Here is a 121,896-nt window from a genome sequence, read left to right as displayed (position 1 = left end):
TGTGCTAGAGAGAACGCTCAAAGAATGTGCAGCAGACCATTTTAAACTCATCTATAATCTCTACATTGTAGATTGGTTTATAGATTGCAATTTGCAGCGACCAAACTGCAGCTGAAAAGGAGTGTAATTGCTGGACTAAAAAAGAAAAAGAAAAAAACTTAAATGTAGCAGTTTTAATGCAAAGCAAACAGTGATACAGCAGGCTGAACAATTGCCTGTTTTATTTGAATTATAGCATCTGTTACTCTTTAAGCAAAGGCTTAACAGTCTACCAGGGGGACCAGGTAAGGGAACAGCAGCAGGTACTCCAGTGTTTCTTTTTCAGGAAATGGTGAACTGCAAATCAATTTAGCAAAGAACTATTGCGTGGGGTGCTTAATGATTCCCAGGAAAGCAGAATTCAATGAAATTTCAATTTAACCCATTCTGGCTTTTTATTAGAGTGCATTTGGAAAACATGGACATGATATTAAGGTGTTAATTAAGGTAGAAAACTTAAACATGATGGATGTTCCACAGTTTCACGCCCTTATATAATTTTGACTCTTTGCTTGGGGAGCTAGTTTTGTTTTGAGTGTTTCAGACCAAAAAGCAAATATAGATAGCCTCCCTTTTGTATGTAAACATCAGTTGTGTCACGCACAGGCATTTTTCTCTACAGCAGTGCCTTCACTGAACATCAAAATCAAGTGGCTCAGAGATGAGCATGTACTGCGTGGACACACAGAGTCTTTTTATAAAGGGTCGCAGTTTCAGATCTCTGCAGGGGAAGATGGAGGAGACGTCAAGCCAGCCATCATAACAGCCTCCCACACTGCAGTCAGCCGATTACATTTAGCAATAGCCTCTAGCTCTGCGCCAGCTAAACTCCACATCTTGATAAGGACAGAAAAAAACTTTCCTGAGCTGGCACCCTCAGAGGTGGGGGGAGATGGAGCCTGATGGAGAAGCCGATAATGACCCTTGGGACCAGCAGGTGGCAGATGACGGGTGCGATGCAGACTGCAAACATTTGATCATTCAAGGCAGCTGCAAAAACTTTTAACTGCAAAAAAACTGCTGCTTTCCGCAAACTTTCCCAAACATGTACTTCTCTGCCTCAGTAAAGGATTTTAATGCAGGGTTTTGTTTTGTTTTTGGGTGGGTTGCCATAAACTTACCCTAGTAAACTGGGGAAAATAGAGAACTTTTTCACTGTGAAACATTGCAGAACTCTTCCTGATAAGGTCTTTCTTAAACAGTTTCAAATCAGCCATTTATCCGTTTGAACCTTCACAGACACACATACAGAGAATGGTGAATGTCTTTCCTGATAAACATAATTGTCCTTGGAACTAACTGAAGTCATCAGGGAAGTCAAGCACTGCAAAATAAAACAGGAAGTAAAACTGGATAGAATACAGAGCAAATGTTAACTAGACCCGGAAAAGGAGATTTCAGAAAGAACTAAGACTAACCCAATTAGAAGATAACAGAATCAAGGAACAAAAAGGCAAGGCAAGTTTAATTGTAGAGCACAATTCGTACACAAGGCAATTCAAAGTGCTTTATAGCTACATAAAATCACAAAAGGCAAATAAAATGAAACATAAAACTAATCATTAAATAATTAAATTAAAAGCAAAGAGAACAGATAAAATACTTTCAGGTGTCATATGCACAGCTAAATAGAACTGTTTTCAGCCTGGATTTAAACATTGTCAGAGCTGAGGCCTGTCTCACATCTTCTGGAAGGCTGTTCCAGATTTTAGGAGCATGAAACTGAAACGCAGCCTCACCTTGTTTAGTCCTGACTCTGGGCACCAGCAGGAGACCCCTCCCTGAGGGTCTCAGAGCCCGAGTTGGTTCATATGGCTCTAACATGTCAGAGATGTACTTTGGCGCTTGACCATGAAGAGACTTGTACCCGAGCCGAGCTGTTTTAAAGTCTATTCTCTGAGCGACAGGAAGCCAGTGCAGACACCTGAGCACTGGACTAATGTGGTCGTATTTCCTGGTTCTAGTCAGGACTCGAGCAGCAGCGTTCTGGATGTACTGCAGCTGTCTTACAGCCCGTTTAGAGAGCCCAGTGAGCAGGCCGTTACAGTAGTCTAACCTGCTGGAGACAAACGCATGGATTAGTCTTTCTAAGTCTGGTTTAGACACTATTCCTTTGATTCTGGCAATGTTTTTTAGATGGTAAAAAGCTGCTGATGTTATTGATTTAATGTGGCTGTTAAAGTTCAGGTTTGAGTCCAATATTACCCCCAGATTTCTAACTTGATTATTAGGTTTTAGAGAGAGTCTCAAGGTGACTGATAACACTTTCTGTGAGCCACAGACAATGATTTCAGTTTTGTCTGAGCTTAGCTGGAGAAAATTGTTTTGCATCCACACACTGATCTGTTCAATGCAATGACACAATGTATCTACAGGCCCGTGTTCTCCTGCCATCAGTGACATGTAGATCTGAGTGTCATCTGCATAGTTGTGGTAGGACACATTATAGCTGCGTGTTAGCTGGCCTAATGGAAGCATGTACAGATTGAACAATAGGGATCCCAGGATTGACCCCTGGGGAACCCCACAGGTCATAGCCATTTGGTCTGAGACACAGTTATCGATTTAAACTATAGACACCCATCAATATTTCCTGTCCTCTAGATAGGACTTGAACCAGTTTAAAGCACGACAAGAGATTCGCACCCAGTCTTCTAACCTCTGTAATAAGATCGCATGGTCAACTGTGTCAAAGGCAGCACACAGGTCCAGCAGAACTAAGACTGAGGGTCTGCCTGCGTCTGTGTTCAGGCGGATATCGTTTGTCACCTTGATCAGAGCTGTCTCAGTGCTGTGGTTTGGCCGACAGCCTGATTAGAAATGATCAAAAGCATTGTTATACAGGAGAAAGTCAGAAAGCTGTTGGTATACAACTTTTTCTAGGATTTTAACTAGGAATGGCAGATTTGAAATGGGCCGATAGTTGTTTGGTACTGTGGCATCAAGACTGCTCTTCCTTAAAAGAGGTTTAATGACAGCAGTTTGTAAGGCCTTTGGAAATGTTCTAGTCTGGAGTGAGATGTTGACTAAATGAGCGGTTGTGGTAACAAACTGCTCAGCACAGACTTTAGAAATCTAGTTGGCAACTCATCAAGGCAGCACGTTGATGTAATAGGTGTCTAGCTGGCTGCAGAGCAGTTATTTGTGTTGTGGAAATGATTGCATTTATAATGGCTTGAACTTTGTCATTAAAGAATATTGCAAACTCATTACACTTAGATGTAGAAATTAGTTCTAAAGGCAGTGAAACTGGAGGGTAAAAAGTGAGGGTGTCAGCTCACCGCTTTGTGCAAAAAAAATCTGCCAGAAAATCATGACGGGAATATTTGCTTGTGCAAAATTGCAACAAACTTTGGTCTTTCAACATCCACAGTGCATAATGATGTAAAAAGATTCAGTGAGTCTCAGAGTCCAAAGGCCAAGGGCGGAAAGCATTGCATGTGCTGTTGAGTGTTTATATTGAACAGCAAATGCAACGGACAGCAAGTCTTTTTTTCTGTGTCTTATTCCCCACTGATTTCATCCTGGTTTACATTTGCCTGGAGCCTTTAGGGTTTGGGTCTATCTTTGCATCCAAGCTCTCATCTCTCCACAGACTGAAACCCCCTCAGGCAGCACAACAAAAGCCTGAATATAACATAGGCTCAGCTTGATTTTTCAGTGTCTGAATCTGTTTTCTAAGGGAGCAAATTAATAAAAACACAGCTGAAGAGGCATATGTGATAATGGCAAAGGAGATTAAAAGAAAAATGTCAGTTTGGCGAAGCAAACTCAAAACACAGACGGTCCGCACCAAAGTCCTGCTTGAAGAGGAAACTGATTTTTTTTTTTTTTTTTTTTTAAATCGAGCCCAAACAGCTTCCATCAATCAAACTCCAGTTTTATACAAGTGTTTACTCCTTGTAATTTCCGTCTGTTTTCCCCCGGCCAGATGTTTCGAACATCAAAAATGATAAACAACCACATTAAAAGGGCTACCAAGCACAGGCCTGGAGAAACAATACGAAGGAGAATTTGATATAGAATAAATACAGCATGTATAAACATAAACTACATTAAAAACACACTGCATAAAACTTTTTCCAATGACAATAAAACACTGTAATGGGTTTAACTGTCTGACAAACCGGTGATTAAATCTGTCAAAACTTTAACGAGATTTTAATTTCTTTCATTACATATTGTCGCCAAAACAAATAAAGTCTATTGATGGCTTCTATAAATGCAGTGGATGGACTACAGGTTTTAAGTAGCGCTCTTTTTGTGAGGGATATTTTGGTGCTCAGTCCATCCCTCATGGATTCATCTTTTAATGCTGACACGACACAGCACTGCAGCTTTAGAGAAATGTGCTCCAAGCCATAACTCTCCTGCTGGCATTAGGTGGATTTCATTAATAGAATGGTATTTATACTGCATGTGTATTTTATAGCTTTTTTTTTTTTTTTTTTAACATGCGACTTTAAGTGCAAAAGGTATGTATTGTTTCCTGCAAGTGCACTCATGGGTTGGTGTTTTTCTAACTTTGCTGTTGTTTTGCACCCTAACATTCTCTTACAATTGACAGTCTCTGTCTCTGGTGGGCTTTCACCTGCTCGAGCCAAGTTGGGTTATGCTAAGACCTTTAATTAACAGGAAGAAAGCCAGAGATGTGCAAAGAGAAAAAAAACAGCCAAAAAAAAAAAAAAAGGAAGGGTTAGACCATGTGCAGGGTCTCTGGAGGGCCGCCGCCGGTGATTCTGTGTCCCACCGCTGTCTCGGACGAAGATAAAAAGAGAAGGCGAGAGAGAGAGGAAGAGGAGGAGCAGGAGGAGGAGAGGACTGGAAAGAATAAGGGTCAGTCCAGGGATTGGCCTGGAAAGGAGAGGAGCTATTTCTCTGTGTATGTGTTGTGTTTGCTTGTGATGGTTCCAATCCTTTCTTTTTCACCCTGTACATTGAGGCGGTAATAACGTTAGGCCACCAACATGAGCCGGACCACCTTCTTTGAGGTAAGTCAGTGTACAGTATTACTGATGAACTCAGATTCTAAACTGCTACTTACTGGTAGAGATTTATAATATTTCTTCACCATCGCTTCAAAAGTCCTCAGTTCAGTTTGGGGAATAAGAGGTGAAGTAAATTTTTGGAAATCCTTGATAAGGCTGAAATAAGGATTAACTCTTCCTCTGTGTTTATATCGGAAAGTTTCTACATTCCAAGATTCTATGCCTTAAAAACTTAAAGCTGGAGCCTTTTTTTTTTTTCTGACTCCGCTCGTGACTGGTTATGTCTCACAGGGTCTGATGAGCACTAATGAAGAAGTAGACAAGTCATTTGCTTTAAGTGCAGCAGGCCTAAGAGCTGAAGCTAATTACAGGTTGCTCTGGGATGTGTGCCATGCCCTACTATAGCCGCTGTTACAGCCACACTGTAAGGCAAATTAGCCTGAAATTATAAGAAGCATGCATTCATTATGACTGCTAATGTATTTTTTTACAATGAGGTCGGTGGACTCATGTTAAAGGTTTCCATTGTTGTTTCCAGTCTGAATGCTAAACCAAGCTAACCAATTTTTCAACAAACATCCATACTGAAAGATCCTTTAAGAAACTCACTTTGATAACAGAAATTTCCATATTTTCCAAAACGATTAGCTTCTATCCAACCGTACCCTAGCTCCAGGATTAGCACCACACTTTTTAGGTTTTGTGGATGCGCAACATATTTCTTGGGCTTCTGCGTTACACAAACCAGATAAGAGTAAGTTGTCTGAAGTGTTCTGTTTACTGTAGTTCCTAACACACTGAAACACAAGTAACCGGCCGTTAATGGCCCTGTCACACTGTTGGGTATGAGAGAAGCGTATGAGTTGCGTATGAAAATTATATTATTAATTTTCATACGCACGAAAAGTCCTTGAAAATAAAGAATTGTGCGTATACTTACCGTATTGAACCTATGAGTAGCTTATGGTCAGCGTATTGACAGCGTATGGCCAGCGTATGTCAGCGTATGAACAACGTATAACCAGCGTACTCTGCGTATGACTAGCGTATGAGTAGCATTTGAACTGCGCATGCCCAGCATACGTTTCAACGCGCCTATATCAGCAGCCTTTCCACATTGCTCCATTATTGCAGTAGACAACGCGCTATCAACATCTCTCGAGACATTTATCTCGATCATGCCTCCCAAGAAGCAATCGTCGTTTGCCCGGGCCCTGGGCCGAGGAAAAGGCAAAAAAAGACAAGAATCATTCTCACCCAAACCTGCTGAAATGCCTGATGCACCTGCGGCTGATGAGTTACATGCTTCTGAGCGATCAAGATCCAACTCCTCCTCCTGACCGCTCCCGTGAATCGTCGGTTGCCTGCCGCCTCCATCTCCGCCCGTCTGGCGGAGATGGAGGCGGCAGACGGGCGGAGACTATAAATACGCTAGCTGTACGGTACACCTTCATGGCAACATATGGCAATTTATGTCCAGCGTTCTCGACCTATCAGTAACGTACCTATATCGTACCTCTAGCGTAATCAGCGTATGCCTAGCGTATGCTTAGCGTATTAACCATACGCACAAAAGTTTTGAGCATGTTCAAAAATTTATTTCTGCCTCAGCGTATGCCAACGTATGCCAGCGTGCTTGAAACGTATACAACCTATGCCTAACGTTCCCCTAGCGTATGTCAGCGTATACCAGCGTATGAGTGATAATTTTCATACGCTGGCATACGCTAGTGCCATACGCAACAGTGTGAGAGGGCCATTAAGCACAGTTCGCTTGGTCTTCACTGACAGTCATTAAGAGTTCACCATTGTGGAATGTATTCCTTTCAAAATTAGCACCAGCTCAGACAATTGGCTGTATTTTTTACAAAATATCTTTTACAAAATTTAGTGTCAATTTATAACTGGCAGCTTAAAAAGAGCTTGTCAAAAGGTTAGTTGCTTGCTTTACGTCAGGGCTACCCAAATCCGGTCCTCGAGGGCCGACGTCCTGCAGGCTTTGGATGTTTCCCTGCTCCATCACACCTGATTCAGATCAATGCTTCATCGCTGGTTTAACAACCTTTTGAAGAGCTCCATTTCATCTGAATCATCTGTGTTGAAGCAGGGAAACATCTGAAACCTGCAGAACGTCGGCCCTCGAGGACCGGATTTGGGTAGCCCTGCTTTACGTGGTTGAATGATAAATTCTGTTCACTTGGAGTTACTATCAAAGTAAAAAGGATAATGATTTTTGTTGAGCAGCCATATGAAGCTAATAAGCTTCAGCAGTCGCTACCGTGCTCAGTTCATGAAGTAATGATCCTGTGGTTCAGGATCAGTCATTACATTCATCAGTTTTCACATTTAGGAGGGGCATTATAGTTAAGAGACCCAGCTGATATGAGTTAGATGGATAATTAGAACAGGAGATGTTGAAAACAAAAAATTCTATCAAGTTTCTCAAAAATACACCCTCGATATAAAGAGTGTTCATTTGCATATAAAAATATCTCCTATACAAGTTCTGTTTGACCTGTACTGTCAGCTGTGCCCTGCATGCACAAAAGGATCAGGGAGACGGATAACAAGGTTTACAAGGGCACAATACAGCTTTGAGCACACTGTTTCACAAGGCATGGCCATAAGGGCACTCCTTCTCTTCACTAGCATGCAAATACATCAGCATGTGGCACAGAGATGCCCTTTTGGAGGCTGTCAGATGGGAAGCAAAACAAACTCACTTCCCTGGTTGTCCTTTTTCTGGAACGTCAGTATGCTATGTCCTCGGATGCTGCCAAGTTTGAACACATACTCCAACAGGAGAGAGGATAAGACCTACTCCAGTTTTCTAACAAGAACACTTAAAGTGAGCGTTTTACTTCACTGTACCGATGAACTGTGTTGATCTTTACTCAGTAAATGCTTAATTTAAATGTGTGTTCTCTTACTTTTACAAACAGCACATGGCGTGGCTCGGCTTCATTCTCATTCTCTCTTTCTTGACTGTGCAGTCAGCAAATCTTTAGGTATCCATTAGTGGGTTATTACACTGTCCAGTAAAGAACCTATTTAGCTGGGACAGCTCTGCTGAGCAGCACAGTATGAAGTGCTTTCGGGGCAAATTGTCGGCCCACCCAGCACCCTCCTTGCAAATGCCATACATCACCATTGACATGGTCTAATTAAGATAGAAAAAAAATGTGCAAGGGAGCAACACAACTCTTCTTATTGTAACATCCTCATTACCCAGAATGAGATTGCTCTGCTTAAAACAGAACTGGACACACCTGACAGAAAAGAGTTATTCAAAACAAATGTAACAATTATGAATATAACCACCTGCTGTAAAATGTTAAATGCTATGTAAGTCAAGAGGGTAACACATGCAACCACGATCCAAAAAAGATGGGCAGAGCATTAGCAATAAGCAAAAAAAAAAGGAGAGAAATTTCAGAATAATGTTCCACAACATAAAATTTAAAAAACAAACTTTGAATATCCCATCATCTACAGTACATTATACCATCAAAACATTCAGAGAATCTGGAAAGAGCACAAGGTAAATGGCTGAAAATCAATGTCGGATCCCCATGATCTTCGAGAACTCAGCTGTCGCTGCACTAATAACAGGCATGTGTTTGACATGGATATCGCTGCATGAACTCACAATTCACTGTGCCATCCTGAGATGCAGGTTAGGGCTCTGTCGTGTGAATATGATCCAGAAGTGGCACAGGATTGTCTGGGCCAACATGGACATGGAGGCAAAGTGGACAACTGTTCTGTGGTCAGACGAATTGAAATTTGGAATTCTTGGAAATCATGAACACCTCCTCCTCCTGACTAAAGAGGGGAGGGATAATCCCATTTGTTTTGTTGAAACGCGTGATAAAATGAAAAATAAAACAGCACTTGTTTTCAGCACTCAGTTCAAATGCCTGCATCTCTGATGGTATGGGGGTGCATTAGTGATTATGTAACCAGCTTCTTGTGTATCTGGAAAGGCAACATCAGTGCTGAATACCATTTTTGGAGCATATGCTCTCATCCAGATCACATCACATATATATGTATCAGTATTTGTGTCAATTGTATTTTCTTCAAGCAATAAATTATAAGATGAAATGAAATGATGAGTGTTGCTTGACCATCATAAGCCCATGATGAGCACAGGAGATAAATCCCTTGTGTGATGTGCTTATGGGGTCTTATGCCTCATTAAGGTAGTTCTATGTTTTTTACAGGTGGAGGTTCTCGATGCCAACACAAGGGAGCAGCTTTGCTTTTTAGATAAGGTATGCTTACAGAATTTGACATGAAGCTCTGCAGGTTTGAACAATGTCTGGCTGCATAGCAAGAATTTATAATGACCGCAAAGTGCAAAGGTTTTTACCTCAAAGTTACAAACTTTATATCTGTTTTCTTTTCAGGTGGAGCCTCACTCAACAATAGGAGACATAAAGAACTTATTTAACAAGTCATGTGAGTGCTTTCAATTCAGTTACATAGTGTCTAGTAATGATGAGTCTTCTATCATCCCATGGTTTGCTTGTATGAAACTACAGGTAATTAGAAAATGCACATCTTATCATTCTTACCTATTCGCTCACAATACAAATGAAATAAATATATTAAATCATGTGGTCCTTACCAGGTATTCAAAATAGGTGAATAAAGTTTCAGAATAATTCAAGACGTGACTAAGCATACCATATATTTCACAAAAACTAAGCCAAAATGCAGAAACGGTGAAAACCTATGTACACCCTTGGTATTTCCTCAGGAATTAAGAGGCTAAGTACCAGCCTAGTGCTGCTAATCAAATGCAATTGATTACTTCATCATTGGCAAGTGGGAGCACCTCTATAAAAGTAGGAGATTTATCAGTTTGCAGATCTGGAGCATTCAGGTGTGTGTTAACACAATGCAATGAACAGAGTGGATGCTGCTGCCCATCCATCTGGGAAGGATAAAACAGACCATTTCCAAACAATTCAGAGTCCATCATTCTACAGAGAGAAAGATTATTCAAAAGTGGAAAACATCCCACACAGCTAACAATTTTCCCAGGAGTGAACATGCCAGAAAGTTTACTCCAAGGTCAGACTGCTCATTTAGCAGTTAAACTGCAACAAACCCAAGAGCAGCACTGCTTAGGTTTGCAAAGCTGCATCTGAGCACACAAGAAGGCTTATGGAACCATTTCCTTTGGATGGATGAGACCGAAGTGGCCATGTGGAGACAGCATCACGTTTGGCAAAAACCAAACACCTCGTACCAAGTTTCAAGCATGAATGATGATTTGGGCTTGTGGAAGGACAGAGAGCTGTGCACGAACAACAGTCTGCAAACCTCAAAGAACTGAAGCAACGCTGTGAAAAAGACTGTTAACGCCTTGTAAAAAAAAAAAATATTACTTCAAGTTGTTGCCGCTGAAGGTGGTTCTACGAGCTTTTCAATCATGGGGTGTTCTTACACACAAGCCTCAGCACTGTGGCTTAGTTTTTGTTAAATAAATAATGACATGTCAAGTGTTGTTGTTCGTTTGAGGTTGTAGTTGCTGAATCTTTAGACCTGATAAGGGCCGAAAGATTTTTTTATGTTCTGATACATAAAACTTACAAGTTAAAAGTTTTTCTTATTTGCATGCATGGACTGTTGTACTCTGAGCATCTGACATACATTTATTGTAAACTAGAACTTGATGTTATGGTTCTTGGATAAAGATAATGATTAATGATTAATTGTCTATGCCAACTAAATGTCTGCCATCAGCACCCATCAGAACAGAATTCTGTTGCAGTCAATTATTACAGCTATGTGCAATGTCAACTCTGACCAACCTTGTGTGTGAGTGTGTGTATTGTATCTGTGTGTTGTTTGATCTGCTCAGATCCTCACTGGTATCCAGCAAGGCAGGCCCTGAGGCTTGATCCCAGTAAGTAGTTCAGCTGTAGTTACATCTTTTTACCGTATGTACCAGATGTTTCAAAAACCATGTCAAACGAAGCAATGTCGCTCAAAGTACCAAATATAGTAACTATTCGTTATTTGATGTTTTCTTTAATATCTGAATGTGGCACAATGAGCTGAGTGCAGGGGGATGTCGGAGCGTACAGTGGGTTCAGATTAGCCGAACGCGTCACAACTCATTGAACAGCATTTCATCCCCGAGCAGGACAGCAACCTTGAACAACTGAAAGGCTTGTTAGGGTAAAGAACTGGAATATCTTTAACTGTCTGAGTAAATCATCTGATTCTTAGTCCGATTTAGTTGCACTCCACTTTGATGGAGACCAAACTAGAAGCAGAGCAACTCCCCAACAAGCAGCAGCTAAGGGAGGCTGCATCGCTGGCAACTGTGTGTCATGTGTCAAAGACTTCAAAGAAACTGACTACAAAGGATTTTCATTGAAGTATTGAATACATTAGCTTTGACCTTGAGTATTAGTCAAGTTACAGTTGAACTCTTTGACTGTAAAACATGATAAAATATCTATATCATACAACTACATCATATCGGGAGAAAGAAATGATTTGAGGAGTAAAATTTTTACATCAATAAAAATCACTGATCTATCAAATTAAGTTTGGAGGGTGACTGCATGGCAGCTGTCAACATATGTGCTGTCACGTGTAGGAGGAGGCCAGGAAGGAGGACGCAGGTGCAGACACAGACCGAGAGCCAGGAGGCAAAAATGAAAAGAAATTATTTATCTTTAAACAAAGGCGCGGCAAAGCCTGAAATACACCAAACTAAAACAGGGAAAACAAAATCAAAATGAGACAGGACAGGACAGAACAGGACAGGACAGGACAGGACAGGACAGGACAGGACAGGACAGGACAGGACAGGACAGGACAGGACAGGACAGGACAGGACAGAACAGAACAGAACAGAACAGAACAGAACCGAACCGAACCGAACCGAACCGAACCGAACCTAGAAACAGCACAAGATGGTGAGGATCTGGCAAAGCGTGAATGAAACCAGGAGCTTAAATACAGAGGAGGGTGATTGGTGAGTGAAGACAGCTGAGGGAAAAAACACAGGTGAAGGGAGTGGAGCTGATGACCGGACTGAAGAGAGACTGAGGAAACAAGTGAGGAAGTGAACAGAACTGAGACGAGACGGAAAAAAGTAGTGTAACTGATGGCTACCATCCACACAACGGAGCAACTAAAACCATGAATGCAACCATCAATAGAAACGCCGTATGGCCTCAACTTACCATAAGAATCCATATACTATTGCACTGAGCTCCACACCTTCCGAGTCCAACAACTTGATCAGATGTCTGACTGTGTATTGATACAACATATTGTCTTTTACTGGACTGAATACAGGAGTAACCATTGATACCCATGCGTCTGTCCATTTCCAGCAATGTCCGTCTTGCGTAATTTGTCCTTCTAAATGGAAGCATTTTCTTTAAATATACTCATCCTTTATACCATTGTGTTTATGTGGTAAAAGAGAAATAGTTGCTTTACTAAAAGCTATTTTGAAGTACAGTGTAATGAGCTCATTTATGTTAGCCTGTGTAGACATAATCTATCAGCGGCCTACACATAAAAGCTGGTTTGATTTAATGTTAATGATTCACTGTTAATCTTGACTTGGTCAAGACAGGCAGCAGCTCAGGTTGGCAGGAAAGACAACACACCCACACTGCGCGCAACATAATGTGTGCATGTGAATATCACAACATGTGAATATCTTGTAAAAGGAGCTCTAAAACAATACTAAAACATTATGAGCTTGACAAACCAGAACAGAATATTCAATAACCACAGTCGTGGCAGGCCAAACAGAGCAATGATCAATAAAGGCAGAGGGACGAGCAAAATGATCAGTATAAATAACTACACTTAGACACGTTTGTCTGCCAAGCTAAAGATTGGCCACCTATCAAAGTGTCACTGAGCCCTACATTGCTTCAAATGCGTCCTTCGTTGTGTCACAGTGTGTGACAGAGAAAAAAAAGCACCATGTAGCCTGTAACATTCCATAGACTGGGACATGCTGTGTGAGTGTGTGTGAATAGATACATTTAACTTGTAGTGTAAAAGCTTTTTGAGTGGTTCACTAGACTATATCAGTACATACCATTTACCGTTCATCATTTACACATCTGCCTCTAATGTGTTTAAAATTAGCTTGAATTCATTTAGTGAAAGATTTAGGAGGTTTTGTAGTTTATTCAAGGCAGAGGGGGGCGTATATTATTTGACATCCAAGGCACTCAAAAGTAATAGTTCTTTGGAAGAAAGACAGTAACTTCTCTTTATTTTTGAAAGGATGTAAGTTAGGAGCAGGTCATCCAACACAGACGCAATTTGCAGCCGTCTGTAATGGTTTGAAGGTGATAAACAATAGGATTCCAATGCATATAATCATTGCAAAGATGCATGGATGTAAATATCATCATCATAACTGACTAAAAGAGTACTTCAGTCTGGGTTACAAGCCTAATATTGATGGAAAATGATATCACTGGTATTATAAAGGGGAACTCACAATTTTTAAAATAGTATTTGCACTGACTTTCAATTGAGAGGTGAGTGACAGCCATAAAAGGTACCCCGTTACTTCATAAAGCCACAATATTTAAGCAATCTATTGTTCATTTCAACTTTCTCTTCAACATCAAAGATGGACTATTTAATGCACATTACTATCTCATTCACTTTAGAGTAAGCAGGACAATGAGCCCTACCTTGTTCCTAAAAGGTACACTGATGACGTTTGGACAGAAGCTATTTGGGTCATTTACTTCCAAGGACATACTAAAAATACCACCTAATTACTGCAGCATATTATCTGTGGATGTGTCCAAAAATACATTTCCAGGTAGAGAGAGTGTGTACCGATGACCTGAACCATCACTTAAAACTCAAGGCTTATTGCAAACCAAATTTTAAAAAAAAAAGTTGGAGCACTGTGTGAAATGAATAGAAAAAACAGAGAGCAGTAATCTGCTAATTTCACAGTCTCAATAAAACATAAAACTTATCAAATGCTGAAAGTGAGACCATTTATAAGCATGAATTTGATGACTGATAACGAATTTGCACGTCTCAAAAAGTGTTGTGACAGGAGCAACTAAAGGCTTGAAAAAAGTGGCATTAAGAAAAAGTTCAGTTGTTAAGGCAGTTCATAGGAAATAAAATAACAAGGGGAAAGAGTAGTTGACATGAGAAAAAACAGTGTTTCTTTAATGAAAAAACTGTTGCATCTCATTGGGTTAACTAGCAACGGGTCAGTGATGTGGTTGGGTATAAAAAAGGGAACCCTATAAAACAAGAATTAAAGATGGACTGAGCTTCAGTAATTGCAACAAAGAAGTGTAAATATTGTAGAGCAATTTAAGAATAAGGTTCTGCGACATGGATGCAAAGACTTTAAGTATTCCATCATCTACAGTAAAAACGGGAGACATCTGCGTGTTGAAGGGACATGGCTGAAGATCAGTATGGGACTGGGCTGAAGATCAGTATTGCATTGAGAACACGCATAGAAATCTCTGTGTGTTCTCCAGAAATGATTATCTGTGAACACAGTTCATCATCATACACAGATGCAGGTTAAAGCTGATGATATGGGGATACATTAGAGTCTATCGAACTGGCACCTGGCGCATCTGGTAAATCATTATTGGGGCTGAAAGTTTTAGACAGGTTTTAGAGCAGCATACACTTCAAGTCAATGACTTTTCCAGGGAAGGCCTTGCATACCTATGCACAACAACACTAAACTGCACACTGAGTCCATTACAACGAAGAGTCCAGATGCTGGACTGGCCCGCCTGCAGTCCAGACCTTTTATCAATTGTATGTGGCTGTCCTCCTCCCCCAAACGAGCCCGTGTGGAATTTCTACATGCAAGCAGACACTACCAGTAATTACATTCAGAGAATATGCGACTTCTACGGGTTCTGAGAGCTTCTGCATACGTAGGATAAATTGTTGTCCACAACAGTCGCATTGTTAAACCAGAACCAATTACGGCGCTGCCTAAAGCCAACCAGGTTATGAAAAAAAGTGTTTTAGTACGTTTAGCCGTATTTTCTTTTCGATCTCATGTCATACAAAGGCCAAAGTAAGAAAGCTCATCTGTGCCATCCAGCTCGCATATTTCCTCCTTTTTAGGACTTTGGTGGCAGCTGTAGCTGTAGCTGCCACCAAATACCATCTCCTGAGTCCACCACCGGTAGCTCAGGAGGAAGAGCAGCTCTCTGACACTTGGAAGGTCAATGGTTCAATCCCTGGTTTCCCCAGACTACAGTGTGTCCCAAGTCTCCTTGTGCAAGACATTAAACCCCATGTTGCTTCTGATATAACCATCACTGTGAATGAAAGTGATAGAGGAAAAAGCACAACACAAAAACTATAACATGGTGTAGTCTGGGAAGCGCTTTGTGTGTATGAAACAACTAATTTGGCTTGTGATGGAAAAGGACTTTGAGCGGTCCGCTAGACTAGAAAGGCTTATTAAAAGAAAGTCTGATGTGGAGACACTCATGAGTTTTTCCCTTCTGTCGCATGTAACAGGACATACGTATGAGTCTAATTGAAGGGTATGAACGAATTACCTATATGACTGTTTCCGTCGGAGGCTTTATTGAAGTCAAAATATTTGACATGTCATGAAACACAAAATGCAACACAGAAGCCTAGGACGGTCCAGAACAGTCCCAGACATGTTTCTGAACTGTTGCCAGTTTTTTTGTTTGTTTCTTGGTTTCCTCAGCTGTTTCTTCTCTTCCCAACCTTATATTGCCCCCATCCCAACTTGTTTCTTTTTTTTTTTTTATAGACATGTTGCTGCCATCAAATTCAAGATGAGAAGATATTTTTCATGAAATAGTAAATTGCCTCACTGTCAACATTTCATTAGTTTTCTATGCTCATAAAAGATTGATTTATCAGATTTGCAAATCATTTTAGAAAGCTTTACAACTTTGTTTATTTGTTTTTTAAGAATCGGCGTTTATAAAGGTCATATGCACTTAACTGACAACACTGAATATTTTTGCCAGCACTGCCATTTCATAACTTCACAGCATTCGCTCCTGGTTAGTTGAATTGTGCAATCTTAAGTGACAGTGAATTTGTGTGCATAAAATGTAGTTTTTATCTTCTTTCTCAGAAGGAAAATCCCTCAGGGATGATGAAGTCTTGCAGAATCTACCCGTGGGGACCACTGCCACCATGTATTTCACAGATCTTGGTCCGCAGTTAGGTTGGACTACGGTGAGAAGACCAAGCTTTATGATTGCTCATTCACCGATTCTGCAATAGAGTCAAACGATTGTCGGGTAATTATAATAAACTGATCTAATCTGTGTATTTTATTTTCAGGTGTTTTTTGCAGAGTATATTGGGCCCCTTTTCACCTACCTCCTGTTTTATTTCCGAGTACCGTACATTTACTCTCACAGATTTGCCTTTACTTCCAGTCCCCATCCTGTTGTCACGTAAGTAGAAAATGAAATGTCGACCGTAGCACAAGTTATGACAGGCTACAAGCTCACGACAGGCTTTTAAGCTGTTAATTGCCTACGAAGTATTCAATGTTTAACAAGCTTATTGAGCACGCGATTGATTTGTTGTCTGGCTGAATAACGTTTTTTGCTGGAGTAATGTCTCACTACAAATTAAATTATGTATATTTAGCAGGACGTCTGTCACTCAAATGAAATCAGGAAAAGTTACTGCATGACCTCATGTCAGAGCACCAACCTCAAAACGTAATTGTTCGTTGAAAAATCTACCTTTTAAGCTGCTGGTGGCTGATGGTTTTGCAAGTCCCTTTTGTTCACTCATTCATGTTCAGTTCCTTGAATGTTAAAACTGCATCCATGTCAGTTTAGGACTAAGACATCTTAAGCTTCTACAGAAAGGGTTCTTTTTTTATCTGCAGCTTTCTTTGTTAAATAAAGGATGTGTTGCTGCGCCGACACGGTTTGACTGTCCGATCGTGGATGAAAAAATATTTTGAAGAGATGGACAGTACATGCAGAGGCTCAAGAACAGTCCAATTATATCTCCCATTTCATTCCCTCTCCTCTTTCAGACTGGCCTGTGTCTGTCATACCTGCCACTACATAAAGAGGCTGATAGAAACTATCTTTGTGCATCGTTTCTCCCACGGAACCATGCCTCTCAGGACAATAGTCAAGGTGAGGGAGCATAACTTCGTCTAGAAAAGAGGATATTTTACAATGTGTTACCTCTTTTGCTTTCTCCCGCTGTAGCTGTTTTGAAGTATTTTGTTATTTATAGGGACAAGTCTACAGCATAAATCATATAATCGGAAATGCCACTGTTAATTACAATATGCATAGATGGATCTGTGATGGGACAAACATTATTTATGATGATCAAAGAAAGATGCAGTAAGGAAACATTAAGGACTGAGAAATCTAATTGAAGACAGATTATTGCTTATTAGTATTCAGTGTCCCTAGTTAATTGCAACGTGTTTCTTCAACTGCAGTAGCAGTGTTGTCTGCTTCTTGTTTCAGAATTGTGTTTATTACTGGAGTTTCTCGGCATGGTTAGCCTATTATATCAACCACCCTCTGTATACACCTCCATGTAAGTTGAATTAAAAAAAAAACACATACACTCACTTTCTTGTTTTAATGCTTTGTGGGGTCCCATGGTTAACTTAATCCATTCCCAAGTCCCTTACCGTAAGGCCTGAAATGTACCTGCTTTTACTCACACACTAACACCAGCAGCTGACTCAGACTAACTGTTCACACACTTGCCTATGTACTATGCCACTGTGGGGCACAGCAGATAATTTGGACTACACAGAGCACCTGGAGTTGCAGGGTTTAATCAATGAACATAACAACAATAGAGATGTTAGTATTTGCGTAATATTAAGATCACCACTGGAAAGGTTACAGTGATGGTATCTTTCTTGCCGTTTAAAGACCCTCGATCAGGACGATCAAACATCCGATCAGATTTGCTTCTACACTGCCCCTACTGGTCACTTGCGAATTGCATCTCACATTCCAAAAAATATTCATTTCATGAACAACCGCCGCTCTCAATAAACAGGAAACACATGAGGTAGTTATCATAAGGACATCAAACAACTGCATTTCTCGTTAAAAGCAAATGTTTCTGGCCAAACCCTGACCAACACCGGTGAACTCCTAACTCCATCTTCTACCTAGTTGTAATGTTAACCATGCCACTTCCAAACTCTCAGAAAATACTTTAAACATATGGGCCCCCCGTTTTGGTCTATACAACGCTGTCGCCCCACAAGTGTAGCGGCCTGTCAGTCCCTCGACCCCATTAATATAGAAAAACATGATACATCTCTCTCACACCACACAAACAGATATTTTTTTTTTCTTTCTATACTTTTCGCAGCATATCAATGCCAGACCATTTCTCTTCACAGCATATGGAGAGCTGCAAGTCAACTATGCACTAGTTATATTTGCGGTATGTATACTGATACTCACACTGGACCGACATAAACTCAGACTCCTGATTTGATCAATTCTGCTTTAGATGTGTGAAATGGGTAACTTCTCCATTCACTTGAGTCTGAGTACTCTCAGAGGAGATGGTGAGTTGAATTTTTTTTTTTCTCTCCTTACATTGACGATAATGGAATAATATTTGCTAAAGCCGTTCACTTGTCTGTAAATCATTGACACTCGTTGCATTTGTTTTGTTGATTTATCTACCCAAAAACATGATGGTAAATTGTCTAAGTCTACTGTTTTTGTTCATTGCTCAACGAAAGAAGCACTGCACGGGTAATATTTGCATGATAAACAAACAGAAACTTTTTTCTTTTTCTCGAAATACTTCAGGATCCAGAGGCAAAAGGTTTCCCGTGCCAACTAAAAACCCTTTCACGTGGCTTTTTTTCTTTGTATCCTGTCCGAATTACACATACGAGGTAACATTCATTGCAATTTCTTATGTTAACAAGCAAGGAAAATGAAAATGTGCATTTACCTCTGTTTGCCTACGCACTTGACAAACATCCTGTAGGTTGGAGCTTGGGTGAGCTTTTCCATCATGACCCAGTGTCTGCCAGGTATCTACATGAATGCATAATGTGACATCATACTCTCAACCAGCTGATCATGTCCTCTATATACAGGCATCTGTCATTGTGTGTCGTTTTGTTTTTTTCCTGCAGTGGTGGTGTACACATTGCTGGGGTTCGTTCAGATGACCATCTGGGCTACAGGAAAGCATAAAGCCTACATCAGAGAGTTCAAAGACTATCCTAGTATCCGGATGGCCATCATCCCCTTGATTCTCTGATGGTGGCGGGGAGTCTAACGCTATGCGTTTTTCTTTTTTTTCTCTAATATTTATGATTGAGCTGAAACCAGTTGGAATAGAAGCAATAATATGGCAACGTACTGTATCTGAGCCTTTAAAAACAGCAGGGAACATTTCATTCTCTGTTCAGTTCTTAAGTTTGGCTTTAATTTCATCCGTTACATTATATCTGGCAATATATAAGCAATATAAGTTGACTGCACTTAGATAGCTCTCCAAGCTTTGTTTACTTTTGGATTCTTAAATTCAGCTCCTTCAGAACTGGGCTATGGGCTTGAAGGTGTAGTATTTTAGAAAGCCATGTAGTTCCTACTGCAGTTTTCATCGATTACAATTTTCAGGAGAATTGGTCTGTGTTATCCTGTGGAAATACAACATACTTTTCCTCGTGATAAAGTGCCTGTAGAGCTTTTCTACTCAGATCAGTTGATTCACTGAAATTGAAAATGCTGTGACCTTCCGACATTAATGTGTAGAAGCTTTACCAAGTAGTCAGTAATAACTTATCTGACCCATTCTGTCTAATCTCAGGTTTCATTCGGTTTAGTTGAAAACTTTTTTGTTGTTGTTGGGTTTTTTTCTTTTTTTTGTAGAAACACACATGTAAGTTGAAACAGACAGAATAAAGTTGCACATCTTAAAGAAAAACTTGAACTTTATTTCATGCTTCTCAGAGAAACATCACCTTTTTTCTTGTCTCTGTGTCATCTTTCTGCAGTGACACCAGGTGTTGTTGGAATGCAGAGAGATGAACAAAGTTGCACATGTATGCTATAAAGTGCAAAAAACATAGAAACCAAAATATCACGTAGTGTTGAAATGATTTTAACAGCAGCAGAAGGATTTTGTAATGATTATCAGCAGTATTGTACTAGGACATCTTGGGAAAAAGTGTAATACTCGTGATCAATAAAGTGCTAGAACTATGCTCCTTTCGGTATTTTTTCACATTTAAAAAGGCATTTAAAGACAATCTTGCTTGGCATCTGAAGCAAAAAAAAAACGTAAAATAATATAAAGGAACAAGCGTTTCCACAATCTCCCACTTAGCTTTTTTTCCCATCGATGAAATGTCGCCGCCCATTTCCTATTTCTAAATCTGTGTTTAATTTTTTTTAACAAGGCCTACAAGGTGAGCAGAACGTGGAACATACAGCAGGCACATAAATGCTCACTAACCCGGTTTACTGGAAAAGTAAAGTAGAGCATGTGCAGCACTGCATCGCGTCGAATCAAATCCAAGCACTGCCTCCCCAACTTGCGTCGCTGTAAGGGTTCTAATGCACACGACTGACCAAATGCCACAATCAGAAGGCTCCTTTAAATGCGGATTAAAAGTGCAGACCTCTTTTGCCCAAAGTTGGATTGCTCAAGTTCACCATCTGAGGTTTTTAGCATCTCAAAACAGATGCAGTCACTGGTTTCTAAAGGAGGAGATGGGATTGAAGACTCTGTGTTGAAAAGGTGGCTCTATTCCTGTCTACATAATCCTCCAGAGTGCTGACGAGTCCATAGGCCACCGGAGTGAGAACCAACAGCTGTCATCCACTTCAGCTTATTAAGTTCCCTTCCTTAAGGACTTGATGAGCGTGGTATCGATATAACGTTGTGCTCCAGCAACTTTGGGATGCAACACAATAGACTCATCCTCTCTTGACTGCTGCTTGGCAAAATTCACAAACACCTGCAGGGAAATATGAAGATCAGAACGAATGATGTAGTAAGTTTCAACAGGTCAGCGCCAGAGATATAACTGCTGAAGGAACAAAGTTTTGTATTTTTGAGGAGAACATTTACATAAAGCAGGACTAAAATGTATTAAATATAAAAAGTAGTTTAAATCTTAAAAGAGAGCAGATATCACCCATATTGAATATCCATTTTAGAACCCATTACGTTCTGTTTGCCCATGTTTAAATCACCTGGTCGAGAGTGGTCTGTGACACAGAGTAATCCTCTATGTGGAGTTTGTCCTTGTTAGCCAGCACCATTTGAAATATCCTTGCCAGAGAAGAGGAGGAGACCTTGTACTGCAGAGTGTTGTAGTGTTTCTCTCTTTGGATGCAGCCAGGGAAAGTGCTCTCCATGAAGGCTTCGGCGGGGTTCAGGTCCGGGGCACAGCCGGGCTTCGCTGCCCTGATTTTCATGGTCACGACGTAGCCGTCACCAAATCTGGATCAGAAAAAAAAAAAAATGTTTTAGGACAACTTTTATGTAGACATTTTGGTATTTTTTTGTAATGTTATTAGCAATGTGAAACAAACTGATTTGACCAACTTGTATTTGAGATGCTGAATGGTTCCCAGACACTTGAAGGATCCATTGACCATAATGGCTAACCGGGTACACAGAGCCTCACATTCCTCCATACTGTGAAATATGACATAACAACAACTGCTGTTGTGTGCTCACATCTTCAAACACATTTGTACTCGCATATATCTATACACCATATTTATCGTTTACCTGTGGGAAGTGAGGACCACTGCTCGTTTGTCCTGAATAACACTCATGATGGAGTTCCACAGAAAGCGTCTGGAGAGAGGGTCCATCCCTGTGGTGGGCTCATCCTAAAGTACGGTTTTATAAAAACGCATTGACATTTACACAACTGACTTTTGTCTATTCAAATCTGACCGTTCCCACAACTGTTATGCCCATGCAAAAGAATCAACCATCTAAACACAGCAGCACAACTAAGGTTGGCCTCACCAGCAGCACCAGAGCAGGACAGCCTATCATGGCAATGGCGGTGGAGAGTTTCCTCCGGTTACCTCCACTGTAGGTCCCAGCGCTTCGACTGGCAAACTCCGAGAGGCCCAGCTTCTGGATGGCCCATTCTGCAACCTAAATATGAAGCGAATGTGTACCACGGGTTAAGACTTTTCTGGCTCCGCTTCATAAAGGCAGCAGTCTTAGTGGAGAAGTTCAGAGAGACAGAATTTCTCTAGCGTGTGTTTGGTCTGCCCCGGGACGACCTCTCGGTGGTACATTTCCAAAATACCAGATCTAGGGAATGGCTAACAGTCAAACTCCCACCAAAACAAGAAGTATTGCAACTATTGTTAAATATTCCATAGCTGCTAGTTAGGGACCGAGCAATGAAACTGCAAGGACCCTATTGTATCTGTAAGAGTTCTTCTATATTATTCTTTCCGATTCTTTGCAAAAGGTACTCGAAAACTCATGAAATTTTGCGAGCACCACCTGCCAGTCGACGACATGAAAGAATCTAAACTTTATATTTTTGGGAGTCGCTCATTGACCCTGTTGCACCCCCTACGATGCTTAAAAATGGTCCCCGCATTGGGCTTAGTTTCGTGTGGGACGACGAAATTCGGTACACTCATTCATCATGCCCACAAAAAAGTCTCCTACCGCCATGGTCCCACAACCACAGGAAGGCGGCCATTTTGGATGGAAAGTGAGTTTTTGTGCCATTTTTGACCGATTTCACGCCTGCATATGACCGAACTCGTCCTACAGATTTAATGCTACAGACTTCAAACTTGGCCAGGTTACTCTTAAGACATGGGGGGAAAAATCATGGAGAAATTTTTTCAAACCTCATAGCGCGTGGCCAGGCGGTGAAAATCGTGTGATGGCGTTTGTGGTTTGAAAGCCTTATTGTCATCGCAAGGTCATGAAACTTGTTACACACGTCCACCCTGTCGACCTCGTACGTATGTAAAGGGTATCGTGTGTGGGCGGAGATAAATGGCTCAGTGGCGCCCCCTAGAAATTTTCAAAAAACCCTCCGCATTGGAGTCATTATGTGCTCGTACGTACGCAGAGGGTATCGTGCATGTTGGGCAGAGCTGCGCGACTACAGCATCCAGCGCATGCCCCAACATGCACACATCTCGGTCCCGCTCAAGGCTGCTTGCAGTTTTCTAGTTACCATTGTTACCCGCTGCCAAATCCTAGACCCTGATCTCTATCATCTAATTATTGCCACGATGAGAGCTACTTCTCACCTTGCTGATCTCAGACTCTGGGACCCCACGGAGGCGTGCGTAGAGGTGCAGATGTTCCCTGCCTGTTAGCAGCTCGTCTATGGCATCGAACTGTGGGCAGTAGCCCATGTTCTGATGGACATCCAGGATGTTGGTCAAAATGCTGCAAAGACAACACGGCGGGAACACAGCTCGACTTTAAAGGGATCTCTGTGGCGTGCCTCCAACAAGGAGACTAATAGATTCCATCTCTGAGTGATCCAGATAACAGCCCCATGGGTTACAACTTTATATCACGAACCTGTGACCGGCAACGGTGGCCTCTCCTGAAGTCACATCTATATCCCCGGTCAGCATCTTAAATGTTGTGGTCTTTCCTGCTCCATTTACCCCCAAGAGACCAAAGCACTGCAGGTGATGAGGAGGAGGAGAAGAGAAAAACACAGAGCAACGATAAAGTTCACAGTATGTCTCCTCTGCGGAGCATCTGTCTGAAATCCATTAGCTATAAAACTGAACCAACCTCTCCAGGTGATACTCCAACACAGATTCTGTCCACTGCAGGGAGGATTGTTCCTGTGTATGTCTGGCAAAGAAAGAGGACAACAAAATGAAATTGAAACAACTGGTTTGAAAACCTTTTGTTTTTTTGTGTTCCGGCATTACTTTGATCCTTTTGTCCACGATAAAGAAAATTATCTCACCTTGGACAAGTCTTTTATGTGTAAAATGTCGTTTGTTTTTCCACTTTGGTGGATCCGCTCTCTTTCCTCAGCAACATCTACATCTTCGTCCGCGCTGTGAGGCTTTGGGCCGTCTGGAATCCTGTGAAATGGAAAAATGACGAATCAGCAAATCAACTTCTAGGTTCAGGTGACAATCTCATCGAATATTGGGTTGCGTAATCCAGCCTTGCTGCACTTGCCAGTGCTTGAGGAAGAAGCGATACTGGAAGAGAATGTTCAGGATGAAATAGACAAATCCCTCAACAGCCATGCAGAACAGGTTCTTCCCGATGAAGTCCCAGTTGTAGGGATCTGGACTGTAGTTCTCCCCTGGAGAATAGCATACACATAGCACAGCTTTAAGTTGTGTTGTTTTTCATTTGTACACTGTTGTGAATGTATATTTCCACAAGTTGGATAAACCTAATCTATGTTTAATTTTTTTCAGCTTCTGAAGGTTCTACAGGTATTTGCTTGCTGGGCTGTGACGGGTTTGATTGCACATGTTTTGCTTTTCGTACCAAAACGCATGTAGATGTCAGTCACAGCCTGGTTCATGGCCATGTCTATGAGACCTCTGCCCAGGCAGTAGTGGGGAAAGATGAGCAGCATTGTCTTTAACATCTGGTTGAACCTGTACAGAGCCTAGAACAGTAATCCCACAAATATGATCAGTACGAGAAGATGGGCGGATTGTGAACGGAACTTGGGTAAACGTGGCCCCCTAAACTCACTGTGGTGCCCTCAAAGAGGTCCAGGATGAAGGTGATGGCGCTGCTGTTGATACCAATGAAGAGGTTGATAGATGACAGAGAGACGTAGGCTGTGCTGGGGACATTGAATACGCAGGACAAGGGGTACATCATGGGAGTCACAGACCAGCTGAGAAAGAAAGAAATATGAATCAGTTCAGCAAAGACAATGTCAAAGTGTAACACAAATGGCATCCTATTAGGCGCTATTTAACGAAACACTTTTAAATCCATATTAGTAATAGACCTTAAACAGAGGAGGTGGCCTCAGGTATCACCTACCAAACACTCACAATGCAGCTTTGACTCTCCTCCTAAGGTCGTTTCACAACTATTTGCAAGTGTGACTGTCCCAACAACGGCTTCTAAGCACCGACTCACTCATTGGGCTTACATGGCACTGAAAGGATCAGATAATTGGCTAAATTACAATAAGAATGAGTTGAGTAAGGGTAATTCTCCTTGGATATATGGCAGTGAATGAATCAGATCAGAGGCACAAAGCATGTCATACTCCGATACAATAGGTGGCGCTGTACCCATTCCAACTATTGCTAATAGAGCCACTTCCGGTTGACCCCTTCAACACCAAACGCAGGCATTCAAGAAAATGGCGAATGAACAGCAAGATGAAGCTACGTCCCTCTACATTTCATCTATGATGAGCTGCTTATTGCACAAACGTGCATTCTCCATCGCGTTGTTTGTTTCTTTCTGACGGCAACTACAACAGTAATATCGTCTCTTCCGACTTCCGGTTCCCGACCCCGGGAAAAAATCTCGAGCATGCGCAGAACGCAAAGTCTAATTCACCAACCGAATTATCTCGGGGTCTTAATCCGATCGCGAGTAACTCGATTCGATCCAATTTCTTGTCAGATTAAGGTGTCTACATGCACTTAATAACTCAATCTTATTGTAATTTAGCCAATTATCTGATCCTTTCAGTGCCATGTAACCCCACTGACTGCTGCTGCTGGAGAGCAGTGAGTTAGAAATGAAGAAGCCTTTTGGATGAAAAGTGAAAAGTCTTCACGAATCACAAAGAAAGAGAATATTCCTCTATTCAAGCTATCAGCGTTTCCGATACCGGGATAAGTGAGAATCTACACAAATGTTATCATTTTGTGTCATTTTAGTTGATGTGTTTACAAATGACTCTGTGTTTTTACAGATATTTTATTCCATACGTTATTAATTATTTGACCATGAGTTTACAATGTTTTTGTTTGAGACAGTTTTATAGAAATAAAGTGTTACACATGAACTTCAGTGAGCCTATATCTCCTTCATTTGGGGACAGCATGAATGAAAATCGTTGTATTCCCAATTCTAGTTATCATAATGTATCAAACCATTTATAAGAAACAAGTAAAAAATTTATAAATCACAAGATTATAGAGGCTAATGAAGCTAAATGTATTACTTTTCATGTGCACTGAAATATGATGTTGATACTGATATCAGCGGGTGGACAACAGCAAAAATTGTGTGTTTTTGTCACGTAATTGTCCTTTAATGCCAGGGAAACTATGAAACATACATTATTAAAAATAACAGAAAGATTTTAAAGTTTTCCAGCACTCCATCACAAATGCAAATAAATCTATCAAAAAACCTTATTCTAATTTTACACATAAGGAAAGATCATAATAAAAAAAGAATGTTAAACCATTACAAAACTCACGTCCTTTGAGTGCTTAAATGGCCCCCTAAAGGTTTTTCTGCTTAACAGTATTAAATATAAACAAACCCTGTTAGTTTCAAGGCAAAGCCAACGCAACACAAACAAATGTTGGCCACTATCAGCCATTCTACGTGCTGATAGGCTGATTGCACCCGACAACTCGGATGTCACTTGACACTGGTGTTAAGCTACCATATCGGTGCATCCTTAATCTGAAAAACACATTCCAATGGTCAAATTTTAACTCTCACATGCCCCTGATCATTGTTCAAACTGTACAGATGTGATCTGTTCTTTTTTTCCATGTTGCTCTGCCAGCTTCGAGATCAATTCTAGTTTTAGGTTTTCAGTTTCCTTTTGCACCTTCTTTACAGTCCTTTTATGTACTTCTCCGTAGTTTGCAATGTGACATTTGATAACAATAGTTTGACGCAGGGAACACATTTGTACAGAAAATGTATTCATGCAGCTTTGCGACCGTTCATGGCTGCTTTTAAACTGTTAAGCCTGCATGTTTGATTTTGTTTGTCTGGTTTGCTGTAAATTATGGCTCAAATAGACGTGCACTGTTCAAACCGCAAACAAAATGATTACAACTTACCCATAAAGCATAAGCAGGGCAATCAGGGGTTGTAGATTGGTTGGCGAAGTGTAGCACCTCTTGTCAAAAAAGATGAAAATTTTCACCACCATTGCAGCACTGATGGAGTAATTTACCTGCAGAAAAGGGACAGTAAATACCGGCCTCTGTTAAAGCTATAGTTAGATGCCGGAGAATATTCTGATGCATGTGGCGGGCACCAGCACGCTCTAAAAGCTAACGGGGCCGCTGTACCATGTCCCACAGAAAGTTGGCTATCCAGTACACCAGTGGACTGACACCGCTGACAAACTGCAGGTGTTTGGCCTGAGTGACCCTCTCCTGGATGAGGTAGAGGACAAAGCTGGCTGGGACGAAGGACATAGCAAAAATGACGCAAATAGCCACCACTGCGTCCACTGAGGTGGTCAGTCTGTGGAAAGGAGACAAAATTAGAAACGTTTCCATGAGCGGTGCTCAAAGAAAGGTTCATTTTTAGAATTTGAGCTATGTAAACAGTCCTTTTTTCCTTCAAACTACAAAGACTGGACGATTAGAACTGTCGACACTGTATACCTTCCCTTAAAATAAGAGCAAAAGCAGTATAATGGGAGATGGATTATCTGGCCAATGGGGACTCACACAGTGATCTCAGAGAGCTGCTCTTTGCTGAGGTTCAGGGGATGGTTGATGGCAGTGATTCCATATTCATCCAAATTAGCTCCTTTGGGCAGATTTGCCCGGAGAATGGCGTTGTTGGCCACATTCATAAAAGACACCATCGCATGCCAGCCCTTATTGTTGTACCACACCTGGGAAAAACAAAAAACAACACAATTTGGCAAAGTATATTGTATATTTTCCTTATGACGCACTACTTCATTATACGCTTTTTTAAGACAAGGCAAAATGAGCTTCGTTTAACTTACCTTGACATTGTTTTCAGTCTCCATGTACTTGAGGAATGTGCCTATATCATTCAGCATTTGTTTGGAGTGTTTTCCCTTAAAAACAAAAATTTTGAAGGCTCATCACAAAATCCTTTTTTGGTGAAAAAACAGAGCACTTACAAACAAAAGAAAACACCATATTTGGCCTCAGAGCCTTACCCCAGTAACATTGAGAAGTTGTCCCAGCTGGGCTGCAACATCCTGAATCGCCTTTGGCTGTACCCCTAAAACAGGAAGCTGTCCTCCAACTGATATACCCCCATACCTGGACACCACAGAGAAAATCTATTTGACACCTATCAAACTTCTCTGTAATCCTGTGAGGGTAATACACCAATGCAACCACTAGAGGGAGCACTGCACCAAGACACGTATGTACCCCAAAACCCATGTGAGAGATCAATATTCAGACATAAATCTAATCTTCCAGTGTATAAGTGGGATGGAAATTACCTTTGCTCATTCACCCAATATTTGCTTTTCAAGCTGAGAAGAGATCACACGAGAGACTGAATTATTCCTCAAATAGCAATGCATAACAGTACAAAAAAGTAACATTCAGCATTTTGTGCACCATTCTCCATTCTTTTATTATATCAGTGCTTGTTACCATCTGCCACCTTAAATTCAGATCGATTCACAGCAAAGAATCTACAATACTGGTGTGATTACTTTACTGTAAGTACAGCAAATTGATGCATTTTTTCCTTCATTTTCATTTGCAGTGTTTCCATTTATTCTTTTTGAACTGTCACAATGATCCAGTACCTGGTTCTGATGAGACTGGGGTAAGTCTTCACCAGGTAGTCAGAGATGTTCCTGCCAGTCAGGTCCATCAGAACATCTCCTGTTGACTGGATCCTCTGATGAGCAAAACAACACAAAGTGTAAATTTTAGATTAGACGCTGCTCACCTGCTGTGGATCTCAAGCAATTGAAAAAGCAAAAGTTCCACCTATGGAATGAAGTAGTGCGCATGAGCAGACAACTGTTGAAGATCAGCTTGTCAACCTACCTGTGGGGGGGGCAGGCCTCCAGCTCCCTCCGGACAAACGGGGAGCATGGTGAGTTTTTTGGGTGTGCTGCACTGACATTCCGGAGATGGTTTAAGGGAGTCCCACAGTGGGCTCTCCAGCATTTCTATCAGGGCAGGGTTAACCAAGGGCATCTCCCACTCTGTGGTGATGTTGTTACATGGGAAATCTCTGATGAAGGATAAAAGAAAAATATTCCAACAGACCAAAATAATTAGATATATACGGTCACTGTAAAGGTTACTTACTCCAGAGGTTCATCCACCATGCAGCGAGTCCCAAAACCGGGCTCGTCCAGCAGCACCTTACCAAAGTATCTCATGTGAGCATCCATGGGACGCTCGTTGCTGCAATAGACAGATCAAGGAAGATAATTACAAAAATGTGACGATGCCATTCGAGTATAAATCAATTTTCATCATGACCTTACTGAAGAGCTACGTCTCCTAATGATAGCTAAACGGTGTAACTTTGGACTACCTGAAGAAGGTGTACTGTCGCCCATACATCCAGGGGCTGAGGGGCAGACTAGGATACTCTCCAAAAGGTGGGACAATGAGCGTGAACATCAGTGCCAGGAAGACAAAGCTGGCGGGCAGAACAATCTACCAAAGACACAACTGCAGTTTAGAAAACAGTAAAAATCTGTCACAGTCAAATGGTGGCCTGTGTGGGACAAAAATGTGCCGACTACTTGCTGATTAATTCAAAAACAAGTCCCGTGTTTCATTTAAAAAAAAAAAAATTAATTTAAAGTTTATCAGTCTTAAATGTGTACTAAATGCAAATACTGTAACATTAAGATTATGTTTATGATGTGATAAATCACAGGCAGGTAACCTGGGCAATGAAGTCTTTGTAGGAACGTGTGGCGTGATGCAACCTCTTGATCATCAGGGCAAAGAACTGTTTGATGATCAGACAGAGGCCTCTGACCTGGTAGGATCCCCTGCCTGCACTGTCCTCTGAGATATCACATGGAGCCTGCCCATTGGACTCTGGAAAACAAACCCAAGTTAAATTGACAGAGAATAAGTTGAGCCATCGCTGTTTAAAGTAAATCCAGAAAAGCCAGCCAGCTACCCAAGCCATTCAGCTTTTTTCAAGCAATGATCAAAATGCATTTGCCAGAAACACTCCAATGAGGACGTCTTAAGGATTCAGTGATCATCTGCACATGACACTGGACCCTGCCAAAGCTGTAAATCTAAAGAGAAACTGGTCTAGCACTCGTCAGCATGCCCACGCTAAAGCTCTCTGCATTATGCTGTTGTCAGGAAAAACACCATACCAAAGTGTATTTTCAGACATGATTTTGTTCACGTTTCCATACTTTCATGACTTGAAAAATCTTGCTAAAGCTTCAATAATTTTGAATGGTCTTTATAAAAAAGTTTCAGCCAGATGCTGATTAGCTTAGCACAAAGACTGAAAGCAGGGGCTAACAGTTAGCGTTGCTCAATAAAAAAAAAAAAAGGGGGGGGGGAAAGTCCATTCAATGCTACCATTTTGTTATGTTTTATGGTGTTTTATGGTGCTGTACTCTTTTGGTACTTCCTTACTGTTTTGGTCACCCTGGTGTGTCAGTTTGTGAGTTTTGAGTTGTCTGTGTTTTCTTCGAACCAAGCTAGGCTAACTGTACCCCGCTGCTGCAATCTTTGTGCTTTAATGCGAAGGTTATAGGCAACCTTCAAACCTTATTAACCCTCACTTCATTAATGTCAGAATGTTCCTCTATGTTCTGAGTTAAACTCCACATAGACCTTTAAAAATATATATATATATATATATACATATTTATACAGATAGGTGTGTATTAGAATATGTTTGTCCCACAACAGCAGCCGTAGTCCAGAGCTCTAAGCTGAAAGCCACCATCACCTTTTAGTGCTTCCACATCAACACCCACTCTGTTGAATCCACAGAGACTAGCTCGAGTAACCTGCTGCAATGATTTATCTGAAAGGGTTCAAGAATGGACAGAAATGGAAGGAAAGAACACACTTGATCAGGGGTAGACTGAGGAACAGGACAGCAGGGGCTACGACAACACATTCAGACGCACAATAAATGAATCAGAAGACAACAGGAAGTTTGAAGGGAAGGGTTCCGCAAGAAGTTTGTCTCTCTTTTTATGTACCTTGAATACATTTCTTGTTGGTTGCATTTCCATCCACAGTGACCTTTAGAAAGATCTAGAAGAAAATAGATCATCTTATTATCAGGACCCAAGACTGACAGAAGCACTTTCTGGAGAAAAAAAGCCCATCTCAAACATTCATAATGTATGATTGAATGTCAAAGCACAGCTCCTTTTTTTTTTTTTACCCTTGTAATTTCTATTAAAAAAAATTGCTTTTCAGTTTCATTTCAGTGTTTATGTTAAATTGAAACTCCTGTTTTTCTAACGTGTCTAGTTAGAAATCCATTTCCTTTGCTTTAGTTTCCACACACCTCCTCCAGCGATGTGTCGGACACACCGAAGCTGCTGAGGCCGATGTCCACAAGGGTTTCCTCCAGCTCCCTGAAGAGGCTGGCGTATGCCCTGGGCTTGAAGTTCCGGTTTGGCAACAGAAAGGTCAGCTCCTGGCCAATGGCCTCGATGAGACGAGCCTGGGGCACATGATGATGGATCATTGCTGTGATGGTTTCCAAGTTACCTGTTGGCAGAATAATTAGATTTTATTACATTCCTGTAATAACCGTTCTAAATGTGTTTTTTTTTTACTCTTCCTTTTATTTTCTGCCCTTAATTTTGCTCTTCTCTTAGTCATACATTTCAAAGTGCAAATTAAATCAGCAAACAGACATCAGACAAACTGTAATATGTAAAAGCAAGACTACATGTTCCATTAACTTTTAATGGGTACATAGAAACTGTGGGGTATTTCTTAAAGCTCAGTGTGCTCAGGGTGTTTCTAAATGAGCCACCAGCAGGTACAGTAAGACAGTTAGACTAACAACGATTCTGTGCAAAGTCAGTATTCATAAACATGACAAAGAGATTCCACTGAGGATCAAAGTCACAGTAATGCAGCTGAGGGTGAACTTACCATCTAACTTTCTGCCTGAGGATTGGCTCTCTTCCTGGCTTGCTTTAAACTTTAAACACTTTGAGCATTTACAGGAACAATCCTGTGTGCAGTCGCAGCTGGCCTGCTGGATGAAATGACAACATAAAAACAGCTTAGTAATACTGCACGTGGGTTATTATGGAGTTTAATCAGCCTGACGCTTGTTTTTCCACAGCGTTTTCACCAGGCTGCCCAGAAACAATATGGCCTAAATTGTCTTTTGTATGGGCTTCTGCTCTGACAATGATTCGTCATTTCACTTTTGAAGCTAACCTCCTGTGTCCTATAAACGCTATTATACAGAAAAGAACACGAGGTTTCATCTCCACCGATCCCCACCTTGATATTGTCATGTTTCATTCGGCGTACAAGAGTGAGGTAGAAGCCAGCGCCAAAGCAGTTCTTGAGGAAAATGGGTGAACCACAGCAGTAGAGGCGACCCTGAGAGATGATGGCCACCCTGTCACTCAGCAGGTCGGCCTCGTCCATGTGGTGAGTGGACATGATCACTGTGCGCCCTGCAAAGAGGGGGGATATTTGATGTTTCTGATTAGGATAAATATTGCTACTGTGAAAATAATATTGGGATGTTTTTTTTCTTTTAAAGAGAATTTAGTACAACTGGACTGAAAAGAAAAAAAAAGTCAAACATTGCCAAGATTACAAATGTGGCTAAAATAAAATTTTAAATAGGACCACAACACTCACTGCCAGTAGTGGCAAGTAATGCAAGGCTTTGTGCCCCACCTGTGCCCCACCTGTGCCCCACCTGTTCGGCACCTGTGCCCCACCTGTGCCGCACCAGTGCCCCACCTGTGCCCCACCTGTGCCCCACCTGTGCCCCACCTGTGCCCCACCTGTGCCGCACCTGTGCCCCACCTGTGCCGCACCTGTGCCCCACCTGTGCTGCCCCAGTGTTACCTGCGCGGTATTTGAGCAGTAGGTCCCAAATCGAGCGTCTAGAGTATGGGTCCACCCCAGAGGTGGGCTCATCCAGGATCACCACCTTGGCTCCACCAACAAAAGCCAGGGCGACTGACAACTTCCTCTGCATCCCCCCTGGATTGGAACACCAGAAATTACCGATGGTGCACATGTTTTTGTGTGTACGTGGTTTGCAAAGTGATGAGCATTTTATCATTTGTGCGTGCACCTGCTTCCAAACAGACCTGAGAGGTTCTGGGTCAGCGCATCTCTCTTGTGGGGAAGACCCAGATCCTGCAGCATGTTCTCCACCTCCTCCTCGGCCTCAGCTATTGGACGACCCTTCAGCAGCGAGTAGAAGAGAATGTGCTCTGCGACAGTCATACTGAGAGAGAAGAAGGGGAAGAGGAGGAAGCTGTCAAATCACATGCAAAACAATACCTTAATAAATGGTACGAGTCCAGAAACTATAGATCCAATTCATTTTGGAGATTAAGTGTGGAGGAGTTGCATACTGCTGAAAAAGGATGTTGTGTTGAGGGCACATCCCCAGAGAGAGACGGATGCTGTCCATGTCTGTGCGGATGTCTTTGCCGTAAATAGTGGCTGTCCCCGAGGTTGCCGGGAACATACCTGTCAAGATAGACCTGTGCAAAGGACAAGATGGACTCAGATGTTTAAGGGTGCGTATCCATATGCTTGCAAGTACAGCATCTGTGTGACATACATGGTGGTGGTCTTTCCGGCTCCATTGTGGCCCAGCAAAGCAGTAATCTGGCTCTCATAGAAGCTGATGCTAAGGCCATCGACTGCTGGTGCGGAGCAATTGCCGAACACCTTGACCAGGTTCTGGATGCAAACCCCCTTCACCAGATCAGGTGGCTCTGCCTCAAAGAATGACTGCTCTGTAGACAAAAAAAGCTAATTCAGTTGAGCCGTCTGGAGCTCAAGTCAAAAACGCATCCGCACCGGTTTGAATGCATCCCATTGTGTCCATTTTTGAGAAAGGAAATAGGAAAATCAGGTATTAAATCAGGTGAATGGAATGCCATACAGAATAAAGAAAAAAGTCTCCATCACTTATTAACTAAGCATGAAACTGGAGGGCAAGCAGTGTGTGTTCACATACGGTATGCCGGCAAGAGCAAACACACACAAGGACATCACGTTCCCACACAGTGAAGGCAGAATGGGATGGGAAATACTCAAAACAAGAGCCACAGTTCTACACAGTACTGGATCAATTCTGTCATTTACTGTCTGTGAAAATACACTGTCTGGCCAAAAAAAAAGTACTCAGCAGCGTGAAGACTTCTCTTCTCATTTACTGGGTTAAGGTCTGGATTCTATGGTGGCCAATACACGCGTAAAAAGGAGTTCTCATGCTCCATGAATCACTCTTTTACAATTTGAGCCTGATGAATTGTCATCTTGGAATATGCCTGTGCGATCAGGAAAGGGTTAGGGTTAGGTTATTCAGTAAATTCTGGTAATCAGCTGACCTCCTTTTTAGGGCACATAACGTTGTTGAACCTCACCCTGACCAGCTGAAGCAGCCCCGGAGTCTCACACAGGCTTGTACAGTAGGCACGATGGGTTCAGCACTTCATCCACCTCAGTGAAAATAGTCAGAATAGTCCTTTATGTTCTCTGTCATACTAAAGCTTTTTTTTTTTTTTTTTACATTAGTCTCACTGATAAGCTGTGTGGTAATGCTCTTGTTTTCACAATTAAACATTGCCAGTTCGGCAATGTTCAACTGTTGACTTTCTACAATTTAATTTCCGAATCATTGAGGATTTTCTTTTGATCACATGTCTTTCACGGAGATGATGGGTCACCACTATCCTTCCCGGTTTTAAAAATGTGCTGAACAGTTCTTAAGCCAGATTTAGAAGTTTCAACAGCCTCCTAAGTTGCTTTGTTTGCCTGACACGGACCGATGACTTGACCTCTATGAAACGGCATCGGCATGTGTCTTTCAACGTGGTGGTTTAAGGAAATAAGAAGCTACTCCTTAAATCAGTTAAGGTTAAATAACTTGCTGCCAGGTGAAACACATTAATCACCGTGGTGCTTTTAATCACTACACTACTTTCCCAACAGCAGGACCTTTAGTGTTTGTTTAGTTAAATCCAGGTGACCATTTTCTTTTTTTTCCCCTGATCAGGCCGTGTATTCTGGAATTTGTTCCTTGGCTAACCTTAACACTGATTAAAGTGTGGGGCAAAGCACAATAAAAACAACAAGCAGCCATTATACCGTCTTTCTCCTTGCTCTTCTCAGACTCAGCCTGGTTTCCCTTCCCCAGCAAGTCCCGCCGGTCCTGGTGCCGACACGACGGTGTGTCCTGCTTAGCCCCGGCTTGCTCCTGATCGACGTTTTCCTCCTCCGCTTTTTTCGGTTGCTCCCCTTGCTCCTTGTTTGCCAGGTTATCAAAACCTTTCTTATCCGACTCCATTTTGTCATTGCCTTTGGGAAATGGGGCTGAAGTTAGTTTGATGCTCGATGACAAACACCTTACTGTCCAGTCAACTATCATCGCCAGTTTTTGCCGGCAAAACTGGAGAAAGAAAGACCCATAGAGAAAACATGAAGTTGTAATTGTACCTGAAGCTGGGGCCACACTGTTGAGCCAGTAACAGGGCAGGAGGGGGAAGTAAAATGGACGGCCAATCCCATACTGTCCTGTGATGACAAAAAAAATACCCAATAAATTGACAAATATGCTTTTTTTGTGTGTTTTATGTGATGTAACCAGACAGCACGCTGACCAGGGAAGACATTGTCCAGGTACCAGGCCAGAACGGCATAAAGCACCGTGTCCAAGCCCATCATACAAATAGAGGTGAGGAAGGAGAACTCATCTCCCTCCAGGGGGCTGGTCTGGATGTTGTCCCACTGCAGACCCATTCCCTGCTCCTCGTACCGTGACAGATACTCTGTCCCGAAGCCAAACGCCACCTGGGACAGCAGGCTCTGAGTGAGGAAGCAATGCCAAAATAAGACTTTTCAAATATTTACAGCCAGACTTTTAACTACCTATAGTCTCATACTTTAGTTAATGATTCAAATGGGTTTTATTTATTTTTTTTTTTAAATATGTCCGTTCTCACTCCCCAGGTATCTAATACACATGTACGTACCTAAGGGAATTCAAAGGACTGTGGTGGGTAAAATCCCAAAATGTCTATGTATAACTGAGCGTGCAAAGGAGGGCTCGAATCTTGATGTTTTTAAGGAGCTAAGCTGCTCTTTGATTAAAATGGGAAAACTGTAGATGTTGGCATGCTTTCAGTAAAGACACCCACCGCCAGGATCTTCATATCTTTGGTGATGCGGTCCTGCCAGGCGAAGCAGAAGATGTGAGGAAGGTAAAGGGTGAAGAAAATGATACCGCAGCAGGCGGCTGCTAGGTTGGCTTGGTTGAAGAAGACGCTCAGGAGGAAGCACTGCATGATGGTCGCTGTGGTGAAGGTGAGCAGGAAGAGAAAAAGGATGGTGGGGTTGCTGTAATTCAGTACTCTTCCTCCCTGGAGATGACAGAGGAACATGCAGAGTAATGTTCAAATCTGTGCAGCAACACCAAAGTGAAGTTGTGTACAATGTAAATAAGAGGAAAATTCAATGATTTACAACTCTTATAAACTGACATTTGTTTCACAACAGAACAAAGAAAACAATTTAAAACATTTTACAATCTCGTACAAATATGAGGTCATCTTGGATTCGACACATCTCAGATCTCAAAAGTTGGGACAGGACCATTTCTACAACTATAGAATATAGTATCCCCTCTTCTTTGGTGGCTCTGCTCTTTGGTCCTGAGGGCACGGCATCCATCCATCCATTTTCTATACCCGCTGAATCCGTCGATCGGGTCGCAGGGAGGCTGGAGCCTATCCCAGCGGTCAATGGGCAAGAGGCAGGGTACACCCTGGACAGGCCGCCAGTCCATCACAGGGCCACTCAGAGACAAACAACCACACACACGCTCACACTCACTCCTAAGGACAATTTTAGAGACACCAATTAACCTAACATGCATGTTTTTGGCCAGTGGGAGGAAACCGGAGTACCTAGAGAGAAACCACGCATACACGGGGAGAACACACAGAAAGGCCCCAGCCGGGAGTTGAACATGGAACCTTCTTGCTGTGAGGCGACGGTGCTAACCACCACACCACCGTGCAGCCCGGCATGGCATCCATGATTTCCAAAAGGAATTTGACATTTTGATTCATATGGCACAGGACAGTTTTCATTCTTTGCCTCAGTCCATTTCATGTTAGTCAAGAAAAGACGTCAGCATTCATTATCATCCAATGATGACTGTCAGCCATTCTCTGAAGCTTTCGATGACTAAATGTAAAGTAGATGATGGAATATTCAAAGTTTTAGGGAACATTCTTCTGAAATTGGTCTAAATTTTTAGATGCAGGTTTCTGCACTTCTGAGAGACTCCACCTCTCTAAGGTGCTACTTTTTATATCCAAAAATGTTTTCGCCTTCCTTACAATAAAACTCATTGGCTGCAACATTTTCCTCCGGCTGAGTTTTCCAGCTTTTTGTCTCCCCATCCCAACTCTTTTGAGGCGTGCCTTTGCCCTCAAATTCAAGATGAGGTAATCTTTTTTCACAAACTAATAAAAGGTCTCACTTTCAACATTTGATACGGTTTTGTGTACTATTGTCTATCAAATGTTGCCTTATGAGATTTGCAAATCACTGCGTTGTGTTTCCATTTACATCCGAGACATCAACCTGCAAAACGCAAGACCATAAACAGGTAGAAGAAGCCTACAGGGCCTGGTGCATTTGTTGCATTTGTTCCATGGAACCTTGTTGGAAACATCAGAATGCTGGTAAAGTATTCCATGCTGAGACACAAATTTTGAAGATTTGAAAATCTGTTTTACCCAAAGCCTCCACAAGAGGTCCCATCAGCTCACTCTAATATATCGTATCATGCCTGAGAGGTATTGTGAGCCGTTAATCATTGACAAGCCCATTCCTGCATATCCAGCAGGATCCTCACATAATTCTCATGACGTTATAGTGTTCACGGTGATGTCATTAATGATTTACAGGGTGAGTGTCCACTGAGTGAGCTATTATAAACAATTCAGTTTTCCAAGGAGAAGACTGTAATGATTCATGGTTAAACAGGGGATTTCTTCACATTCATATCTTGAAGAAGCTTTCTCACCATAATGATGGCAGTGAGGAGAGCTGTGCTGGTGCCCATCATGATAAAGCTGTCAATAAACCACGTGGACCAAATGACACCGTTGGTGACCCCCGTGGCCTTCAGGGTCTCCTTCAAGCGGAGTTCCTTCTCGAGAACAATGCTCTTCACTATCATGGACACGGAGTAGACCCAGGCCAACACCATGAAGATGGGGAAACAGCGGTTCAGTGTCAGCATGAAGCTGGAGAGAGGAGGAAGAGCACAGATATGATGAGGAGGAGAGGGACCTGCTTACTGACGCTTACTCACGCGTCGAGACAGAAATGTGTGAGTCTCACAAGCTGTTGGATTCACTGCCAGAACAAAGCAAGTAGTGAGACACTAATTCGTGACTGCACTTTGGAAAAAAAAGCTAAGAGAGAGTCAGCAGTTCCCACTCACAGATCATCCACGTAACAGGGGTAAGGCATCTGTTGTAGGTAAACCCCCAGAGGCCACTCCTTTCCTGTCTGAGTCTTGATGATCCCATGTTCTATTATGTCCTGAAGGTAAGCAAAGCCACCCCAAACGTAGCGGAGGTCATCCATAGGATCAGCCCTGGGTCCCGGGTCCCAGTACCTGAAAAATACACACATGCTCAGCCTCCGTTTGCTTTATCATGACACTGAATACGTCATTTCCCACTCGAGGGTGATTCTAACCTGTCTTTGACTTTATTGGTGCGCTCCACGGCATCGATATCCATACGGATCTTGAACTTGACATGAGCCGGGACATCAGTAGTCCAAGACTGCATGTTCACAAAGACGAGGCCAGCCCAGAACTTGCCATCCTCAAGCAGGTCCAAGGCCCGATCAGTCACATCGTCCTCGTCAGGAAGAGCCACAAATTTATCGAGGATCATACACTGGCAGGGGGAGGAGGAACGAGAGAGAGAGACAGATATATGAAAACAAGTGATGGACCTGAGAAACCTCTGGGTATGAGATGGAGAAAATGAATAAATCTCAATAAGATTTCTTAGATTTGCAATTCATTCCAAGGAGCTGTAAAAATCTTTTCACTGACATTCAAAAGAGTTAACATTAAGGTAGCGCTCGACTAAAGGGCAGGTAAACAGGATAAATGCTTGAACCACTGTATAGAAAAAAAACAAAAAAATTTATTTTGTTTCTTTCTTTTTGTTTGTTTTTTTTTATTTCTTAGTGGCACTGTCAAAAAGTCAATAGAGATAGTTTAGATTTATTCCTTAGGGACCACAAATACCACATTTTCACGGCAAACTGTGGAGATGTTTCATCCTGCACAGAAGTGGTGGACTGACTGACGAGCTAAGACGGCCGTCCCTTCAGGCTCAAGAGGTGAAAAAGCCCAGAAATACCAGTGCCGGAGTGGAGTCTGAAAGACATTCACGCACTTGCAGAAGAGGTTGTCTCTTCCAAGGAAAAACGTGTCTGTTATAGCCATTCACTGTTAGCTAATGCAAGTAAGCAGGAGCTTGATCCAAAAAGGACTTACTCCAAAACAGCTCTTTACCCCCGAGAGTACGCAGACACCCAAACCCAGAACATGGAAACCCAATTCTCCGTACGAACACAGTCGTGCATCTGAAACGCATGCACAGTCACACTTTTGAAATGATTCATACCTAAAAGACGGAGCCTTTATTTGTGGACGCTTTCGCTCATATGAAGAGTGTGGCCCCACAGGGTGGTGTGACACGCATGCATGCCACCAACGTGAGCCAGCCAAGCATTAAACTCACGCTCATTGTTGTCTCTTTATAAAAGGACAGAGGATGGAGTGACAGCTGTATCTAATCGGCCTCAGTCGTTCCCGCTCTCTCTGTCACACTCAAGTGCTGTAAGCTTCAACTTGGACAAAAACAAAGAGCAGCAACCATCTACCCGGCCTGTCTTCCAGGTACGCCCTATGTCAACCCCCCCCCCCCCCCATAAGCGCAATGAGCCTCTCATCCCGATTAGCCTCTGCAGGGAACAGGGCGCTTTTAACTTTGTTTCAAATGCACTGGCCCCCTCAAAGGGGAGGGGCCTCACAAGAGACGGTATGTGATGTTTTGTTTTTGTTTTTTTCTTAAACCTCCACTCAATCACCTCGAAACAAAAGACAGTGGACAGCCGGTTTGCAACTTTGGCACATGCCCACCTGGGCAGATTTCCACATATCTAGACAGGGGACAAATTACAGAGCCAAAGAACAGTTTATTCAAATCCTCTAATAACGTCAAGAGTGGTACTGAGAGCAAAGTGCTCAGCTAACCAGGGGCATTGAAATCTACAAGTGAAAGGACCTGCGCTTAAATGGATTATTGTTCTGAATAAGCCTGTCCAAGAATTCGATGTTTCAAGTGAAACGAGTGGCAAAGCAGTCCACATTCTTCTCGTCAAAGTTCTAAAGGAGAAGTAAAGAGGTTTGCAATAATGATCCTGACACTTTATATTCATCTGAAAATCTCACTCTTAGAATGCAGTTAGTTTGGCTCTCGGTCACAATCTCAGCACCTGGTCAAAAACAAGATGAACAGATGCCCAAAGGGCATGAAGTTAAAGATGAAACATTCCTCTCCAAAATGTAAGACCAATGAGTGTGTTACTGTTGTTTTGTCTAATTCAGAGGTGAAAATATACGTAAGTTAGGGTACTCCAAGATGTTATTGGATGTTAAATTAAGCTAATTATTCCGAACCGTCAAAAAAATTCAAAGAACCAATCACAGGGCATGAGCGCAGGCAGGCACTACAAGTCAAATACCTTACACAACAAGAAGCAATTGACGGAAGAAAAGGCAACAGTTCCTAGAACAGGGGCAGAAAGATTCTTAGGTGGTTACAAAATGTATTCAGTGGAAGCTGTCTAGCTTCCAGAAGCTAGTTCTACAAAGTACTGACCTTCTAAGGTGCTCAAACCTTTGGCTTTTCCCTTTAAAGCCTGATTTATGGTCGTCTACGGAGACGCTCTCCGTCGTTTGCGTGCATCGGCCAAAATTCCTATCTATCCGTTGAGGCGACGGAGACTCGCGGAGACCGTAAGGGTTGTGATTAGTCGGCTAACAACATCAATTCCGGAATTACTTTTCCGGTTTAGCTCCTTCCTCTCGTAACAACAACACCGCCATTTTTGAAAGAGTTTACTGTGTAGACTCTTTAAACTCCGACATTTTGACCAAATGTCGGTCAACGTTTGGTCCAAATTATTTGCATTTCAAGATCAACAAGCTCCAACTCCAACAACAGTCTTTCTCTCTCGGTCGCCATCGTTCACTGTGAGGAGTGGAATGGAGCCGGAAGGTAAACAATCAATCAACGACTTTCACGATAGACGTCGCGAGATTAGATCGTCTAGCGTAGCAACGCCTACTGATCGGGAGGTGAATCGCCTTGCATATCCGACATCCCGACGGAGAACTTCGAAAGGTTTAATAGCCTCTGCGTGACCACGGAGTCGGATTGACGGATAGCGACGGAGAAGCATACCGAGGCCTTCGAAACAGTAAAAGACTGAAATTCAAAAGGATTCCTTTTCTTTTTTTTTTTCTATTGGAAATCTAGTGATCCTTTACTGTAATTCCACGTACTAATTCACATTCCAGAGACTGCAGTCTTTCAGTAAAGCCTACTCACATCGCCGTATTGATTGAGCATCCGGATGACCCTGTCAGTGAGGTTGAATATGTCTCGCCAGTCGAAATTCGGCACGTCGTACGGACGGTCCTCTGGTGGGCCGTTGTGCAGGAAGTTGAGGATGTGCTTGGAAGAGAATGACGCCTCTTCCAGACTCCTGTCAATGAAATCCATGACAGAGGGATTGCGGATGGTGTCCTGAAACAAAAAGGAAATAGGGTCATTATGTTTGTTTCCCCCTTTTTTTAATGAAGAGCAAAAGCCCTTTGTTTTTTCGACAATATGTTGCTGAGAAATCATAGGGGCACCATAAACATCACAAGTAGGCCAAGAATAAAATGGAAAACAATGCAAGCATAACAAACAATTCAATTCCAGAAAAGAAAAACAATGTTATCGGGTTATTTTCATGAAACCATTAGGACAGGAGATGAAAAGACTTGTGCTTGTAACACGATGTAGGTTAGGACAAAAACAAGGCTTACATAGAGGTAGGAAGAAGAAGAAGAAGAAGAAGAAGAAGAAGAAGAAGAAGAAGAAGAAGAAGAAGAAGAAGAAGAAGAAGAAGAAGAAGAAGAAGAAGAAGAAGAAGAAGAAGAAGAAGAAGAAGAAGAAGAAGAAGAAGAAAAAGAAAAGTATGTGCAGTGTTACAAAGAGAGACCTACATGGAAAAGGGAAAGAGATGGTATATTATGGTAAGATAAGCTTTCATATTCCAGCCGGAAATTCCTGAGACCTCAGCAAAATTAGTCAGGAAAAAGCTCAAGATAAAATAACAACAACATCATTTATCACCTCGTTCAAAGGGACAATTGTTTTGCATTGGACGTCAGCTGAATGGGAAAAGCAAGATAGATCATCATCTGCATCTCATGTCTCGCAGACAGTAATGCTTTTTTTGTGTTACAAGGGCTCCACTCATTCTGTTGTCCTACCCGGATCATCTTGACTTGGACTCCATCTTGGAAAAAGTCCCAGAGCTGAGGAGCCACTTCCTCCCAGGCCTTCCCCATCGTCCTCAGCCTCTCCAGCTCCTCAAAAGTGGTGTTTGCCTACAGCAGAGATGTCCATGTGAATACGGGTCAGAGTATGGAGAAACACGCACAAATGCAAATATTTGGTCACATCCAGTTTCCGGCATAATTTATCACGGGGGGGAAAACACCAAATACACACTTGTGCACATGAGTCAGACATTCAAACACACACACAGTCACAGACCTCCTAATCTCCTGCTACATACCATTCCCACATCAAACTCTGTGAAAGCAGGCTTTGCAAAGACAACACACACATTCTCACCCAAAGAATTCCCGCGGGCCTTTACAGATAACCGGCAACAAATGTACTCACTGCCAAATCGTCAAATATTTACTGCACGCTTATCGTTCAAAGCCATGGATGTGTACAGTGCTTTGTGAGGCGCATACCCAAGGCTGGCTGCTTCAGCATTCACTCATGTGCAGTGGGGGATAAAAGCACTCAAGAGTACACCCAATTAAACGCCTTCCTCTTGTGTGTGTCTGATTCCGGGTGACAATGGAGACAATGAAGCCGGGGTGACAATGGAGGCCGTTGGTGACAACTGGCTGAATGCATTCAGCCGGCCCAGTGAATCCCAGTGAGGTTCCCACAAGTGAGAGCTTCCTCAGTTCAAAACAGCGTGGAAAAGACCAGAAGAGGGGACCTGGATTTCTTTTTGGTGATTTGGTCAAAGGGCGCAGGAGCTAACATGTAGGGGTTGTGGGCCTTGCTTTGCATGCGTGTTCATACAGAAACTGTACTAAATGTAATGCAACAAATCAAATGTTTTTGGGTGCACTGGCAGGTAACCTAAATGCAATTATTTCATTCGTCTTTTTTTATCCTGAAGTTCTTCTGTGCAAAACACCAAAACAATTAGCAACTACACTTCCAACTTACTTTAACTCGGGAACATTTTGAAGGAACAAAGTGATGACAGAAAACAGAAAAGGCGCCCATAGCTTATTATCCACAAGAGCAGTCAAACAAAACACAACAGCGTACATTTAAATGCGACCTTCCTCACTTCGAGAACTTTGAAACGCGCCGATGCGTGACACGAGAGCCTAGAGAAGCCATGTTTTTGGTCTGGCAAAGTAAGAAATGACCTCACGGTCATTACTCTCTTAGTGCATTAACATCCCATCTGAGGGAAACGGAAAACAAAGAGGTCATCAAAGGTCAGGCAGGAGGAAAAACAGCAGCGTGTGTGTCTCATTGTGTGTGTTATTAAGCGTCTTTAAGGACGGAGCGCTGGTGCTGGGCATGACACTGAAAAAGCCACGGCGCCGGTGGACTGTAGCCGTCACCTCAGCCGATCAGCTTGTGCTCTTCCATTGCGACCAAGCCATCCATGACTGCTGCCCCCCTGAGGGGCTTTGGCCAACACTTATCTACATCTAGATACAAAGGGCTGGACATGACATGAGGGAAGCTGATCCCCTTTTATGAGAGGAAATGCATTGTTCACCGCATCAGATTTACTTGCCTTAAAGAAAAACAACGATACGGATGTTGTTAAGAAGCAGAAAGGATCTATCGGTGGTCGTCTGTGATATTGTATTCATTTTGTTGCAAGTTCGATCATCATTATAGGTCTTTATAGGTATTGTTCCATATTTGTATATATTCTCTTTGTGGATCTCTCTCGTTTTTGTTCTGCCATATTTTTAACAATCCCCCTTTTCCACTTTTATTTAGAATAACCACAACCATCTCAAACACATCTTGATGACTTATAAGACTTTCCCTGAAGAATTTCATAAAATGGAATCAGAAGTCAAAAGTTGGAGCTTAGAATGACAGACGATTAGAGTCACATCTGAGTTGACTATGTTCAAGTTGGAAGTCAGAAAACCAGAAGGATTTGCTCACTGACTGGAGTTAGCTATTATTACTAATCTAAGTTGACAGCATTATTACCTTCAGTTCTGCACATGTGAACATGTCAGTGTGTTAAGTGACAGAGGTTGGACACGACTATGTGTGCAACTGATTTGAAGAGACAGGAACTGACAGATGTGGAATTAAACAATTTGTCACAGCAGCCATGTTGGCTTTCGAGTCCAGGGTTGCTCTGGTTGTGCCTACTTCAGGAGTCGTATAATCAGCTCTGGACGTGGTGACGGTGGGGATCCCAAGTTAAAACTGAACGCAACACAAGAGTCTACCTTCCAATAGCTAGGATTTGTATTTGAATGTTTTGAATGCATGTGGCGAAGCTATGATCAAACATAAGAACCACTCGTTCACAAGCTCACAACTATTCATCCTGTGACCTTGTCAAACCAAAGTTTGTTTTCCCATAACAGCAGGTCATGATTTCCAGAAAACAAAAGGCTGATTTCTTAAAAAACACCAGAATAATCAACTTGTGATCTCAAGGTAATGGTATCAAAATATATAATTACAGGCAAGGCTGCTCTCGGCTTCTGTCAAATAAATGAACGAATAAATGAATGATTCATCCACGGTGCGGCTAGTGATGCTTACATTTCTTATGATCTTCCTAACAGCTGGCGAGTCTGGGGCATAGAGGATCCGGCCCATCAGCATTGGCTTGACAGAGTTCCACACCATCCTGGTGGCAGGGTTGGACTCCAGTTCTTTCATAAGATCATTGCAGAAAGGAGCTGGAGGGAAAGATTACGAGGGTAACGACCACTGTTGCAATAAAAGCCAAGTGAGGCCTTACATAGCCAATCATCAGAAAACTGAATGACTCATCACACTGCAAATGAATAATTAGCTTTCCTGCTCATCCCAACGCTCCGTGTATGACAAAGAACATTCGCGGAGAATAATGATGGAAACTGAAATCTTCCCTTTACTCTTTGTTCCTTAACTTTTTGGTCCACTCTAATATACGATCAACTCACTGGTGCTGTTGTCGTATGCGTAGTCGCCCTCGGCCCTGCCGATGCCGATACCCAGGAAGGCTTTGTAGTTATTGTCCTCGTACCAGTTAAAGGAGGTGACTCGAGAGAAAGCCCCCTCAGTGTAGCCGCATATCAGACTGGAGGCAGCAGCCATCACCTGCCTGAAGGACATGTTTTTTTGGAAGAGAGGACTCACGACCTGGAGAAACTCCCTGGAGCTACTCCTATGGAAGAACTGTGAAGGGATGAGAGAAAGCAGAAGAAACCTTTACATATAACATTGGGTTAGAATATAGAATTCATAGCCAAATGCTCAACATTATATACATACAGAACAATTTCTAGAATACGGCCGAGAGGCCTCATGGAAAGTTGACAACAAAAACCTATGTTTGCAATTTCTTATTTGTTTCATCTTTAATTTAAGAGACATATTTACAAAAGTTTTTTTTTTTTTTTTTTTTTTAAGTGTCTTCACTGCCCAACAACGTTGTATTTAAAGCTAGAAACAAATCCAGAATGGGATGCCAGCAACACACTAAAGGAAAGTTGGGAGCGAGGCAAAGAAAGACAGAAAAGTTTAGAGAATAAGAAAGTAACAGAGTTCACATTAATCAGATTAACTGGTGACATGTGAGGGTGCCAGGATGAAGCATCCACAAAAGGCTCAGTTTTTCCAGGCAAATATAGGTTGCGTCTCATCACTGAGTATCTAACTCCATTAGGGAATCGCAGATCGGTTCAAAAGAAAATTTTTCCCAGCAGAAAATTGGGAAGACCTTTAGTCTGTCAACATCTACGGTACATAATATTGTGAAAAGTTTCAGTGCATACAGGCCAAGGACAATAACTACTGTTGTGACTTTCAAGCCCTCTAATACTGCATTAGAAACAGTCGTGCCACCACAATCAGTACACCACATGGGCTCAGGAGTTCCTTGGAAAACAGTGCACTGTTACATGCCGGAATTGGACCTCAAACTGTATTCCCCAAAGAGGAAGCCATACGTCAACTTTACGCAGACGTGCTGCAGTGTTTAACGGGCTTTAAGGGGGAAAAGTGACTACTGTGACGACAGTACTATGTAGCAAAGATGGAAAATAATAATAATAGACACAGATTCCTCTTATACAATTGAAACAATAGTATCCTCAGTTCAGAAAAATGATGAGAAAGGGAGATTGTGACAACGAAAAGCACGCCTTTAGCTCAACCTTGACTATGTTGCTGACATCAAGTTTGAATTTTGTTTCTGTTTTCTGTAGGGCTGGGCGAGTTAACTCGTTATTATCGCGTTAACGAGTTAATTATTTAATGCCGATAAATATTTTATGGTGCATTAACGTAGGTTTTATTATTTATTTTATTATTGTAAAAGTCTGTTGCTCACAGGCTTTTATTTTGTAAAAGTCCGTTGCTCACAGGCTTTTATTTTGTAAAAGTCTGTTGCCGTCTGCTGCGGAACCGGAAAAGAAAGTAATCGGCGGATCCACAAAACATGGAGAAGGGTACGGAACTTTTACTCGGCCATTTTCATTTTAAAGTTCTTCCAGACGGCGGAGTCGACAGAACCAAAGTTATCTGTAAACACTGCCAAGTTGAATTGTCTTCTCACCGTAGTAGTTCCAGTGTAAAATATCACTTAAAGGCAAAACACACACCTGATAGCAGCAAGTCATTCAAGGAAACAGACAGTGGAGCGAGGCTTCTACATAAAAACTACAGAAAGATGCTGATGTTAAAAGTGTGTTTGCACAACAAATGTTATGGCACTTTCATTCATATGGCAGCACATTTAAAATAAAACTAAATGCTAAAAGCTATACACTACTTTTGAATTAATTTTTGGATTTTGCGTACAAATGCGATTAATCGTGATTAATCAGGGAAATCATGTGATTAATTAGATTCAAAATGTTAATCGTAGCCCAGCCCTAGTTTTCTGAATACAATCAAAGTAGATCTCTGAAGACACTGAAGACTGTTTTTTTTTAAGTCGTCTCTGTTGAATAAAGTAAGAAAGGTCTTAACAAACAACAGATTGAAGTTTTTGCTTCCATTTAGAAAAATAACTTTCCAACTTTTCTGGAATTTTATTTAGTTGATCACTTAGGAAACCTCAATTTCCATATGCGAAGGCCCTGATAGCCCCCCCCCTTGCTTCTCTGATTTATGATGAGAGGAACAACTGAATTGTTTGAAATCTTCCACTTTGAGCGGGCACTGTCTGCCGCTCTGACGGAGACATCTGTCTCGCCAACAGGATGTCTGGCTGTCGGCCATAATTAACGTCCCATGGAAACAACAAACAAACATAACAATATTTCCACACGGGCATTGATATTAAAAGTGGAGACAGGCTACTTTTACAATAGAGACAATGTAAAAGACAGTTTCAGACTTAAATACAACAGATCTTGATATTTCTGCACTTCATGCAGCTGGTCTAGTTGTGACTAAGGTACAGCTGACTTAATAAAGACATCTCAGTTGCATGCATGCATTGACTTAACATATGTGACGGAAAAACACACTATCAGATTAACCTTTTCCTTTGTTGGAGGCTTCGCCTGCTCTCGCAGACTTTTTTGCTGTTTGCTTTTGTTTTTTTCCCTCTGTTGGGATGGTCCCACAGTGATGAGTTATCTGTTTTCGAGGCTGGAAGGCATTGCTCTGAATTTAGCCTTCCTAATACGCACTAGAAGCTACCCCCTCCCCACTGTCTGTTTGCGTAAAAACTCAGGCGAGAGGAAGCAACTGTTTCCTGATGGCTAATAATAGGAGGCGGTGAACTTTTGAATGGGAGCTACTGGGCTCGGGCTCTTACCTCTAGCAGCTTGTCCGACGCGGCAGAGACGACCCGGACCCAGAAGTGAATGTTAATGCCGTCAGAGTAATTGTCCAAAACACGAGGAACCTAGGAAAAGACAGATTTATGAAGTCAATCAGTTCTTGGTTAGGATTTTTTTTTTTCTCTACATTTAATCACGTCTTTACACATTCTTTTTATAAATCTGAGGCTATTAGATCATAAGATCTATTGTAGACGGACTCTTTGTAGTGGAAAAACATGTGGAAAACTGACAGGATCTTTCGCCTGTTGTTATTGCTTTCCCTTATCTTCACCTGAGCTCTGCTTTTTTCTTTTTTTTTATTTCGCATCTTTTGGTTTTTCCCAAAGAGCTTGCAGAAAGCTCACAAGACAATGGGCTAAAGGTTCAGGAAGCAGCACGAAGCCAAGACACTGAGCTGCCACCAGAAACATCCTTCCTCTTCAGCGCCCCTGCCTCACTGCATGGGCGGGAGGCTTCGGATGTCCAACTGCAATACCCTGACCGCGTGAGACGGCACCCGATGGCCCAGTATGCACATAGCACGACAGAAAGACTGAACACGGAGTGAAGATTTGTATGAGATATGAAGCCGAGACGTGTTCGTGCATCTAACACAAACAATAACGGACGCGAACAGACGGCTACTACTGAGCCCTCGTGGCTCAGTTCCATGGGATTATGGATGGACGAAGACGAGGCTGAGGGCTGTCCCTGTTGCTGTCTGTCTTACTGCGGCTCATGTGTACTCTCAGCATGCACTAATTACTAAACACAGCGGTCTCCACGCTAAGCTAATAATAGGAAAGAGGCTAAGTCAGTCTACTCAGCTAATGCGTACTGTTTTCATAGATTGTTGACATTGCTATTGCCTATTTGGGCTGCAGCGCACTCTTAATTTAGCCTCTTGTACATAAATAATTCATTTACTGACAGTGATTACCTTTGTCTAGCGCTAAGATGCTAAAAGGGATAGTTTGCCTCTTTTGACATGAAGCTGTCTGACATTCCATATTAGCAATATCGTGATGAACGATTTTATGATGCAAATGTATTACTCTTTTGAACGCATGTCGTTTTGAGAAGCAAAACGCTTTATTTTTCAAGCCCCAGCCAACTAGCCGGACTACCTTTGTCAACGCCAAAACGAGGCCGGAACTCGGCTCACAGGACGCAGCAGGAGTAAGTCAGTATTCATAAATAATATTGCTAGTATGGGATGTCATACAGCTTCATGTCAAAAGAGGCGAACTATCCCTTTAAACAATACAATCCAGCCAAAAAGAGTGAGCGTGATCGGACAAGACAACGTCACATTGAAAATGATCTTGAACGCACACCTCGGATGCTCAAATTAGTCTTTTTTTTTCCCTCTTTCAGCAAGAATTATTTTTGCGGTGTGTTTTCCTGAGAAACATCTGCTCCCCCCTATGAGTCAGGGCTCCTACGAAAATACCAACAACTGTTTATCCATTGTGTCGACTGGCTTTGAAGGGTTAGCTTGCCAAGTCTGATTTGGATGCGATTTGAGTACAAAGTGCAGGCGTGAAGTGCAACCAAACTATAACTCAACACTTTGCACTGGGCTTAACGATTGTGACGATGCAGTGAAAGAAATAACTGAATCGTAATAATTCAGAGCACGCAAATCAGCTTTGTTAAAACATAAATAAGTTCTGTTGTAATTTGAATTGCAGTTACTTGATAGAGATCCTTGAAATACAATTTGTTACATCTTCTATTTCCTTTTTAGTGTATGTGCTGGTGACAATATTAAGTGAAGAAGCCAATGCACCTTCTTTGGCTTCTAAGGCTTTAGGTATCAGACGTGTTTGGTGTGAGGCATTTGTTTGCTGGGGTGTGTTTGGTTTTTGCCAAAGAAGCAGTGGCCGCTCCAGGGTGTCTCCTGCCGGTCGCTCCAAAGGCCGCAGGGGCCGGCCGCTGGCCTCCCACGACCCTGAATTAAATAAAGCGGGTGAAGAAAATGGATGGATGCTTTTCACCAATTGGGTGCTGCGCATCATAACCGTTGCCATTGTCTGCCCAAAGGAAATTGATCCGGATGTCCAAACCTAAAGTGTGCTGTGAGAGATGAGGCTTTCTTTTGTAAACTTTAACACTTTAGGATGAACTTGGTGCGACGAATGAACTTGGTGCAACGAACGAATAATCGGTTGATCGAGTGCATTTTCATCACAGCAGCGCTTGGCTGCTACACACTCTCTTGATTCTTATGGAAGCAGCGAGGGCGTACTTAGTTTTTCACTCAACGTTTCTGCATTTTTGATCAGTTCCTGTTGAATAAATAATGGGGGTTGTATTAACCACGGGGCAAGACATCTTATTTACTATGTAGAGATACATGAAACCTTAGAAGTGAAAAAAGGTGCGCGTTGTTTTCAGCGTGACTGTATTGTGTAAGTTTCCCGCTGGATAAATACATTTCTAAAACTAATAAACTCCTAATGGTTTTGCTTGCTGACTATTTTACCAAGTCAGATCCTACACAGACAAATGCCAACTAGACTTTGAGTCATTCAGTTTATACTGTCATAAATACCAGCCCCTTTAAGCTCAAGAACCAGCACTGACCAGCTTGAAAAGTTTGAAAAAGTCGACATTGGCATAGAATTTGTCCTCGATGATCTGCAGCCGCTGCGGGGTCAGGATGCACATGGCGTTGCGGACGGCGTAGAGGCCTCTGCGGCTGGGGAAAATTAGGAATCGCTCCAGCAGGTTCAGGCTGCAGGCAATGTCTTTTAAATGCAAGTCTGGGACCCCGAAGGCAAACTGAAAAAAGTGGACAGGAGCTGGAAGTGGGTTAGCTGATCTAAGGAAACTGACTGAATGAATTGGATTCTACTGTCATTGCACTGTTAGGTGCTGTGTTGAGTTTCTCCGTCTCGTTCCTGACTCAAATGGCTCTACTATCAAGTTTGTGTTTCCTGTGTGATGTTGTGGTTCATTTGTGCTTATTGTCAGAGCCGATAAAGTGGCTGTTTGAAGAGGACTTGCTTGGTAAAAACTTCCGGTCCACAACATGTGTTTTGGTCTCCAGATTAATATGGCATTTGTTTAGAGATGTTAGATATATATATATATATATACATATATATATAAAGTGTATCCTTGTCTTTGTGTGTATTTTTGTGTTTTTTAATGCATGTATGGAAGTATCCACGTACCTGTTCAGGCCTGATTTGGGCATTCACTAGATGATACACCACAGACTCGGTCAGAGGAATGTCTCTCAGCAGGAATGATGTCAGCGTCTCATCATCCTTCAGGACAGTCTCCACCTTCACTCCTCGACCTGCAGAGACACACAGAGTTATCGGCTCCTGTGGTGGAAAAGTACTGTGAACCTATGCCCTTCGTTATTTTCAACCCATGGCTTTGATTGATAGTTTTCCTCTCGAGTCATCCAGTGGAAAAACTGGTTAATTCGTGGGGGGAAAAAAATAAATAAATCAGGATCGTCATTAATGTGTTTCTGAACAAGTTGTAACGAGTGGGCTTCATTAACAGAAAAAGGACCGCGGGATAGAGACTTCCCACCTCTGCGCCGCCTCTTTACTTCTAGCTGCCTGCCTGCACTTGAACAAAGCTTATTTTGCAGCACAAAGTGGAGTTTTGGCTCGTCTCCAGGATGTGTCCTTGATTAACTTGCCTGGTGATGCATCCGTTGGAAACAACATACAATGTAATAAGCAAGTAAGGACACGATTCTGAGAAATTCATAGATTTCCAAAGACATGGAGCCCCGCACATCGCATAGAAAAGGCCTTTTTGGGGTTTTTCTTCTCCTCGAGCTGTGCCGGCACAATTCTTTTTGTCTAATATGAGCAGTCATGAGTGGAAGTCATCAGCTGCATGAACTTTTTTCTCATGATAATTCCGCTCTCTTTCTCAGAGCTCATGGGAACTTGGAAGGAATGTGGATGTGTATCTCTGTTAGTCCATCTACATATTTCTCCATGAGAGTGGCAGCACAGAGAGCAGCCAGACATAATCATCCACAGGCTGGAATGCGCCCCATGTCACTCCGCTCCCATCATAAAGGTTTATTTTGCCAGCGGGGAAACATGTTGTATATACAAGATATTGTCCATGTTTACACGAATAGGGAACACATATCACAATGTCCAATAGTAGAGTTTATCGATGGCACATGAATTGCCACCCATATGTTTAAAAAAAAAAAAAAAAAAAAAAAAAAGGAAAAGCAGAGGAAAAGGAAACAAGATGCTCGTGGCAAAACTAAGCAGCTTACATTAAGGTCCTGTCTTAAGCCCATGTGATATAATGGTTTTACGCAGGCCAGACACAGATAAAACAGTTGGGAAATTATGTGAGGTGTGACTCGGGCTGGGATGTGCCTTTTGGTCTGAAACACGAAATGCAACTTTCTTTAAAACTCAAGTGAAGCGCGCTTTTGTTCAGCTGCAACACCTGCTCCCATGAAAGAGCTCCCCAGAATAGCTGACCTGAAGTTCGCCCCCTCTTTTGACAGTGATGTTTTTGCAGGATGTTGATGAAAGTCTGGAGCACTGACCTGAGACCTTTTCAGGATGAGTGCGCAAAGTGTCCATAAAGTTGCTCATGACGTTCATTTCCCTCCAGAGGCGACCGACCTGCAGAAACTCCGGGTCATTGAAGAGAAGCTCCTCGGCGTCAGAATAGAGCCGTGCCAGTCTGAGGAGAAATCTTAATGAGGACAAACACACTACACAACATGGAAGCCTGTTTTTTTTGTTTTTTTGTTGTTATTAGCTGAGATGGAATATTTCATGGGGATTCAGCACTCTTTTCGGATTAAAACTCTGCTTGCTGTGGGTGATGCTCACATGGAGTTGTTGTAGTTGGACACCAGGCCTGGAGATTCACCACGGGTGGGGTATTGAAAACAAGGGTTGTTGGCATTACAGAATATCCCCTGGATCCATGGAAGGACACCAGTCGAGGGCATGGCCTTGTTGGGGAAGTGACCTGGGAGTAAAGAGAGGATTCTCCTGCTTCACACCAGTTTTTAACAGTCTCAGACTCTCTGAGCGGGGGTAAGATATCAGGGATATGCTCTGGTGAGGAGTTGCTCGCTCACATTCATGCTGACGGTAGAGTGGATTCACTCTTCTGAGCCACACCAGTCCCATGAACAGCATCACAGGCCACATGATCTCCATGAAGAAACGGATCTGGTTAAAACGACACAAACTTCCCTAAATCAGCATCTCCCTTTCCAAACGGCTGTTTTCAGTGGGCGTCAGACAGTCTTAATAAAAAATGTTGGCAGTGGGCCGATAATCCTTCAGCGCACGGGTCTAAGTCAAGAAAAAACAACCTTATTTGATGTCTATGTTGACACTGAGATGGGTGCAGCAGTGTTGTGGGCGTGCACAGGGGCGCCGCTAGGTATTTCGGGCCCCATGAAAATAATTTTTACTGGGCCCCCAAACAACCGGCCAGGAGGTCGGCGAAAATTTGTGATGCTATTTTACATACAACTATGCATTTTAATGGTATTTCTGACTATCGTTCCCATATTTGTGAAAAAAGAAAAACATGACAGTTGAGGTAGGTAACACCGAGCACAAGGAATTCAATGGAATTAATTTATTTGCTGCAACACTTCATTCTAAACTCTTAATTAGGCTACCTGAAAAATACAAAACATAAACGTAATGTTTCCAAAACAAATAAAGTTATTGTTACCAGTAAATTGTAAATAAAATATATTTGTGATTATAAGTTAGTTAATAACTTTGTGTCATATTATTTTTTGTCAGTATTATAATTTTATTAGGGCCTCTCTGGGCCCCTCTTAATCATGGGTCCCTAGAATCCTTCTCCTTTTACCCCCCTTTTCGGCGCCCCTGGGCGTGCAATACGCTGCAATCCACATCTCACACATTCCATATGTTACAAACTATGGAAAACAGAGAGGGTGGCTGAAAGCTGCATGTTAAAACACTGAGAAAACACCCCCACTGCAGCTTTCAGTACAAGTCTCATGGAAACTGAATCTGACGTGCATCAGATGATCAAATCGCACAGTCTGGCTGGTCTAAAACTCTGCCAAATAACTGAAAGATGAGAACATATTACCCTCTGCCTCCTGCGGATGGTCCAGTTCTTCCACAGCAGGAGTCTGACCTGTCCTCCTGACCCCATGATGCCTCCTCTTCACCCCCGCGGGGGGCTGGCTCCAGCCGACAGACCTGTGTTCGATCAGTCCGTGACAACCTTCAATCTTTTTACTGGCACAAATCTGTCTGCCCATTCATCTGGAGAAAGCTCCATGTGAAAGCTAGGCGCTAGCTCACTAATGAGGTTAATGAGCTTCGAGGTTAAAGACACTTCTGTAGCTTCTGGTGCACAAGTTGGGAATATGCAGCCTTTGTTGTATGCTATGTTATTAACAACACCGCCAGGAAACGTGACAGTTTGTACTTTCTACTGTTTGTAGACAAGATTACAACATTATCTCAGCAGCAGCTTTCAGCACGACACGCTTTCATCGCTGCGCATCTCTCCATGTGGGCAACTCTGCATCACCACTTACCTCAGAGGACGAGCCGCACTGCGGAGCGATTCTTGAGAAATAAAAAAGCATAACAGCGCACAGTCCACCGAGTGTTCCTTGCGGCTGCTAACGCAGCTCCTTTGCAGACCTCGTGAACAGTTAAGCAGATTGGTTTAATCTCCTTTCTCAAGTGCAGGGAGACGGCTAACGCCTCTCCTCCATTCGCAGAGGCCTCCATGACCTAAGCCTCCCGGCCCTCGTTCGACCACATAATCCTACCGCTGATGTGGCGAGGAAAAAAACATTCATTTTTATGAAAAAAAAAAAAGATGCCATCACAGGTGTTGGATCATCAGTTTTACTCAAATACACAGATCAACCTTTTCAGGCTAAAGAAGTACGACTTCAGAACTTCTTTGTTGCAAATGTATATAAAAATCTGCAAAGTTCTGAGTCTAAAGTCCACGACAAAGGGAGTTAATCTCCCCCCACAAACAACTGATCCTGAGTATCCCCTTTCGCATGCTTTCTTCCCCCGTCGGTGTAACATATTTCAACATGCAACACAGACTCAGAGCATTTCATTCCAGTCATGGTGACAAGAAGTGCTGCTTTCTAAAGAAAGGTGTGGAAGATCATTTGACCAGAAAAAAAACCCCAGCAAGTTAAGTTGGAAGTTGTCAGATATATTTTAATAAGTTACAAAAGGGTGTTTGTTTTCATGTACCTGTTTTTTTGTTGTTTTTTTTGCTCACACTTAAAACCTTTCAAACATTCCGTCAACCTTGTACATCGCCCTGAAAAACAGATACCATTTAAATATATGATGCACTTCCAATGACTTACAAACAACCTGTAAGGTTTAGGTTACTGATAAGACTAGTTAACTTGTGTAAAAAAAAAAAAAAAAAAAAAAAAAAAAAAAAAAAAAAAAAAAAACAGCTTTGGTTATGACAGAAGTCGTAAATGTTACTCTATAAAAATAAAAATAAATGGATGAAATGCAATGCCGGGTTAGAAAAGCATTGGTGTTCATAAAAGCTTTTTTTCCCAAGTTCAACATCATGGAGGCGAGAGGATGAAAACCCTTTGCAACGTTCTTATACAACAGGACTCATAGGTATTGAGCACAACACGTAACAAAAAGGATCCTTAAATTGCTTTACAAAAGAAGTTATTAGAAAATAATTCATCTTAACCTACGTGTAACAGTTTAAAACACTCTTACTCACGGTAGGTACGACACAGAGTATTGATGTCAGGTAAGTGCGCTGAATGCTTTCTCAGTGTTGTGGCTACAGTATACGCACTAATGTAACGACTCAAACACAGGGTTTTTTTTTTTTTGGTATATAAACATACATTGATAGTGAGCCTGTAAGGACTTTGTACAAAACAAAACAAAACAAAAAATGTTGGAAAATTGCACAGTTTGAAAGAAATCATAAATATTCTCAGGATGCGCCGAGTGTCCGGAGCACGTGATTGGTAACAAAGTGTGCATGGTGTGGGAAACATACAGTATTAAGTGCGTCCTGTTTGCCCTCTGGGGACCAAATGTACAAAGAACAGGTCAAATAACTGCCCACACGCTCCTGAAAACCAGCTTCGGGTCATTTTCTCCGCAGGTGCTTCCGAGGCTTTTGCCTCTAAAACACGGCGCATGTTCACATTCGGCTACGACAGCCCACCAGCCAATCGTTTCTAACGGCTCAAACAAAATGAGCCTCTCGGTGTTCTACCTCCTGAAGGCGCCTGGGCCTTAGTCTCTGGTACACTGGTTTGGACTGGTTTTGGCCCAGTTCCTCAGGGCTGGAGCTGGGAGACTGACATATGGCCGCCTGCTCCACCTCAATGTCCTCCTCAAGAGGCTCATCTACTGACACCTCGATCTCAATCCCCAGCTCCTCCTCCTCTTCTTCTTCTTCTTCTTCTTCTTCTTCTTCTTCCTCTTCCTCCTCCTCATCGTCATCATCATTATCCCCATCTTCTTCCTCAGCGCTGTTAGCTAGTGCGCAGTTCTGCAGGACTTTGGTTTTGTTCCCTGTCGGGGGCTTATAGAAAGTTCCCGGGGGAGGCTGGAGAGTCCTGGGGGCCCTGAAAGCGGTCGTAATTGTGCTGTACTTGGTGACGTTGTCCTCCCTTCTTAAAGTCCTGCTGGGTCGCACTGCGACCGTGTAAGGTCTGCTGGGGTAGAGGGTCCCGACGCTGCTCCCTGCACTTCCAAGGGACAAGTCTGACGGCACAGAGGCAGATGAGCCGTCGCCATCGGCTGCTGTGGCGTCTGAAGGCGAGCTGGCCACGAGTCGGACCGCTCTGGAAGCCACATCGTGCTTGTACTGTTTGTCCCACGTCCTGCGTAATGTCTGCGTGTCGATAAATGTGCTCTGGAAACGCGTGCCCACTCGCAGCTTCGGATTTTCAGTCTCGTCCACTTCTTCAATGGACTGGTCGAAACTCCCTCCTTTCCTGTCGTCCTGGTCGGCGCTGTTCCGAGTGTTGTTCTCATCCACGTGTCCTCGGCCGGCGAGCCGTTCGGCTGGCAAGCTCACCGGCCGAGAGGAGAGCTTGCTGCGAGGGTGTCGAAGCTGAACCCTGGTGACTGTGACGTGGTGGGAACGACAGAGGCCTCTCTCGCCGGGCTTCGGGGCATCTGTAGCGCTTGATGACAACACCCCATTGTGGGTCTCCGGGTCCGTTTCATCAGCTTTAAACAAAGAGATTCAAAAAGATGTTCAACACTCTGGTTCCACGTAAAACCTACGCAGACTTCACAAATCAGGGCTTACTTGGGCCATATAGTGGGGAAAGGGACTTGTATAAATACTGACCAAGTTCAAAATCGCTCCCATCGAGGCTTGGCATCGTCTCCTGAACTTCAGCCAGTAAATGTGAAGAAGGAATTATGGAGGAATGTCTCTTAAACACTTTGGAGCTCTGCTGTAAGGGCAAGATGGAGGAAACAGACAGTCACGCTGTTAATCACGTACACGTAGAGTGATTTCGCACGCTGTGCCAATAATAGAAGCCAGTGTCATGTTTTGGATGGAAACTAGTGACTAATTACCTCCTTGATGTCTCCCAGCGACTTGGAGTGCCTGCTCAGCTGCTGCTCCTCCCTGTGGGTGAGGCGGGGGTCAGAGCGGGGGTGGGCATCGACTTCCGTGGGGGAGGTGCCGCTCAGGGGACTGAGGGTGGTGTCAAAGACCATCTCGTAGTGTTTGATCAGGAGCTCCACCATGAGTGCCTGGTAGGGGTAATCCACCAGAGAGGAAAGGGACACTTCGGCATCCGCCTGCCTCGGCTTGATCAGCGTTGGGCCAAAGATGATCCCCAGGTTGCTGGCGGTCATCTTGTTTTCTTCCGAACACTCGGTCACCCTTTGGAAGGAAAAAGAAAAAAGAATGGAAATTCTATCCTTTGATAAATCTCTACCAAGACGGCGGCAAAGAAAAAGTTTCATTTTCATGTTTCAGGGTTGAGGTTTGGATACTCAAGCTGCTGCCCTGCATACCTGTGCAGATGCTCTATGAGGAACTGCAGTGTCTTGTAATGAGCTGGAGGCAGCTGTCTTAGCAGATCCTTGATTTTGAACAGCACCCGGTTGAGCTCCACGCTGACCTGGGCCGGGGCCACGGGGCTGGGACTGAGCCGCAGTGCTTCCAGTTCCTCCACAATGATACTCTGGCTTTCCTTGGCCAAACCGATGAAGTCGTTATAGTAACGGAAGAGGATGAGCGGCTCTGGAAGCTGGAGGGTGTGGAGGGGAAAAGAAAGTAAAAAAACAAACGAAACCAAAGTTACGAAGTGGTGCGGAATTAGAAATGAGAGACGGGGGGGGGGGGGGTTTCAGTCAAAAATGAGCAATGACTGAACTTCTGCATTCTCACCTGTCGCAGGTAGAGTTTGAGTACGTTGCTAATGTCGTGAGGATACAGTTCAGAGAGCTCCACCAGGTCCTTGCCATTTTCAAACGCCTGACACAACTTCTCCACCCGAGACTTAGCACCGTTCACTCGGTAGATTCCCTTCAGGGCACAAAAACAAAACGCGGTCAGCACCGTGGAGAAACCAGGTTAAAAAAAAACTGCAGAAAAATCAACAGGATCAACCAAACTGTAACCTGCTCACATCAATCTAGTGATCGACCCTATCATTTTAAATCCAACATGGCTGCTCCACGCGTTGCTAAAGTGTTTGTGTTCATAAAACACTGCATAATGCCTCGTTATCAACTTGCACTGCTAATAATAGCCTGGCCTGTGCAGAGAGCACAACGATAAGCTAAACTGGCGCGGGGCCAACTCAGGTGTGACATCATTCCTGTCTTAGAGTTCCACTGTGAGGCTGATGGCTTTTACTCTGTGAAGGAAAGTATCAAACTTCAGGTGAAGGTAACGTGGGTTGACATCATCACTCAGTGGGGTTACATGGGTTACATGGCACTGAGCATGCGCAGAACGCAAAGTCTAAGGCTCTGTTTACATTAATTAATTCACCATTTCTTCGTGTCGGCGTCTTGCAAACTATTTACATTTACACACAAACGGGGATCGGCTGATTCGCTAGTCACATGACTAATCAGCCATCACATCACATGATCGCCCTTGCTTTATTATTTATTCTTCGGCGACAACAACTTGGTCAACGAAATTTTCCCACCATTCACTGCTTCTTCCCGGTCTAACCAAAAAGCGGCGCTCCATGTACGGCTTGCGTTGCTGCAGTGGCTGGGTTCTCATCATAAAAGCTTGTTGAATCTGGCACCTCCTTGCCACGTAGCCTCTTGTTGTGCACAGCGTACTACCAGCAGTAGGACATGGAGCAGGCTCCCATGCTGATCGTGGTTGTCCATGATTTCCTTATTCTTCTCGATGACACGAATAGAAAGGAAGTGTGTAACTGAAGTGAAGCACGCCTGTTTGTTTTTAGTTTCCCAGCACTCAAGTCACATGACCAACGATACCAGCCTAGCGAATCAGGGAGGAGTACGTCCGCAGTAGCTAGAGCTCAGCACTGCGGATCCTCGTTTTTCACCGTTTACAACTGCTAAAATCAGCATCGTATGCGAATGCTTACGTGGGCTCCAGCGTCTTTGAATCCTTCCACCTATGAAGTCGTATTCCAGTATTTTAATGTAAATGGACAGTGCATCCGTGATAGAAACGATATAGAAACAGATTAGTATAAATGGCACCTAATTCACCACGTGCATCACCCGTCCACAAGCACGTTTATTTTGACTTTCGACCGAATTATCTCGGGGTCTAAATTCGATCGCGAGTAACTCGATTCGATCCAATTTCTTGTCAGATGAAGGTGTCTACATGCACTTAATAACTCCGTCTTATTGCAATTTAGCCTTTCAGTGCCATGTAACCCCACTGACTGGTGTGAGGTAGAGATTTTTATTTTTTCCAAATTACATTCTGGGAGCATGACGTGGATTATAAATAAAAAAATAAAGCAAAGTATCAAAATTACAACGACTGTCGCAGCACTGAAATCCAATCGACTCTCTCATGGATCTGTCTTTGAAAAAGAATACCTTGATGTTTAGCGCCCTGTTCTCAATTTCCGACGTACACTTCCGAATGATGAAGGGGATGCCGTCTTGACTGTTCCTTGCCGCCTGGGTGAAGTCGATGCCGAAGAGGTGGAGCCTCCCCTGGAGCTTCTTGTGGCCACACTGGATGGCCAGGGTTTCCAGGCACTTTTTATGACAGGCCAGCGAACACTGCGAGTACATCCACACAGGTTTCACACGTGAGAAGAGGAGAGTAAAGCCCCTCCGACAGACAGGATAAAATTCTGCATCTTTCTTTTTTGTTCCATCACTGATGTAGCAGAAAACTACAGGATGAACCCTGGATTATGATTGATTATTTCTTTTTCCCCAACAGGAAGTGGGTAAATCTGCAGACGCAAATAGCTGCTCACGGCTTCGTGGGAACTTTAAGTCAAAAAGGCCAACGAGGAGAGCTACGATGCACTGCAGTGAGCTGCGTTCTTATTTCAGCTCCTTGTCAATATGTAAACCAGTATTACATAACCCGTCCATTCCCTGTAGCCGCTCTGCTATTGTCTTGTTTAGTTTAACTTAGAAATATGGACAGAAACTTGATCTTAAGTCAACTGTGGCTGTGGGTGCGCAGGGACGAAGGAACAGACCCTTCAGAAGACAAACAAAGGGTCTTCAGTTTCCTCTGCCCGTTTCCCCCCCACTGCGATCAGCTGGCGGGTTCGGTCTCTGAGGAGAGACTGTGGCCAGTTTCAACCTTTCTCTTTTACTCCTTCATTCAAACGTTTTGATGAGGGGAGAAGGGTGGCTTTTCTCTTCTGTTTTCGTTTCGATTTTTTGCTCGCCGCGAGTGACAAAGAAGCCGCTGTGAGACGTTGGCAAATTTTCATCTTGAACTTGTAACACTCCAACAATTAGAGAAGGTCGGAACTGAGGGTCGAGCCTTAAACGGTGTTTGTTCTATTCATTTAAAAAAAAAAAAAGAGGAAGAAGAAAGGAATCCAAGGTTACCTCCTCGCACTCGGCTCCATGAAACACCACCAAGCTGTCGCACTCTCTGCACTTGGAGGGCGCTCGAAGCTTCCTCAGCTTGTGGGTTTGGGCCGCCTTGGACATCTGAGTGTTCCTAAATGGTCCCGGAGAGCTGGCTGTCTCTATTACCATCTCATTCAGACCTACAGAGAGAAGTGAGGAATAAAAAAAAAAAAAAAATGTACCTCAAATATAATGAAAGATCCACCAGAAAACCTGAAAGTTATGACAATACTGAAATACATGAAAGGAAACCTTAGTCCTAAAAAACTAACTCACCGTTATCTGAGGGTGAGGGAGGCTCCCTGTCATCCAGGTCATCAGCCGACGACATGGTGCCAGTGGAGGGGGTTCTGGGTAACCTTCTCTTGAAATCCCCTGAACAATAAGGCAGAACACACATGTAAGACCACATCTTCACAGCCACATCCAGCCCCTTCTTTTCGTTTCTGCTCGTCCGGTGGCCACAGTGCCGACAACTGGAAAGCTCTGGCGAATTTAATGCAGCGAGTGGGAAAGGTGTGGTTGACTTCCTGCTGTCGATTCCTGACAAAGCAGGTGATTGCTGGTGATTCCCATCTGCATTGATTGATCAGTGATTACCTCCAAGTCCAATTCAGTAACGTTAACTATCTGACGAGCCTTATAAGGAGGCTAATCATGGATAAACTCCTACACCGTTCGCACTCTGAGTGTTGGTGAGCGGGGGTGGGAGAAATGACATGACAGCCATTATGTTAATGCCATGCATTAAATGGCTAATGTAATGCAAACCAACCATCTTCCCCCAGCAAAGGATGACCCTCATCCAGCCTGAGTTTTAACCAGAACAAAGAGATCAGATCACATCACCCCAGTTCTCAAGTCTTTACATCGGCTCCCGGTCAGATACAGAATAGATTTTAAAGTTCTGCTACTCATCTACAAATCACGGAATGGTTTAGGTCCAGAATACATGAATGACATGCTGGTAGAGTATAAACCCAGCAGAGCTCTGAGATCTGCTGACTCAGGTCAGATAGTGGAGCCCAGAGTTCAAACTGGACCCGGTGAAGCAGCTTTTAGCTGTTATGCTGCACACAACTGGAACAAACTACCAGCAGAACTGAAATCAGCCACAACTGTGAGCACTTTTAAATCCAGGTTAAAAACATTTCTCTTTCCGTGTGCTTATGGTTGAGTTTACATTTTTCTTTTTCCCCTCTTCTTTGATTGCTTTTAACTGTGTTTTAATTTTTATTCTATCTTTTTATTCTCTTTAAATTGCTTGTTTTTATGCTGCTTTATGCTGTTCTTTTAAATGCCTTGTATTTATGTAAAGCACATTGAGTTGCCTGTGGTATGAAATGCGCTATATAAATAAAGATGCCTTGCCTTGACATCCTACAAAATTTTTTTTCAAATTTTTAAAAAAGAATGATAATGTACAATATTCTCCAGGATTGCTAGAGATCTGATGCCATTGTTTATACTGTAAGGAATAAAAGCTGTAAAGGCCAGCCCAGTGAGTGGAACAGATGTTCACCGATTCGAGCTATGCGCTACGAAAGCTATTCAAACTGCATTCTCCTTTACAAACATTTAAAGGAGACCCGTCATATTCTGATTTAAGGAAATAGAAATAAATGAAATAAACAAAATTCCCCCAAAAGAAACGGGGCCCAAACTATGAAGCAAGAAGGTGCTACAATGATATAATGCGCAGTCAAACGCCAGAAATCTGTAGGACACCTTGTCAACTGTTGCATAGTAACAGTGGAAACACAAACCTCAACCAACACACTATTTCATATGCTTGTGTACTTGGTAGAGTAAGAGTTGTGTAAAGAGGCACCACTGTCTGTGGTTGCTTAGCTCCTTCATTCCGAGATAATCGAGTGTGCTGCCCTCAGGGCGATCAAGACAGCTGGTGATGAGCAATGTTTCTCCTGTTTGTGGTTACCGTGCGCTGGCCTGATCTATGGATAAGGACTGTTACATATCAGCTCCATGTTGCGAGACGAGCGGAGAAAAACCTGCCCAGCTGGCTTTCTGGTACGAGAAAAGATTTATTTTGCCTTGACACCTCAAGTGTGACGAGAGGGATCTGAGAGGATAAGAGTGTGCTGCTCTCCTCACAGCACCGTGCGATGGCAGAACAGCGCAGTTAACCTGGGGAGGCCCTTCCTGCTCTTACCTGGGCTCGCGGTGGGCGAGTCCATGGAGCGGGACTCGCTGCTCCCGCCAGCACTTTCCGAGTCGCTGCACATCCCTCCGCCCTGATTGGTCGAGCCCCAGGGACGAAACGGACCCTGAATGCGAAGTGCTGGACAGAAAGAAAAAAAAAGAAAAACGTCAACATTGAAAAAGAAGGAATGTTGCTGTTACAGTACCCACTGAGTGAGCGTCGACAGCACAGTTATCCCATGCACGTGAACACGGTCAATTAGAGGCTACGCAGACATCTGTGCAGAGCCTTGTATACACGATCTCATGACAGCATTTACATCACATGGACCCTACTGGATTCCTGCACTCTTGTTTAAATGTCGCGAGTTCAGCTATCACTCAGTGGGCTTACATGGCACTGAAAGGATCGGATTACTGGCTAAATTACAATAAGAATGAGTTGAGCAAGGGTAATTCTCCTTGGATATATGGCAGTGAATGAATCAGATCAGAGGCACAAAGCGTGTCATACCCCGATATGATAGGTGACGCTGTACCCATTTCAACTATTGCTAATAGAGCCACTTCCTGTTGACCTCTTCAACAACAGACGCAGGCATTCCAGAAAATGGCGAACGAAGAGCAAGATGAAGCTACGTCCCTCTACATTTGGTCTGTGATGAGCTGCTTGTTGCACAAACGCGATGCCCAACGGAGCATTCTCCATCGCGTTATTTGTTTCTTTCCAACGGTGACAACAACAGGAATATCGTCTCTTCCGACTTCTGGTTCACGACCCCGGGAAAAAATCTCGCGCATGTGCAGAACGCAAAGTCTAATTCACCACGTGCTTCAACGTCTATAAGCAGGTTTATTTTGACTTTCAACCGAGTTATCTCGGGGTCTTAATCCGATCGCGAGTAACTCGATTCGACCCAATTTCTTGTCAGATTAAGAAGGTGTTTACATGAATTTACTCAGTCTTATTGTAATTTAGACAATTATCTGATCCTTTCAGTGCCATGTAACCCCACAGAGTGATGTGTCCATCTAGAAAAACGAGCAGCTCCGTATATAAAGCTGTGTACCTTGGTTATCGGTGCTGCCGTTGGAGCGTCTCTCTGCGACCTTGGCGTGTTGAGGGCCGGTCTGGCTGTCCACCTCATCTCCACCCAGGATGTCAGAGGTCACAGATGCCTGAGACAGGTTGCTGTGGGACGAGTGGCTGCCGGTGAGTGAACGCTTGTTGAAAAACAGCCTGGGGCCAAAAACATAGAAAAAAAAAAAAAAAAGGTTTAAAAACAACAACGAGACTTTGACTGTTACAGAGTCCTCGCAGCAGTGGAAGGTGTTTATGGTTGGAGCAACATGTATTTCTGAAAGCTGAGTCTTATCTTATCATGAAAACTGCCACGCCATCATATTCATCCAGGATGGGACTTTTACAGTGACCGTTAGAAATCACGGCGCATAGAGGACCCCATTGGGGGACGACTGGAGACACAGCGAGCTTTAAGACATCATTTGGCTTAAGGGAGATGTTACTAATCACAACAATTTAAGTCACGTTGAGCCCTTTTATATTCGGACAAATCAAGCTGACATTTATTCTCTCCCGAGAGCTTCTAAATCTGCCTAAACTCTACAACACTCTTCACCCGTGGAGCCAAGCATCAGACACTGAAAAAAATTGGCTTCCACCTTAAAAAAAAAAAAAAAAAAAAAAAGCTAGAAATCACTGGTAGTTCTGGGATCCACTGAAGGCCTCCAAAGCGAGCAACGATACCGGTGAAGATCCTTAAAAATGGACTTGATTATTAACTTTATCAATCACAAAATGGGAATTAATTACTCGTCATTAGTCACTGTAAACAAGTAATTGAGTTAAAATAAATAAATAAAAGTGGAACAATAGATAGAATTTGTCTTCTGTTCCACTATCAATTTTCTACATTTTAATTGCAAATTCTATCAGCTTGTTAGGATCCCTAAATAATCCTGACATCATGAAATCATCCCATCAAAGACAGCAGTTAATTTAAGGATAATGATGATTAACTGCCACACACTTGGGACATGCCATCCATTGTTAACCCGAGTATCCCACAATATACAATAAGTAGGTCAGTGGTCTGTATTTAAGCGTTTAGGGAGCAGTGCTGCGGGTGCACGTGAGCGTGGGTGTGTACGTGCGCCCAAGTTTCATTTCCTCTCTCCCAAGCTGAATTCTTTTGATCAGAGGGATCAGAGTCAGGGGGGAGCGGGTGGTGTTGGGGAACTAAGTGAGAACAAAGCGCTCTCTTATTCCCAGCTGTCTGGTATGTGTGTGTGTGTGTGTGTGTGTGTGTGTGTGTGTGTGTGTGTGAGACCACCAACCTGTGTCAACAAAAGCCTTTCACAAAAAAAGCAAAAAAAAAACAACCAAGAGATAACTATTTTTAACCAAAAACCTGGATACGAAAAACTGCCCAAATTAGAAAGACCAAAGCTTTCCTGACCAGAGTCAGTCTGTGTGTGTGAGGCTTGAAAGCTCCTGAAAAATGAGAGGAGGTTCAGAAAACTGACGGTGAGCCCGCTGCTCCGGCTCCTCCGACCACAGCCATTTCCGCAGGAAGCCCCGGCTAACCCAATTGTTTTAAACCGTTCAAAAACAAGCTCCCTCACTCTGTCACTCCACGCCTCTGCGGTGAGGTGTGCAGCTCCAGAGTTTTACACTGCTAACCGAATTGCACTGGTGTGGCAGAAATCAACACGTGTGCTCCACAGCAGTCCTGAGCTGCTGATAAAAAATAACTGCGGGAGTCTGTGTGTTCCGCCTCAGCATCTCGACTTCTCACCCTGTGTTTTGTGCGACGGGAGAATCCAACGAGTGAGACTCCAGGCGAGGACCGTTGGTCGGCAAACTCCTGACAAACTCGATGTAGCGCTGGCCGGGCTCGTACAGCTTGGCGTTTTCGCACAGGCTCTGGTGGTTGACGGGCAAAGACACGACCTGGGCCTGCTGCAGCTGGAACCAGTTGACCGTCACCTGAAACAAGGTCCGATCAGAGGATCAGCGTCCTCTTTTCAGCCAAGATGTGGCACATAATCTCTGCTGGTCTGGTCTTACGTATGAATGAACTTACAGCCTTAAGGGTGAGGTCGCACTGGGAGACCATCTCTCGGATCTGAGTGATGATCACACTCTTGGTGTTGGCCAGATCGACTCGCTTCACGCCAACGTCGACCTGACAAGCTTTGCAGTGCTCCCTGGCCTCCTCAGCCTGCCACGGAAAGAAAGACGGATCTTTAGAATCCTGGCAGCGGTGGCACTCGGATGTCTGAGCAGAAGAGGTGCCCTACCTTCTGCAGGGCCTCCTCCTCCAGCCTGCGCCTCTTCTCCAGCTGCTTGGCTGCCGCTGCTCCCCCCCCTCCTCCGATCTGCTCCTCCTCCAGGCGGCTGGTGGCTACCTTGGCCTTCTCGTGCTCCTCTTGCCGCTGTGCCTGCAGCAGCCGAGCCTTTTTCAGAGCGCTGTCCGCTTCGTTCTGGAGATGGAAAGATGTTAAACTCGGGTGTAAGAATAACACAAAAAAACAGGCTGTAATAAACACTCAACTACTATAAACAGCTCGCATCACTGTGACTTTTTAGATCATTTTTGTACAAAAAACAAAGTCCAGTGACGCTAACTTTCTGTTATTATTATTAGTTCTTCAGGAAAAGAACAACAGACTTGTCAAGCCGCATTGAAATGACAAACCAAAGCATTTGTTTGCACTTGTACGGCAGCAGAAGAGGTCATTTTGGACCGAGCCCGCCGGTCAGTGGATCTTTGTTTTTCTAAATATTCTGTTTATTGGACTTGTCCGTATTCAAGACAAGTATTTGAATAACTCATTGTGAACATATTTTCAACTCAAGCCCCCCTCCCACTCCCTCCCCCCTTTTCCCATTACTGGTATATATGTCTACAGAAATGTACTTAAATACAAATTATAATACAATAGGATCATAACATAAAATAGGTACACAAAAACAAAAGAAAAAAAGTAAATAAATAAATAATATAGTAAAACACATGAAGAGAAGTAAATAGTGAAAATACATAGATAAATATATAAAAGAAAAGCCAAATAAAATGTAACTAGTGTCTCTAGTCAGTAGTTATATCTGGTTTTGGTGTGGCCCTTCAACCAACTTTGTGTTCAGATGCTTAATCAGATTACCCCATATTCCCTCAAATTTATCTGGTCTTTAGATTGTACATTATTTTCTCGTTAGGGATACAAGAGGTCAGTTCACTAAGCCAAAGAGAGGGCGGGGGTGGTTGTTCACTCTTCCATTTAAGAGCTATGCATTTGTTGGCTATTGTCAAAGCTATCCTTGTGAATCTGATTTTGTTGTCCCTTACAGGCAGCATCGACTTGTCCCCTAATAGAGTTAGCCTTGGTTCAAGAGGAATATTTGTTTGTGTTATCTTGGATAAGGTTCTAAGTATTGTTTCCCAGTAATTGGACAATTGAGAACAGGACCAGAACATATGAAGAAGAGAGCCAACTTCAGATTTGCACCTAGGACAGTATTGAGAGATTGTCTGATTTATTTTGTGTAGTCTTTCGGGAGTGTGATAGACTCTATGTATCAGATTATACTGGGTTAATATATGTTTACTATTAAAGCAAAAGCTTTGGGCCTTTTCACATAGCTCAGTCCAATCACCATCTTCAAAATTATGAAGCAAGTCGGCCTCCCATTTTTCCCTAACTTTAAGCCCCTCTTATTCTAACAGATTGTTAATGCCAGTATACATGCGAGATATAAACCCCTTGAGTTCTTTTTTACTACTCAATATATCATCTAAGGGTTGTTTTATAACTGGTAGAGGTCTGCCCCCCTTTTCCGTTCGAATATAATGCTTGAGTTGCAGGAATTTGAAGAAGTGCCTCTTATCAAGGTTGTATTTAGCTGTAAGGTTTTCAAATGACTCCAGGACACCATTTTTGTATAAGTCCCCGAATGTCTTAATGCCCTTTGTAAACCATACTTGTGTCAGTGCATCTTTTGACTCGACACTTGTAGGCGACTCTATTCGGAGTGCAAACTTCATGACTCACCATTTTCTTTTGCCCTCTCTGCCACTGCTCCTTGACCTCTTTCCGCAGTCTGTCCAGCTCGTTCTTTCGGGCCAGGAGAGGCTGGAGACAAACACACTGCCGCTCAGACCTCTTGTTCCCCCCAATAAACAGAAATGCAGCCGTCGTTTCATCGATTACCTGCACGAATTTGTTGCTCTGGAGCACAGCGGCAGTGTGAAGTACCAGCTGACTGTATTCGGTGTCGTTTTTGAAAGCCGTCTTGTAGATCTCACGGAACGGCATGAACTCCTTGGATGGAAAGGGGAAAGTCTTACAATCTAACCCCTACAAAAAAAGAAAATTTAAACAATGAACTGAGCTACGGCGTCCGCTCACCTGTTGATTCGCAAGCGTCTTGGCGGTTTCAGCCATTTTGGCATAACTCTTTGCGCACTCGATATCTGCAATCGGACGACAAAGTTTGAAACTGAATAACTTTAAAGTGACATGAGACGGCTACGGCACTTCTGTTCAATTCATACATTTCACTTTGTAAGAACTTTTATTTGTGAAATAAAGAGAATAATAAAACCCACATAAGCCACAGATGAGTCTGATAAAACCAAACAAACGGGTAAAACAGAGCAATGGCCACAGCAGCTGCTGCTGACTGCACTGTACAGCCGAACAGAGAGCTTTCTGTACGACGCTGGAAACTCTCATTAACCAATCGATCCAACAAACGCTCTCGCACGACAAACACAACCTTGAGCGTAGATAAGACTTCTTTGTTTTTAAAACATTTCTCAGTAAATCAACATCCAGTTTATGGCGATGTTCAGAACGCGGCTAAAGTTCACTGTTCGGGGAAACAATGTGCACGATGCAGCTGGCGCGACTTAGAGCTTCTGAAAATGTCTGACGCAGAATCAGAAAAAAAAAAAAAAGTCAATGGATGGGAATCTGGCAAGTTTGAAATCATCTTTATTTATTGCATTTTTCAAATTCTGCCTCAAAGTGCTGAGCAGACGATACTGGAGTCCCGCATCATGTGAATACGAGATGCAGATTATTCACTCAGGGAGAAGCAGTGGGAGCGATTTTAACCTTCCTGCAGATAGCAACAGCATCAGATACAAGTTGAGATTCAAAGCAGAAGACTTTTCTTTTTTTTTTTTTTTTTCTAATCTATAACATGTCTGTTAGCAACAATAAAACTAATGTAATCACTATTTCTACAGATGCTGTAATGCCGATGAAGCCACGTGTGAAAGACAGCCTGACAGATGACTGCCCAGAAAAGAAAAAAAACCCAGACGCGGTGAAATGCAGTTGAAGCACACGGTCCATCGCATGTAAACATGACGATGTTTTGGCCTGACAGGTGCTTACGGAGCCGCATGGGCTCTGCGCCTGACTCACCCACACTGAGCCGCTTCTCCACCCATGCCAGCAGCTCCTTGGTGTACTTGGACCACGCCTTGGCGTAGAGCAGCGCCGACTCCACTCCGTTGTCCTGTCGCTGCAGCGTCCTGTCCACCTCCTCGGGTCGGACCGGCAGAGACGGCCCTGTGACCACCACGGAAATCAAATGATGGAACTCGTGAGAGACGGACTGAAACATGACCGCTGGCCACCGACCCACGTCCGACATGCCCGTCACCACTGCTGGACCAACATCTGTGATCGTGAGTCAGCAGGAAAAGCCAATGCCGACCTTGGGTGATGGACATACGGGCTAATACCATCTGACGCTAAGTAACACCGACAGAAGACTCGCATTATTATGTGGTTAAGGTGATTGCTCATCACCTCACATAACCCAGAGCCCAGAATAATAACCAGCAGCCAAGCTGTAAAAGTGATTTATGTGCGAGCTTTTATTCCCCCCCCCCACCACCCTCACCAATCTGTGGGGATTAGTTTTCCTCCTGACACTTTCACACAGCAGCACCAGAGTACAGTAGCTGTGTGTTCCATCCGTCTTACCTGGCGGATCATCTTTCTCAGGACCGGATCCTCCAGATTCCACAGAGAGGTTCTCAAAGGACTGAAGAAAAAGGAAAAAAAAAAGTTGGAAAAAAAAAGAAAGAAATCTACAAAAGGAGGGTGGGAGGTGGGGTGGGAGGTGGGGGGGGGGGGGGGGCAGAGCACAGAACGCTCTGCTAACATGCTTGAAACAATTCTTATCAGAGCCTGGACTTCCTCCTTCGTGCAGTTATACAGTAAAAGTTGCAGCAGGAAAACAACAATGCATGACATCAGTTCATCACTCCAGGAGGAGGCGGAGGCGGCTTCAGGCACATGCGTCAGCCTGCAAGCTCTTGCTTCACCCCTGAACTTTTCACGCTGCCGGTTGATCTTTCGCTCAACAATGCAAAGGCAGCAGGTCGCATCCTACTGTCAACGGGGTGCTCAATAAGCTAAAGAATTTCATCTTCGATGCAAAGTAAACTTCTGGACGGTGGTTAAGTACGCAACCATCAGACCAATTGTGAGTACAGCACCTAAAATGACAAACTCACCCTACTTCTCTTCGTCAGGGGGAGCCCCAACACTGATCCGTTCTCTACATCTCCCATAAGGAAGTCGGACACTCTGGAGAAAGATGGAAAGATAAAATTTAAAAACTGGGATTGGGGAAAAACGATGAAGATGATCACAGAAAACATTAAGAAAATCTGCTCAAAACTTGGCTTGAATGATGTTTCATCAAAAGGAAACACAAGACGCAGATTAATACGAAGACGGATGATTGTAATGCAAGAATTCCACTTTTAAAAAATGGGACGTTTCAGGGCTGTTTTCTCCGCTTAAGCTACTGGTTAAGCGGTCCTTTTTATGCTCAAATAAAACACTTGTAAAAGTCCGATTATTATCTAGTGGGCAACATAAATTGATCCAACATTAATCATGTACTCAAAAGATGTGACAGAGAGCAAACACACAAGCGAGGGAGCTGTGGGAATAACAACATAATGAGAACAATGAAATCATACTCACACATTGCCAAACGTGAACGCCAATGTGTCAATAGCTGTGTAGATCTCCCCGAAAAGCGTGGGTTTGTTCTCTTCGTTCACCTCCTTAAAGTTCACGCCTGCAGCAGTGGGGTGAAAAGAGACAGAGTCAAGCTTCGGTGGCGGAGCTAAAGCGAGCATAGTGCATACAGCCTTTGTTTCAGCTATGATTCATCATCCTGCGCAGGATGTCAGGCAAAGAGTCAATGAAAGTCACTCTTGAGTCATCCTGGACTCCTAAAAAACCCAGAGAGCGAGGGATCCGGGCTTGTGCGCTGAACCTTTATAAAAAAAAAAAAATTAAAAAAAAATAAATTAAAAAAAATATTAAAAATACAAAAGTCCCCGAGAGGCATCCAAAAACAACTGTGGTAAATCAGTAAAGATAAGCAAAGACTGCAAGTGTGTATATTTGGCTGTAATCTGGCCAGGCAGTAGTTTCCTGCTGTAAGTCTAAACACGGTGATGACTGAGGACAGAATGAGGGGGGGAAAAAAACACCAGTATAAATACGGCTGTAATCAGTCTTCACAATAAACTTCCTGTCCTGACTGAGCAGAAGGAAAAATAAACGACAGGAGAGATGCTCAAAAAAAAACAGAACGAACACGCAGGAATAAAACGGTGATGTCACGGAGAGCTCCGCTGCCTCCACGACTTCCTCGCTCTCTCCTTTTCCTCTGGAGCAACAAAGATTTCTAGAGTTCAAAGACTCACAAAAGGGAGACATTTCGAACATTAAAACCAACTAAAATCGGTGCCTTCATCTTTCAGTTTCTGGTTTTGGCTTTTTGGAGGACGACCTCACATCGGAGAAAAGTCCAAACTGTGTTCACTACAAAACCTTCGAAGGGGACCAGTAGAAAGCGTAATGATACTTCAAGTTTGAGCACTTTAACCGGGTCCTTTAAAACTTTTGCCACATAGGGACAAATAAGCAGGTGCCCACCTACCAAAGCTTTCCAAATACAGGGATGCTTCCTCAGTAGCTACTGCACAAAGAGAGGCCTAAGAAATATACAAGCGGCAAAACTGCCAATTACCTACCTCAGAGCTTTTCTTGTCCTGCTGTTAAACAGTAAAAAGCCCTGTTGATCATGCTAGGCAACCTGTGCTACCTTTTAACATAAACCCAACAGAGTTCTGTATCTTTCGGGGGTCCAATCGTGGTTTCCACTTTCTAGCAAAAGCAAAAGTAGACGGCGAAACCGATCCAATTCCAAATGATTTGAGTTGAACAGGTTCCCTCTTCCATGGGAAGCTTCTTGTTAACCCCAAAGCAGCTACTGTGGCTACCACCAATCAAAGTGCACCACTCTTTTTGCTGCCACATCTCCTCCTCTTCTGTCCAGCCACGACCCCCAACAGGACATCCTGAGGCTTGCTGGAATACAATGCCACTACTCGCTCAGGCCCCAGCCAACGCTCCAAATGTGGAAGTTACATCATCAGGGAAAAATGGTATTGTCTCGCTGGAAAAGCACAACACTCTCGAAAAACACTTATCGGCAGCAAACTCCTGTCCAGCGTTTGTGGACTCGAGGTGCCAAAGTTTCAGGAGGAAAATAAAAATCACGAAGCGAGGAGCACGACTGGATGCAAAGTGAGACGGGACGAGGGTTCAACTCTGCGTCGGGGTATAACTGAGTGTTTAATCAGGCAGAAATGCTACAGAAAATGACAGAAGTTTTACATATGGAAGGAAAAAACTGTGTGCTTTGGATTTCTTCTTTTACCAAAATGAAAGGCCAGAGCACCAGAACCTCCAGATCACGACATGCCGAAATGACTAATGGCATGCCGAATTTAAAGACTTCATTTTAGTGTAACGTTAACAGGTTAATAAAAGGCACAGGGGCACAGCTGACTGGGGATGAGGGGGGGGGGAATCAAGAAGTGAGCAATCCTGGCCACCTAGTGGCCAAATAGACAGCACCACACAAAGCTGTGAGAGGGCTCCTGTGACTGGCTGTCAAATCGAGGCCTTCATCATCAAAAATACGCATGACATTAAAGCCCAAAACAGTCAATGGACGATAATCCCATTTACAAAACAATTAATTTCTCTAGAAAAACTGCGTTCAAGTATTTAAAACATTACAACAATATTACTGGGCATGTATTGTTGTTTTCACATGCGCGCGCCTACCGACAAGAGGTAAGTTACATGCTGTTTATAAAGTTGTTTTGTAACGTCCCCATGCCAGTAATGTGAGAACCATGCATATGGTTTTGATGGTAAGGCTTGTGACTTTATTGTCGGATGGTTTATAAAGTGGTGTGACGTTTCTGCAGTGTGCAAGTTGTTGTTTTACGTGGAAGGTTTAGCTCTTGCCCCTTAGCCACCACGTATTTGGTTAGCATGACAGGCTGAGCGAACAGCGCAATCGCTTCACAGGGAGCGCCGATTTGCACCGGTCTGTGTCCTACTGTCAGTATTTGACAACCTCTAGCAATGGAAATGCGATTCAAATGCCCCGGAGTTCCCCTTTAACTAATGATGTCAATGTTTTCAATATGGAAAATGATAAATAAAGTTGTAAAAGAAAAAAAAAAAAAAATGCATGACAGATGAGACTTGCACCTCACATTTGTTGATACACGTGCACGCATCCAAAAGTGTTTGGAATATTTCAGTGAAGTGGAGCTACATTTCTATGCAGGGCCTACCCCAGCTTTGTCCACCTATCAAAACAGCTCCTCTATGCCCCTCTTTGCAATGCAAATGGAGTAGAGGTAAACTCGGGGGGGGGGGGCTGCATGTCAGATGAAAATCTCAAAGAACGAGATTCAATAGGATTCCATAGCATGGCTCCCCTCGGACGGACGGGTAGACAAAGGACAGTGGACTCTTCAAGTATCAAGCATCTGACTCCCAAATATGATTTTCTAACTCTCTGTAGGGGTTTCAAACACATGCTGCTGCAGTCTGAGCACTCTGAGTGACTTCTAAAAAGCTGAAAGGCTTTGGGGATTTTAAAAAAAATTTAAAAAAACATTGTGTAGAGAGGGGAGACACCGCGGGAGCCAGGACAAAGAAAACGTGAACGTCCAGAAGAGAAGGCTGTCAAGGCAGAAGGGAGGATTTAGATAGGCAGAGACGGAAAGCAGAGCAAAGGAAGAGTGGAGGAGTAGCTGGTATGTTTCACAGCCCCCCCAAGCTCACCTTTGACCGTGGCGATGACGGTCCCGGCTGTGCTGAGGATGTCCACAGAGTTCAGGCTTTGGTGTTTGTCGATAATGGCCCTCAGGACGCGCAGCAGCTCACCGAGGCGCTCGTGCACCGCCTGATGGAGGCAGTCCTGATGCTCTGGAAATGGAAGAAGTCAGTCTGATTAGGCAAATCAACACCCATCAACTCCATTTTGACATTCAGTCAAGATCGTGCAGTAGAATGATCTGTATTTAAGCCCGAGCTGCAGTTTTAGCATTTATTTTGTAGCTCTTTCAATCAATATGAAAATAAATACCAACAGTAAAGAGACCACACAAGAAAGGCTTCCGACTAAAGTTTCTTCTTTTTTTTTTTTTTTTAAAAGAGCAACACATGAATGAGGAAAGGGTGTTTAAAGTTTGTATGCATCAAACATCATGTGCTTCTTACAAGCCAAGGAAATCTTTTCACACCCAGTCACCCCTCAATAAACCATTTCACCTGATAGCACGCATATAAAGCCCTTGTACAGCGATAAAATGATCAACCAACCCTGATAACCTTTGACCAGCAACAACATATCAGAGCTGCTACAGGGATGACTTCACTGTAGCAGTTCAAGGCTTCCCAGCGCTGTCAGGAAACTGCATATGAGCGCCATCTTCGGGTGCGAACCGTGTCGCCTACTGCAGTTCAGAACTCACCTTTAATAGTAACCATAGCAACCCGTTTTACATCAACTGTCCCACAATGGTGCAGCGTAACATTCCAGCTTTGTTGGGTTTAAGTTGTGAGAGTATGTCAGACCGCAGACAATCAGACAGCCTCGTCGCTGTCTCGTCCAGGCGGCCAGACCATAAAGAAGGGGATGCAAACTAACCCCAAGTGTGCCAAATGTGTACATAAAAATGAGCTGCTGTGGTCTGCGTGCAATTAGCGGCTGTCGGGCCAGTCAACCACAGAGAACGAGGCATGTCAGGCATGCAGGTCCGTGGACTTGGCGTGACTTTACCAACCGTGAGACAACACCATTTGCAAAGGGACAAAATGCACTTTGTTATCAAACAACCCCGAAGAAGTGCTCTCGGCATGCTCGAGGAATGAGGTCATGAGTGAGAAAATGTAAATGAGTCAACGGGTTAAAGTAGCGCTTACTACTCATAGGACACGTAGATCACAGGGACAACAAGGAGGCAAAGCGACACACACTGCAACTGCGACCGTGGCCAGGAAGCATCCCGCTGCGAGACTGCAATCATACTGCACACATAACGTCAGAGCTCCTTACAGCACACATAAACACATACAGAATGAAAACAGGCAGTCAAAGCCGCATTTTGTGCTGACGATCCCCCCTGGATTACCCATCATGGAAAGAGGGATCAGAAAGACTTTAGCCATCTCCCGTTTTTCCTTTTATCCGTTAGCCCTCTTTTTCGGAGGGGGACAAACGGTGCCGCCAGTGGGGCTAGTAATGCAAGGCCTTTGGGGGGCCGCCGTAACAATGCTAGCTGAGGCCAGACCTGCAAATGAACAGGGCTGTGGTTAGTTCATAGTTACCAGCAGGCAGGTAACACGCGCTAGTTTAAACTCACACCGCAACTGTAGAAAAAGCAGGAGGGAATTTAGATTTACTTTATTATTCATTACTTATATATCCAATTTTAGTTCCAAAGAGACTCGATCCCCCTCAGCGTGGAGGACAACGAGGCAGCCTTCAAAGACGGAACTCCAGTCCAACTTGTTCCTCTAGCAGCACTGCTGCTTCACCAGCTTAAAGCACTATTTTCAGTATAAAAAGTGTGGTTGAAAATCGATTTGGGCACCATTCTCCTATTTTTCCCCAAAACACTTTCACTCACTGACTTCTTTCTTATCTTAACGGACTAATAAATGATTTGACAACACAGACAACGTAGAGAAAATCCCAAACTTCAGTTTTATGCTAAAGGGAGACTGATAACTGAGGGAGATTGATAATATTTATAACATCTTTCTTTGAAACCCAAAGGCAAAACCAACTGTCTGCTCCTTATGACGGAATTTCCAAGTGATAAAATCACTTAGAAATTTCATTTCACAATAGATTTTTTTTTTTTTTTAAAAAGTGGTGGGAAAACAAAACAAACTCCTGTAAACTCCTGCTGGGATATTTCTCTCCTGTTGAGTTTAAGGAGTCTCGGTGTTATCTTGTCAACCAGCATTTTGAGATTCCACAGGCCTTCACGGTACCACCGATTATGTCATCCTCAACACCATTTGCACTCAGGCAGCGCCACATAATCCTACTCCCACGTCTGTGCTTTGTGGTAGGAACCAGACACTCATTATGATTGCCGGGTATTATCTGAGCCCAACTAATCCATCTTGGACTCATCCAACCAAAGAATGTGCTCCAACCACATACTTTTTTTTTTCTTCTCTTTAGCTCAATCTCATCTTCTAGTTTTTGAGTTTCTTCGTGGAGATGCTCACAGGTTGACTTCTCCTAAGTACCTTCCGAATCCTGCAGTGTCTGTGTGTTCCTGTCTTCTTCTCCATCTCTTTGAGGTCTTTTTTTTTTATTAAGTGCTGGTGATTTTCCGTGTGGACCCATGACACCAACCTCTAAACAGACAGAGCCCACAGGTCCAAGGCTGCCAGAGTTCTGTGTTTCAGAGGCAATGTCATAATCAAGCTCATGCACAGACAAAAAGAGAAATCCTAGACTGTTCAGCCCCACAAGAACAACTCCGTGCCAGCGTGTGCTGTTGCTTCCAGCTTTCCAAAAGCTTCTCCACAGGACCAGAAGAGTCCCATCTTTCTCCATAGCAACCGTCCTCATCAAACCTCCACCATTTGCCACGATCAGCTCCTTCCAGTGTTGGGGACATGGTGGGTTTTTGATCACGGAAGCCTCTCATCTTTTTGTTTCTGCTGCCCGTGAGGCGGGAAAAAGGCCAGGGGGTGGGCTTCTGGCCCAACCACACATCAAACCGAGACCCAGTGCTTCTGTACAGTCAATGCATGCAAGTGTATGGAAAGGGTCGTAGTCATAGTTGAGCTGTACGGAATGTTTTGACATCTGAAAAATGAGAATAGCTGAGAAAATCTAGTTCACACAAGACACTACATTTCACTGTTGATGAAAACCTCTGATCCTTTTTTTTTTTTTTTGTTAAGAGAGTGCCCACCCTTCCCAAAAAAAAAACGCCTTATCTCCCATAACCTTATATGGGGACCCCGACCAACGATGATTTTAAAGCTTACAGCGAGTCGATTCAGCCCTTAAGCTCTTAAGTGGCCCGGCTCAGTTTAGATCCCATTTATGGACATTATCCTTTGAATGATAACAAACACACAATAGCCTAAATCATCCCCACACAAGGCTAAATATCCTATTCATCTGCCCGGTAACTGAATCCTGAGGCCTGAAGGCATCAAGCTTGGGCATGCTAGGGATTTATTAAGGGCAGGCCTAAACCATGAATGCCCACGAGACAGAGGGTCTTCCTTTGCAAAGCTCCATGGGCCTCCGTCATCAATGGCAGTTGTGTGGCCTATTGGAAAATCCTAAAAAGGAGGCTAATTAGCAAGACATTATGGCTGCATCCACCAGCACAGCAGGAGACAGGATAATGTACAGAGTGATTATTTAACCCCTAAACTGCCGTTCTGGGCACGACACGGAAAGAGGAAGACTCGTTCCCACTGAGGAGGAGGAGGGCGGGAGGGGGGGCTGTAAAAGGAGCACTGACTGGTGCGTTTATCTCGGTAGGTTTTGTGAAAAAGTTGCGGTCACACAAGGTGTTTCAGTCTCTAAAAAAAATACTAGTGGGATCGAGGTCATCTGAGAACCAGGCAGCTGGGAAGATATTTCTGGTTTTCTCAGGGAAGTGTGGATGTTTGGAGCGAAGACTTGGTCCCATTGTCCCTGAGGCCGACAGCAAACAGTGGGGCTGGTCACCTCGCAGGCCTGCCACATGAGGCATTTATGGAACAATAAATCACAACAGCTTCTCCCCTTTGCACGGAGAAGAGGTTTGGTAGTTTGTGTGTGTGTTTTAGTCCGAGTGCGATAGCTAGCAGTGGGAGGATTCTAAGGAGGAGTTTGGTGAGCATGGGAGTCGGAGAAATGTAGAAGGTGGTGGTGGGGGGGGGGGGGTTGCGTTGTTATCTGGGGGTAGTACTCTCCCTTGGGATTTGTCCCAAATTTGCCCCTGCACCCCACATCCCTGCTTCAGAAGGAGAGAGTGAGAGACATTCCTTGGCATAATAAGCCCTGGTGAATGAAGGCTACATGGGGATCAGACTCTGATCCTGATGAGAAGGAGGCCGCAGATCAGCAGCCCGCTCAGAGGCTCCGGCGACACATTGCCAGGTTTTTACTTCATCAGCGTCATGGAAACCCAACATTCCAGCCTCTTGTTGGGGAGCTGGGACGGGAGGTGCAGGAGCGAGGGGTGGAGGGGGATCCATAATGAAAACATTGCCGGATCATTCACCGTTGAGATGACGCCTCGCCACCGAAACGTGGCAATGCTTCTCTCCAGCAGAATACTTTTGTACACGCACTTGGAAAAACCAACTAACTCTTTAATTCACTGACTTTTTCGATTATGCTGGATGTGCACCACCTGACATCAGGGACTTCCACTTGGGCCTGACACAAAATGACTTGGCAACATTCCTTTTGCTGTGACTCTAGCTATGCTCAGTCATGCATTGCAAATTATGGGAGCAATGCATTATCTATGCTTCAGACGTTTGAGAAAAGCAAGGGTGCGTACAGCCTCGGCGCATGTGTGCAAACACTAAACGCGTCACAACCCGGTCTGCAGAGGTCTTATCGAACAGAAGAAGCTGCTGGCAGAGGAGACTGGACAGGAAATCCATGACTAATCCCAATCCAAACCCCTCCATGTGACCTGTCCCAATACATAACCAGCTAGCACTCTACGGCGGAAGTTGTTGGAAAGAAATTGTGTTTTCATCAAAACTTCTAAAAAAGCTTAGACTTCAAGAAGGCTCTTTAAGACTTGAGCCTTCCTTAAAAGTCCAGCGACCAATACTGCACTGATTAATCGATCACTGTATGACTCTTTGGAAAGGATTCTTCTTCAAATGGCCCGGGTGAAATCCCACATTCCTTAAAAAAAAAAAAAAAAAAAATTCCTTTTGGCCACTTCAACCCCAAATATTCACTATCTGCAGCACTATAAGGTGGTCTTGAGAAAAAGGTCCACTTAACCTTTAACACTTAGCGGGGTCACTGCAATGGGTGGTCAATACTTGCCTTGATAGCCCCCCCCCCCCCCCCTCTCTCTCTCTTCAGCATACTTCCTGTGGTCAGTGGCCCTGTCCCACCTCTGTCAACAGACCACCGGCAGTTCGCTTTATGGATTAGCAGATTACATGCAGCTGGTAAAAGGCACGAGAACTCTGCCTTCCCAGACCTCTGCGCTCGTACCGAATCATTCCCCGTCAAGCCATTTTTCCCATGACTGCATGCACAAAAAAAAAAAAAAAAAAAAAAAGACCCCTCGGCTACTCACACAGCACCTTCCACCGAGGTGGTGGTGGGTGCTTTTGTTCCCACTCTGGAAGCAGCTGCCTTTGTTAAGCTTGTTAACTTTTATTTAGTCAATGCAAATAAATAAAAAAAAATAAAAATCAGTGATCAGTGACAGCTAAAATCCCTGCTGCTTAGATTCAACTACAGATTTCAAACTCCAGAAGATCTTTTTTTTGTTTGTTTTTTTTTGCCAGACATATTTAGCCTCGATAATTTCCTCCTTTAGTTCTTTGCATATAAATGAGAAACTCAGTGTGGAGTAAAGAATTTGTTTTCCCCCTCTTTCATTTCTCTTTGGAGCTGTCCGTCACCGTGAGGAAAGACAGGCAACCTTTCTCTCTGGTTATTCCCCCTACACCACATCATTACCGCCGCCGCCCACTGTTGATGCAAACTTCTGAAAGCTGGCATTCCAGCTCAACTATGCTTTCTTTAAGAGAAACTTCAAATCCCCCCACCATGCAACCTCTAGCTGGCAGCCGAACGGCTCAGGCATTCGGCCGAAGAGGCTGCAGTTATTCGCAAGTTGTGCAAAGCAGGCAGAGTTGGGAGGTCCGTCCAACAAGTGCACAAACGGGCCCCTTTTCATGCACCTGTCAAGAGGCAGAGCTGTGAGGTGAGGGGGCCTGAGGCCGGGGCCAAGCATGGCATCGAGAACAAGAGGATAGTATCTAGCTTTACTTTTAGTCCAATCCCGAGAGAATGGGCTGTGTGTGCTAAACGTTCAAAACAGAACTTTCAAAAAACACAGTTACGTTCATGGCTGTCAACGTGTTTTATATACTTAAAAGGGGTAGTGGTCAATTGAAACAAGACCTGTGGATTCAACGTTCCTGCAGCACAAAGAGCGGACTTCCAGGAGCTGCACTGTTTTATCAAAGCGCGAGCACGTGCTGGTGAAAGCCCTGGGACACCGCGTTTCTAAACAGGAAAGATGAAGGAAAGACACCTGAAGAGCTAGAGGAAAACAAGCACAAAATCTTCTTTTTATTTCAACTCAGGGTTTTCTGGCTCAGACTACGAGATTTCTCACATGAAACTTTAATCCTAAAAAAATTAAAAAAATAAAAAAATAAAAAGAGATCTGAGGCTTTCGGCAATATACCGTCAGCTTAAAAAAAACAGAACAAAAGATATCAAATGACCCACTGTGTGAATTCACTTATGTGGGTGCTCCAATTCATCAGTCAGGCGAATGCTAAAATATTCCAACATTTGCCCTAAATACTTCAATCGGTGGTCAAACGGATGGGCCAATGGGTGTTTTTTTTGTCATTTCCTATTAGAGGGCAGCAGGTGTGCTCAGAACTGGAGTTAAGTCAAGTAACTATGGTTTATTTTGAGCTACTGAGGCTTATTATTCTGGTCAGATCACACATACACACACACACACCAACCCGGCTCGAAGCTGTTCCCAATAACCAAGAACAGGCAGCAGTGGTTTGAAACAGTGAAATCATGCGCGTGTTGCCAAATGATAAATCAGCAGCTGAAAATGATGATCTCCTCACTGTCCATGAATCAAAGCTCACCCCTTCATTTCCAAGGACCTCTTACCGCCAACGCAACCGGTTAGGCTTCCACTACAAGTTACCATGGCAATATACCCTTGGGAAAAAGTCATCCACCTCTGCGACACTGAAAAAAAACCGAGGTCACCTCGTTAAGCCACAAATCCTGCTTCTTGGTCCAGACCCTTGATGGGTCCACGTTCCCCTCACTGGACACAGAAACTGAATGTTGTGAGCAAAAACAACGGCCGGCTGCACCCCTCTGTGCCTTCAGCTCCGCTGTCTTTCAACCAGTTTTGAGCCGTTGCCAGCATGGGGGCTGACCCAGTCCCATGCGAGAGCGCCCTAGGGTTGTGGCAGGAAAAGTAGGGCCCATAACGCAGCACGCAGCACGCAGCACGCTACGCGGTCCATCAAGACAGCAGAAGACTTCGCCAGAAAACATCCGCCCTCATCTCTGTGGTATTAACAAACTGCAACTCAGGCCTGGCACCAGCAGCCTCTGACCGTTCTTTACAAAATCGCTTGACTCGGTGTATGACTTTAATAAGTTACAGGTAAATCACCGAGCCCATAAATAACCTACACAGCTTTAGCAGACAAGCTCTCTGCAACAGCTTTTGCCATGTGCCACGTGATTTCAGTTCACTTTTCTACCATTTAAAAAAAAAAAAAAAAAAAAAAAAAAAAAAAAAATCATGATCAATCCGCCTCGTGCGTTTGTTAAAAAATAAATAAATAAATCAACAAGCGGGACAAGAGCGAGAGCGATTGCAAACGCTTTGTTTTATGATTTTTGACTAAATTTTTCACCGGAAAAACCAACAAAACAAAACAAAAAAAAAAATACATGAACTTTTGTTTCTTTCGGAAGCTCTAAATCGTAAAACAACTTTACAAACAAGACTAACACCAAGTGAGAAGTGGGCTTTCTGGAGCTCTCCTGCTTGGATGATCGTATATTTTGGACAACACAAGCAGTTAAAGAGTGCATAAAGGGTCAGAATGCTTCTTTGCCTAATGCAATTGACCTTTAATCCGGTGCAAGTAGAAATTCAGCTTAAGCCTATTCTAAGGATAAATTTGTCATCTCTGAATTGACCCAACGGGGTAAAGGGGAGGTCCTCTGACTGCACAAAGAAGTGGGTGTTGGATAAATCTATCGTATTTAAAGCGCAAATGCCAAACAACATTGGTATGATCACGCAGCTCCGACAGAGAGGACGAATGGACACCGTCATCTTTTGGCCCCATTACTTCATAGTATTTGTTTAAAAGAAAAACAAAGAAAGAATAAGAAGGTTCAATGTAAACACGCATGAAGTCTCAAGTGCTCAATTTCCAGCCCCTCCGAGGATCCCACAATCCGTAGCCTCTCACGGGCAGTGTGGGAATCCTGGAGCTTAACCTCAGTGTGCCGCAGACATCGTCAGCCTCCTGGAACAAAGCTTGCCCCTGCAAAACCAGCGCCCATAACCACAAATCTCTCCAGAGGAAAGGAGGAAGACACACACACACACACACACACACACACACACACACACACACACACACAGAGGGAGCTCCCTAGGGCTCCAACATGAAAACAGCTTACAAATCTTCAGGTTCAGTGGGGCTATTAAAGTCGACACGTGAGCATGGTTTTACTACCTGTACACAGCATGCCATCATTTTACACAATGTGCACCGCAAAAAAAAAAAAAAAAAAAAAAGATGCATTATCGGACCACTTTGCGTTGCACATTAGATCGCTTCAAGCTTCGATTCTTCAGTCAGACGGGATAAGTGGACCTGCCATATGTCACAATCCTCTGCACTTTAATCTTTTTTTTTTTTGGGGGGGGGGGCACAATCCAAAAACCCAACAGTATTACATTTGCTAATGCTAAGACGCTATCTGAGCTTTTAAAAAAAAAAAACGAGGACCGCTCAGAGCACTCAAGCTAATGTAATAAATCCTGAGAGTCAGATTAATTGCCGAGATAATTGTACAGCGTGATTAAAGAAAGATCTTTGGAAAATCTCATTTGTGGCCAGACTAAGAGCACGAAGGTAACGGGATATTCAGCGAACAACAAAGGCTTGTTGTCTTGTACAATTTACAGTGACTGTAAATATGGGAACTGTAAAAAAAAAAAAAATAAAAAATAAAAAAAAAAACCATAAAAGGAACTTTTTGGGGGGTTTCTAAGCAGAAGCTTGCCATGCTTTACAGAGGATCCCAGACCCAGTGGGATAGACTGTCTAAACAAAGCATAGTTTCAGCCATTATGGAAGTCTGGAATGGTTTGTGAAAAGCCCAAGTAGGGCTAATTTTAGGCTGATATTTCACAAGGGGTGATTTAGGATTCGGCTCGCTAAAATAGCATTGAGGCTTTCTCTGAGGACCCGGACCAGATTACTTTCCCACAAAGCGTCTTTGCGTCAGGGCAGAAAATTCAGCTGGCTCTCAAACAGAAGAGAAGGCGCTAATTTCCCCACGTCACCATGGCGTATCCCAGCTAAAGGTACCAAAACACAGCCAAACTTCAACAAGGTGGCAAAGTGAGGCTTAACATCAGTGCACCAGTTGTACCATTTTCTTGTGTGACTAACTCGCTGAGCAGTCAAGTGCATTGCAGCACGTCACTGTACATTACACAATTCCTTTGGGAAATTCTTAGCCAGCACGTGTTAATCATTGAAAACCCTAAAATCATACAGTCCCTGTAGAACGAGAGCCTCCGAATTCCACAAAGATTACACAAAATATACACCTGCCATAAGGAGCGAGGATATGAGTCACCAATTAACAATGAGAGATTAGATCCGTGACTAATGATGACGGAGACGTGGTAAAACCGAGCTTTTACACGTGTCTAGCGTGCCACAATTATTCCTGGAAAGAACACAGAGCCCCTACAATGTTTGGGTCAGCAGAAGCATGGGACGTAGAGTGCTCCACTGGAGTTGGTAACACATTCACAGCTTAAAAAACAAGCTGGTCTCACATTCAGCCAGTTTGTCATGAAAAACTGTGGAGCAACAAGCGGGCGGTTGGTTCTGCGGGAATGCATTAAAAAAAAAAAAAAAAAACAATCGGGGTGTGACCTCATACAACAACTTTCCATGGCGTTTCCATTTAAAGTGGTGACAATAACATGCTGTTAAATTCAAGTCCCAACAGGGAGGTCATTTATACGTAAACAGAGAGAAACCCGGAGCAGGGTTACGTCATTCCTTTGTGTTCACTGAACACATGAAGTGTAACGTTCACTTTAAAAAGATTTCCTGGCAAACACTCCGCTCTCTGCACCGTCCCCAACTGAGCTGCTCACTGATGAAGTTCTCACTCCGAAGCAGCTGACACATGAAATTGGCCATTATTCTGCATGGCGCACTCGGAGCGTAAAAACACAGACGACGCACCTGTCGTCACAACAACAACAACAACAACAACAACAACAACATACTCCTCACTCCTGAAATAGACGGTGACAAGAGCACCTGAAAAACAGACACGAACAAACATTGCTGAATCTTTTGGCTGCTGAAGGAACACCTGCCAATGCCAAATGTTTGCTAGTCTTATCAATCGGAGGCCCAATCACCACCAAACGCAACAGTTACCACCTCCGCAGCTCAACGGGTCCCTCGAATGTCCTCTGTGACCCCTGTTCAGGCCAACAATCCTCCAAAATGTCCCCAACAGTGACCTGGAAGCGATGGAGCCCAGCACAAAAACAGCTCCTTCTCAGGCACGACGAAAAAAAAAACAACTCAACTCTGACATGCGTCGCCGACTTCAACCACAACTGAGGGGTCACTGTGTAATATTGCCCATTTAAGGATAATATGCATTGCGAGAAAAACAAAAAACACAAGCTGAGAAAAGCACCCCTCCCCACCACCACCACATCCCACCCCTCCCCGCCCCCAAGGGATCAATCCTGCAGCTTGCTGCTATTCTTGACTTGGGAAAGAAACATTTCTGCTAAAGCTGCCAGATAGCAGAAGCATGCTAGTCTGGAGATGCCTCCTGGGACAATGGGTGTCAGTCTCACATCACTGACTGTGAATGCAGGCACTGTTGCCACGGGGGTACAGGGCTCTAAGTTGACTATTAGTCGGGACTATTGGCTCTGTGTAATTGGGGGTAGGTGGTGGTGGGGGGGGCTTTAGGGTAATGAGAGGTCTGAACTATTGTGATGTGCTTCAGAGACAATATGGCCATAAATTAGAGGGGAATTTAAACCTCATCCAATCACTGCAAAACGCGTCGACTCCCAACAATCCCTTAAGCACTGAACCTTAACAATGACCACCACAAACTGTCTGTCCTGCTATAATACAGCAAACGCAGTGTGTTTGCTGTATTATAGCAAACTGTGTGGCTTACTTATCCATTTGTTCAGTGACCAATGCCAATTGGCAGATATTGGGTCAGCCAATGTCCAAGAAATGATGCCGACTCTTATATTTGTCGCTCGGCCAGCACAAGGTTAACATACACCATTTAGCTAGCCTGGAAAACCAGCGCCAACTGCTGGACGGCAAAATGTTTTGCCTGCGGTTGGGTCTGGCCTCGATCCACTTGTCATTTTGAAAATACTGCCCTGAATCTGGCAGATGGCAACTAAACCAATCACAACGCAGAGATGTGTTTTGAATCAACGCGGGCGGGCCAGAGGGTTCTGGTGCGGGGTTTTGAGGGAGTGACGACAGAGCAGTGCGACGTTGGGCAGTGGAAGCGAACATAGACAAGCGAAAGCACAACAAGAAAGATGGCGGCGGCAATGGAACAGTGCTCGTTTGATTCAGCCTTGGCACACAGCCATTATAACGAACAGCCTTGCCACTCTGTATTAAGCCCCATTGTACCGGCTTTTTGGCTGCAGTTCCACCAGAATTCCACTGGGAGCGTCGGTGGAGACCAGAATGAATGGGGCCCTATGGAGCTAGATGCTACAAATGGTCAGTTTCACCTAAGTCTCCTCAAGAGCGCTCAGATTTGAATGTAGTTTCTGAGAGCTCAACATGGGTTTCAAGTAAAAAAAATCTACTGAACGAGTACATATATTGCTTTGATTTCTTACTGGTTGGCTTCTTGTTGTCCACAACGCGCTAGCATTGTGCTAATGACAGCTGGTCGACCAGCTATGTATGACGTCATATACACTTCAAATCCTTTTTTTAAGCAAATGAGTGGCTCTAAAAATCTAAAACTCAGCCATGGGTATTTTCTAAACACCCTTTTTCGAAAACAACATTCGAATTACTAGAGAAAAAATTATATCTTGAGATAAGGGCACGAAAGGGCGTATAGCTCCATAGGACTCCATTCATTCTGGTCTCCAAAATTGGGCGCCCCACGTGGAAAGAGGGTGGAACTGCAACCAAAATCGCCTCGTTGGAAACCGGAAATGCACCGTGAGTGGCGTATCTGTCCTATTATAGAATCTGTGCTTGGCATCAGTTTTGGAAGAGTCCCCTCCCACCAAAGCTTTCTGTCGCGCTTACTACGTCACAGTCAGTTGCGCTGATTGGTCAGAGCGTTGGCCTATAGGCACAGACGCGGTTTGAAAGACAACGGGTTGTGCTCATCAACAATGTTCCGTTGTATCCATTGATCGGTGCCAGACTAAATTAGACATCCAATCCATTTAGGCTGGTTTATCAGGCTACCATTTAGCACTATATGCAAAAACAGCCTACACCAAAGGAGAGCACCAAAGGAGAGGCAAACTGGATTGCAAAATCAAAGTACAAATATAAAAACGAAAGAAATTCAATTCAGTGCCCATCTCAGTATAAAGGTGAGCCTTCTCTTTAGTTAGGATTGATGCATCACATATGTTGTGGAATGCGGAGTTACGGTTAATAGTTCTGGTATTTTTGTGCTTCGCAGTTAAAGTGGCTCCTCTAATGTCCTCGGGGCTCGTTCGGAGCCAGTAGTACATATGCAGAGGCGCATCAATCAATCCATCAATCATCTTTATTGTCATTGTAGCGTGTACAACGCAGTTAATAGAGTACATATTGCACTGAATTCCCAACAGGCTGTGAGCTCAGACCAGATTGATCTCTCGGAAGAGATCATGATGGCAGAGCAGTTTGGGGCTCAACTCCAGTCAGCAGAGAAATAAATCGATGTATAAATCTATTCTCAGGTGAATATATACGCTCATGCATTCTTAGTCCCACACACACACACACATACACACACACACAATATGTGTTCTGTGTGCATAAATGAGATATCTGTGATTCATGTTGCAAATAGTTTGCCGGACTTTCAAACATCTTGGGGGGGGGGCGGCTGTTATCCACGCCCGTCTCTGACCAATCAGCGCTCTGCACTGCATCCACGCCACGCAATAGAAGCAGCAACATCGGTATCCGTTACGAGGTAGCACCTACAATGGAAAACCCATAAAAAGTGAGCCAATGAACTGTACCGGGAACGCACCATTAGAACCAGTTCTCTCCGTTTCCACCGTCTTAAGTGTTGCCCTGAAAAACTGGTGTTACATTAGCACCAAATCTTTGCTGGGTCACAGCGGAGAGCAGCTAAATACCAGGGGGCTGGGGTTGTGAAGACCAACTGAGAAATGTTGAAAAATGTCAGCTTAATTCAAGGGGACAACAAGAGATCCCACTCAAAAACAAACAGCAGCTATAAATCCTGCTGGCAAAGCCATTAATAATTTGCATTTGAAGACACCGGTCGGCATTGCAGAGAGCTCTGTAACTAGACTGGTGAGATTAAGATTATTGGTTTGCATTTAAAAAAAAAGGTATTACATTTTTTTTTTTTTTAAATTTAAAAAAAGAGACAAACACAGATGAGTACATAAACCGTCTCACTGCACCGCTCCAGTGTGGCTCTGATGGAAATATCAGAGAAAACAGATCGCCGAGGGAAAATAAGCAAAATCCCGTAACAATCAAACGTGCGTGTCGCCACAGCGTAATTAAACCCGAAAAAAACCCACAAAGTCTCTTCAGCTCTCTGAGCTCCCTCAGACGTTTACGGCTGACGGTCACCAGTTAATGTGAATGCACGTTAATCTGTGACATCAGTGGCATAGGCTGCGTCGCGCTCCATTTAAATGGCCACGTTTTCCCAGCAACAATGCTGGTCCTATTTGCACATGAAGGGGAAATAATTCCGGGTCGTCGCTGAGCTCCTGTATAAGTCTGCACGGGATTGAAATGTTAAATAGAAAAATGTCCCCGTTTTGTCTTTTGCAGATTTATTCGCTACGCCGCAATGTGTTTGGTTTCCCCCAGATTCGCCCCTTCCTGTAATTAACCCAAATAAGACATCCAGTGGGGATACTCCGCTTTACAATCACATGCCGGCATCTCATTGACTCCATTTGTAGAAAGGAGCATGTGCTTACTAGACCTATAAATTATGTGCGGTCGCATTAGCACCAGAGGGGTGGGGGGCTGACAGTTACTGATGTTTCCCATCTAAGGTTTCCACTTGCAGTCAACGGTAATTACAATTTGAAGGAGACAGAGATTCTAAACTGGTTTCCCAACAACAAGCAGCAAAGCCAAGAAGTCTAGAATGACAGCTATGCAAGCGCACGACTTTGCAGGAACCTGTGCTCACATGCTGTGTGCCGATCATAGTCAAACCGCTTCAAACCAAAACTGCAACTGTATGTGATTACACCTGACATCAGTCAGGCTGAGAACATGTGAAACCCCGGATACTTTTTCAAGGTGAACACAAGAAACTTGACAAAATAACTAACAAAAAATGGACCAGACTCAGTGAATAATTCCCTATAATCCCTATGTAGACCATCGAGACTGGAGACACATTTCTCAGCTAAAGCCCCCTCCTGCTCCATCGAGCTGCAGGCTTAGAATCTCTTGCGCATGATGATATGCTGCTTTGATCTGCAGCGTGCTGACAGGTCACTGAAAAGTCGCTCGAGCTGCTCTCTCGAATGCTGACCAGCCAGGTCAAGCACCTTTACTGACCTCTCCAGACAAGGAAAAAAAAAAATGAAGAAGCTGGGATTCCTTTTCTCAAGCCTTAGGAGCCATGACAGTGTTAATGAGGGTGGGGGGGGGGTTTGGCAGCACCACATGTACACCGACTTTATCTCTTTTGGAGTTTCCTCACCAAGTCTGAGGATTAACAAACCAACGCCGAGCATACCAAAGCAGCGGTGTCATAGCCACCCACACAAGCAGCTCCTTGTAATTTCGTCTTTCGTCACCATCTAAAGACAGCGTGTCCATTATTGGATTTAGCGAGTGTTATATTTGATCCGAAGCATCCGGGTGTGAAACTTCCTCCTGGAATGCCGCTGTTGTTGCTGAATATAAGACTTTAAAAAGAAACAACACGAAACAACACAAAAGTTTTCAAGAAAAATGAATAAATAAATCCCCACATCACAGATGAGACGGATGAAAATGGAGGCTTTCTTTGCAGAATGTCTTGTTAGAGAGAAAGGAATGTACATTATTTTCTACTTTACGGGAGAGATAAGAACCTCAGTAAGAGTGAGATACGGGAGGTTGAGTGACCGCGCAGTCAAGGCCGCAGCGCGACAAGCAGGTGCACAGACACGGGACTGTGTACACTGCGGTGAAAGCAACACTGTGTGTACACAAGAGAGGACTGGCCGCTACATTCCGTTATAAATCCCTTTTTGCTGCGCTCAGGCCGTCCGACGGCCTCCTTTCCCTTCCCCACTGCCACAGATTCGGGTTTTGAAAGCACAAGACCCTCTTTACGAGCCAAACAAAATGACAACCCAGCACCGAAGACCATCCCCCCCCCTGTCGTTTCCCTTCGACACAGTGACACAGGACGCCTCTGCCCGTACGTGAAAGCACACATGTCGCTGCAAGGCCCACATCCACAGCCAGCAGTCATCTGTTGTGGAAACAAACCATTAACAGGGTACAGCTGGAGAAGCTCTGCGTGCGTTTGACTAGCACGGGGGTTTAACAGCCGGACTGTACCTCAGAAAACTGTCGTCAGTTTATACGAGCACGCTGAATGTGAAGCGCAAACGGACGCTTTTCATCAGCAGAACCGAAAGGGTTATTTGGTATTAAGAAAATAAGTATATTTTTTGCTTAGTGTCCAACGTACCTTTGGAGTTGAACACCTCTTTGAGCTGCAGAAGCACATCAGCAAACCTGCGCACGTCGCTGACCAGCTGCATGATGTAGTCTGGGTCCGAGGCGGTTGTGTGTGGGTTGTCCGAGCTGACAGAACCACTTTTGGTGATCCTAGCGGAGCCCCCCGAACCCATGCTGGAGCTGGAGAGCCGGGAGATACCCAAAGAGAGTTTCGTTCCACCAACACCACCGCTGCTGCCACCACCACCACCACCACCACCACCTGATCCTCCACCGGTGCTCTGGCGCAGCATGGCTGCAAGCATGCTTTCTTGGTCCTGTGGCCCTTGGGCCTTAATCCCGGTGTCCCTCTTTTCAGGTTGGCTCTCAAACCAAACACAGCACCACGGCAGGGAGGAAGAGCGCTGTCAAGGAGAGAGGAGACGCTTAATCCATACAAGATGTAATTGCAACATCACAACATTATTGACCCCCACAACAATGACACATCCACAGGTGGGATTAAGCAGGCTGTCATCTGTGACAAGATGGACTAGTCTGCATCATTATCAAGTTTCCCAGGATATTTAAGCCTAAATTAAGTAATCTGTGCCATTTGTTCACAACATTGTGGCACAACAATATAGACCTGATCTACGAAGGGAAACGAGGCTACAATATTTTAATTTGTGTAAGATACTGTTTAAAACCCATGTAGGAGTATATTCAATTCAGCATTTGTAGTGCTGGATAAATCCCAGAATTCTTGATATAAACTAGAAATTTAAGACGTATTTTTACGACATGGTTTACAAAAGCAAATGCACATCTTCGTCTCTTTAAAGTTAAATTCACCAGGACAATGAGGCTAGATCCAGCGTGTCTCCGTGTCTACACGTCAAGAAGAAGGCGGCACTTTTTCTCCCCTTAAGTCGAAAGAAAACTTCATGAGTTGCCATTCCCATTTGGACAGTCGGCTTACTGGGATTTAATAGGCAATTCGGCTTCTATAAAATTAAACCAGGCAACATTTTCTGTTATCAAATGTCAACTTTCCACGCGGATAAATCGCCGTGACCCGTCGCGTAGCGGAGCGTCGAGAGTCAATCTGGAAATGTGTCAGAGATACACATCCTTCGTCAATTTCACGTATGCCGAACTGGTGTGTCCGTGGTAGAAAATGTTCAAAATTTCCATCAACCACAGCAAGGCAGGGTTAAAGTACGCTTTATAGAGAAAAATAAACCGGTTGAGGGAATTTAAACGGGAGATATCCATACCTACATCCCCGCGTGACCGCAGTCGTCTCCCGTAAACTTACAGGATGGTCAGACTAATTTGAGCCAAAAAAAACTTTACACACCTGCCGTTGGATCCTTAAGCATTGCCAAATAAAAAACAAATCCAGAAGCAGGAGAATATTCTGATGACCGGAGCGGAAAAAGATAAATTAATCCACGGACACTGCGCTGTCCCTGGACGTCACAGGCGAACCGCAAACGCTTTCCCAGTCCAGTCACCTCCACTGTGTTGAGTCGTCTGCTCTTCCCATGTGATGCAGTCTGTAACTTGTGATTGGCGGATCTCAGTGTGTCTGCAAACGTGTGTGTGTGCGCGCGCGCACGCGCCAAGGGTTGTTGCTTCGACTTCTCCCTGAACAGCAGGTGCCTGAAGTTTTTAAGTGACAAGCTCGCGATAAATACACTTCCTGTAATGCACTTTCTACCTTTCAAAATAAATTTCCTCGGCTGGAAAAAAAAAAAAAAAAAAGGTCGGAGAGAGACACACCAGCGCTGAATTTTCCCTCAGTTATCTTGTCGTTAATAACTTAAGAAAATAAGGTCCTATAAAGGCAACATGAACATGAACACCCATGGAAATGCAATATAAATGCAAATGTTCAATGTAAATAAATGTTGAGGGGGTTTTACATTTTGAACGTGTACATTTATAGTACAAATTAGAGTCATTCAAGTTATTCCAGTTCACGCTCGGTTGTATTTCTTTAAAAAAGTTTTTAAAAAGTTTTAAAAAGTGCGTAGCCTGCCGCGCAAGCACTCTTTGAGCTTTTATGCTGAAAATAAATTTATTTGCTTGCAGAGGTTTTCAACAGGGGGTCCGTGACCCCCAGGGGGTCCGCGGTGGTACTGCAGCGGGGTCGCGAAATCTTTCATTGATTAGACGATTTTTTACTTTTTTTTTTTTTTTTTTATTTCTCACAAATTGTGTGCAAACGTGTGCCATCCACAGATGGTTTGAGGATTCATTGTCCCATCTACATGCATGTTTAAAGTTAAAATCTGTGGATTATTTGAATAGCTCAGTGTTGTATGCAAGATGTTTGTTTATAAATGGCAGTGGCACGGCCACCCTGTACCTTGCACGTGTTTAAAATAAAAACATGAATATATTAACCTGTGTATTATTTGAATAGCTTAGTATTGAATGTACAATAACAGAGTAGCTATATTTCTAAACGGCACTAGGCCCCGTTAAATATAAAACACAATTGTATGCCATATAAATAGTAGGGGGTTCCTGCTCCAACTCTCCATCAGTTTGGGGGTCCCTGGCCTGTAAAACGTTGAAGACCCCTGGCTTACAGAATTTACTAGTTGAAGTTAACTGGACTTCAAAACATTCATTATCCTCTGTAAGGCGACGTCCAGAACTCAATCATAAGGAAAGAGATATAATTGTGAACTGCTTCAATCAACAATCTCATCCTGTACGCATGACGACAAACACTGGGGAAAATGATTAACTTGAGTTTCTGTGGGGTAAAATCGTAATGATAAACAAGTTTATTGCCACTGATAAAGAGTTAGATGTAGAGATGTATGACAGGGAGACTTCAGCTATAAATAGAATGCTGGCAGGAAGCTTTGACACGCTGAACATGGATGTTAGGTAATCAGTGTCTTGCTTTGGCCGTATAAGACTTTCCACAGGACATCACAGAGCTATTGTTGTTTCAAATGTGAGCAGAAATATTGTTCCAGCATCAAAAATCAAAACACTGAATTGGAGGGTATCGGTGTCAGACTGAACTCTATATAATTCAGTCATAAATCCTTTTGTGATAATGTAGAGATTTCATTACATCTGCAGTACATGCCAAAATCCCTAAACTTCCCCACGACCAAAGCAAAACTATGGTTCAGTGTTTTTCTGTGTACTACTTTTATACAAAAACCTTGTGTGTGTGTGTGTGTGTGTGTGTGTGTGTGTGTGTGTGTGTGTGTGTGTGTGTGAATATACTTCAACTCTGTATTGTATTAATGACACAACTATGATTTCGGTCTTTAGTCTCAGAGGCTTTTCAACAAGGTGCACAGAAAACAGAGTCAGCACTGGAGGCTTCAGTTGACACAGTGTGTCTGGCTGACATCTGCTGGTAAGTTCCATGTAGTTCAGTCTTCGTCACCCAGGATTAACTGATACGTACATAGTCAGGTGTAGTTGCATACGTAGTTGAGATGTTATCAGTTGTTGTCCTTCAGCGCCAATTTGTGAGTTCATGTGTGAGTTCCCACACTGTGATGGTCCACAAAGCTTTTCTTTGTGCTCAGGTAGTTATAATTTCTAAGGTCAAGTTGAAATGGTAGAATATCCCTCAGCCCATTGGAAAAGCCTTCATTCAGCTTTGATCGAAACCGTAAAGTTAGCATCGCACCTGGCCCATTTATAATGTACCACAGTACAGGCTGACCGTAGAACCAAGCACTAATATAACAGATTCCAGTCGCTGCATAGTACCGCGTCCATTATTTTAATCTTCACAACCTTAGCAAAAGTGATAGAATCCCCACACATGTTCACGTGTTCTTTTTTGATTTTTCAAATGCATGAATAAACAGAACACAGACGCAGCCCAAAACAATTTTGTTTAAAATATTAAGAAAACTGTCTTGGGTTTTTTTGTTTGAAGTAGAGGGGAGGGGGAGCTGGAATCACCTTTTCATTTGCATTGCTAAATCAAATATCCGCACAAGTCTAAATATGTAACAACAAGCTGTTGCACCTGGCTGACTGGCAGGAAACACGGCTCTAACAGCACTAACAACTGTCAGTGAATCGATGGAAAGAATGAAAAAGAAAGGCTTCACAAAGAATAAGCGTTTTGCTTCTCAAAACAATATGCGCTCAAAAGAGTAATACATTTGCATCACAAAATCGTTCATCCAGAAAAAGTCAGACCTCACAATCGCTTGGCGCTATTTTCTCTCTACCTTTGTATCACTACGGGCTGTGTAGACCATGCAGACCGAAGTGCAGACCGAGCAGTCACAATATTGAATGCATATTGTTTTGAGAAGCAAAACGCTTTATTTTTTAAGCCCCAAACGCCAAAACGAGGCCGGAACTCGGCTCACAGGACGCAGCAGGGGGTAAGAAAATGTTCATAAATGATGTTGCTAAAATGGGATGTCATACAGCTTCATGTCAAAAGAGGCGAACTATCCCTTTAAGTTTTTGAGGAAACTCGAAGAGGGGATGTAATATTTATCTTAATATCTTTAATTTAAAGGGATAGTTCGCCTCTTTTGACATGAAGCTGTATGACATCCCATACTAGCAATATCATTTATGAACATGTTCTTACCCCCTGCTGCGTCCTGTGAGCTGAGTTCCGGCCTCGTTTTGGTTTTGACAAAGGTAGTCCGGCTAGTTTGCTAGGGTCCCGAAAATCAATGGGTCCTCAAAACAATATGCGTTCAAAAGAGTAATACATTTGCATCACAAAATTGTTCATCCAGAAAAAGTCAGACCTCACATCGCTTGAAGCTATTTCTCTCTACCTTTGTATCTTTGGGCTGTGTAAACCGTGCAGACCTAAGAGCAGACTGAGCACAGGGTGTATACAGGTATAAACAAGTTAAATTTAAGACCTTTTAATACCACTTCTAAATGAAATTTAAGACCAAACATCCGATGGAAATACCAAGTAAACACACTGACAGTGGTAAAATGACAAATGACGGTTGAGTTTAAGAACATCGACTAAATGTGTGTCATGCGAGAAGATCACAAAAATGTCACTGTCCTAAATTAAATTTATTACAATATTTTCAGTCCCATGAACAAATGCTCATAAAATCAAGTAAATATATTTGAAAAAAAATACTGTTCCTTTAGAGCAAAAAGGAAAAATACACAAATATTTAAGACCCATGCATTCTGAATTTAAGACAATTTAATACTTTTCAAGGTCTTATTTTCAGGAAAATTGATTTACGACTGTTTAAGACTTTTTAAGGACCCGCGGCCACCCTGTGAGCAGTCCCCTGCTTCCGAGCAGCAAACACCGTAACAGGTGCGGCTATCGCTAGGTGGCACCCATATGAAGGGAGGCAAAAATAGCGCCAAGCGATGTGAGGTCTGACTTTTTCTGGGGGGAGGATTTTGTGATGCAAATGTATTACTCTTTTGAACGCATATTGTTTTGTGAAGCAAGACGCTTTATTTTTCGGGACCCTAGCCAACTAGCCGGACTACCTTCGTGGACGCCAAAACGAGGCCGTAACTCGGCTCACAGGACGCAGCGGGGGGTAAGTCAATGTTCATAAATGATATTGCTAATATGGGACGTCATACAGCTTCATGTCAAAAGAGGCAAACTATCCCTTTAAGATTCAAGCATACCAACACTTTAGCACTAAACACAATGACAATGTCTAGACTCGCAGCTAATGACACGATAAAACTCAGGAAGGTTTCATCAAACTTGATCAGTCATCTGGGATATATATACATATACTTCTTGATAGATTTAGAAAAAGTGAAGATGAGAGTGCGATTCTTTCTTAGGGGGACGCTGTAGCTCAGGAGGAAGAGCAGTAATCTAGAGGTTAGTGGTTTTGACTCCCAGGTCAAAGTGTCCATGGGCGAGACACTGAAGCTCACGTTGCCTACTGTCAGTGTGGGAAAAAGTGTAGCCTGAAACTTTGTATAGACAAAGACATGTCATATGAGTATGAGTATGTGTGTGTATATGGGTGAACCTGGCTTTGAGTTTACTAGGTTAAAAAAGTGCTAAAAAAGTACAGTCCATTTACCCATAAGACTAACATTGTCACACCTGGGACCGTGCTCCTCGCGGAAACTGTACAAAAATATGAAAAATGCTTTGTTAAAAGATTTTCAAAAATTTGTTCTGGATCCTGCAGAATATTTAGTTGCAGAGATGATTGTGATTGTCTCAAAGCAGACAGGAACATTCTCCTGTTCTACTGATAAGTAAAAGATGTAAGTAATCCCATCAGCGTGCTGATCAGCACAGTTTATTCCAAAGATTTCCAGCAAGTACACGATATCTCTGTTGACTCTGTGACTCCCCATTCAGAGCAAATCCAGCGGAACTGGAAGAGAAACCCAGTACTCTGTGACTCAGCACTCAGAATATAATCGAGGAGCAAGTTATCTAATAACAAGCACATAAACTATCTAGAGCAGATGGTAAATCTGAGAACCAAGACAGCTCGATCAAGAGAAACTCCTAACAGCTACCAGAATGGGGAAAGAGATTGAAAGACGAATGCAATGCAGACACAACCCCAAGGACCTGCATCAGTCTTCCATAGAGCCTCAAACAAGTTTTCAAGATTATATTAAATGCAGAGTTTAAGGATTTAGAGGAAAGGAATGCTGACCTCTGTCAAATGATAATGAGACAAAAACTCCAGGAAACAGAGGCTCAAGTGAAAGCTTGCACTGAGCTGGAGCGATTGGAAAAAAAAACAGCTTCAACAAAAGTCAAAACCGGCCATAAACAGGAAGAGGTAATAAAGCCTCTGGAGTGGACACTCACGGTTCTGCCCAGGCAGGGAAAAGTCATGGAGGTTGCCAGTTCCAAGGCTGAGTTCACTGTAGCTGTACCAGGATCCATAACAGATTTCCACACTGGAGGATTTCTTTGCAGCCAAAGACATCTTGGCCCGACCAAAAGTCTTATCATCACCAGAAGATGCGTGTTGATAAGATTTGGACGCCTTCTGGTCAAAAACCATCTTCGAACAAACAAGGGATTTCTTATCAAAAGACAACTTCACTGAAAGACCTTTTAGATCAAACACAGCTCTATCCACTGCTAGATTGAGATCTACAAGTAAAGTTATGGGCAAGTGTAATCATCTTATCACCACCAGAGGGTATCACTCCACATCTTAGCCAACACGAGCGAATGAAAAAAACATCAGGTGTGAAAATAAATCACCTTCTTCTACATCCATTTCTGTATGACACACATATATACTGTATTCTAAATACAGGCAAATTTAAAATCAAGCGTCTGTCATTCACATACTTTTCTGTTTCTGTTGTCAGAGGGTGAAAAAAGTTCTAAAATTGTAAATGAGAAGCAGGCAGATAGATTCATTCTATAGCCACAGTCCATCTGAAAGCATTGCGAGGCTTTGGCTTTACTCAAAAGGGAACCTTTATTTTACAAGCACAGTACTATCTGACAAGACCACCATCCACCTAACGCAGGAACGCAGCAAACTTTCTCTTTTTCCTGATGGCAGAAAGAAAACGCTTGGTCGGCTCGCGGTAGAAATTTGATCGGTAAAACAAAACTAATCTTGGTAAATTGATAACACTCACACATTTTATAGTTGAATAGTTGTGCTAAGTCATGACATAAGTGTTGTTTTTTGGAGATCTTAGGGAAATGAGTGAAATTACAACATGAAAAATGCGGTGACCATATTTGATCGTACGCCCGTTTATGATAAACATTGGAAGTGCAAGTTTTTGGACATATGCCCTATTAAGGTAACATGCCATACTGGGTGCATTTCCTTAAAAAATAAGACGATACAGCTTAGGAAAGTATGTTTTAATGTTGCCTAAGATTCTTATATAACTTATAACTACTATAACTTTATACAGTGACATTAGACATTTTGAAGCCATAGATAGGGAATATGAGTGATTTTTGTCAGTTTATGATTTTTTGTTGCATGTTTTTATTTTCTAGATGAATTAACTTTGCCAAAGGTTTTTATAGGTCTTTACAGTGCTGTCACCAGAGGTCAGCCACGTCCAGCTTCAGAGGAGGCTCATCTTCATCTGTTGACAGCTGGACCACCAGTGATGATGATGTCCCTATGTTTATTTTGAAAAATATTACAACTGCAATTAACTCTTGTTATGTCCTAGAATAACAATCTAAGGTTGAAATTTTGAATTTCAAAATATTTTAATGAGTGCCCTATAAAGGGTAAAGGTCTATCTTTCTACAAAGAGAAAGTGTTATCAGTCACCTTGAGACTCTCTCTCTCTAAAACCTAACTATCAAGTTAGAAATCTTTCTCTATTGGACTCAGACCTGAACTTTAACAGCCACATTAAATCTGTAACATCAGCAGCTTTTTACCATCTAAAAAACATTGCCAGAATCAAAGGAATAGTGTCTAAACCAGACTTAGAGAGACTGATCCATGCGTTTGTCTGCAGCAGGCCTGCTCACTGGGCTCTAAACGGGCTGTAAGACAGCTGCAGTACATCCAGAACGCTGCTGCTCGAGTCCTGACTTGAACCAGGAAATACGACCATATTAGTCCAGTGCTCAGGTCTCTGCACTGGCTTCCTGTCGCTCAGAGAATAGACTTTAAAACAGCTCTGCTTGTGTACAAGTCTCTTCATGGGCAAGCACCAAAGTACATCTCTGACATGTTAGAGCCATATGAACCAACTCGGGCTCTGAGACCCTCAGGGAGGGGTCTCCTGCTGGTGCCCAGAGTCAGGACTAAACAAGGTGAGGCTGCGTTTCAGTTTTATGCTCCTAAAATCTGGAACAGTCTTCCAGAAGATGTGAGACAGGCCTCAACTCTGACAATGTTTAAATCCAGGCTGAAAACAGTTCTATTTAGCTGTGCATATGACACCTGAAAGTATTTTATCTGCACTCTTCACTTTTTAATTAATTAATAATTATTTTAAATTTATTTCTTTTTTAATTTCTTTATTTTATTTTTAATGATTTTTTTGCATTCTTGTGATTTTATGTAGCTGTGAAGCACTTTGAATTGCCCTGTGTATGAATTGTGCTCTATAAATAAAATTGCCTTGCCTTGCCTTGCCTAGACAACAGACAGGTTTTGGCTTAATCTGAACTACTTTTGATACTTCAGGCTCAATAAAGGTGCGAGCAAGTGTTGTTTTGGTAATACTTTTGGTAAGACATTTGGCTCAAATGTCATGACTTGAGTTGGGGCCATAGCTGAACACAATGGAAAGGAGACTCTGCCACTTTTTTGACCAGGTAACAAAATCACATCCTTGGAGGAGTGGTTAGAGTGGGTTGTCCAGTATCTGGAAGGTTTGAAGTTCAATTCCCACTCTTGCCACTCAAAAACTGGTGAAACTGACAGCTGGAGGGGTTAGTCCATGGCTGAGGTGACTTTGAGCAAGGCACTGTGCTCCCTGGGAACTGTGATTGGCTGCCCTCCAGTGTATGGATCCTGTCTCTATGAGGGCGTGACCCTGTGTGTGTTCAACAGGTGCCAACCTGGATGGGTTGGATTTCATGTATCATTATATATGTGCATAACAATAAAATAACCTGGCTGAAATTCATAAACATGTTACATAAACACAACAGTCCCACGAATTTTGTCCAAAGCGGGTCGGTTGTCTGACATCAGGTTGTCGACAGGTGAAGACTTCTCAATTGCATTTTTTTACCCATCCATCTACTCTCTATTAGCCTGGGCGAAAGCCGACTGTTGACTCTGTCAAACAGTCTGGGAAAACCCAAGAGGAATCCGTTTCCATGGAGGGCGGGACCTTACCCAGCAACTTAAATTCATTGGAGTAACGGAGTTCCCTTAACCAATCATAATGTTTAGAAATGACGTTGGTTATGCGCCGAGGTTCATGCTTACTCTCGCGAGGCTCTAGCTCGCGAATCACGCTTCCCACATCCGCTTTCATTATACCGGTACCATTTGATAAATCAAACTTTTCCCAAAGCCAGTTGGAAGGAGAGCTACGACATCCTTGCCACTAACAATATTGAAGAGGCATTCCTCTTGCTCTCGTTTTAATTGTGTAATGCTCCCCAGAGTTGAGACAACTTCATGGATAGCTTCTAGCGTTCTTCCGTCGCCATGTTTATTTCCGCTGCGGTTGAACTACAATTATATGGACTACAATGGACTCCGCGCGTGAGTTCTGCGTCACCACTCGCAACTGTTTGCTGATTGGCAAAACACTGAGCGAACCGAGGTAGGGGGATTTGGCCAGACTATGTGCGGAGCCAAAATCTTTGGGCGGAAGTACGTAGGATGGCGTCGCCAGGCTAACTCTCTATACCCGTTCAATCCAATTCAAGGTCGTGGGGAGGCTGAAGCCTATGCTAGCTGCTATCGGGTAAAAAGCCGGGGGACAGATTGCCAGTCCATCACAGGGCACAAATATCCATGCACGCTCTCTCTTGCCATCAATTTCGGGTCACCACTTTAGGCCATCACTTCGAGTTGGCAGAGCTCCACTTTTTTTCGCCCTCCCGGTAAAGCTCCAGTTTGCCTTTATTAGTCAGCTGAAGACGACACATCTTACATTCTGTAGACATGTTAGTGTCTGTGCTCCACATGGGTGTGTCATTATGGTTGTACATGACCAGGTTGCAGTCTGGCTGCATGCACAGACGGACCACATCTGATCCGTTAGTGCCTGTAGCCCACACAGGCTTCCAACCGTAGATAACAAAGTTGCCGTCATCCTGCAGGGAGAGATGAGGAGATTTTATTGTGTGATCAGTGTGTACGCCTTCTGCTCATATGGCACACATCCTGACAAATGTCTTGAGCACCTAAAACATATCCATCCATTGCTTGTTGTTCGACATCATGGAGTCCCACTCACGCAGCTCATCATTTTTGGACAAGTAGTTCCTGCTCATTATTCTGAAACAGAAGAAATTTGTGATGTTGTGTCCAAAAGAAATGATCTAGCAACAACGCTACATTAAAAGTGTAAAATGGTCTATTGGTTTAAATGTGTGCCATACTTACAGGTTTGGAGGTCACACCCCTGCAGTCAGACAAAGATCAGGCAAAGAGTAGAAAACAAGAGTGAATTCATATCTTTATATACCTAAGCTGGAGGTGGAGCAAGAAGGGCTCAGAGAGAAGAGTGCCTCCCCCTTTTGTCCTGATCTATAGGTTTCAGCCATCATCACCACAAATAGATTATAAGATCAGGAACTTTCCTCGAATTTCTTCCTTTTACATACAAGTGAAAAGAATTCCATGTGACGTGTTGTGACTTATCCTGACATGACACATTACACCATGTGATCGTCTAATTAACGAGAACTTAGACAGAATGCAGATGCAGTGTGTAAAAAAAACAAGTAACCACATAATAGGCTAACCATTTAGCATCTATAGCTTAAAGTAATAATTTTCTGTTTGATGTTATCGGTCTCTCACACGGTTGTGGAGGAATTTTCTCCCCACTCATTCTTTACAACGTTGTTTCAGGTCATTGAGGTTTGCAGAATCTGTTATTTTTAGACTGTTAGACTGCAAGGTGCCCACATCCTCAGCCCTGAACTAAACTACAGAAAGTTATCAGATTTGTGCAGAGACATGCAGAAATCAGTTATTGCCACCAGTGGTCCCTCTGCACACTTTGGGTCTGAGTAGGAAAGGTCATATTTCTTTAAACTGTCATCTGAGCAGCATTTACATTCAAACCAAGAAAGGCATATCTATGGAAGAGTTTGTTTCTTTGTCTTTTTACGTTGTAATATGACAAGTATCTTATTTACAATATGTACCTTTACAGAAAAAGATGTTAATAATCATAGCTGTGCATGTTTTATCATCTTGGGTAAAACCCCACCCACGTAATTCCTGCAGATGTGAGGTTTGCTCAGGGGACAGATATTAGATAAAAAGAATCCAGCTTGCAGAGACATATAAAGAGAACAGTTTGGCTGTGAGTGCAGCATACAGTGTTGTATTGTTGTGGATGAAATTCCAGCGAATCATATCTGACCCGGTTGAGTTTTTATCTCTTTTATTGCACTTTCATTGAGTCTGTGATACAGTAACGTAAAGAATACAGAAGTAACAAATATATCAGAGCACAGGAGAAGCTGAACTGGGGATGGAAGCATTCTGCAGCTAAAATGACAATAATCACAAAGCTTGACGAGGGTGGACTTTTGCAGCTAGTGTGATATAGTGTAATGAAGCTAAATGTGTTTAAGAACGGTGCTTTTAGGCAGTAGACACAGCCAGAAGTGTTGGGGCTCCGCTGTTGTAGCTGAGTTTTTTGCAGTGCTCCAACCTTGTTGTCTTCATTTCCTGAAACATGAGAAAACCCATTAAGATGTGAGTCCCATCATTTGCATGTAGAAAACTAGTTATTATTATTATAAAACCTTTTGTGCTTTGATCACTTGGTTATTAGCAGGTTCAAATAGAGGTAATATGTAAACAAAACACACAAAGGGAAGAGAAACAAAGCATAGGAGAAACAATTCAAACATATAAAAATGTATATATTGTCAGAGTAATTCAAGGTATTTCATAATATCCCAAATTTTCCCCTCTGAGGCTTTGAAGCAACACTCGAAAAGTTTGTGAACCTTGAAACAATGTACTTCCGACTCATTTTCGAGCACACCGACTCCTCTTTTGCACATTCCCGGGCTGAGGCTAGCTGAGACTAACTGAGATACCGCAGTTTACAACTTAGTTTTCCAGCCCTGCTGCAAACAGAGATTTGTTTTATGACAGTGGTTACACCCCCCAATTTTCCAGAGTTACTTTAAAGTAAGAATGATAAATGGCTAAGCAGAGAAGACAGATGACGCTGAAGTTGGCATCCGATTCGCCAGCCTCCGATTCGCAAATTAAAGGGATGGGCATAAAGGGCCATTTCACTGCATTTTTTGCATTTTGATCGCCCTAAACTAGGGCCTGTATGGAAACTACATTAGTTATACTGCTCAAATCTGGATAGAATTATTCTAAAGAGGCTGTATATTCATTAAAACCTTGTCTGGGATTTGTGAAACCTTTTTCTGATTTGTGAAAATGCAGAACAGGGCCATTTCACTGCTTTTTTTGGATTCTGATCACCCTAAACTAGGTCCATAAAGATGAACATGGAGAGGCGAGGACCTCAGTGAATTTTGGGGCAAAGAAAGGTTTCACAAATCATAAAGTGTGCTTGAAAGAATTTATATCATGCTGAATAATTAAGCCCATATTTAATTATATTTCATACAGGTTTTTGTTTTGGATGGTCCAAAATGAAAATAAAAAAGAAAGAAGCTGAACAGTCAGGACTGGCGTAGTGGAAAATTGCTTCTGGGGACAAGCGCAGGGGGCGTGTCCCATAGTGAGATACCTCACTCATGTTTCAGAGAACCGGGGTTAATTTGTTAACCTATTGTTTCCCTGTTTTAATGTTGTCCATCAGCCTTTGATGTGTCACAGTCTCATAATTCCCACCTGCGCAACTGTGTTAACAGCGAAATATGGGTTCTCTTTTTTTTTAAATATTTTTTTTAGGAATAGAGTTTTCCTCTGTATTATGAAATGAGTACATACAAAGTACTAATATGATCAATTAAAAAATAATAATTGTTGTGTTGTTGTATATTGCAATAAACCACTGCACAAGCCTAACCACACTGTTCCTGATTAGGTCGGTATCTCCCCTAGCCGCCAATCTAAAAAAGTACAACAAAAATGACAAGCCACCCTCTGATCGCGGTCTTCGTGCAATAAATTGGTATCGGTTCATGGTATCGGCCCGATACCCGATACCAGTATCGGTGCATCCCTAATTAAAATAATTTAAATGAATTTAAAAACGAGCAACAGTCCAGATAAGTTCAAAGATATCGTGCAGATTGCATAGACACACGAGAAAAGAAATGTTTTTGACGTGGATTTAAAAAAGTCTCCATTTGGTGAAAGTTTAATCTCCACTGGCAGTTTGTTCCACTTGTTTGCAGCATAACAGCTAAATGCTGCTTCTCCATGTTTAGTCTGGACTCTGGACTGGACCAGCTGACCTGAGTCCTTGGATCTAAGAGCTCTGCTGGCTTTATATTCTCTGAACAGATCACAGATGTATTTTGGCCCTAAACCGTTCTGGGATTTGTAAACCATCAGCAGACTTTTAAAATCTATTCTGTGACTGACTGGAAGCCAGAGTAAAGATTTTAAAACTGGTGTGATGTCTTCAGATCTCTTAGTCCGGGTTAAAACTCCAGCAGCAGCGTTCTGGATGAGCTGCAGATGTTTAATGCTCTTTTTGGGAAGTCCAGTTAAAAGAGCGTTACAGTAATCGAGTCTACTGGAGTTTTACATGTCCAGTTAACACTATTGTGTTCACAATATCACCCTTACTGTCACAGATGTAACAAATTGAGTATTCAGTTGGAAGTTTCAGATGTGTCTGCAGTGGTAGCAGAAATGATGTGTAAATGATGAGTAACTTTGTCTTAAGTTACTAAAAGCTGGCGGCAGCTTCGGCAGTGATGAGAAGCGCATTTTTCAGCCCACATCTCTAACTTCCAGAGACCCATGCCGTTGTGTTTTAGAGGGTACCACTATTATTCAGTTGCTTCTGCACTGGGACAATGAGCATACACATCCAGGTAAACCAGGAGAACCTTTAAAACCCTTTCAGATATATTTTCTTTCTTTTTTAAATGTTTTTTTTATTATTATTACTATTATTATAACAAATATCCAGAAAGGAAGATGGCTGGTTTAAGGAGTTTTAAACAACATCCTCCTCAGTACTGTGAGTTTTTCCAGATAAATTCATTAGTCCGAGCCAGCCCTCTGGCAAAAAAACCTGAAATATTTCCACATGATGCAGCTGAAAGAGCTGTGATGTCATGTCATTGTTAAGGAAACCTGAAGAAAAACCTGTTAAATTACAGACTCTTGGATGATACAATTTAATTTGATGCACTTTAGTAGAAAAAAAGCTTCTTCTGAGTTTTAAAGGCATTCTACCAACAGGATGATATCTACTGTAAACTGCCTCCCATGTTTGTTCTGTCATATCTGTGGAATGAGGCTATGAGTCAAAGAAAGACTAAATCAAATGTTATAGCTGATCATTTAGAATTCAGATGAGTAAAATATTCCTTATGTGTCTGACACAGACTGCAGAAAGCTTTGTTGGGTCTCCTTTTAAGAGCGTTGCATCAGAAGATGGTCGTTCTCTGAGGCAAAGTTATTGTTTGGTGTTTCATTCAGCAGAGGAGAGGGTAAGTGTAAAAACTGTTCATTTTTATTGATTCCAGCACCAAAGCAGCATGTAAAATGTAAATGCAAACATTTTTTTAAACATCATTTACGAATAATGTCTTTAAGGAACAACACTGTCCCACTGGTTGTCTTTCAGTCCCAACTGTCTGCGTCTTGTCTGGACTGTGTTAATTCTGCAGGTGTAGGTGAGCAGATCTTCTTCTCTGTGTGTCTGTGAGGAGCTTCACACACGGAGACGGCTTCATCTGTACGGCTCGGTGTGGGATGCTTTTCATCGTTTCAGCTGGGGCCGATCCATAGTCCGGTGTCTGGGAGCAGATTTGGTGCTGGAGTGTGTTCAGGGGACGGCTGTGCTGCTGGAGCTTCCTGGGACTGGTCCATGTCCACTGTGAGGTGCTACAAGGAAGACAGAAAGAAAGTCCTGATTTAAGCTTAAGCATAACTTTGTGACATTTTTGTCATCTTTTGTTTTTAAAATAGCAGCTTGTTTCTTTACTTTTTTCTATAATATCAGCTAATATCCTCTAACTGCAGTATATAATGGGCCTTTTAACTAATCACGACTTTGTGACACTAAAAAGGACCTACCCTAAGTCCTCCTTTATTTCTTTTTTTTTTTAACATCAGCTTCTCTCATCCGGCTGGGAGCTCCTCGTCGTCACGGAAACCCTGGGTGCATAACGGTAGTGTCGGGTCCACAGTCTTTCTCCTTCGGACCTGCGCTGGAGTCTTCTCTCATCCATGATCACCTCGGTAAAACACAGCAGGAAAAGGAAGGAAAAACTGCACAAGTACTCAACATGTGTGAGCCAGCACACAGTGATTTCTGTAGATTTGGTTCATCAGTCAGACGGAATCATGCACTCACCTGTTTTGCACAATATGTTACCTGCGGTAGCTCAGGTGTTCCAGTTTGTCCTCCGTTGGTGTCAGAGTTGTTGTTTCTTTGCCATCAGCAGGAAGCCACAGAGGCTCAGGCCAGCGTGACATGTGTTCACACAAAAGAGGAACATCAGAGGTGGACACTTTATTAATCCTGCGAGGGGAAATCCTTTAACTTCCCCTCGCAGGATTGATAAAGTACTTTGATTTGAATCAGGCCTGGATCAGAAGGAGGGACCCCCTCCTGAAACTTAGCCTGTGAAGACAGTTCCAGCTTCCTGTACTTATATGACTGTGACATGACACAGGTAGCAGTGAAGAGAATGCTTACTATTATATCTAGTTTGCAAATGAATTACAAAGCCGAGTCCTGCAGATAAACCGGTTTGTAACACTCCACAACACACTCGCTCACAGTGCTATCTTTGGCCTGAAAAAATTCCAAAGGTGAGTTCAGTGCGTCCCCCTCTTTCTCTCTGACATGCAGCAACCACTCAGTCAAAGCGAAAACTACCAGGTGACCACGACACCGTTACGTATTATGATGATTCCACCTTATAACAGAACACAAGTTTTATAAACCATACGTAATCTTTTACATCCCTCAGTATTTCCACTCGTCCCCTGACGCGTTGTCTGACTCTAACCCAACATCAACACCAGAGTTTGGGTGCCTTGCCCAAGGACACTTCAACATCTGAACTTGAGGATGTGGGGATCAAACTACCAACCCTTTGATTAGTGGATGACCCGCTCTTTCTCCTGACACACTGCCCCCCCGTCTCTCACTCTCTCGCTAGCTGTCATTTATCTCTTTGAGGTTTCCCCCGACAAGTGAACGTAACATTTGATAACCGATCCACGGGTCAAATAAATCTAAAGCTATCAGTAAATGGTCAATATGTATCAGAAATTCTACATTTTTGAATAAATACACATTAGGTTAGCCCCTGAATAACAACCTACACATGATATTTCTTATTCCTGTGGTTTTTATACATTCCTGGACGTCTTCATTAGCTCAGACCAGTTATAGTTAAAGCTCACTTTATTTGCCATGCCTGCCTTCTGTGCCCTGCATTTGAGTCCTCTTCCTACTACACACACGACATTCTCATAACATTTAGTATTACAGCATTACATCGGCCGGGTGCAAGATGCTACCGCAGGCTGTGCCAGCCCTGCCCAATGTAAAACACCGCTCTAAAATATTGTCTTCCAAAATCTAGCGACCGGATAAAGAAAGACCCTGGTGCAATACGCTACCTAAGGCATTACCAGTCCAGCTAGACTCCAGTTACCTCCTAAAGTTTAAAAGAGCAAAATCTAGCGACCGGATAAAGAAAGACCCTGGTGCAATACGCTACCTAAGGCATTACCAGTCCAGCTAGACTCCAGTTACCTCCTAAAGTTTAAAAGAACAAAATCTAGCGACCGGATAAAGAAAGACCCTGGTGCAATACGCTACCTAAGGCATTACCAGTCCAGCTAGACTCCAGTTACCTCCTAAAGTTTTAAAAGAACAAAATCTAGCGACCGGATAAAGAAAGACCCTGGTGCAAAACGCTACCTAAGGCATTACCAGTCCAGCTAGACTCAAATGTTACCTACTAAAGTTTAAGAAAACAAAATTTAGCAAGCAGTAAAGAAAGGCGCTGGATGACAACTTTAGTCTGAGTCGCTGCTGTCATCCCATCTGGCCCTCTTAACATCCCAGCCTAGACTCTGTGGGAAGCTGAGGCCAGAGGTTGAGGGAGGTGGCTTTGGAGAGAACTGCTCCTCTCCAAAGCTCTCCTCACAACTCTTCCTCGGCCTCTTGGCATCGGGCTGCGATTCTTGGCTTTCCTCCCTGCTCCTCTTTCTGGAGGTGCCAGGGCGAGAAGCGGAACAATCGGAGTCCTCTGCATCGCTTTCCTCAGGATCAGACCAATAAAATTTTCCCTCAGAGGACGAGTACACCGATTCCTCACTAGTGCAGATATCTGTATCCTCTACATCGCTTTCCTCTAGATCAAACCAAGCTTCTCCCTCAGAGTACAAGTACAGTGTGCCCTCACTGGTACAGCTATCTGTATCAGAGTCCTCTGCCTCATCAACATCATCAACATAATCCCAAACCTGATAATACTCGGCAAAATAATCGGTATAATAATCCAACCAAAAAGGGAAGACAGTGACGTCATCATCATCAGAAACTAAACCAATAACACCTCTCGCCAGCACAGTCTCATCATCATTATAAACTACACCAACAGGACCTCTCTGCACATTCTCATCATCTGAGGACACATGGCTAGCGATACTGTTACCGTCATCTTCTTCGCTGATGCGGGGCAGCTCGGGGTATTCCTCAGCTGCAGGACGCTCTCCGATGTGGCCACGACCTGCGAGACAGAAAGTTGAATTGCAAACATTTTAGTACTTCTCTTTAAAGGATGTGCTGACACACCACATGTAAATAGTGGTTTATCAGAAGTGTGTGTGTGCGTATGTTTATGTGGTTGAAGCAGATTAAATTGAGAACTGCATCTCTCTAGGATATATGCTTAAAAAACCAACCAACAACGCAGATTCTTAGGATTTGAAACGTTTTTCTAGCACAACCACGAAACATGGAGAACAGCGAAGAAAAAAACCCCACACACATAAACAAGTACACCAGCCAGTGACCTTCACATTCTGACAGGCAACAATTCATGCAGGAAGCTCACATAAGACTCGACTTTGCAACCGGTTTGATACACACACACACACACACACACACACACACACACACACACACACACACACACACACACACACACACACACACACAGCATGCACACACACACACACACACACACAGCATGCACACACACAGCATGCACTCACACACACACAGCATGCTCACACACACAGATGAGAACGCCAGTACCAGACATGCAGCATGCACCATCACCTCAGAGTTAAAACACTTAAACTTGCCTTACCTTAGAAATAAAACGTATTTGGTTCAACACAAACAGAATACATAGTGTTTAAGTATAGGGGACTTCATTTTGAACAACCCAAAGCATTTTGTTTTTTTGGAGGGAAAAACAACATAACGCCCAGATAAAACAAGTTTTAAGGAAGTTAAAAAAAAAAACACGGCAACCGGGTGAATGTACAAAATTATAATGACTTTCATCAGTACAAAAATGAGTAGAGGAGGCACAAAAAGCTGTTTGCCCACTTATAACAGATCCAATTATTGTGTATTTTGATAAAAACAGACACAAAGTGAAATTTAATTTATCACGTAAACTCAGCTGGTTGACGCCGGGACGTTCTGACGTCTGTTCAGAAAGCTTATTTTAATAGTTCCATAGTTTCCATAGTGACCAACAACAACAAAAAATGCATTCAGAGCATTTTATGAAAAAACTCTAAGTCGCCATTTTGTTTTCTAAAATTGTGAGACAAAATTGGACAAAACAGATGCTTTCGACCAAAAAATAACATTCTTTTTATATCACTAAACCGCCATTAGGCTATAACATTCTTCACTTTTCCCGGGAATTCAAATAAACGCGGACCAACTTTATGCTACATCCAGAAACTTTACAGTGTAAACCAATGATGTTGCCAAACTCTGGGGAATTTACGACCTTTATGTCCCCAAAAGTGATGGCTCCTTTAAGTGCCATAACAGACAATATTCCTATTTTGGGGTAATTAGTTATTTCTAATTAAATAAATCATTGATATGAAGGAAAAACATTCATTTAATTTTACTCACCGGTTGGACGTGGCAGTCGTGCGACCAGGTCTTCCTCTCCCGGTGCTGGCATCATTTCAGGTTGAGGTTTTTCTTCTTCCTTCGGTGATTCAGCAACTTTTTCAGCAATAAAAGGCCGAGCAGGTTTTTTACCAAAGCTTTGTGGATGTTCAGTCCAAGTTCAGGTAAAAAGGAAGGAAGTAAAGAACGCAGCGGCCTTCAATAGAGCATCGAACGCAATCCGTTCTGTTTCCATGACTTTTCCAGACGCAGGCACGCAAGTGTGCGTGAGACGGATTTTCATGATAACTTGCCAATTTATTTGCGCTTAAAAAGTGATATCGAAATCGTTCAGGAGATATTAACCTGCAGCAGCTGATGTGTCCACACATATAGAGACGCCATGACATGACAGGCCACATCATGTTGAGCCAAAGAACAGCCGATATAAAGCCATGGTATCATAATTATAAACCATAACCTGATAACAGCCGATATAAAGCCATGGTATCATAATTATAAACCATAACCTGATAACAGTCGATATAAAGCCATGGTATCATAATTATAAACCATAACCTGATAACAGCCGATATAAAGCCATGGTATCATAATTATAAACCATAACCTGATAACAGCCGATATAAAGCCATGGTATCATAATTATAAACCATAACCTGATAACAGCCGATATAAAGCCATGGTATCATAATTATAAACCATAACCTGATAACAGCCGATATAAAGCCATGGTATCATAATTATAAACCATAACCTGATAACAGCCGATATAAAGCCATGGTATCATAATTATAAACCATAACCTGATCAACTAACAGGCTCTCGATGTTGCAATGGTCTGAAAGCCTGACATCTGGCAGCAGACAGCGCACATCTCTCTGATATTCAGAGATACCAAAAATGGTCAGCTGTTCCAGGTTACCGTTAGTCTCATAATAATTTAGTTGAAACTAATAAATTAATATAGGACTAAAACATTATGAGTCTCAGAAAGTTTTCACATCTTTAAATAAAATGAAAATACTAATGTAATTAACGAACATGCACGGTACAACTGTTGAACAAACTTAATGTGTCACAAACCAAAGTGCGCAAAATAACGACCAACCATAAAATGACATAAACAAAGAACAAACTGATTGGTAATATTAAATTAACAAGCAGCTTTGTTGAATTTATGTTAAAAATAAAATTTCACTTCATTTCTTGAATAATTTAGATTATGTTATTTAAGCAAATTCATATGTGTGTTGTAAGATGGGTTCATTTCATGATGTATTTAATTTTGCTTATCGGTGCTGTGGTGTTTTGGCCCGGAACCAATTAATGTTCATTACCTGTGTGCTGCCGCGGCAGATTAATTGAAACTATACTGCTAAGCGTGGCTCAAAACGTCAAGAACCTCTCTCACAGCTAATGAGGTATTTTTCTGTGTGTGAACGATGCATTTTGTTTATGTTTATAATACATGACATTGTTTCTTTGTTGGGAACCGTATTTGTATGTTTGTGCCGGCAGTTCTCACGGTGTGAATGGGAGAAGAAACAAATAAATGCCAGTAAGAACCACGATCCGTGTTTGTGATGTAACGAGAGCTACAGTTTATTTGTGTATTTCTGAAATATCATTTAAATGTGACACAGCAGTATTTCCCTATAATAGATTTCTTCCTAATTACTCAAATAATATGATCAAAGAAAGCTTCAGTAATGACTGCAGTCATGTTGGCGTTTATAGAGAAAAACACATTTGCTGTCATTCTTTAATTTGGGTGATAGAAAACACCCAACAATGTCCTCTGAGGTATGATGGATGGTATCACCTGAAACTCTGCACCAATCAGACAGAACGAAGGAAACTTTCAGAGGTGAAACATCTTCATGAACTTGGACAGAATCCAAATTCTTAGGACAAAAACTTAGGACTGCCATGACCTTAATGACTGATCTTGTACAGCTTCTATCCAAAGAGACTTACATGATTTAACCTCTGTATTTTCAAATGTTGCAGAATGAAGACAAAACCTGAATTGTTGACCAACATTTGTTTTTAAAGACTTTTGTTGATTTTATTCTGTCTCAAGTTGTGGCTTATTCACAGTATTCCTCCTCAGCAGTTCAGTGCAGGTTATGTAAAGTCTGTCAGAGCAGAAGAAGATTAGAAACAATTAATGCTGTTTGATATTCTCGTGTTTGTGTTCGACACCGTTTAGTGGAGGGAAGAAAAACTGACTGCCACACAAAAGCATTTGAAATATCTTCATTAAGGATGATTCATGGGTGCAGCCTTCATATGAAGTAAAAGTAAACAACACCAGTTAGATCAGATTCTTTACTCTGTCACATCTCCTTCTTACTTCCTGGTCTTTTATTGTATATTACAGCAGCAGCAAGCAGAAAACATCCCAAAGCAACAATGACTGAGATGAAGTGTGTCGTGTTTTTGGTGGTCCTGGCTTTTCCTTCGAGTCTTTCAAACGGAGGTGAGTCAAACGTTTACTGCACATTCAGCTTCGTCTTATTCCAGCGTCAATACAAAGTATGTTTGAAAAATAAGGAAGCAAATGTGTGTTAAACAAAAATAACTAAATCAAAACTGTATTCGGAGAGGAATGAATTTCATTTGAGCTCATCTCTGTCATTAAAACTGTAAAAGTCTGAGGAATGTCAACAAGTCTTTTTAAAAACTGAGCTTTCATTTCTAAATGTTTCAACATCTGCATCATAAATCAAACAGGGATTTACTGGATGTAAGTTTGTTTAGGATTCTGTTGCACTCATGTGGAATATTTGGACAAACTGTGCAAGTGTTAAATCTATATTTGGAGGCACAGCATGAATTTGTGTTCTTTTGATGGACACTCAGAAAAGTTTTAGTTACACCGACATGAAAACTCATTTCAAACACAACAAACTAATAAGTTAATAAATCTACATGATACACGTGAAGTCAAAAGTGAGAGCGTCTCCTGGTCAGAATCTCTTTATTCGCCAAATCTACAACGTACACAGGAATTTGACCTGGTGTAACAGCGCCACAGAGCATTAAATAAAAGTTAACATAGCAGAGACAAGTAAAAAAGAAAGAAAATAAAGAAATATATACAATTGAGGTGGGATATGTATAGAATGATATGACCGGAAATCAAATCTTGACTGAGTAGAAAAAGGAAGAATAAATCACTTCTTAAGATTAAAAAATGTCAGAACTGGAATCTCGTTTAACCTGTCTGGAAACATTCCTTCTCACTCACGTCATGAAAACAAGCCACAGAAAAGCGTCAGAAAACCAAGTCTTCAAACTCCTGACAACATTTCCTTGTTTGTGAAAAACAAAAAGCATTTTAATGTTCTCTGTGCTTATCAGAGTTAAATCAATTTTCTGTATTGGGCTTTTATAAGATGCATTTATGCATTTAGCTGCTGCAGCTTCATCCGTCTACACTTCAATAGTTTTTTCTGATGGTTTGATCCTGAGAGCAAAATAGCAGGAGAAGCAGGGAGTTACTGTCGGATAGATCAAAATAAGGATGTAATATCTATATACATATAATATATATGTGTTTTTCTGAACTGTAATGATGTGTCTTTATTTGATGTTTCAGACACTGAGGTGTCCTGTGTTTTCAACGAGAGCTGCGTCTTACCGTGCAGCTTCCACGGTGCTGACGTCGTCATCCACTGGATTCAGATGAAAGAAGAACAACTTTATGTCCACTCTTTCTACAACAATCAGGACCAGCTGCAATCCCAGAGCCCGCTCTTCATAAAGAGAACATCACTGTTTCAGGATGAGATCTCCAAAGGGAACGGCTCACTGCAGCTGACAGGGGTGAAGGTTCAGGATGAAGGCAGATATCAGTGTTACACCAGCACCGCAAATGGACACAAGTCCTCATTTGTTGCCTTCAAAGTAGATGGTTGTAGATCTTTTATAGAAATGTTTTTACAGACACGTCTTTGTTGAGCTGTGTTGAATTTATGTTGCTGTTTCCTTTGGTGTTCTTGACGAGCTTCGTTTGTTTGCTTTGCAGCTTCAGTCAGTGAAGTCAGCATCGATCAGGTAGGAAACAGGATCACCTGCAGCTCTAACTGGATCTACCCCGAACCTGAGCTCACCTGGTCCACCAGCCCTCCATCCAACATGAAGCTCCAGGACACAGCCTCCGTCCAGCAGACTGAACAGCAGCTTTACAACATCAGCAGCTCTCTGATACTTTCAGACAGTGATACGGATCTGATCTACAGCTGCACCGTCAGCACCAGAACAAGCAGCAGGAGAGCTACTTTCAAGAAAAGGAGTAAGCAGCGGTGGATAGTAACTACGAGTTTAAATAGCATTCCATGCAACTTTTGACTTTCATTCAACAGTACTTTCGACTAAAACACACAGTTTTCTGTACTTTAAGTCTGATTTATTAAACTAGTTATTTCGAAGCACAGCATCATACACGTCCACAAGGCAAACGTCTCAAGTGAGGGTTTGGTAGAATCTAAAACCAGAGTTAGGGTCAAACATCTGGAAGAAAACAATTCTAACACGAGCAAGCCACAATGAAACAACTGAGTATAAGATAAGGTCAAAGAATAACACAAGAAGTAAACAAGGAACAGTCACAAGGAACATGGACAATCTGGCAGAGACCACCAGAGAGCATGAACTGTATAACTGACTACAGTCAGCTGTGGATATGAGCGACAGAACAGTGGAGTAATCCGAAAACTACACGGCAGGTGTCAACCAAACACAGCCTTGGTGTATTTCCAGTTTAGTCTGCTGTCCAGATAAACTCCAAAGTGTTCATCAACCACCTCCACCTCTTCTCCTTGGATTGAGACGGTGTTTGGTTTACTCCTGGTCTTCCTGAAATCCACAATAATCTCTTTTATTTCTGTTCATGTTGAGGATGAGTTGATTGTTTCCACACCGAGCCACAAAGTGAGCGACCAGTTTTAGAGGCATCCACCCGTATTCACCTCAAGACCGTTTGCAAGAATCTCAGTTATCTGAAATATCGTTTTAACTGAAAATATCATTTAAAAAAAAGTATGCTGAGACACTTTTTCCGTTTCTGAAAATTCAGGCAACAAAGTGTGTAGTCCAAACCCCGTTGAGAAACAGAGGGGACGAGGTGGAGTGATTGCAGTTGTTTTGTTCGCAGCAGCTGTCGCAGCAGCAGCAGCACTGGTTGCCCTGGTATTGTACAACAGATCAGGTAAAAAACTTGTCTAAAATCTATGTTTATTCCCATTATAATGTTTCCTGTGTGTGTGTTAATGTCACTGTCGTCTTGGCTCATCAGAAGTCGACAAAAAACATCACAAACACAAATTAAAGCTAAAAACAGAAAGATTCTTGGGACCTTTACTTTGTTTCCTCACTCATTTAGTGATCATTGGATTTATAATGAATTAATTTATGTGATTGATTTCAACGATGACTTTGCGAAAAGATCATTTCATTGTGTGTCAGCCTGAATGGAGTGGAGCTCACTGAAATGAGAAGAGCCAAAGAAGCAACGAAGCCTGCTGTGATAACCTGAAGTTGCTCCTTAAAACGATGTTGTTTTGAAGCTGTGCTTTTACATTTTAGGTCAACAGAACTCCACTACGTAACTTTCCACAACAGTTACAGCAAAACTCCAGTGAAGACACTGCACACTCCTGAGGTGAGGTAGCTTTAAATGATTGTGAGTTTGGATAGATTAACATGATATGGACAATAGATGAGAACAGAGCTGAAGATGAGTTAACCTCTGCACCATGGACTGAAGGAATACAAACCAACCGTGTTTATCTTGCAGTGTATTGGGATTAGAGATTTCAGTCAGGACAAAACAGACCAGTTTGAACCTTAAAGGATGAAAGAAACTAGAGTCCTCACACCAGAGTCATTCATAGAGTTATGAGCTGCAGGGTTCTGTGCTTGAACCGATTCTTTCATCTTATACGTGCTTGCACTGGGTAATATTAATGCACAGCATAGCATAGATATCCACTCTGTTTAGATTACACTCAGCAAATCTTATTCACAAAGCCAGATGGACCCAATCAGTTGGTTACAAACCAATTTCAGGAACATCTTGTCTCAGAGTTATAAAAATGATTGAGCTGAAAAGCCTCCAGCTGATCCAAAATGCTGCAGCCAGAGTTCTGATGAGAACTAACAGGAGAGATCATATTTCTCCAGTTTTAGCTTCTCTTCATTGGCTCCCTGTTAAATTCAGAATAGAATTTAAGATTCTTCTCCTCACATTTAAAGCTCTTAATCACCGGGCTCCATCATATCTTAAAGATCTCATAGTTGGATATTTTCCTAAAAGAGCACTTTGCTCTCACACTGCAGGTTCACTTGAGGTTCCCAGAGTTTCTAAAAGTAGAACGGGAGGCAGAGCCTTCAGTTATCAGGCCCCTCTCTGTGGAACCAGCTGCCAGTTTGGGAGGCAGAGCCTTCAGTTATCAGGCCCCTCTCTGTGGAACCAGCTGCCAGTTTGGGAGGCAGAGCCTTCAGTTATCAGGCCCCTCTCTGTGGAACCAGCTGGCAGTTTGGGAGGCAGAGCCTTCAGTTATCAGGCCCCTCTCTGTGGAACCAGCTGGCAGTTTGGGAGGCAGAGCCTTCAGTTATCAGGCCCCTCTCTGTGGAACCAGCCGCCAGTTTGGGAGGCAGAGCCTTCAGTTATCAGGCCCCTCTCTGTGGAACCAGCTGCCAGTTTGGGAGGCAGAGCCTTCAGTTATCAGGCCCCTCTCTGTGGAACCAGCCGCCAGTTTGGGAGGCAGAGCCTTCAGTTATCAGGCCCCTCTCTGTGGAACCAGCTGGCAGTTTGGGAGGCAGAGCCTTCAGTTATCAGGCCCCTCTCTGTGGAACCAGCCGCCAGTTTGGGAGGCAGAGCCTTCAGTTATCAGGCCCCTCTCTGTGAAACCAGCTGGCAGTTTGGGAGGCAGAGCCTTCCATAGTGGGAAACATCCCATAGTTAAGCTGCTATAGGCCCAGACTGCTGGGGGAGCTCCCATGATGCACCTCTCCTCCCTCTGCTCTCTGTACTCTCCATGTACATGTGACATTATTGCTGTCATTAACCTGTGTTTCCCTGGTCTGGTGTCATGGCGGTTGTTGTCCTCCTAACCCCCAGCTGGTCGAGGCAGATGGCCGCTCTTCCTGGTTCTGGTTCTGATGGAGGTTTCTTCTTGTTCAAAGGGAGTTTTTTTCTCTCCTTAGTCTCCTTGAGCACACTCAGGATGGGTGATTGGATCAGAGAACAGATTTAATGCAATCTGTTGCTTTCCTTACCAAGGCAGCTTCTTTTAAAACTGGCATCAGATGACTTTGTCTATTTTGGATTTGAAAGAAGTAGGTTTTATTGCTTAAACTGGACCGTGTCTTTCAGGTTTCTTGTGATGATAGTTGTTTTAATTTGGTGCGACTTAAATAAAACTGAATGAAATAAAAAAGTAATCTTTTCTTTTATCACTGTCCCACTGTCAGTGGAATGAAGCTAAACTGATTATTAAAGTAGGCTGTTGGCCTACTTGTTGCTTTCTGCTTTTTTTATTTGAGGAGTCTGTATAAAGTTTATGTTCTTACTGTTATATTTTTTTAGATAGTTTATTTGCTGTTTATTTATTCATTTTATTCATTACATTATATGAATTGATGTTTGTAACAGTTAATCTCTGTAATATGAAGGCATTAACATACAAACAGAACATCTGTAGTTGCATTTTACGCTTCTTCTATTAATCTATTTAGATGATTTTAAACACATACATCTTTTTCTTTCTCTCAGAACTTGACTGTGAATCATTTGATCATTTAAGATTTTAGTGGATAGCTGGAAGATTTCCAGAAATCCCCAAATAGTTTTTCTTTTTTTAGAAAATAAAGCAATTGGTCGTAAAGTGTTCTGTCTTCTGCGGCTTCTGTCCAGTAGGGGGCGCAGTGATACCAGCTGATCTTTTAAAGAAGCAACTATAACTTTCAGGAAGCAGTGATTGACAACAACAAACAGACAGAGCCCAACAGCCAGTAAACTGTCACTTTCCTTCTTTCAGGTCATTTTTAATGTCTCAGTCCTTTTTTGAAACCAGTTCCTCTGAATTCTGGACCCAAAAGCAGAATGAAAACTGGACGGTTTCAAGAGAAATCCTTTTCACAAGTGGCAGGTGAATAATGACAGAGAAGAATACTCCCAGACTTCTTTCTTATACCTCATTTATGCTTGTAGTTCTCTTGTCCTTGTGCGCAGTGTTTGACATCAAGAAAAGCTGGTTCTCACGGTGCTTTGGTATCATTTTGGCCTGCGATGAATAACATTTTATGAGTAAAATGTCATCAAGACAAACGCTGACAAAACCAGTGTTTGAAATCTACTCCAGTACATCATATTTGGTGACAAAAATGATGCACTTTAATAACCTCCTACGACATTTCGTCCACATACATGGACATCACGTTTTTGGTTATCAGCATAGTGTCCCTATTGTGGACATAATTTATTTTTTTTTTAAAAATCCTAACATTCCTTCATAATATCTGGTTATTACATTTATTGGTTCATCCTAAACCCAAAGTAACTAGAAGGAATCTAAAATGTAAGCCAAACCAAAGCCCAGAGCCAGATCTAAGAACAGGTTAAAGAACATGTATGAAATAGAACGAAAAGGCAAATATGTTCAGCTTAAAAGGTTGATCATTTAAACTGACCGATACTTAATATCAATCATCAAAGATCAAGTGATTTAAGGCTACTACACCAAATGTGATAATGGGCAAAAAAAAGTGTGCCTGCAACCAGTGTGCTGTTTTCAAAGAGTTTTTTTTTTTTCAACCCCTTGTCCTGTCCAGCATTATGGCAGCAGAATCTGAATACCGTTTATGCCAAACACATTTGCTATGCCAAGGGAAGCTTTATGAATGTAAAGCTACCCTTGATGCCCATCAACTCCTTATTTATTTATTTTTGTTACAATACTTAACATGTGACAGTACCAAACCGGACCGGGGGACAGAGAGAGAGGGAGAGCAAAGAAAAAGAACGGAACGGAGATCGGAAGAAACAACCAGCTGCTACATCTGTAAAAACAAAACAGAAGAGAATCCACGGCTTTTGCGGGGAATCCATTCTTAGAGCCACCAGGAGCACCTGTAAGCAGACAAGCAGAGAACAAACACACAAACAAACAAACAAGGAAAAAAAACACAAGTAGCTGCAATCACATATAATACAACTGTGGATACAGATGACCTCAAACCACAGGACAACACAACAACTGCTTAGTGATTATGCTACTGGGCTAATGAATGTGTGTGTGTGTGTGTGTGTGTGTGTGTGAACATGCAATACACATGGCACAGGTCCCAAATGATGATTCAACGATTTAATATCAAAGAGCAAACAGTCGATTCATTTTTTTTTTTAAGCACTTTATTTATAGACCTCAAACGGTCAATTTAAAATAAAAATAAAAAAAAAACGAGTCTGGAAAAGACAGCATTAAGCAATAATAGATAAAACATCACAGTAAACTTCATGAATCATTACATTCATATTCCGACTTCAACATCTTGAAATGGTAAATACTTCAGTTTTAAAATCCTTCAGATTAACAAATTTGTGCTAGAAATGTCTATTAATCTGATATAAGAAATCACATTTACTTATAGCAGCAGGATAGCTTCATATACGGTTTGTAAACACTTTTTTGGTCTGCAGTTGGTTCGGGTCAATGACCTGAGGCGGAACCAATTGCAAAACATTCCAGTTAAGCTCAATTAATTGCACTTGTAAAATTTAAGAAGAGCCTAATCTTTACTTTACTGTATCATTTGAACGGAAGAAAATCTTCTAACATTAGCATCTCCTACAGTTGTTGTCAGTCTAAAAACAGATGCATTGACTAATATTGAACACCAGGGGGCATCTGTGAGCTTTTCAATTTGTTATTTTCTTTATAACTTATATTACAAAAAAAAAATTGTTCTTTGCTAATAAAAAACTAAGAAAAATCAATAAAAAAGAAAATACTTCATGAATATAATGTTCATAATTATATTACAATCATACTGCACTGTCAGCTTCACTAAACTGCAACGGAGAGGACGGAGAGGACATCTGGTTGTCATCTGATGAGACACGGCAGAAGTCAGAAATCAGTCCTTCATCAGCACCTTGGACCTCCATGCGTCTGTTAACAAAAACATACAAAATTTCCACATTACAAGATAGAATAATGTCAGTTCGTTCATGTTTTCATGAGCTCTACTTTCAGTCAGCCTGACATATTTCAGCTGAGATTGACTTTGCAACTGGGACTTTAATCAGGGCTAGATTTCAACAGAGGAAAATATTGATTGATTCAAGAATTGAAATAGAAAAGGATAGAGCGAGACACAAATTATATGCTAAAATGAATATTTAAAAGCATCTAAAAAACTAAATAAAATTAATTACATGTTACTAATTTCTTCATTGTTTGACCTTCGGTTGTTGTCTTGTTGACCTGAATCCAAAAGACAATATCATCAACACAATCAACAAACAAAAGTCAACACAGGATGTTATTTTATTATTGTTATGATCAGTAAGGCTACAACCACAGCAACAATGATGGCTCTAACTTTGTGAAGGAACAGACAATTGAAGGTTCTCTGGAAACCCAAAGATTATCTATTTATTTACCTATTAATTAATTCAATTATAAATTAATTTACTGACAATTGACAGACATTTCAGAGGTTCAAACTTGTTACCTTCCCTCATCCTCAGAAAGATGTAATTTCTTACAGAGACTTTATGTTCCAACATTATC

At 42.7% G+C, this 121,896-nt stretch overlaps 3 protein-coding genes across 4 annotated transcripts; 1 reads left to right on the top strand and 2 right to left on the bottom strand.

The window, feature by feature from the left end:
- Positions 1–5,006: 5,006 nt before the first annotated feature.
- tecrl2a (trans-2,3-enoyl-CoA reductase-like 2a) lies at positions 5,007–19,325 on the top strand. The gene is made up of 13 exons (XM_075453076.1): positions 5,007–5,030; positions 9,233–9,304; positions 9,440–9,491; positions 10,903–10,947; positions 16,162–16,265; positions 16,374–16,489; positions 17,089–17,194; positions 17,540–17,612; positions 18,442–18,485; positions 18,555–18,612; positions 18,863–18,951; positions 19,047–19,092; positions 19,198–19,325. Exons 1-13 carry the CDS (start codon positions 5,007–5,009, stop codon positions 19,323–19,325), a joined length of 957 nt encoding a protein of 318 aa, XP_075309191.1.
- A 492-nt stretch (positions 19,326–19,817) lies between these two features.
- Positions 19,818–54,764, bottom strand: LOC142369933 (retinal-specific phospholipid-transporting ATPase ABCA4-like). The gene is made up of 49 exons (XM_075452349.1): positions 54,699–54,764; positions 53,695–53,788; positions 53,441–53,582; positions 53,149–53,288; positions 51,779–51,906; positions 51,186–51,383; positions 48,590–48,679; positions 45,762–45,996; positions 45,376–45,515; positions 42,795–42,911; positions 41,860–42,057; positions 38,921–39,126; positions 38,661–38,837; positions 38,238–38,460; positions 36,340–36,561; positions 35,803–36,007; positions 35,639–35,716; positions 35,291–35,500; positions 33,756–33,933; positions 33,544–33,675; positions 33,274–33,413; positions 33,026–33,163; positions 32,444–32,622; positions 32,084–32,189; positions 31,485–31,690; positions 31,171–31,225; positions 29,871–30,028; positions 29,511–29,635; positions 29,279–29,377; positions 29,012–29,201; positions 28,765–28,859; positions 28,450–28,482; positions 28,156–28,261; positions 27,976–28,050; positions 27,689–27,858; positions 27,302–27,479; positions 27,068–27,183; positions 24,762–24,909; positions 24,549–24,672; positions 24,228–24,357; positions 24,007–24,127; positions 23,826–23,888; positions 23,604–23,710; positions 23,324–23,465; positions 22,059–22,193; positions 21,813–21,916; positions 21,624–21,716; positions 21,269–21,518; positions 19,818–21,030 (listed from the first exon to the last, which is right to left on the bottom strand). The coding sequence occupies exons 1-49, from the start codon at positions 54,762–54,764 to the stop codon at positions 20,905–20,907; spliced, it is 6,891 nt and encodes a 2,296-aa protein (XP_075308464.1). The 3' UTR covers positions 19,818–20,904.
- Positions 54,765–56,033: 1,269 nt separating this feature from the next.
- On the bottom strand, positions 56,034–92,718 carry arhgap29a (Rho GTPase activating protein 29a). 2 transcript variants are annotated; one of them, XM_075452190.1, is made up of 23 exons: positions 92,553–92,718; positions 91,221–91,614; positions 75,059–75,202; positions 71,876–71,972; positions 71,398–71,470; positions 70,862–70,922; positions 70,295–70,441; positions 69,269–69,333; positions 69,071–69,181; positions 68,912–68,992; positions 67,160–67,342; positions 66,943–67,080; positions 66,655–66,845; positions 64,906–65,075; positions 63,846–63,974; positions 61,949–62,047; positions 61,649–61,812; positions 60,665–60,853; positions 59,007–59,144; positions 58,631–58,866; positions 58,184–58,496; positions 57,948–58,056; positions 56,034–57,823 (listed from the first exon to the last, which is right to left on the bottom strand). In XM_075452190.1, exons 2-23 carry the CDS (start codon positions 91,513–91,515, stop codon positions 56,829–56,831), a joined length of 4,128 nt encoding a protein of 1,375 aa, XP_075308305.1. In that variant the 5' UTR covers positions 91,516–91,614; positions 92,553–92,718; the 3' UTR covers positions 56,034–56,828. The 2 variants fall into 2 exon arrangements, with proteins under 2 accessions (XP_075308305.1, XP_075308306.1); XM_075452191.1 differs by lacking the exons at positions 75,059–75,202; positions 91,221–91,614; positions 92,553–92,718 and adding an exon at positions 72,940–73,254.
- Positions 92,719–121,896: the final 29,178 nt, after the last annotated feature.

Source organism: Odontesthes bonariensis, chromosome 20, assembly GCF_027942865.1.
Source record: "Odontesthes bonariensis isolate fOdoBon6 chromosome 20, fOdoBon6.hap1, whole genome shotgun sequence".
NCBI classification, from domain to species: Eukaryota; Metazoa; Chordata; class Actinopteri; order Atheriniformes; family Atherinopsidae; genus Odontesthes; species Odontesthes bonariensis.
This window is presented reverse-complemented; position numbering and strand designations above follow the sequence as displayed.

What these genes read in the sequence shown, in the direction of transcription:
- tecrl2a (XM_075453076.1), top strand. Translation starts at nt 5,007, where the DNA reads ATGAGCCGGACCACCTTCTTTGAG. An exon ending in GAACTTATTTAACAAGTCAT is followed by an intron (nt 9,492 to 10,902) that starts GTGAGTGCTTTC and finishes TGATCTGCTCAG; the next exon opens with ATCCTCACTGGTATCCAGCA. An exon ending in ATGCACTAGTTATATTTGCG is followed by an intron (nt 18,486 to 18,554) that starts GTATGTATACTG and finishes ATTCTGCTTTAG; the next exon opens with ATGTGTGAAATGGGTAACTT.
- LOC142369933 (XM_075452349.1), bottom strand. Translation starts at nt 54,764, where the DNA reads ATGGGGTCAGGAGGACAGGTCAGACTCCTGCTGTGGAAGAACTGGACC. An exon ending in TGCTCAATCAATACGGCGAT is followed by an intron (nt 39,127 to 41,859) that starts GTGAGTAGGCTT and finishes TCCCCCTGCCAG; the next exon opens with TGTATGATCCTCGATAAATT. An exon ending in ACAAAGACTTCATTGCCCAG is followed by an intron (nt 29,636 to 29,870) that starts GTTACCTGCCTG and finishes TGTCTTTGGTAG; the next exon opens with ATTGTTCTGCCCGCCAGCTT.
- arhgap29a (XM_075452190.1), bottom strand. Translation starts at nt 91,515, where the DNA reads ATGCTTGCAGCCATGCTGCGCCAGAGCACCGGTGGAGGATCAGGTGGT. An exon ending in CGTCATCGCCACGGTCAAAG is followed by an intron (nt 71,973 to 75,058) that starts GTGAGCTTGGGG and finishes CCACTGCTGCAG; the next exon opens with GCGTGAACTTTAAGGAGGTG. An exon ending in AGACGCTTGCGAATCAACAG is followed by an intron (nt 69,182 to 69,268) that starts GTGAGCGGACGC and finishes TTTCCATCCAAG; the next exon opens with GAGTTCATGCCGTTCCGTGA.